This window comes from Vulpes vulpes, chromosome 1, assembly GCF_048418805.1.
Source record: "Vulpes vulpes isolate BD-2025 chromosome 1, VulVul3, whole genome shotgun sequence".
In the NCBI taxonomy this organism is placed as follows: domain Eukaryota; kingdom Metazoa; phylum Chordata; class Mammalia; order Carnivora; family Canidae; genus Vulpes; species Vulpes vulpes.
The window spans coordinates 125382068-125525318 of NC_132780.1; the positions used below are offsets into that span (position 1 = coordinate 125382068).

The 143251-nt window shown below is 48.0% G+C and overlaps 2 protein-coding genes, 2 long non-coding RNA genes and 2 pseudogenes across 4 annotated transcripts in view; 2 read left to right on the forward strand and 4 right to left on the reverse strand.

The window, feature by feature from the left end:
• Positions 1–15173: 15173 nt before the first annotated feature.
• Positions 15174–15274, reverse strand: LOC112913828 (U6 spliceosomal RNA; annotated as a pseudogene).
• An 11731-nt stretch (positions 15275–27005) lies between these two features.
• HEG1 (heart development protein with EGF like domains 1) lies at positions 27006–95363 on the reverse strand. Its single transcript, XM_072724351.1, has 18 exons — positions 95346–95363; positions 86369–86656; positions 84041–84337; positions 76753–77106; positions 74873–75199; positions 71244–71513; positions 69235–70692; positions 67084–67200; positions 66324–66443; positions 61424–61527; positions 58675–58733; positions 58272–58432; positions 54345–54479; positions 48158–48200; positions 47610–47647; positions 35218–35305; positions 32696–32870; positions 27006–30231 (listed from the first exon to the last, which is right to left on the reverse strand). The coding sequence occupies exons 2-18, from the start codon at positions 86646–86648 to the stop codon at positions 30082–30084; spliced, it is 4176 nt and encodes a 1391-aa protein (XP_072580452.1). The 5' UTR covers positions 86649–86656; positions 95346–95363; the 3' UTR covers positions 27006–30081.
• A 16634-nt stretch (positions 95364–111997) lies between these two features.
• Positions 111998–116957, forward strand: LOC140594681 (uncharacterized). Its single transcript, XR_011995787.1, has 3 exons — positions 111998–112125; positions 115328–115423; positions 116818–116957. It is a non-coding gene; the product is annotated as an uncharacterized lncRNA (long non-coding RNA).
• Positions 116958–119115: 2158 nt separating this feature from the next.
• Positions 119116–119792, forward strand: LOC140594692 (uncharacterized). The gene is made up of 3 exons (XR_011995805.1): positions 119116–119241; positions 119401–119469; positions 119672–119792. It is a non-coding gene; the product is annotated as an uncharacterized lncRNA (long non-coding RNA).
• Positions 119793–128183: 8391 nt separating this feature from the next.
• The window catches only part of SLC12A8 (solute carrier family 12 member 8), a 132883-nt gene continuing 117815 nt past the window's right edge, over positions 128184–143251 (reverse strand). The window contains exons 11-14 of the mRNA XM_072728408.1: positions 137723–137820; positions 137052–137169; positions 132571–132631; positions 128184–128676 (exon numbers count right to left, since the gene is read on the reverse strand). Of these exons, the coding sequence (XP_072584509.1) occupies positions 128514–128676; positions 132571–132631; positions 137052–137169; positions 137723–137820 (440 nt within the window). The 3' untranslated portion in view covers positions 128184–128513. The remainder of the gene's footprint in view (positions 128677–132570; positions 132632–137051; positions 137170–137722; positions 137821–143251) is intronic.
• Positions 136645–136817, reverse strand: LOC112913810 (U2 spliceosomal RNA; annotated as a pseudogene).

Genomic DNA, 143251 nt, shown 5'->3' on the forward strand with positions numbered 1-143251 from the left:
AAAAAAAAAAAAAAGGAGGGGACACCTGGATGGCTCAGTGGTTGAGCATCTGCCTGCTGCCCAGGGCATGACCCCGGGGTCCCGGGATCGAGTCCCACGTCGGCTCCCTGCATGGAGCCTGCTTCTCCCCCTGCCTGGGTCTCTGCCTCTCTCTCTCTCTGGATCTCTCATGAATCCTTCCAAATAACGGATATACCCCACCTTCTGGAAAGATAGCGGAGTAGGAGGCCCCTGAGCCCATCCTGCTGCACAGACACAGACACGCTGAGAAGCAGCCAGGTGAGTGCCGCTCACCCTGAAAGCAGCCCGCCTGGGTCACCTGTAGGGAGAGGCCTCCGGGAGCGGAGGAGGGGCAGAGACAGGTGGGGGGCAAGCCCGCAGCAGGACCCCCGCGGGAGGGAGGCCACGGGCTCAAGCTCCCACCCCGGGCCGGGGCGGGGCGGGGGGGCGCCTGGGAGACGGGCTCCCGGCACGCTCGGCTGCGAGCCCAGCGCCGCTTACCTGGCAAGTTTGCGAAGTCTGGGCACTTGCAACGTCCCCGGGCAAGCGCGGGCTCAGCAGCGGCGACCCGGCGGGGGGGGGGAGGGGGGGCGTCCCGGGGCGGACACCCAGCAGCGCGGCCCCGCCCCGCACCCACGGGAGCACGCGGCCCCAGACCTGCCCCGCGCCCGGCGCCGCCCGCACCCCCCCTCCCGCCGCCGTGCTCCGCGCTGGCCCAGCCGGGACCGCGCCCGCCCCCACCCCCCGGCCCCGGGCACAGCCCCACCCCCACGCGCACCTGCACCCCCAGCCCCGCTCCGGCAGGGCCGCCCCCTACCCCCGTCCGGCCTGCACCGCCCCGCGCCCGTCCCACTGCGCCCACCCGCACCCCGACCTGCACCCCCAGGCCCCGGCTCGGGCAGGACCGCCCCGCCAACCTGCACCACCCCCACCCCAACTGCCACCCCTACTCCCACCCACCCCCACCCCCAGCTCAGGCAGGGCCGCCCCGCCCGACCTGCACCGCCCAGCTCCCCCCGCCCCGCGCCCACCCCCACCCCCACTCCCATTCTCACCCCCATCCCCACCCCCATCCCCACCCCCGGGGCTCGTGCAGGGCCGCCCCGCCCGACCTGCACCGCCCTGCGCCCGTCCCACTGCGCCCACCCCCACTCCCACCTGCACCTCCACCCCGCTCGGGCACGGCCGCCGCGTCTGACCTGCACCGCCCAGCTCCCACCGCCACCCCCATCCTCACCCCCATCCCCACCATCCCCACCCCCACCCCCACCCCCGGCTCAGGCAGGGCCGCCCCATCCGCCCCGCCCCCGGGAGCCGAGAGCGCCCCACGCGGGGTCCCTGCGGTGCCAGCGCCCGGCTCCCCGTCGGCTCCCCGTCGGCTACGAAACAAATCTCCATGAGTTAGGAAAGGACTGAAGCCGACCTGCGCCTCCCGACCGCGGGGGTGTGGAGCTAGAGAGCAAGCCCCGGAGTAAGGGGGACCCCACGGACAGGGGGAGGGTGCACGACAGGCTGCTCAACGATGAGCCGGCCAACAAAGACATCAGCGGGGAAATAAACCATTAAAAGCAGAATTACCGTAAGATTCGGGAATTCCACTACTGGGCTTTTACCTATTGGCAATGGGCAAGCTGTGGAGCAGCCCAGCCGTCCGTAGACCGATGCAGATCTAGGTATAGACACATACAGGTGATACAGTTTTCCACGTACCTATGGCTACAGCTGTCTGTATAGCTAAGTATATGTGATGGGATATTATTCAGCCATAAAAAGGATGAGATCCTGCCATTTGTGACAACATGGTTGGATCTAGAGGATATTGTGCTGAGTAAAATAAGTCAGTCATAGATAAATACTGTACGATTTCACTCATATGTGGAATTTAAGAAACAAAACAAAGGGGGATCCCCGGGTGGCTCAGCAGTTTGGCACCTGCCTTTGGCCGGGGTCGTGATCCTGGAGTCCTGGGATTGAATCCGGATCCGGCTCCCTGTGTGGGGCCTGCTTCTCCCTCTGCCTGGATCTCTGCTTCTCTCTCTCTCTGAATAAGTCTCTTATGAATAAGTAAATAAAATATTAAAAAAAAAAAAGAAACAAAAGAGACCAACCAAGAAACATACTTTAAAAAAAAAAAGATTTTATTTATTTGAGAGAGAGAGAGAGGCCAGGATTGGAGGAGGGGCAGATGGAGAGGGGCAGACTTCCTGCTAAGCAGGGAGCCTGACTCAGGGCCCCACCCCAGGACCTCAGAATCATGATTTGAGCCGAAAGCATCGTCCAACTGACTGAGCCACCCAGGTGCCCCAGGAAACAAACTCTTAACTACAGCAAACAAACTTGTTGTTACCAGGTGAGAGGAGGGTGGGGGAATGGGTGAAAGAAGTTATGGGGATTAAAGAGTACACTTAATCTTGAGCACTGGGTGCTGCATAGAATTGTCGAATCTATACACCTGAAATTAATATAATGCCAAATGTTAATTATACTTCAATAAAAAAAAGAAAAGAAATTTCTAAGAATTTGTTCCAAGGGAATAGCTAGACATGAGCTCTAAGACATTTGTACAAGGATGTATCACTATTATTTTTCAAAGAAAAAAATGTAAAACGGGGCGCCTGAGTAGCTCAGTTGGTTAAGCATCTGCCTGTGGCTCAGGTCATGATCCCAGGGTCCTGGGATCCAGCCCCGCATCAGGCTCCTTGCTCAGCAGGGAGTCTGCTTCTCCCTCTACCCCACCCCCAGCTCATGCTCTCTTTCTTTCTCTCAAATAAATAAAATCTAAAAAAAAAAAAAAAAAGAGGGACACCTGGGTGGCTCAGCAGTTGAGAATCTGCCTTTGGCTCAGGATGTGATCCTGGAGTTCCAGGATCGAGTCCGGCATCCGGCTCCCCCATCGGGCTCCTGCATGGAGCCTGTTTCTCCTCCCTCTGCCTAGGTCTCTGTCTCTCAGAAATAAATAAATAAAATCTTTTTAAAAAATTTTTAAAATAATAGAAAGAAAGAAAAAATGTAAAACTATATAAACATCCAAAAGCTGAGCTTGGTCAAAACAAATTTGGTGAGTTGTTGAGAAAAATATTAGGTAGTCATTATAACAAAGGAAATTTCCAGCAATACTCTATTTTTACTGGGAATAAACTGCAAAATAATATATGCAGGGAGGTAACAGACTTGGGTTCCACCAGCCAGGGTTGAGTTTAGATTATTTCCTTCATCCACCAAATACTTTAGAGTATCTGTAAGCGCCAGGCGCTATCCCAGGCTCTGAGTTCATAGTGATGAGCTGAAATGAGCATCTCTGAGCTGCCTCTGTACAAAGTGCTATGAAGGACACAGTCAGGATGTGGTGGGTGCATGTGTAAGGGGAAGGGCTCACCTTGAAATACTCTGCTAAGCGCACCCAGTAAGAGTGACGCCCACCAGAAGCCAGCACGCAGTAGGCACATAATAGCCTCCACTGGCAGACTTTCTTCGGGAGTGCGAGAATCAGAGACCTCATTTATTTTATTTATTTATTTATTTTTTTAAATTTATTTTTTTCAGAGACCTCATTTAAAGCCGAGTGGAGAAGTCCTTGCAGGGGCGTGCTCATGCATGTCCTGCTCCTTGCAGCCTGTATAACCAGCAGGAAGAAGGAAGATCATTCTTTTTTTTTTTTTTTTTAAGATTTTATTTGAGAGACACAGAGAGGCAGAGACACAGGCAGAGGGAGAAGCAGGCTCCCTGCTGGGAGCCGGATGCGAGACTCGATCCCAGGACCCTGGGATCACGGACTGAGCCAAATGCTCAGCCGCTGAGCCAGCCACCCAGGTGCCCCAGGAAGATCAGCCTTATCTTAACAAAGGAGAACACTTTTCACATAGGAATTTCATAGCCTGCTTTTAAGAAAAAGAAGGAAGCTCCCTCCCTGCCCCAGCTGCCAGTGGCAGCCAGTGAGGAAACAGCCTCCAACTCTTGTTCTTCTCCAGTGAACTTTTGTTCAAACAAGTCTGCCTGATTTTCTCCTAAAAGCTAACAGAAGCTGACTTTCCCTTCCCTTTGTCTCTGGACTTGCCTGTGGTCTGCCGTAGTTTCTAATTCTTCTGTTGTTCCTATCTGTGCTTATTTTGCCTGTAAAATACCTGGCTATTTTAAGTTGACAGGGGCAAGTGTCCCCATTTCTGCTCCACCCAGGGAAGCAGCTGCCTCACAGGGCAGAACCAGAAACCACTCGCCCTCCTGGCCTCCTGCCTCAGGGACACTCAGGGACACCTCCTGCATCTCCAGGGACACTTCTCCTTCCTGTATGGAGACCTCTCTCCCAGTGGCCCTGGTTCCTCTCCCCAGAAGGCTGCTTATGTCTCAGTAAATCATAGGGAGGTAGGGTGGGAGGTGGGCAGTGGCCTCTGCAGAACTACTCTCCAGAAGCCATCTCATTCTGTGGAGTCAAGCTCCCTGGTAATAATCTGCTTCTAAGTATTCGTAGTCCTTTGAAAAATATTTCCACATTTCCCAATAATGCCTTCTGAGAGGGTCAAGTAAATGTTTGAACTTGTGAACTGAAGAGCTACCAGTGGGGCATAATCTCTGGGAGCCTCTTCTCCTTTGAAAAAGATTTTAAGTTTTAGTGTCAAAAGCTTGGTGCTCTCTCAGGGCGGGGCTCTCAGGGTGGCATCCCCACATGGACCCAGCATGGAGTGGCGAGGAAGGTAGCTTTCCCCAGTCCTCATCTCAGAGAATCAAAAATGAGCTGGATATCACTTTACAGTCTCTAGTCTTTAGTCTAATAATAATAATAACAAGAACAACAGATTGATTGCAAGTGTTGGTGAAGATGGGAAATCAGAACCCCCATACGCTGCTGGTGGAAATGCAAAATTGGTGCAACCACTTGGGAAACCAGTCTGACAATTCCTCAGCATTGGACATCGAGCTGCCATGTGACCTGGCAGTTCTACTTCTCGGGGTACCCCCGGGAGAACTGACAATATGTCCACACAAATGCTTACTCAGGAATGTTCATGGTGCATAATAGCCAAAAGACAGAAAGAACCCGGCGTCCATCAGCTGACGAATAAACAAAACTGGCACATCCATACACTGGAATATTGTTCTGCCACAAAAAAGAAGTACTGATACAAGCTACCGTGTGGATGAAGCTTGAAAATACTATGCTGGGGAAAACACGACAGTCACCAAAGGCCACATATCACAGGATTCCATTTATATTAAATATCTGGAACCGGTGAATCTACAGAGACGAGAAAGTGGATTAGTTATGGCCAAGGGCTGTGGGGGGAGTGGGAGGATTTGGGGATGATGGCTGAGAAAGTGCTGGTTTCTTTCTTGGATGATGGAAATGTCCAAAATTGGTTGTGGTGATGCACTGAATTAAATGAGTGAATTGTATGGTATATAAATTCTATGTCAATAAAGCTGCTACCAGAAGAAGTAGGAGAAGAAGGGGGGGCAGATGGAGAAGCACAAAGGTATTTAAAAAAAAAAAAAAAAAGAGCTGGAGAGGGCGCCTGGGTGGACTTTGGCTCCAGTTGTGACCTCGTGATCCCAGGATCCTGGAATCAAGCCCAACCTGGAGGCTCCCTCTCCCTCTGCAAGCCACTCCCCTTGCTTGTGTGCTCTCTCTCTCTTATCAAAATAAATGAAATCTTAAAAAAAAAGACCTGGGGTGGATTAAGTAATGTTCTTCCGGCTCAGGGCACTTTTAGTGAAGCCTATCCGAAAGAACATTTTTGTTCACCTACAGATAACCTTTTGTAAGGGCCACAATTTCTGTATAGCTCAGAAAGCTCAGAAGAGTTCCAGAAATATAGCTATTAATATTAACAACTTATATTGAAAAAGCACCTACCACACACCACCATTCTACACACTTTACACTTATTGACTCAAAACCGTGAAGTAGATTTACTATCATAATAGCGCAGGTGGGACGGTGACTTAGGTCAGGCTTAGCACTTTCTATGAAGAGCTAGATGGTAAGTATTTAGGCTTGGTGGGCCAAGAGGCAAAATAAAGGATATTATGTACACATTTACAGAGGAAAGAATACAAATTCCCAAAATAAATTTTATTGATGAGATTTAAAAGATCGTAATAATCAAGCACAATTTTTGGTAATACTGGTTTACTAATAGAAGAAAGGAATTCTTTGGCAGGAATAATATTTTGCTTATTGAGGTTCAATATCAGGTTCCCAATCATCAAAATTGATCACAAGTGTTCAATTATATATTTTTAAAGATTTTGTTTATTTATTCCTGAGAGACACAGAGAGATAGAGAGAAAGAGGCAGAGACACAGGCAGAGGGAGAAGCAGGCTCCATGCAGGGAGCCGGACGGGGGACTAGATCCCGGGTCTCCAGGATCACACCCTGGGCTGAAGGCGGTGCTAAACCACTGGGCCACTGGGACTGCCCAAGTGTTTAATTATTAATGCTGATTTATAATGAAATTTTATGTATTTCATTTTGAAAATGTCTGTCCACGCAGATAGGTGCTGTCAAATGCTGACATCAGCCCATGAACATGTAATTTTAATTAAGTATATTCATTGCTCAGAAGGCAGTTATAGAATTCCATTAAATTCTTTTATTGGTGGTTGCCTTTTAGCATGTCATTATATTGCAAATTAATTACTTCCAATTAAAATTTATAATAATAATAATAATTGAAATTTAGGAAGATACTCTTCTCAGCTATGTAGTAAAACAGATTTTGGAATATAGAAATTTTCTTCACACTTGTAATGAAATCTGAAAAACACTACTGGAACCCGTAGTTTAAGTTCAAAAAATACATTGGCTGCAAATTTGTATGGGGAGGAAGATCTTTTCATTTCAACTTTTTTTTTTTTAAAAGATTTTATTTATTTATTCATGAGAGACACAGAAAAAGAGGCAGAGACACAGGCTCCCTGCGGGGAGCCTAATGTGGGACTAGATCCCAGGGCCCCAGGATCGCAACCTGAACCGAAGGCAGATGCTCAACCACTGAGCCACCCAGGCGTCCCTCATTTAGCTTTTGACCGCACGGAGAAGTATAGAAAGCAGCTATACACTACTTGTGAATTATACAACATTAGTTGTTGAAATGACTTTGCCACAGTAAAAATTTGCATGTCCATGCCACTTTGCATCGTAATGAGAAGTTGAGTTTATTAGGAATCATTATTAGGTTTTTAGCAAAAGATAACTTCAAAAGCCATTCCTGTTTGATAATAGTGGTTGAGAGTGGTTCTTCCGGCTCAGAAGGATTTTAATCTCAGCCCTGCACTCACAAACTTGCAATAAAACTTTACAACTGCCCCTTCATCAAACTGCTTTCTAGTAGGGCGAGTCAGGATACGACTAGGACTAGCTTCCATACCTCATAAAAAAGCAAGGCGTCTGGCCGGCTTAGATGAAAGAGCATGCGGCTCTTGATCTTGACCTTGTGAATCCGAGCCCCACGTTCAGTGTAGAAATTACTTAAAATTTTTTAAATAGTCTTGAAAGAGAGAAATTCACAGAACCAATGATGGTTAAGTCAACTGACAGTGAGTGAAGCTCACTATTGTTATTGAACCGTTGTTCACTCTTGGTTCCTTAACACCTGATATATTGAAATATTTTCCACAGAATACTCATGAGTAATACACGGAATTGCCATAAGCTTTATGTATTTATTTATGTATTTATTTATTTACTTTTTTTTTTTTTTTTTACTTTTGAGTAACTTCTACCCCCAAAGGGGGGCTTAAACTCACAACCCCAAGATGGAGAGTTGCTTGCTCTTCTGACTGAGCCAGCCAGGCACCCCTAATTACCATAAGCTTTATTTTTTTTTTATTTTTTATTTTTTTAAAGATTGTATTTATTTACTCATGAGAAACAGAGAGGCAGAGACACAGGCAGAGGGAGAAGCAGGCTTCATGCAGGGAGCCTGATGTGGGACTCGATCCCAGGACTCCAGGATCAGGCCCTGGGCTGAAGGCAGCACTAAACTGCTGAGCCACCGGAGCTGCCCTACCATAAGCTTTAAATGCCTAATGTTTTCATGCTTTGTGAATGAATCCAACTATAACTTTTCCCACTCCGTATTTATTTCTCCCACCATCAGTTGTAACATATCTTAGCAGATTCTACTTCAGCTTATACTGAAGTAGTGCTTTCGCAACTTCTTTGAAAATGTCCTTTTTTTTAAAAAAAAAAAAAACAGCTTTATTGAGATTTAATTCACCCATTGAAAGTGTATAATTCCACTTTGAAAATATTCTCTCCTGTAGATGTTCCATAGAGGCTAGTTCTTTAGTCACTTCCAACTTCTCACTGACTCCTTGAATAAACAACAACTGAGTAGTATGGGTAACATATATCAAGAGCCAGGGAAAGCCACTCAAAGGTGCTTGTTAATTGCCAATTGATGCTCTTCCCAGTGTTCTCAGCTCTGTTCTTGCTGAAAACAGTGTTAAATAGGTATCTTTCCTCTGGACACACTTCTTTTTCTGTCCTTTTTTAAAAAGATTTATTTATTTATTCATGAGATACACACAGAGAGAGAGACAGGCAGAGGGAGAAGCAGGCTCCTTGCAGGGAGCCCAATGTGGGACTCAGATCCTGGGATCGCGCCCTGAGCTGAAGGCAGACGCTCAACCACTGAGCCACCCAGGCGTCCCCAATCAAACACAATTTAATTAACATTTCTTGCTTGGCTAACAAATGAGCCACTTGGACACTTGCTTTGATTGTGGCTTCATTTTCATTAATTTTATGAACACACTCTGCTGCAATGAAATATTCTACTTAAAAGTTCCTATTTTTTCTGATGGTTACTTTCCTGTGAGTTGGGAATATTGTAATATGTCCTTAGTCTGGTAATAGTAACACAATCTATTGTTTTAGCCCACGTATCACATCACTGCATAATTAGTAATGCTTTGCCATCTAATTTGGTAACAAAATAATCCATACTGTGATTCAAAAGCACGATATTTGAAATCCATTTTTCTTTTCTTGTTTTGATGTGATGGGTATGCGTTGGTAATTTAAAAAAGGAAAAAAAAATGTCCTGGTAAGACCATACACATGGCATTTGAAACACTGTCAAGTTCCAGCTGCATCACTGTGATGTGTGTTGTGTGAGGAGCAATATGAAGTAATGAGATGGAATCTCTGTCTTGACTCCTGGACTGTCCCATGGTAGCACGAAAGCAGCCAGAGCCAATATGTGAACCAATGTGTGTGGCTGTGTGCCAATAAGACTTCATTTATGGACACTGAAATTTGGATTCCACGTGATTTTCACATTTTATAAAATATGTTTTTGTTTTTTGTTTTTGTTTTTTTTTTAGTGATCAAAAAATGTAAAAATCACTCTTAGCTTGTAGGTCCTACAAAAACAGCCAGCTGGCTGAACTTGGCCCACAGGATGAAGTTTGCTGAGCCCACTATAGAGTGCAATCAGCCCCATAGGGTTAGGTCCTCCGTCAGGGAAGGGACTGATGGACCCTGTCTGAAAGCGTCCTGAAGATTGATGTAGGGAACAGTGTTCACTTTTAACCTCCCAAAAGGGCCACAAGACTTGCCCTCCATGAGAATGTCACAAACCACCATCTTCCAGAGCTCTCTCCAGGTACCAAGCTGAATAACACAACACATCCATGGTCTCCTTTAACCCAACCCCGAGAAGTCGGTTCTATGGGCAAGTTTTACAGACTACAGACTTGGGTCTTAGAGAAGTTCAGTAAAAAGGGGATATGTGACAGCCCTAGGACTACATTCCAGCTTTCAAAGGCCATGCTCTACTCATCATGCCACGCTGTTCCTATTTCATCTAGATACCTGTCTACGTCTGCCCCACATCTCTGTCCCTATTCTCCAACCAGGCCCTCTCACAGAATCACTGGCAACTTCTCCCTCCACTATCAAGTTCCACTATGTCACTCAACATAGCTGGGCTTTCTGGTCTTGCCCTCCCTCTCTCATACGCTTCTGTAGCTCACATGTTCTCCTGACACATACTTTGGATGACTTGTGCCCTGGAAATCATAATACGCCAGCTGTGTAGACCCTGGACTCTTATCTCAACCATTCCATGAACCAGTAAACTTGGGAAATCTGCCCCTCTCTGATCTTCAGATTCCTTTTCTGCAAAATTGGAGTAGAGAATGGAACAACCCCATAATTTCCTGAGCTCCTCTCCAGTTTTAACTTTTCATGAGTCAACTGATTCTCTACCATGTTTTACTGCCCACGTGTTGCCACATCCCTTCATTATACTGATAAACCCAGAGAGCCATTGACCCTGAACCTTGCTTCAAGGTGTGTGACGCAAGAGTCTATTAATAAACATGGCATCTTGGATATGCCAACGTGTTGGCACATCCACACAAGGACACTTAAGAACAAATTAACTGAACAAAGAGACCAGCTTGATCTTCAGCCAAATGCACAAGCCAAAGAGGGTAGAGGATGGGGAATAACGGAGGAGGGTGCAGCTGAAACGAAAGCCAATGCTGCGCCTATCTAGGAAGCACCTGCCATGTGAGTGTTAGCAAAAGGGTGTAGAGGTGGAGAGAAGACCGATAATAAGACTGATATCTCTGTCCTTGAGGAGTTCACAGTCTAGTGGGAGATAACCAAAGAGCTAATTTTAGAAACTGAGGAGGAAGAGAAATGCAGGAGTAATTACAATCAAGTTAGGGAAATTTTGATTGACCTGCTCTGTGGAAAAGTTGGCTGAGAAAGCTTATTTTATTGTGATGTCTATCAATTGGAGAACAGAGAGCCTCAGAGGACATTAACGGTCCTAAAATTTCATTATTCCTGAAGGTTAACTGGACTTAGTTCTTTGGATACAAGTGCAGTGTTGACCAGCAAGGGAGTGAGAAGGATGTCTCTCTCTCTCAATTTTTTTCTTTTGTATTATTTCCTTTATAAATTCCTGGCAGTAAAACTACTAATTCAAGGGGTAAAAATGTCAAGGCTTGTAGAAATTGTGGCCAAGTTATCTTCGTAAAGATTCACATTAACTTACACCCCTGAAGTTTTCCTCTCATTCAACAGCATGAAGCACTTTCATTTTTAAAAGTTGGACTTGGGCACCTGGGGGGCTCAGTCAGTTAAGTGTTCGAATCTTGATTTAAGCTCAGGTCATGATCTCTGGATCGTGAGATGGAGCTCCATGCTGGGTGTGGAGCCTACTTGGGATTCTCTCTCTCTCTCTCTCTCTCTCTCTCTCTCTCTCTCTCTCTCTCTCTCTCTCTCTCTCCCCCTCTCGTTCCTTCCCCTCTCAAAAAGAAAAAAAAAATTAGGCTTTCTTTCCTACTATGGTAGGTGAAAAATGATACCTCAGTATTTAAATTCTCATTGATTTAACCACTATGAGGGTGAACATACTCCATATATTTGTTAGGTTATTTGTAATTCTTGTTCATGATTTTTGTCTCTTTGCTTTTTTTTTTATGGTTAGTAGTATTTTATTTTATTTTTTTTTTTAAATTTTTTTTTTAATTTTTTATTTATTTATGATAGTCACAGAGAGAGAGAGAGAGGCAGAGACACAGGCGGAGGGAGAAGCAGGCTCCATGCACCGGGAGCCTGATGTGGGATTCGATCCCGGGTCTCCAGGATCGCGCCCTGAGCCAAAGGCAGGCGCCAAACCACTGCGCCACCCAGGGATCCCGGTTAGTAGTATTTTATTGTGTGTATATACTACATGTCCTTTTTTTATAATAAATTTATTTTTTATTGGTGTTCAATTTACCAACATACAGAATAACACCCAATGCTCATCCCGTCAAGTGCCCCCCTCAGTGCCCGTCACCCATTCACCCCCACCCCCGGCCCTCCTCCCCTTCCACCACCCCTAGTTCGTTTCCTAGAGTCAGGAGTCTTTATGTTCTGTCTCCCTTTCTGATATTTCCCACACATTTCTTCTCCCTTCCCTTATATTCCCTTTCACTATTATTTATATTCCCCAAATGAATGAGAACATACAATGTTTGTCCTTCTCCCTGTCTCTTTGTTTTAAGGGAAGGGCTATTCATAGTATGAATATGAGCTTTTTATATATTTTAGTATATGAGCTTTAGTGTAGTAAGCACATGAGCTTTCTATATATTTTATGGATTAAAGCTATTCACCTTGGTCAGCCCTTCATTGTCATCCAGCCTTTCCTGGTTCTAAGTCCAGACCCATCAGCTATCACTCATAGAAAAGTCCTCTAGCCAGTGCCCTCCCATACTGGTGCCACCTGCCAAACAAAACCTTGATTCCGGGCCAACCTTGGCCTCCTTCTTGCTCTAATACCCACTGCTGAGTTCTCCCACAGGGAAGTTGTTTTATATGAAGATTGCTGCCATCATAAGTCCCCGGTTCTCAGCCTTTGTCCAATACCACTCCATGTCCCCAGTCAGCTTCATCCCACATTCCTAAACCACTATACCAGATGTTCTCTCCTCCCCTCCTTTCAATCCCTCCACTCACCTGCCTTCTCTTTCTGGAGACTTTGTCTTCTTCTTCTTTTTTTTTTTTTTTCAATGAAGTGTAATGGATATAACATTTCACTTGTTTCAGGTGTACAATATAATGATTCGATATAGGTTACCCTCGTGAAATGATGACTACAATAAATTTAGTTCACATCCATCCCTGTGCATAGTTACAAAAATACACTTTTTTCTTGTGATGAGACCTTTTAAGATCTCTTCTCTTAGCAGTGTTCGTAACAATGCCTCTCGTTATAAGGTGGTTCTCAACTTGTATCGTAGGAGGTTGTAGGAATTTGATAACTAATAATGAATTTGGTAAAGTTGCAGGATACAGAATTGGTACACAGAAATCTGTAGTGTTTTTATACACTAATAATGGAATAGAAAGAAATTAAGAAAATACTTCCATTTCTAACAGGATTAAAAAGAATAAAATGACTAGGAATAAATTTAATCAATGAAATAAAGGATCTACACTCTGAAACTATAAAACATTGATGAAAGAAGTTAAAGATGACACAATTAAATGGAAAGATAGTCGATGCTTATAAAATGGAAGACTTAATATCACTAAATGTCCATACTATCCAAAGTAATCTACAGATTCAACGCAATCTCTATGAAAATACCAATAGTATTTTTCAACAAAAATAGAACAAAGAATTCTAAAATTTGTGTGGAACCGCAAAAGACCCTGAACAGCCAAAGAAAACAGGAAAAAGAAGAACAACGCCAGAGTTACCACAATCCCAGATTTCAAACTGTGCTACAAAGCTGTAGTAATCAAGACAGTGTGGTACTGGCACAAAAACAGACACATAAATCAATGGAACAGAATACAGAGCCCAGAAGTAAACCCGTGCTTATATAGCCATTTAGCCTATAACAAAGGAGGCAAGAATAAGCAATAAGGTAGACAGTCTCTTCAATAAATGGTGCTGGGAAAACTTGACAGCTACATGCAAAAGAATGAAACTTGGACCACTTTCTTACACCATACACAAACATAAACACAAAATGGATTAAAGACCTAAATGTGAGGCCTGAAACCATAAAACTTCTAATAGAAAACATTGGCAATAAACTCTCGGACATCAGCCTCAGCAATATTTTTTTAAGGATCTGCCTCCTTATGCAAGGGCAACAAAAGCAAAAACAAGAATTGAGAGTACATCAAATTAAAAGCTTTCACATAATGTAGGAAACCACCAACAAAATGAAAAGGTAACCTACTGAATAAGAAAAGATATTCACAAATGATATATCTGATAAGGAGTTAATATCCAAAATATATAAAGAAGTCATGTAACTCATCACTAAAAAGAGAACAATCATTCTGATTAAAAACTGGGCAGAGGACCTGCCCAAAGAGATATTTTGCCACAGAAGACATACAGGTGGCCAACAGATACATGAAGAATGTTCAACATCACTAATCACCAGGGAGCTCCAAATAAAAAATACAGTAAGATATCACCTCACACCAGTCAGAATAAAAAAAAAAAATGTTGATGAGGCTCATAAATAAAAAAGGAACCCTTGTGGACTGTTGGTGGGAATGTAAATTGGTGCGGGCGCTACGCAAAACAGTATGGTGGTTCCTCAAAAAATTAAAAATAGAAATACCATCTGATCCAGTGAATCCACTTCTAGATATTTACCTAAAGACAGCCAAAATACTGATTCAAGAAGACGTATGCGCCCTTATGTTTACTGCAGCATTATTTACAATAGTCAAAATACGGAAGTGACGTAAGTATCTATCACTAGATGAACGGATAGAGAGAATGTGGTATATATACACAACAGAATATTACTCAGCCATAAAAAATAATGAGATCTTGCTATTTGTGACAACATGGATGGACCTGGGGGGTATTATGCTAAGTGAAATAAGTCAGAGAAAGATGAATACCATACCATTTCATTTATTTGTGGAATCTAAAAAAACAAATAAATAAACAAAAAATAAACAGACTCATAAATACAGAGAGTTGGTGGTTGCCAGATGGGAGGGAGGGTGAGGGATGGGCAAAATAGGTGAAGGGGATTAAGAGGTACAAACTCCCAGTTATAAAATAAGTAAGTCACAGGGAATATTGTCAATAATACTGTAATAACACCATATGGTGACAGATGGTAACTTGTACTTATCATTCCATAATGTATAGAAATGTTGAATCACTATGTTATACACCTGAAACTAATATAGTATTTATTGTATTTCAGCTGTAATTTTTTAAAAAGGTTTTTAAAAAAACAATATGAACATTTTCCCTCACTGTATTTATAGCATGGTTATAATGGCTATATATGGTAGTCCATTAGGAGGAAAGTAAGCATTTGCCAATTTAATTAGATAATTCTAGACATTTAGGTTGTTTCTAATTGCTCACTCTTGTAAATCCTTGATGAACATCTTTTTGCCCATAATGCTTTCCATATATTGAATTATTCCCTAAGAGAAGATTCTCCAAAAGTGAAATGAATGGGTCAATGGAAATCAAATTCTTATGGCTCTTAATAAGTGCTGACAGATGGTAAAGGGTTTTTTGATTTACTCACCCGCAGTCCCTCATGAGAAAGACCTTTCCACCATGTTCTCATTAGCATTAGGTTTTGTTAATTTCAGAGGTGGAAAAGAGTTTGGTTTGATTTATGCCCATCACTAGAGGCAGAGTTTAGTGGATAAAGGACCCTGGTCTTTCAGTTCCAGTGTTGGCAAGTGATATTGGTCATCCTTGCACAGGGGCCATGCTAATCTTCTCTACATAATTCCAAGTGAGCACACCAAGTGATACTGGTCAACAAGCTAGCTAACCCTTGTGAACATCAAGTTTACTCATGGGGATTATGATATCTAACATGCTTATGGTTGTGAGGATGAAATAAGAACACGTGCAAGATGCTTGGTCCCCAGACAGTGGTAATCTCCCTTCTCGTGAGCAGTACGCGAGAATTAATATTTTTTATACCATGTGTCTTCTTGCGCTTTCTCCTTTGTCAGTCATCTGTGCATCTCCTTTGCCCACATATCTATTGGGTTTTTAATGATTTTTGTCTGTTGTTTGTTTTTTAAGTAAACTCTAACACCTAATATGGGGCTTGAACTTATGACCCTGAGATCAAGAGTCACATGCTCTACTGACAGCGTCAGCCAGGCACCCCGGTTTTCTTCTAAGTAATTTGTATGAGGTTTGAAGCATCAATATATATATTAACCTCCTGCCATCATATCTACTGTCAATTCTTAGTTTATCACTTGCTTTTTTAAAAAGATTTTATTTATTTGACAGAGAGAGCGAGCACAAGCAGGGGAAGCAGTAGGCAGAGGGAGAGGGAGTAGCAGACTCCCTGCTGAGCAAGGAGCCTGACAGTGGGGCTCAATCCCAGGACCCTGGGATCATGTCCTGAACTGAAGGCAGATGCTTAACTGACTGAGCCACTCAGGCACCCCATCATTTGCTTTTTAAATATTTTTCTTTATAAACAGTTTATATTTTTTATAACAACTCTGTCCCTCTTTTAGCTAAGAATTGAGAGGCCTCTGATAACCCTGTTTACACCAAATAAGGGGTCCCTTCTCCAAGATTTTAGAATTTTATGTAAATATATTTCAAAGAATCAACAGAATCTATGGGTAAATAAGGAAACTACCAAAATATTCAAGAACTGTTGGGATCCTTTTGGTCTTTGGATCATTGAGCTTTGTAAGGGATACTTAGGAGGTGTTGCCAATAGTGATTGTCCTGTTTGAGGCTCTATAGCATCTCTGACCACCTTCTATATGGGGGTCTCCTCCATTATGAGTCCTGTGTTTCCAAGGTAGAAGCCAAGACCTTGCTTTTGCAACCTCTCTGGTCTCTGGGATGCCTCTGGACTTGGTGCCATAAATCAGAGGCATCTATACAGGACTTATATTTAGAAGACAGAAATGAAAGGAAGCAGTGCCAGATGGAGTCCACTCTCTGGCTTGAGGGGCAGCAGAGGCTGAGGTGTCAATATCCTGCCTGGGGTCCATGGTTGGAGCGGTGGGGTCTGTGCAGAGCATGGGTGGCGGTGGGCTTGTCTCTACTAGAGTGCTCCTGCAGGGCAACGTGGCCATTGTTCCTGTCTGGGGATCTTCTGAGTCCCTCCTGGGGTTCTGTGAGTCACCTGATACCCTTAAAAAGTTGATATCCTTAAAAAGTCAAACAGAGGGCAGCTCAGGTGACTCAGTGGTTTAGCGCCGCCTTCAGCCCAGGGCCTGATCCTGGGGACCCGGGACCGAGTCCTGCATTGGGCTTCCTGCATGGAGCCTGCTTCTCCCTCTGCCTGTGTCTCTGCCTGTCTCTCTCTCATGAATAAATAAATAAAATCTTAAAAAAAAAAAAAAGTCAAACAGAGTGAATGCCCATCTGTGCAACTAAGAACCCCAGCTAATACAGGAGATTATTACCGTCGGGATTTAAGGCACTTCTCTCCAAGAAAACAATAATAATAGCACCTGGCATCCACTGAGTACTTACAATATGCCAGAAAGTACGCTAGACCACGTATGTGTGTGTGTGTGTGTGTGTGTGTGTGCGTGCGCTCACACATGTGCGTGTACATATACACCCACACATCCCTATATATATGGTATATACACGTATATTCTTTCAACAATTCTGAAAATTATATGTTATTGTCCTCATCTTATTATTATTTATTTATTTGAGAGAGAGAGAGAGAGAGAACACATGAGCAGGGGGAGGGGCAAGGGAGAGAGAGGCAGAGAATTTCAAGCAGACTCCACATTCAGCGAGGAGCTTGATGCAGGGTTTGATCCTATGACCCTGAGATCATGACCTGAGCCGAAACCAAGAGGGTGATGCTTAACCTACTGAGCCACCCAGGCATCCCATCATCTTATCTTTTTTTTTTTTTTTAAAGATTTATTTATTTATTTATTCATAGAAATGCAGAGAGAGAGAGAGAAAGGCAGAGACACAGGCAGAGGGAGAAGCAGGCTCCATGCAGGGAGCCTGGCGTGGGACTCATCCAGGGTCTCCAGGATCACGCCCTGGGCTGCAGGCAGCACTAAACCGCTGCGCCACCGGGGCTGCCCCTCATCTTATCTTTTAAATTAATAATTTTATTGTTTTTATTACAGTGACTCATCCTTGTTAAAATAATTAAAATAAATTCAAGCAACATAGAAAAGCATGAAGAGGAAGGGAAAAGCCATCCACAATCCAGTGACCAGTGTTAACATTTGTGGTAGATGCCATGTGAGACATCTCTGTCCATTCGTGTAGGCTGATAAAGTGAGAGAGAATGGGTGGAGGTAGATAGATGGATAGGTATAGTTTTATAAGCATGAGCTTATATAGATTCTTTTTTTCAAATGGAATAAGACATTTAGTTTTTAATTTGAATTAACAGAAGAAAAATCAGTTGAGGCAAAAAATGATTTCTACACTTAGAAAAACAGTTTCTTTACTACAAGAGATATTATTTCCCAAAACACTCCTTCAAGAGAAAGGGAAAAAGTACAGGCATACCTTGGAGGTATTACAGGTTCAGTTCCAGACCACAGTAATCAAGTGAATATCACAATAAAGTGATTCAAATGGATATTTTGGTTTCCTAGTACCTGTAAAAGTTATGGTTACAATATACTATAATCTAGGGGCACCCGGGTGGCTCAGTGGTTGAGCGTCTGCCTTTGGCTCAGGTCATAATCCTGGGGTCTTGGGATCAAGTCTCTGCAGGGAGCCTGCTTCTCCTTCTGCCTGTGTCTCTGCCTCTCTCATGAATAAATAAACAAAATGTTAAAAAATATATGTATATACTGTAATCTATAAAGTGTGCAACAACATTAAACCTAAAAAATGTACATACTTTAAGAATACTCTATGGCTAACAAATGCTAGCCATCACCTGAGCTTTTGGTGAGACATAATATTTCTGCCAGCACAGGGTCTTGTGTTGATGTTGATGGTTGCTGACTCAACAAGGTGGTGGCTGATATATCTCTGGCAGCTATGGCCTTACGAAATGTATTTCTTCAACAATAACACTTGAAAATCGAAATGACTCCTTGATCTATAGCCTCAGAATGGATGTTGTGTGAGCACACAAGAAAACACCATGAATCTCATCGGAGATCTCTCTCAGAGCTCTTGGGTGACCACGTGCATTGACAATGAGCAGTCATATTTTGAAAGGAATCTTTTTTTCTGAGCAGCAGGTCTCATGGTAAGCTTAAAATATGCACTAAACCACATTGTAAACAGGCGTGCTGTCATCCAGGCTTTGTTGTTCCATTTACAGAACACGGACAGAGTAGATTTAGCACAATTCCTAGGGGCCCTAGGATTTTCAGAATGGTAAATGAGCCCTGGCTTCAACCTCAGGTCACCAGCTGCACTAGCCCCTAACAAGAGAAGCAGCCTGTCCTTTGAGACTTTAAAGCCAGCCATTAACTTCTCTTTAGCTATGAAGTCCTAGGTGCCATCTTCCAATTGAAGGCTGTGTTACCTACATTGAAAACCTGTTGTTTAGTGTAGCCACCGTCCTGGGTTATCTGAGCTAGGTCTTCTGGACAATTGCTGCAGCTTCCCCGCCAGCACCTGCTGCTTCCCCTTGCGGTTTCACGTTACGGAGATGACTTATTTCCTTAAACTTTATGAACCAACCTCTGCTAGCTTCCAGCTTTCCTTCTGCAGGTCCGTCACGTCTCTCAGCCTTCCTAGAATAGAAGAGAGCTAGGGCCTTGCTCCGGATTAGGCTTTGGCTTAAGGCAGTGTTGTGTCTGGGTTGATCCTCTAGCCTGAGCACTAATACTTTCTCCATCTCAGCAGTAAGGCTGTCTCACTGTCTTACCATTCGTGTAGTCACTGGAATAGCACTTTTTCTTTCCTTCAAGTGCTCTTCCTTTGCACTCATAACTTGGCTAACTGTCTGGTACAAGAGGTCTAGCTTTTGGCCTATCTCAGCTTTTGATGTGCCTTCCTCACGAAGCTTGATCATTTCTAGCTTTTGATTTAAAGAGAGACGTGTGACTCTTCCTTTTACTTGCACACTTAGAGGGCATCATAGGGTTTTTAATTGGCCCAGCTCCAATACTGTTGTGTCTCACGGAGTAGGGAGGCCCGAAGGCAGGGAGAGAGATAAGGGGATGGTTGGTCAACAGAGCAGTCAGAAAACACACAACAGTTATCAAATTGGTTGTCTTAGATCAGCCCAGTTCACAGTGTCCCAAAGAAACTACAATAGTTACATCAAAGATCACTGCTCACAGCTCACCATAACCAATAGAATAATGAAAAAGTTTGAAATATTGTGAGAATTAGCAACATGTGTCAGAGACACGAAGTGAGCAAATGCTGTTGGGAAAATGATGCCTATAGACTTGCTCAATTGCTGGCTCAATTGCTGAGCCACCCGGGTGTCCCTCTGTTCCTAAATTTTAATTCTTTTTCTTCAGTCTTAGTTCTATAGCTAAACAGTTTCAATACTTACCCTCAGGGCTTCTCCATTCATATATTCGGCATTTTGGTTTTTCTCTCGGCTAAGACTTCACCATGGGGTAAATTTTCTTGGGTGCTGGGCTTCCTAAAATCTTTTCTTTTTTTTTAAATTTATTTTATATATTTTTTTATTTTTATTTATTTATGATAGTCACAGAGAGAGACAGAAAGAGAGGCAGAGGCAGAGACATAAGCAGAGGGAGAAGCAGGCTTCATGCACCGGGAGCCCGATGTGGGATTCGATCCCGGGTCTCCAGGATCGCGCCCTGGGCCAAAGGCAGGCACCAAACCGCTGCGCCACCCAGGGATCCCTAAAATCTTTTCTTTTAGACAATCTCTGCCTATTGCTTTCACAAGGAAATGAATAACTTTGTAGATGTTGCTTCATTACCCTCAAGCTTTGGATGTTGTTGTGAAGTCTGAGACCCGCCCAATTCTGCCCTTTTGAAGGGGACTTCCTTTTCATACTTGACACTAATCTAGTTTCAAAAATGGGAAAACACCAATTACAACCATGAAAGAAAGAAAAAAACTACCATCTGCTATCACCATCGGTTCATAAAATAAAGGGCATTTTTATAACTAAAAAAAAAAAAAAAGAAAAGACATTATCTCTTAAAGATATCGCATTTAAATTAGTAAATTTAGCTTTTTGAAAAACTGACCACCTATTTCATGCATTTGGTCTCAGCCCAGCGATGACTTCTTCCTGGCCCAGCCTCTTGCCCAGGGCAGGTTTTGTAAACCACGCGCTGGGATGACCTCACTGCAATGCTCTCCAGGTCACAGAATCTAGGATTCTGTGAGCCAAGGTGAACCTGTTCCAATTTCCAGGTTATGACGACTATATCCCGGTCCCTTGGCCTTTAGAAAGGAATTAATTTCTTAGAGATCTTAACCAAACAATAAGGAAGTAAGGAAAAAGATATTCTAGGATTGGGTTGATGATGTGGAGAGAGAAGGAAGATGGACTTTGTTCCTTAATTTCCCTAATCATCAGCAGGCTAAATATAGATCAAGTCCCCCCATGGAATATTCATTATAGTGTATTGCTCAAAACAACTCATGTCTTATTGATATCATAGTGATGACGACTTCTTTTTATTTTTATTTATTTTTTATTTTTTATTTTTTTGTGATGATGACTTCTAATGGGATTTGCCAACTGTGGAGTAAGCAGGAGGGAAAGACCTATTCTAGTTCTATATTCACAAGACAGCCACTTGAAGCATGCCCACCATGGAGTCTATTCAATGTTGGCTTTGTCGCAGGCCAGAGCTATATGATGCATCCTATTGCTTAGATATACTTTAGAGACATCCTATGATTTGATGTCTCAATATTATCTCTGAATTAGGATCTCATTATTTCTATATTATAGAGGAGGAATCTAATGATCCGAATAGGAAAGAAATTCATCAAGACCTCACAGCTAATAAGCTCTTTCAAACCGAGGTCATTCTGGTTCGAAACTCATTCATATCACAAAGCCTCAAGCAGCAGGCTGAGAAAATATGAGCCACTACTGAGTGTTTCTAAGGTGACTTCTTTTTTTTTTTCTGGCATTTTTATTATTTTTTTAAATTTTTATTTATTTATGAGAGAGAGAGAGAGAGAGAGAGAGAGAGAGGCAGAGACACAGGCAGAGGGAGAAGCAGGCTTCACGCGCCGGGAGCCCGACATGGGATTCGATCCCGGGTCTCCAGGATCGCACCCTGGGCCAAAGGCAGGCGCTAAACCGCTGTGCCACCCGGGGTTCCCTAAGGTGACTTCTTGTTAAGAAAATGAAACACATAAAAAAATATATATATAAAATAAAAAAATAAAAAATAAAAATAAAAATAAAAAAATAAAATTAAAATAAAAATAATAAAATTAAAAAATAAAAGAAAGAAAACGAAAAACAGGGACACCTGGGTGGCTCAGTGGTTGAGCATCTGCCTTTGGCTCAGGTCGTGATCCCGGGGTCTTGGGATTGAGTTCCGCATCAGGTTCCCTGCATGGAGCCTGCTTCTTCCTCTGCCTGTGTCTCTGCCTCTACCTCTGTGTCTATCATTCATGAGTGAATTAATGAACAAATAAATAAATAAATAATCTAAAAGAAAGAAAAGAAAGCAAAAAAAAAAAAAAAAAAAACAAAAGCCAAAAAACCCAACCAAACTTAAAAGTGCTGAGTTGAACAATTTCAATGATAATCATAAATGTTCCATGGCATTGAACTAGAAACCAAGCAATTGATGTAAACTACAGTAACTAGAGTTAACTTTAGAGCACCGCACCAGTCAGGATGCACCCAGTAATGCTGCAGTAGGTGACCCCTAAATCTCCCTTAACAAAGCAGCAGGACATTTCCAAGCCTAGAGAGCCAGGGTCCCAGGCCAATAGCAGTAGCTCAATCTCAACATGTGTTTTTCCAGGATTGCTGAGGCAAGAGAACTGAACCCCACTCACTGGCCCTTAAAGCGTCTTCCCAGAAGGGATACATTTCAGTTTCCTTCATGCTTCTTTGGCCAAAGCAAGCCCCACGGCCATATTTCACAAGAGATGGGGAAGTGCACCCTACCTTGTGCCTGGGAGGAGGAAAGCTGGAAATTTTTCAGTGAACTGCAGAAATCTTCCTCCTCACCTCCAGGTACCCACTCATCTGTTTTCTGGCCCCACAGATTTGTCTTTTCCAGAACATAATATAGATGGAACTCTACAATATGAAGGCTTTATGTCTGGCTCTTTTCACCACTTCACAATGGTTCTGAGACTCAAGCATGAGGCTCCCTGCTGTGGTGGTTCCCTGCTCTTCTTTGCTGAGTAGCATTCCCCTGTACCATTGTTCCCCAGGGTCATCAGGTGAAGAGCATCTTCAAAGTGTTTCATCTACAGATACCTGCTTGGGCTTTGCTACAGGACATCTTTGCTAAGGGTTCCTGCTCAGTGATGCATCACAGCCACGCACATGCTCGTTATCAGGGAGTCACCAGCCTGCAGCTCCTAGAGGGTGTGAGTCTCCAGGACCTTCAACCTCAGTGTATTTCTTCCATTGCAATGGTTCGTCTTCCCACTCACTCTTCCATTATAGCAAATGCCTGTTAGGTGCCAGGCACTGAACATCTTATATTCAACAGGACAGTCTTGGTTCCCACCCCTACAGAGCTGTTGTGCTCATGGATCCCCTCGTGATATGGGGGGGGGGGGCAGGTGGAGGGGCGGGAAGGGGAAATGGCAGGAACACTTTGACAGCAAGTCTGAGGTCTTCGGGACCACTTACTAGTGAAACAGCATTGAGACAACATATTAATTCTCCAATTACCTTTCTTTTGGTGATACGAGGACCCTACTGAAAAGAACTAATATGTTCTCTTTGTGTTAGGTTTCTTGGTAGTTTACAGAGTGTTCACACATGAATTCTTCCTTGTAATCCTCACAACAACTCTGCAAAGCAATAATTTTTATCCCTGCTTCAGGGATAAGGACTCTGAGGCTCAGAGAGCTGAGCAGACACTTTAGCCCGACATCATGATCTGGGGGAAAAGGCCATGAAATTTAGAGACTGTCTTGTACGGGTGGTCGGAGCCCAGACCTTCCAATAGTGCTGTTTTTATGAGGTCAATAAAAAAAAAATCAATAAATCTCTTTATTTTCGGCATCACTCTTTTTTTAAAGATTTTATTTATTTATTTATTAGAGCAGTGAGTGGGGGGGGGGGTGGGAGGTGGGGATTGTGTAGTGGATGGAAAGAGAATTTTAAGTAGACTCCATCCTGAACGTGAACCCAGCACAGGATTCGATCTCATGACCCTTAGATCACGACCTGAGTCAAAATCAAGAGTCAGACACTTAACTGACTGAGCCACCCAGGCGCCCCTGGCATCTCTCTTCTATCTTTCTGAAGTGCATGCTTGCTGTGTCAGATGGTTGCTTGATGCCACAACTCTGTTCTGGGGATTTAGAGCTATTCTGGCCATTCAGAAAACAGAAGGACTCTGGCGTATGTTCCTTTGCTTTTGTCACTTCCCAAGCAACTGGAACCAGTCGGTGTGCATGGATGTAGTCCTTTAAGTCCAAGGCTCTAAAAATATTGTTTAGTTCTTTACTTATTGGCGAATCAAATCCCCAGGTAGAGGCACAACATTCCCCGATCGGAGGCACAAGTAGGACCAGCATCTGGCCAGCCCGTCAGTAGATAGCAGTAGACCCACTTCTAGGTCCTACACAGATACCAGAGGTGAGTGGGTCTGGAAATGCTGTGATGTCTGGCTGAGGTGAGTAGGAAAAGCAAAGGGGTTAATGCCTGGGTGCTGTTGAGATCTCCGCTGATGGGTTGGAAAGCTGAGTTGGGGGGAGCCGGGTCAGGAGAGGAGAGTGCTGCTGGTCATCTCCATTCAGAGACGTCTGATGGATTGCAACCCTGATCTAGAGTGCCGAAGGTCACCTCCAGGCACCAAGCTGACATGATTAGCCTCTCCCAGTGACCAAGGTTTCCGTCATAAAGCAGCTAAGAGGCTCACTCATCCCTGTCAGGAATGGTACTGAAGGAAGCAAATAATTAATGAACATCGGTCCAGCCAGGCAGCCACATTCACTGGCTGGCGGAAGTGTAAGGCTCACGGCCCACTACTGCCTTAAAGTTCGACGGATTCCCCGTGCCACTGAGTACAGAGATGCTTACTGCCCCTTCCCCTGTGAGATGTGGAGAGGTAGCGGGGGTGGCGGTGGGGGCAGGCAGGAGGAAATGCTGAGCATCCAAATTGGTCACCTAACGCTCTCCAGGCCACAGAAAGAAAAATAAACAAAAGCAGGTGTTCTATCTAAATTCAGCTTTTTTTTATCATTTAGGTCTGTGTGTCTGTCCATCCATCCATCATCAAGAGTGTATTTCCTCACCGTGCTGGGCACTGAGGATCCAGAAATGATCCAGTCCCTGTATTTGTGATTTGAAGCTCACTATACGGTTCCACTGTTAACTCATGAACAGCAAACCTGCTGCACTTTGGTGTGATTTGCTAGTTATTATGAGAAAAACACACAATGAAAATGATATTCATTTTATTGCATCATTTACTGACTAGAACGCCAGACTTAAAGTAGATATAAGTATAAAAATAACCAAATTCTTACAAATAATACTTTGCTGCTACAGTACTGAATAATTAGTGGAGGTGGCAATTATAATACAACTTTAAATAACATTCTCATAATGTTTTTAACACAATCAATCAGGGGCTAAGGTATAAAGGTTTGCAAAAAGAAATTCAGGACAATGTGAAAACTCAAGAAGTTCATATGCCAGCTACATGCTTCATTTAACCATAAATCCAGCAACACAAACATTAACAAAACTCACAGCAACCCATGATGAAAGACCTTTTTTTTTTTTTTTTTAAAGAAATAGGCAAAAGTAATACAGAAATCTGGGTGAGTTTCCCAGATAGAGTGGTTCCATCCCACCCCTGTCCAGTCCCATCCTTCCTATGCAAGAAATATGCACCTGCATTCCGTGTCCAAAGAAAATATGATAAAACCAGAATCTACTATAAAAATCCTTTGAAATGTCCCCCTAAAAAAATGCAGGGGGAAGAAGCTGGTGTAAGATCCCTCTTTACAAACCTTAATTGTCCCCATCGGTTTCAATGGCTTTTTTGTGAGCAGTTGACACCAAATAGGATGGATTATAACACTATTGAAGAGATACTTTAGCACAACAAATTAACAAATATAATACCTTAATATTTCTAGGATTTTAACCAGTCTCCTTCTCTGGGGATTTCAGAAAAGAAAAAAAAAAAAGAACACATACTCAAAAGACAACTCTATGACACTATATCGGTTTCCAAAAACGCACATGAGAACCTCAGAATAATGTTTTGTCAAGAAGGAGGAAATGACATGTCCCTTTTAAGCCCTGCAAGTCTTCATGTAGAAAAAATATCTCTGATATTAAGGGCAGTTTTATTTTATTTTTAAAAATTTTATTTATTTATTCATGAGAGACACAAGGAGGCAGAGACACAGGCAGAGGGAGAAGCAGGCTCCATGCAGGGAGCCCGACGTGGGACTCGATCCCGGGACCCCAGGATCATGACCTGAGCCGAAGGCAGATGCTCAACCACTGAGCCACCCAGGCGTCCTTTAAGGGCAGTTTTAAAGAAGACAGAAAATCGTGAAATATTGAAATTTGCATTCTTCCTGTCTCCAAAGAAGCGCTCTAGTTTTGAAATCAGGGGAAATACCTTAGAACTCTCAGTCAGAACCCTACTTTGGGGTGCGGTAGGCTAAACTAAGCCAGGAGCAACTAGAATGCTCAGTTTTAGCTTTTTCAGGGAAAGTTCCCAGAGTTACCAGGCACCCGGGCACGTGGCCAGTGGGCAAGAGGGCTTCGTGGAGACCCCACAAGGCCACACATGAGGGATGATCCAGACGTGCCTGCTCTGGGAACTTCCACATCTGAATAAATACCATCATCCTTCACAAACATCTTCTTGGACGGCCGTCCAGCCCTTGCACTGCAGAGACGCTGCCCTTCAGCCCGGGCCACCCTTAAGAATGAGCCCCTCGAGAACCTAAGGGTCACATCTTTGTCTATAACATCAAATGCAAGCAGCCAGCTTGATCTCACTACCCATTCAACAAATTTGGCTCCAAAGGACTTAGCTGCTTCTGAAAATAAATTTTTCATCAAAAGAGGAAGATTTGTCAGCATTTAAGACACCCAACCGAATGCGTTCACGACTCTGATCACGTTCACAAAAATATGCTTCCTGTACATGGGAGCCACCGCCTTACTGCAGGAACCAGGCGAAGCAGCCGTCAGACGCGCCTCCAAGGCGGCTGCACTTGCCCAAAGCCAGGCCATCACCTCACCCTTCGTACACCCAAAGCCACGTACTAGTACACTCTTGCTAAACACAGCCAGCCGCTATTTTCTTAAAGATGACCTCACGTGTCCAAGAAATACATGCGATGAACCCCAAAAGACTTTTTCAAAAAGGATTCGACTTTTCAAATTTTTTTTTTTCATTTCATGTCATTAGTTCAGGTGATGCTTACTAATATTAGGGTTTTTTTTTTTTTTTTTTTTTTTTTTTTAGTATATTTAAGCCCGTCTCTCATGCCCTCTTTGACACTGAAGGTGCATTTGGATGGCGAGGCCTTCCCCAGGAGGGCAAGGCTGGGCAAAGGGCTTGAACCCTGGCTCGCTAAGGCAGATACGTATCCTCTCTGCAAGTTCACACGGGCAAGACACGGACGCTCGGATGCACGCCTCGCCAGGCTGTGGGAAAGCCGAGGACGTTGCACAGAGCCCGGTCATGGTGGGGACGCCGGAGATCCTGGTTGTGACAGGGGGGCTTCAATTGTCTCCCGGGCCCTGGGCCGGCTCATGGGGCAGAGAGGAAAAGACAGGAGAAGGAGGGCCCCGGGGAGTTTAAATAAAACGTTCAGCTGCCAGGAGGCTGGAGGTGACCCTTGTCCTGCTCTGAGAGTCCCCGTGCAGTCTGGGGCCTGCTCCAGGACACGTGGCTCCCACCGGGCCCCGCCCGTCCCTCCAGAGGTTTAAGCCTCATGAGCAGGCAAGTGTCTTTCCTGTTCCCTATGGTGGGGCCCCAGCGAGGCGGGGCCGTGGCCCTTCTGTGCACACGCATCACGCATCACACATCGCAGGTGCAGGGGCTGACGCTGGCACCTGTGCCGGAGCCGAGCCGCTGGCCTGCTGGTCATCTGCTGCCAGCCCTGCCGGCCCTGCAGGAGGCGGGAAGCCTGGCGGACGTGAAGCTGCTGTCGTGCCTTCTCAGACCCTCATGCTCTTGACACAGCCTCTCCCCAACCCCACGGCCTCTTAGCCTAACACCGTAGGGGGCCCCCTTTTTTCACAGTAAAAGAAAAGCAACATTCTTAATCCACTTCGTGTGCACAAAACCTCACAGGAAAGCATTCTTGGAACCCACAGGACGCTCTTTTCTGGACTTTGGGGTTCTTCTCAAGAAGGCTTTTGAGGCAGAACACTTCATTTTGTGTAGCTTATAGCTTCTGGTCCTGACACAGGAGACGATTTATCAGCTGTGACGTCACCTGACACCTTCAGCTAAGTGTGCCCGGGGATAGCGCCCCCCACCCCTTCCCGCTGGGGCCGGCTTTGGGTTCTGGGGATGAGCAGGGATGGGCATCAAGAGCCAGGAACGCCAGGCCGCTCCCAGGGGATCCGGGTGTGCTGGCTAGGCTGAGCGGAGGGCAGGAGCTCTCCGGAGATGGGAGACGGGCAGGCGCACAGGCTGTTGGCTTCCCCAGCGACACGCAAGCCCCAAGATTTCAGAAAGGTGATGCTCTGACACTGTCGGCTGGCGACCACTGACAAAAACAGAACGTGTATCTCAGGCGAGGAGTCCCAGGTAATGACTACGAGGCATCACACCTGATTCGTGTACCTGCTGCAGCAGGGGAACGGTGGCTCGTGGAGACCATGGGACACAGAGGTTGACACTTAAAACTCTTAGGATGAGGACTACAGAACAGTAAGGATGAGACACATTCTAAAGAGATAAGGGAACTCGGAAGAAACACCCATGCCCAGGACAGAACCGTCCCAAAGGCTGCACCGCTTCCAGAAACGTGGGGGCCGCTGAGCTCCAAGCTTCAGGGTGGAATGGTCTTTTGCCACCGTGTTCTCTGTCCCAAAGCGGCATGTGTCCAAAGCACAGGACGAGAATGATCGCAGTTCCACAAGTAGCGCTTAAAGACCCCGTGCACCAGGGACGCCCCCCGCTCCCCCACACGACCCAGATCACAGGCACAATAAATAGGACATGTGGCATCTCCTTCCCAAAGGCAACCTCTCAACTCCTTAACTGGCCCGAGGTCCTCAGTCCCCCGAAGCTGACTCAAATGATCGTGTGTCTGCGGGACCAGGGCAGTAGTATAAAGACGGGCAGGACTGCACGAGAGGAAAGAAGCTATTTCTTCAATGAACAAACAGCTCTGGGCAGCTGGTCAGCCGTTTACACTGAGTTTACAGTGTAAAGTCTACGCTACGTGGACAAGATCCAGGACAGACAGGGTCAAAAAAGCTGCCCGGGGAAGGGAAGCCGACTCAGGGGCCGCCGCTCCGTCCCAGCTCCCGGGGCCTCCTCAGGAACCTGGTGCACCTGCCCCTCAGTCGGCGGCCGGTTCTGCGGCACGTGCCGGCAGCTTCCACCTCGACGCGGACGTCGGAGTCCGGGGGAGGGCCCCGGGCACGAGGGGCGCCCCGCGGCCTGCCGCCCTCCCGCCAGGGCCTGCACCCGGCGCCGCGAGGCCTCCAATGAAAACCAAATGCAACCTGTTTTGCCCTGATGCAGACTTATTAGGAAAAGTGAGATTTAACTGGGGAGGGAGAAAACAATCTTAAATAAATGTGTCACCTTGGCTAAAAAAATGCAGTGTGTGCTATGCCTCGCACATTTCCTCAGTTTGAGGGGTGGCTTGGAAACTGCAAAGACCTAGAGCCCTACTAAGATACCGTATGCTCACCTGCAGCATCTCCAAGCCTTAGTGGTATGCTCATCATCATCATCATCATCATCATCATCATCATCATCATCATCATCTGTTGGTTAGCACGTAGATACCGGGCAAGAAAACAACCAAAGAGCCGGTATTTTGCTGTAAATTAATCACCAAATTGAGGCCTACGGAAGTGTCTGAGGAAAAGAGGCCTTCTTTTTGGAACAGTCTTGGAGAAAAATCCAAAAACAGAGGCCTCCCTACCCAATTTACTAAAGTGCAAACTAAGGGAAGACTGGGTCCTGGCGAAGGTGCCGGACGCTGTGCCCTGGCCAACACGCGGCCCTTGGGCGGGGGCCGGAGGCGCTGCAGCGCCCAGGAGACTCCCGGGACCGGCCCACGTTCACGTTCACAGTAAGGGCGAAGGTGCCCGGCGGGCAGCCCTCCGTTGCGCGTCGCGGCTCCGGCTGCCCCTTCCACTGCGGCCGTGCCCCTCGCACCTGTCCCGCTGCCTGCTTGCGCCCCAGGGGGGCTCCGCGAGGCCCGGCAGCAGCCAGGGTGCCCCGCTTCCTCCTGGGGCACCGTCCTCTGAGCCTCGAGGTCCTGCAACTTGCTCAGAGGGGTGGGCCCTCCCTGGCGCTTCGGCACTTAGAAGTAGTCTCTTCTCCTGCTCTCATCACTGATGAAAGACGGGTTATACTGTCCGGGGAAAATGCACGAGTGCCGGGACCCCGGCAGTCCAGTGTAGGCCGGGTACAGTCCATTTCGTTCAAGTTCAGGATTCCTTACACTTGTGGGCTGGTGGCCAGAGAGAAAAGAGGAAAAGTCAATTTATTATCCATGGATTTAAGTTTATGGTTTTTTTTTTTTTAAATGAAAACAAAAAACGAAAGAAAAAAATGCTACGTTTTAATAAACCTAGATGGAGGCAGCTAAACGTAGCAGAGCAGGGTCTGATCTAGAGGTCAGGACCTCCCAGGCCCTCTTCGTGGAGCCTGGGGTACCTTTGCCCTTTTCTATTCTATTCTATTCTATTCTATTCTATTCTATTCTATTCTATTCTATTCTATTCTATTTAGTTTTAAAGATTTTATTTATTGACTCATGAGAGACACAGAGAGAGAGAGGCAGAGACACAGGCAGAGGGAGAAGCAGGCTCCTTTACTTGTACTTTAAAAGGAGATTTTTAAAAAACTATCAAGAGTGGCCCAGAAATTTTAGACCAACATAGGAAAACACCTGGGCTAATTATCATAATTATCAAGATTATTACCTGATTATTATCTTCACTGTAAGGAAAAAAAGTGTCTTTTTCTGTGGAGCCCGATGGCTTTAGATCCTCTCTGGCATTTAGCAGAACACATGTCCCTGCCAGGAATGGGGAGCTGACTTTTGCAAGGTCACAGTCCCAGCGAAGCGCATCACGACTACCTGATGTGCAAAAGCAGCTTGCAGGGAATGACTTGGCTGCTTTGAGGAGACCCTCCATGAGGACCAGTGGGAGAAAAGGCTGGCCTGGCCAAAATAAGACACTGGAGACAGCATATTATGAACGTGACTCCTAGGAGTGCCCAAAGGACACCTGAGGCCACTGTGAGGGACAGCTTCTCACTCAGGGGACAGCTTCGTGCCAGAAAGCACAGGCTCTGCTGCGGACTGCTCAGCCCCTTTCTGAAATGAAGATGGGAGTTTAAGTTCCTTTTTTTTTTTTTTTTTAAGATTTTATTTATTTATTCCTGACAGACACAGAGAGAGAGAGAGGCAGAGACACAGGCAGAAGGAGAAGCAGGCTCCATGCAGGGAGCCCGATGGGGACTCCAGGACCACGCCCTGGGCCGAAGACGGCGCTAAACCGCTGAGCCACCCGGGGATCCCCTAAGTTCTTGATTACATCTGTTGAAGGCAACTCTTTAGCTAAGTCCATGGAAATGCAGTGGGGTTGGTCCTCAGACGCTACAGGTCTGTCTGTCCGTGTGTGACCTTGACACGCTCGGGTGAGAGGTGCCCAGCACCAGGTGCGAGAGCGCGGGCACACTGGGTAAGCCCCCTGCTTGGGCAGCAGAGGCCTGCAGATCCCTGGCTGCGGTTACAGTGGAAGGGCTTCCCCGACAGAGAAGACGACAAAGCACTTGTGTGGAGACATCGATGGGGAACCCTTAAACCAGCGCTGAGTTTGCATCTACGTTTATCTTTCCCTTATTTCTTTTTGTTCTTCTTTTTCAAAGGGTTTATTGGAACAACAGCTTCCCTAGCATGAACCCCTCCCATCCAAAGTCTGAACGCTCGGGGCTAGTCCCCATAGCAACTGGAGAAGTTGGGACTTGGTCACAGTGCTATTAAGTCCCCACGGGGCAAGGTTTCAGGTTTATTGCCACCTCAACTGGGTCCACAACCATGAGAGGTCGCCGACGTCTGTTGGCTTTTCAGCTCAGGAAGCCCCGTTTGTGTGGGCCGTGTGACGTGGAATGAACTGGGCTGCACATGGGTTATTCGATGTGGGACAGGAGCCAGGGTTGCAGGTGGTCTACCCTCGTCCCAAATGATGGACAAAGCCAACCACTGAAGGCCTACTGAGTGAACACTCTTCTGAGCCTCTGAGAAGCGTTGGCTGAGGATGACACTGAATTGTTCTCTGTACACCTCTTTCCAATCCCCCAGCTTTTTTTTTTTTTTTTTAAGATTTTATTTATTCATGAGGGACACAGAGAGAGAAGCAGAGACACAGGCAGAGGGAGGAGCAGGCTCCCTGCAAGGGAACCTGATGTGGGACTGGATCCCAGGACCCCGGGATCCTGGGATCATGACCTGGGCCTAAGGCAGACGCTCGACCACTGAGCCACCCGGGTGCCCCATCCAATCCCCCAGGATTGAACTACCTAACCACAGGCAGATGGTAAAGCATGGCAGACAAGACAAAAAAATGCAAGGGCCGCAGGCTAAATGCCACTAAATTCTTCTCGGTCTTTCAGTTTCCATTCTTAAAACTTAAATTCGGTCACGAGAAGGGTCATTGCGACAACTCTAAAAGTAATGTGCTAGGTGGAAATACCCTGCATTGTCTTGATGTCAAAACTAACAAATACCAAGCAAATATGTTGTAAGTAAATCAAATATTAAATTATGTAAATAAGTGGCTCCTGCCAGCACTCTCTTTAACCCCGAACCAGCTGAAGTATCTTTATTTTACCACAAAACACGACGCCTATACTTGTCAGGGGGGAACTGGAGGCTGGGTTGCCCTGGACACAGGGATAATACGCACCGAGTAATACACATCCGTCATCTGGAGGAGGTTTTTGGTGCTTCCGTTCTCATGCATTTCAATGGCTTCTCGGCCCCATTCTTGTGAGCGAGGGTTTTTGGGGTACTCCGCATATGGGGACATTTGGAAATCCCCACTTTTGAAGATGAGTTTGCTTATGTCATTTTTACTCTTTCTGTGGAACGAAAAATAGTTGACTGTTTAAATGAATAAGTTCTGTAAAGAAATGATATCTATGAGAGCACGTTTTATTATTTTAGAAGGTAAATTAGACAGAAAGCTGCCATTGCATTCTTTTGTAAACACCCGCTGGAAAACGGTATTCTTGTTATATTTAGCCTAAAACAAGTAAAAATGCAATTAAATGCAAAAAAAAAAAAAAAATCTTCTGGCTGGAAGGGCCAGGTTACCATTGACAGGATAAACACAGCCATAGTGAAGCAGTCTTTTCCAGGGGACAGAGGTCGCTGCATCGTGGGGACAGCCAGGGAAATGAGAGTCATAAATCCCCAGAAAGCTGGAGCCAGAGGGCCTTTAGGATTCTTGAACCCAATGGTTCTAAACCTGCTTGAGCATCAGAACGTACGTGGAAACTTGTAGGTCTCCCCAAGATTTACTAAAAGAGGAGCTCTGGGGATGGGACAGCTCTGGCTTTGCAAAAAAGATGAGATTTGCTGCCCAGGTCACATTTTGCTGCTAGCCAAGCTGGGATTAGAGTTCAGGCCTCCTGCCTCGCCAGCCATGTGAAGCAACTTCACAGACCATAAAACCAGGCTGTTTCATTTGCAAAAATTTCCACCTGTTTATAGTACCCACGTATATATTCTTATTTCAGCAGGTCAGGGAAAGCCCAGGACAAGCTCGCTATCTGCGAGGGTTCACTAGCAGGAGATGGTTGAAATATGTGTGGTTTTTCTATGGGATGGGCCTAGGATCAGTTGTTTTTAGTTATATCTGCCCTGGGTAAGACAATCTGAAGTTTCTTCCTTCTTACCTCACTTTCCTATAAATAATCTTTCTGGAAAGGCACAAAATGACTAAGGGTCATAAAACCAAATGTCCAGCATGTGGCTTAGGCGTTGGCCCTTCTTGTGAGTTCAAGAACAGACCTGCCACTGTGCTGCTCCCAGGCGGGTGGGGCATCCGGTCTCAAACAATGACTTGCTAATTCACGACTTCACCTTCCCGGTGAAGCCCACAGTCACGGGCTCCTTCTCCAGGCCCTCACACTACCTGGTTATCGGACACTTGGCAACTAGGAGGCTTACGTCCCCTTGAGGTTTAATCTCTCTAGTTCCTAGTCTCATACCCAGGATTTTGTTTCCACTCATAGTTTGTCTTTGACGATTTGGTGGCAACTCTGCAAACGACAGGCAAAAGCAGTACCACGAAGTCCGCATTCCCAGATGGGCAGTTAGGGCAAATTGCTCTCTGTGGCCTTACGGGAGGTGAAAGGTATCTTACGACGGACGACGGACGCCCTTCCTATCAATGGCCAAAGAGATAACTTGCTATTTTGGTAGGTTCCCTCCATCTGTTACATCAGAAAAATTCCTGCCATTTATAATCATCTAAATCAAAAGTCATAATTGTCCCTTATCTGACCAGATAATCACCGGAGAAAGGGGACGGGTGTCTTCTTTCTCTTCCTCTTCCGGTAGAAACCCAGTTGCACCGGCTTCCAAGAAGCCCAGAGCCACCCCATGAGCCTTCTGCAGCTTGTTTACTGCCAGGTAGCTCAGCTAACCCCTTCACCTTTGTTTCTAAATTTGCCCATTTAAAGTACGTTTCCGTATATTCAGACGTGTGCAACCACCATCACAGTCCATTTTTACAACAGTTTTGTCAACCTAAAAAGGAACCTCTTACCCCTTAGCCATTACTCCCCAATTCCCATCCCCACCCACCAGCCCTGGGCACCCGAGTCTTGAGTCCTGGGTGTAAGTGGCATCTCACATCCCACCATTGATTCAATTCTGTTTGCATTTCCCTGATGGCTAACTACGCGGAGCATCCTTTCACGTGCCTCCTGGTCCTTTATTCTTCTCCTTTCATGAAATGCCTATTCAAGTTCTTTGCCCACTTTTAAATGAGGTTGCTTTTTTTATGATCGAGTTGTAAGCGTTCTTTATATATTCCAGACAAAGTCTCTTATTAAAGGCATGGTTTTCAAATACTTTCTCCTGTTCCCTGGGTTGTGTTTTCACTTTCTTGATAGGGTTCTTTGAAGCACAGGAGTTTTTCATTTTGATGACGTCCAATCTAGCACTTTTTTTGTTGCTTGTACTTTGGGATGTTCTTTTTTCAGTAAAGGAAACAGAGTCCCATTTGCTGTCCTTTCTCGATGCCACTATCTATCATGAATTTCCCTTTCTCTCTCTTTTTTTTTTTAATGGTTCAGTCATACAGGATGATTTCATACTGTAAACAACCCCAAACATTCTCTAAAAGAGTAAACACAGACCCTTGCTTAGCAGAGGCCAAGAGAATCAGAATGTGAACCCTGGGCACATTGCACTCACCGGCAGCAGGTGACAATCAGTGCGATGCCCAGAATAAGTAGAAGCCCTCCTCCTGCTGCTGCGATCACCACGGTGATCAGCTGATAGGCTAAACAGGTTTAAAAAGGAGAAAAGTGGACAAGTAAGAGGTGATGAATAAATAAATGAATACAAAAGAATAGTCCCCCTCCCCCAGCACCCAGCTGGTGACCTCAGCCCCCAGGCAGGGCTCCTCTCCAGGCTAGCTCAGGCATTTGCTCTGTTGGTAGATGGCAGGATAGGCTGCCCCAAATAATCCTCTTTGGCAGGCTCATAACTTTGAACTGATTATTTTTTGAGAAATTGTGGAGCTTCCAGAGAAGCTCCATAAACGGAAGGAGTAACCCTTGTGTAAGGGAGATTTACATGAGAAAAGGGGCTTTACCAAGCATGCACCTAGGACCAGAGATCACCTTTTTCACCTGAGAGCCTGCGGTTTGGGCAGGGCAGACTCTGTTTACCAAACAGTTCCTCCTCTCACCTTCTCCAGGTGGCTTCCCACTGCTCTTGGCAGCCCTCGCACCTAGCCCTTTCCTTAGCTCAGAAGCCTGCATAAGCCTCAAATATCGGCTCCCTTTGAGTCATGTTTTTTGTGGGCCTCCCGTGTGTGCTATGTAATTACAATTGTTCTGTTTCTCTCCTGTCCATCTGTCTTTTATGGGGGGGGGGGGGGAGGTACAGTTCTAGAAGGATAGAGGGAAAACTATTTTCCTCTCCTGCCTACATGGTTTGAAGACGACTTCTCCTTTCTCAGCCACTCCTACAACGGGGGTGGATCCAAAATTCCACCTGCAGACCAGCCCCAAGGTCATGTGCATCAATGCACGGTAAAAAAAGAGAAAACTAAAGGACTACATGAAGCTTCCAAAAAATCTGTTTGGTTTTAAGAACTGTTCCATCTTCTAGGATTTGAATCTTCCCACTTTTTATCCCCCTCTCTTAAGATGGGTACGTTTATTATGTGTGAATTATGCCACCAGGAAAGTTGTTTTTCAAGAAAGCAATGGAGAAAACAGAGAATCATTTCTTGGCTACTTCCCACCCTTTGGTGTTAATTGTTTCTATGTTTGTTGAACGGATGGTGATATAGTAGATCTTAAAATTGAATTTAACTACCAGATAGTAGCAGTCATTCATAAGCACACACATGTCATATATAATGACCAATATTACAATTTCAACTAATTGGTTTCATACCTGTGTATTTCTGGCAAAATGCTGTTTTTTCAATAAGGTCTACTAAGTATTCAGATTGATTTTGTTGTTGTTGTGGAAATATAATTAAAATTTGTTCTTGGGATGTAAGGCTCAGGATTTTCAAAAAGGGCCAATAATCAGATTTTCTATAGTAAATTATAAATGGAACCATGGTCTCTAGGTATTCAGGTAAAGTCACAGGTAAATGCACAGAGCTGCCCGCAAGCAGACTGTGTGATAAAAGCAAATAGAAGTTACCCAACCATTTATGTGTCATTTATTTAAATAGCACAGAAACCTGATTATCTTGAAAAACCATCAGTATTAAGACATACAGGAAACAAAGCCAAGCCATGGAATGAGGTAACTCTCTCGCCCTCACCTCCTGACACATGTACTCAAGTTTCACTTTTAACAAAATCTCTTGAATCTAATTGACTCTTCTTTGTCCCCACCAACACCACCCTAAACCGCCATCAACTCTTGACTAGGCAACTGCGGCCACCTCCCAACTCACTGCCTGTGCCCAGTCTTGCCCACTCCTTTGAAAAATCAAGTCTGATCATGTCATTTCTCGGCTTTAAAATTCTACACTGGCTTCCGTTGTTCCTACTGGAAGACTGAAGTCTACTCCTGCTTATCCCTCCACACCAAGTTCAAATTTTCCCACCTCCAGCCAAACAAGCAGACACTCAGTTTAGAAGTGACCCTTGCAAGTGGCTGCAGTTGTGGCGGAGTCCTCTTTGGAACAGGAAGGTTTTTTTTTTTTAAAGATTTATTGGGGATCCCTGGGTGGCTCAGCGGTTTAGCACCTGCCTTTGGCCCAGGGTGTGATTCCTGGAGACCCGGAATCGAGTCCCATGTCGGGCTCCCTGCACGGAGCCTGCTTCTCCCTCTTCCTGTGTCTCTGCCTCTCTCTCTCCCTATGTCTATCACGAATAAATAAAAAATCTTAAAAAAAAATTATTTATTTACTGAGAGAGAGCATGCGTGCGTGTGTATGGGGGAGGGGGAGAGGGAGAAAGAGAGAAGCAGACTCCCCTTCTCTGCCCCAGTGGGGAGTCAGGGGGTGGAGGCGGATCCCGCGACCCTGAGGTCAGGATCTGAGCCAAAATCAAGAGTCAGAGGCTTAACCAACAGAGGCACCCAGGCGTCCCTGGAACAAGCAGTTTTGTTTAAAGAGACGCACAGACGGAGTAGGCCAATGCTTCTCAAACTACCTGCAACCAAGGACCAGTTTTTCTTTGTTGGTGCTCGTGGGTATTGTTTTCAAATACAGAAAATACACCGTCATTTGCAATTCTCATCTTTCCCTACAGGCACCAACGATCATGAATTTCCCTTTTTCCATATTTTACAGAGTCCTATTGTAGACCAAATATACAAAATGAAATACAGCTTTCTTTTTTAAGGGTCTCAGGTTTGGATGTCACCGCCACATCTGATTAACAAAAAACGTTCTCACGCGCTCACTCTCTAGTTTTGTATTAATCCTGTTCTAATCCAGGACCAGTTCATAGGGCACACTTTGGGTAGCACCGGTAGAGACCAGCATTTCTCAAGCTTTTCCTGTGCATTTGACTCACCCAGAGGGCTTAGGGTAACACAGATGCCTGGTCCCCGGCCGCAGAGATTGCACTCTGTGGGGCTGGGCTGGGGCTGGGCAGACAGGTGGTATCTCTGGCGAGCTTCTGGGGCCTGGTGCTACCAGCCTGCAGACCTGACATTGATTGCACAGGAGAGGGAAGCACACTGTCCTGAAAGCCAGAAAACCTCACACACTCGAGCATAAATGGCCAGGAGGGGATCTATCAAAACGGTCACAGAAGTTGACGCCGCCTTGGGAAATTATGGCTAATTTCTATTTTCTCCTTTGCATTTTCCTATACTTCCAAGATGTTACTCATATGCTCACACACACACACACAAACAACATCCTCTCAATCTAGAAATTGTGTTTATACGTATACATACGTGTAATTTATTTTATACATATATATAATTTTTTACAGTACATTTGATGCTCTTTGGCAATTAGGTCTTATTACTGGGAACTTGTAATCAGCTTCTAGACAAGATGACCCAGAGATTTTTTTTTCCTTCTTATCTGCTATCAAGTAGGTTCATAAACTACAAGAGATCTTTTGAACTTAAGACTGACTTTGGATTTATTATGAGGCCACATAAAGATCACAAGTGCACGGCATTTAAATCAACGTCACCTATAATGTGTACAGTCTTATGGGCGCTCTTATTGGGGTGAGACAGAAGGCAGGGAGTGTCATCCCAGGCTTGTCCATCCTATACTTTCTGGTTTGAAGAGATTCTCCAGAATGATGAACCTGGAATTCTTAATCTTACTTTCTCGTTGTCGTCTGTTGATATTTCACAGTCTTTATCTTTTCTTTATTCTTTTTGTGATTTGGTCATAGGTTGCTGCTGCTGTCATTGCTGTGGGGAGCTCACTGTGGGCCTTGGTCTTTTCCTATAAGCTACGTTGGTCCTTGCTTACATGCTCATTTGGGATGGAAACTAGGAATAGACTGTCTGCATAGCCAACCCCTCTCTGGGAACATTCACCCCCATTATGTGGAGGTTCTGGCCGGGGGTGGTTGTAGTGGGTCGGGCTTGTATGTGCAGCACCAACCCTGGCTACAGCTAACTGGTATGGATTCAAACTGGATCAGTCAGTTCCTTCCCAGGAGTCTCAATTGGGTAAAGAGAGAGCAAGAGAGAGAGAGAGAGAACGAGAGAGCGCTCATAAAAAATGAGCCATTTTCTTTCAAAGTGGCTGAGCCAGTGACACATACTCAGTGTCACATTGTCTGGGAAGGAGGAAAAGCCTGTACACAGACACACACAGCAAAGCGTGAAGATGAGAGATGAAGATGGGGTCAGGTTACTGTGTACTCTGAAGAGCAGACCCCAACCTCTGGCTGCTGTGGTTCCCCACAATTCCCTGATTCTTATTCCTTCTGATGCTGGAATTCCATGACACACCCCAGGATCCTTCCAATAAACTGTCTTTTGTTGCTTAAGCCAGTGAGGCTTATTTACTCCAGAAGGACCTTAGCCAACTGTGTTACTGTGATTTATAATGAGAAATCATATATTTGGGCTTGCCCCCCTCCCTGGTACAGAGCTCTTAAAACTCTTGGAATGTCTTTTGTTATATTAATGAGGTGATTTTGGGGAAGCACCTGATGGGGGCTGGGGGCCTAGAGAACTGACCTGGTGATTAGAGAGTTAGAACTTTCAGTCCCTACCCTTGTCCTCTGGAGAAGCGACAGAGGCTGGAGGTTGACTTCACGAACGGCCGATGACTTAGTCAATCGTGCTGACATAAAGAAACCTCCATAAAAACCCAAAGGGACAGAATTCGCAGAGCTTCCACATGGGTAAACATGTAGAGAGCTGGGGAGCATGGCTTTCTGGGAAAGAGCATGGAAGCTCCACACCCTTCTCCCCCCAGGCCTAGCCCTATGAACCTCTTCTGTCTGTTCATCCTGAGTTATATTCTTTTATAATAAACCAGTGATCTAGTAAGTAAACTATTTATTTTCAGTTCTGTGAGCCACTGGAGAAAATGAATCCAACCCCAGCTGGGTATCATAGGGACCACTGATCTATATACGGCTGGTCAGAAGCACAGGTAATAGGCACCCAGATTTGCAGTTGCATCTGATGAAGGAAGGAAGACAATCTTGTGGGACTGAGCCCTTAACCTGTGGGATCTGATGCTGTCTTCAGGTAGATCAGAAGTGTCAGAAGTGAGTTAACTGCTTGGTGGTGTGGGAAAAACACACATCAGAAATGAACGAATCAATACATCTTGTTTTAGAACCCTTGAACAGACCTTTCTAGGTGGCCACATTAATTTAATTTTATTCTTTTTTTTTTTTTTTTTTTTTTTTTAAGTAGGCTCCATGCCCAGCACGGAGCCCAACTTGAGGCTTGCTTGAACTCATCCCTTTGAGAACAAGACCTGAGCTGAGATCAAGAGTCGGATGCTTAATGGACTGAGCCATCCTGGCACCCCTCATTAGTTTTATTTTAAAATTCATTCATTTCTCCCCATATCCCCCCCCCCACTGAGCTCATTAGTAATGCATAGTTACTATCATACATAAATAAAAATTTAAAAAAAAAATAAAGTAAAAAAAATTGAGATCCCTGGGTGGCGCAGCGGTTTGGCGCCTGCCTTTGGCCCAGCGCGCGATCCTGGAGACCCAGGATCGAATCCCACGTCGGGCTCCTGGTGCATGGAGCCTGCTTCTCCCTCTGCCTATGTCTCTGCCTCTCTCTCTCTCTCTGTGACTATCATAAATAAATAAAAATTTAAAAAAATAAAGTAATGCATAGTTAGAATTTTGTCTTTTAAATCTTTTTCCATTCCCCTTGAATCAGCTTTCCTTTAGAATCTCCGTTCACAGCATTTTTCCTTCTCTATGCCTTTTGAAATGTATCTTTCTCACATCTATAGGCTGTATGAGGCCATACCTACAAGTGGATGGATTCAGAGCAGTGTTCCCCTCTCCCAAGCCCTGCTTCCTTTCCATTCTGACATTGAGCAAGGTGGGTCAAGACTGCGTGAGATGCTGGCTTCAAAGTGAATGAGGTTTGCAGCTGACTTCTGGACAATTATCTATTTTTCCTCCTAAGCGGTTTAGCGCTGTCATCTTGGATGTTTATGATGAGTGACTGACCCCTGCCACACACTGGTATAAATCTTTTTAAAGCCCAGCGTAACCATAGACTAAACATCCTTAAAAGATACTTTATACACCTGCACCAGATGGTGGGATGGGAGGGAAGACAATGTCGAAGACCCTTAAGGTGAACATTCTAGTTTCATTGGAAGCCAAGGAAGAGGACAATACGTGGGGGAAAAGGCTCTAAATCCTTGCTGGCCATGCTAGGAGTCTGGTGGGGAAGGGTCTGTGCTGGGGGAAACACAGGACCTCTGAATGGAGAGAATGCCCTACAAAAAGGCATGTTACGAACATAATAAGAGAGATGGATAAAAACGTCTGCAGCCAGACAAAGGTGATCTAAGAAAATTATGAGTTCTGGAATCACAAAGTGACAAGAACCACAAAATAGAAAAATGGCTTGGAAGATGAGAATATTAAAAAAAAAAATTAAAAAGGTAGTAAGAGGGGAATGGTACATCTGCAGAGCAGAATTTCATAGTTACGGAAAGTGACCTTATAAAATTATATACATAAAAATATTGTGCAGCCACTAGGTTTAAAAGGTTACAAAAGAGTATATTCTGTTAGAGAGATACATAAATATTCTGGAAAGATATGTAAAACCAGTGCTTCTCAGACTTTAACATGCATACAAATCTGCATATTGATCAAATCAAGGCGTCTGGTTAAAATTCAGATTCTGATTCTGTAGGTCTGGAGTGGAGGTGAAGCCGGCGCTACTGGTGCCTGGGCCCCGCTTCGTGGCTGGGGAAGACGCCCACGTCTGCTTAATGGGTGAGGAGACTACTTACTGCAATTTCCTTCTTCCCCTTCAACTTATATCTATTTCTAACTAACTTGAGTTTAAAAAAGGAAAATTAAAAAAAATAAATTAAAAAAATAAAAAATAAATAAAATAAAAAATAAAAAGGAAAATTAGGGCAGCCCCGGTGGCTCAGCGGTTTAGCACCTCCTTCAGCCTGGGGCACGATCCTGGAGACCCCGGATCGAATCCCGTGTCGGGCTCCCTGCATGGGGCCGGCTTCTCCCTCTGCCTGTGTCTCTGCACCCCAACCCCCGTGTGTCTCTCATAAGTAAATAAAATATTAAAAAAAAAGGAAAATTAATGGGTATGTGTTATTTTATATTATAAGAAAACAACATTAATTATTCTAAAGAGAGAAAAGAGGGGAAGCAAACCTAGAGGATGTGCTACATGCAAGGGGAGCTGATGTAAAAGCCAAGCAAAGGAGGAAATGCACGCCTGAGAAAAGGCGAGCAGCCAGGGGAAGCCAGGGGTAGAGGCCAACTTGCTTGGGTCTGTGGAATAAACAGACACAATAAACAGACACGTTTGATGTGGAAAGAAAATAAAAAGAAGCGCAGGGAGAGGTGCAGACGTGAGCTGGAGGGTGGGTGCAGGGGTGCAGGTGGCTGGCCTTGCCAGGTGCCCACGGGAGTCCACTTGGGCCCGTGCAACCTCCTACCCCTGAGACCGAAGAGCTTGTGAGAAGGGCTTGTCCTGACCTCTCCAGCTTGAAAGAACGAGGAATGGAATCTGCACGCAACTAGAAAGCTAACAGAAACTTTTAGAAAGGCAGGCCATGGGTTGTGCCTAAACTCAGAATATCATGGAACGGGATGACTCCCAGGAATGTAGGAGAGAGGGACTCTCAAGACTGTGACTTGGCCAAACGGAGCCGGGCTCTCCACCTCATGGGACTTGGGTAGGGCCTTTGTCCCCAAGAAGTCTGCATAGAGAAGAAGCGATTCTAGCCTGCAGAGAATACAGCCTCAGCCCTCGCCCCGGGAAGGCACTGACTGTCACTGGTGGCGATAACAGAAGTGACTGTGGTGAGAGCCCTGTGGTTTGACAAAAAGACTGCACAGGGCGGCATCACCGGGGAGGGGGTGAAATTCAGGTGTTCCCCATTCCTTAACCAACCCCGAGGGCAGGTGCTGTTTATCATCGGCCACTATTCACTGCCTTGCAACACTAAAACAGGTGCAAAATCATGCGGTGACGTCAACACACCATGCTGGAGCTACCCAAAGTCACCAACCCAAGGTGGCTGGGACAGAGCCATCCGGACGGCAGCCTGCCCTCTGCTGGACATGATGATGACAATTTGGGTGAAAGGGGAAGGAAGAAAAGTCTCAGGATCAGAGAGAAACCCTGGCCCGGGCCAGGAGTCCACAAACAAACAAAAAGGGTGGGGTGGGGGGAACGCAGGAACTTAGAGAAGAGTCAATGGATGGATACAGGGGTAAATCACCTGCAGACTACCTAGTATTTGATGAACTCTGAAAAAGATCACTAGATGCCACTTAGAGCAACGCCCTGCAGCTCCCTTCCTTTCCCTCAACCCTTTAAGGGGCTTTCCCCTAGATCCATTCTTCCTCCACGGTTCACTCTTGCTTCCATCCACCAAGAAATCGAAGCCTTTTCTGGTATAGCCTATTCAGGGAGCTGTTTGACTCGAGGAGGTCTGAGGCACTGGCTCACGGGAGGCCTGTCAGGACCAGGAGGCGCCAGGACTTGGCAGCGGGCATCGCCCACCTCCTGCTCCCTGGCTCAGCCCCGGGGCTCCCACGTCTCCGCACTCCCACCTGTCCGCTCCCTCTCTGCCACCTGACGGGCTCCTCTTCCAATAGGGTGCTTGCACCTGGGATTCAATGCTCCGGTGCCTTGGGCCCTCCTCCCTCCTTCAAATTACTCTGAAGCCCTTTTCCATGGCATCATCTGAGCCTCCCTGTTTCTAACACTTACAAGGTTTCAGACTAAGGTGTGCAGGCTTGTGGTGCAATCACGGCTCTTAGCTCTAAAATCCCCGCTTTCAAAAAACGTGACCATTTTGCAGTAGTGTCCTCGCATTGGGCGAACAGCTCTCAAATATCTTGAACGTCTTGCCTGATTTCGGCCTCCTCTTTCTACATAGAAAGTTCTAGGCTTTCTTCTATTTTTGGGTGCAGGCTACTCCGTCCTGGGATCCGTTTCAGATGCTCTACGGCTGGCTCAGTGCTGGCGTTAAGAAGTGAGATGCACACCAGAAAGCCAACGAGGCAAATCCGTACGTATCCCAGGCAGCCCCTGTGACGCACAGATTCCTTCCTGAACATAAGCATTAAAAGATCCTGAACCCAGGTGAAAAGCTTGCCTAAGTAGTGATTTTTTTTTTTTTTTAAGAAAAGGACATACACCGCTTTCCATACTGTTTTACATTAAGCCAAATCTCAAAAAAAAAAAAAAAAAATCCTGAAGCCTCCAGTTATGGAATGTATAAGTCACATAAATAAGAGGTCCTGGGCCCCCTGGGTGGCTCAGTGGGTGAGCACCTGCCTTCAGTTCAGGCTGTGATCCCGGGGTCCTGGGATCGAGTTTTGCACTGGGCTCCCCGCAGGAAGCCTGCTTCTCCCTCTGCCTGTGTCTCTCATGAATAAATAAAATCTTTTTTTTAAAATTTATTTATGATAGTCACACACACAGAGAGAGAGAGGCAGAGACATAGGCAGAGGGAGAAGCAGGCTCCATGCACCGGAAGCCCGACGTGGGATTCGATCCCGGGTCTCCAGGATCGCGCCCTGGGCCAAAGGCAGGCGCCAAACCGCTGCGCCACCCAGGGATCCCAAAAATCTTAAAAAAAAAAAAAAAAAAAAAAAAAAGAACTAAAAGGTCCTGCATAGGGAACGTAGTCCGTGGTCATGTGATAGCGCTGCATGGTGACAGGTGGTCGCTACACATGTGGTGAGCACAGCATACTGCACGGACTTGTCAAATCACGATGTCATACACCTGACGCTAATGTAACATTGTGTGTCGACTCTACTCCAATTTAAGAAAACCCAACAGTGAAAGCCTGCCTTTTGTTTTGTCTGAAGATCTAATTGGCTTTGTTAAATGTTTCATGAGTCAGGGATTTCGCTCTAGCAAGTGGAGAGGAGCTCCTGAAGCTACCGTTTCAAGCACTGATATTTAAAAATAATTTAAAAAATAAAAAGATAAAAATAATTTTGACTACTTTTTAATTTTTAAAAAGCCTAACCTTTGATAACTTCCTCCTCTTGTTAAACTGAGTACACCTCTGTGATGTTGTGAGACGGTAAGAAGTATCGCTTTGGTCTTCCCTCCTGGTTCTTAACATAAGAGCTCCTAAAATCCTTGACATTTCTCTCTCTTTTTTTAAAGATTTTATTTTTATTTATTCATCAGAGACACACAGAGAGAGGCAGAGACACAGGCAGAGGGAGAAGCAGGCTCCCCAGAGGGAGCCTGATGCAGAACTCAATCCCAGGACCCAGGGGGATCATAACCTGAGTCAAAGATAGAGGCTCAACCACTGAGCCACCCAGGTGCCCCAAATCCTTGGAATTTGAGTGAAAGAGGTGACAGTGACATCTTTTCTTATTCATAAGGTGCCTCTTGCAACCACACCTCAGTTTATGCTAATGAAGTAACTCTGAGGATGGGGCTGGTTGCCACAGGAAGCCATCAGAGGGTTGGAAATTTCAGCCCCACCTCCAACCTCCAATGGTCAATGACCAATGATTTCATAAATCCATACTCTGTAATGGAACCCCGCCCCCCTAAAAATCCTAAACAATGAAGTTCAGAGAAATTCTGGGTTGGTGGACACATAAAGGTGCGGGGAAGGTGGTGCACCTGGGAAAGCCTGGAAGCTTTGATCACCTGCCCTATACCTGCCCATGCATCTCCTCCATGTGGCTGTTCCTGTGTATCCTTTAATAATCAACTGGTGATATTAAGTTTCTTGCACATGTGATCCGACTCCTCTGTATCTGTAGGCTCTGGAAGCTGTTCTAGCAAATTACTGCACCTGAGGAGGGGGTCATGGGAACCTCGGATTCAGGCTGGTGAGAAGTTCCAGAGGCCTAGACTTGGGACTGTCTGAGGTGGGGGCAATCCTGGGACGCTGAGACCTTAACCTGCGATGTCTGGCACGAATTCTGGAAAAATGTCAGAATCACTTGGTGTGAGGAAAACCTCCACGCATTTCGTGTGTGAGAAGCCTTGTGAGTAAAAACCAGTTCATAATAGCATGGGCCACCGTTTGGTGTCGACCTGGGTCCGTCACGATGAGTATCTGTGCTTATGTGCTTTTATGGCACGATAGTGTCGTTAGGGATTACTAAGTAAGATAGGGTTGTCTACTGCTCAGTGGCCCCAGCTTCCTACTTAAAAAAAAAACCCAGACATTAATTCTGTGAGCTCCTTCCTCTGTGCTATAGGACTCTAAATATATCTGCTTCTAGAAGTGCTGCCTGAGTCTTTCTCTTAGGCTGTCCACTGTAATCTCTTGCTAGTTTGCAGTCAGGATAAAGCCGATGCCCCAAATCGCCAGTCATCCCAGATGGATATGCAATTCCAAGTCTCCAGACTCTGGCCTCAAAGTGGCTCCATGCTGGGCACGTCGACATAGCTTTATGGCAGTTAAGTCTCTATGTTTTTTACTTTATTGTTTTATTTGGTTAATTTTTAAATTTATGCTCAAAGAAAGTACAATAAGGAAACTTCCTAACAGAAAGCTTTATGAGCAAAGAAAATACCAGTGAAGACATGAACTGCCAGGGATATTCCCAGGGAACAGGAACTGGCACTTTTACACGTGTTAAATAAGACCACGTCTACTTTTGGTCCAGTGAACTTCGAATATGGACTGTTGGCACACTCATCTATAGGATGAGGGTCAAACTTATCCTAAAATAAAGTACTGAATGTTATTATTCCCATTATATCCTAGATCCCAGATGGAATAATTATGGAATTATTCATTCCATAATTTCTCAGCTTTTTTTTTTTAATTTCTCAGCTCTTGATACCAGAAGATGTCAGTGAAAGTGATCTTGAATGAGTCACAACTGCTTTTCTCAAGGGACTGAAGCCACCCTCCATCCTGCAGCCTGACCTGATTCTCTTCATCAGGGGCTGTGCTGCTCTGGGACTCCTGCTGCTTCCACAATGGATACAGATTAGAGTCTAAAGTCTCAGGCTGCCCATCAGACACCCCAACAGCTTGGTCCCCATGTACTCTGCCAAACTAACCCTCCACTCCATCTTCTTCTCCTCCTGTCCCCAGCTGCCCCACACACACCGTCCCTGCAACCCCACTGACCCAGGCTGCCCCCAGACCTTGAAGATGTTCTTGCTGCCTGGATTCCTTCTCCCTCCACACCTGCCAGTCAAAGTCTTCCAAAATCTCTACTTCCATCCACTCCAAGGACTCAGGAGGCTCTTCTACTTTGCTAGGCATGCTTGCTTCCTCCCTCCCCGCCTCCTACCTAATTTCTTGTATTAACACCCCACAGTCAGGGCTGTTTAGGAATGTGCTGGAAAGCACTTTGCTTTCCCCATACCTCCCAGCCCAGGAGCTGAAAAGTGAGGGAATGGGGTAGAGACCCAAGTCTTGTGCACCGACAACCATGCCAGGGCTTTGCCCTGCCACCCCCTTACTTCTGAATACTCACGGTTTCCACAGTTGAGACCACCAAGCCCAAATGGGCAACTGCAAGTCAACAACAACAACAAAAGAACGAGAATTAATTTTAAAAGTCAAAAGAAATAACTGAGGCAATCTACCCAAATAACTTACTTATTAAATATTTATTTTAATTAATTTATTTTAGTTTCAGAGGTAGAGTTTAGTGATTTATCAGTTGCATATGACACCCTGTGCTCATTCCATCATGTGCCCTCCTTACTGCCCATTAGCCAGTTATGCCATCCCCCCACCCACCACCCCTCCAGCTACCCTCAGTTGTTTCCTAGAGTTAAGAGTCTCTCATGGCTTGCCTCCCTCTCTTTTTCATCCTATTTTATTTTTTCTTCCTTCCCCTGTGGATCCTCTGTTTTGTTTCTTAAATTCCACATATGAGTGAAATCATAGGATATTTGTCTTTCTCTGATTGACTTATTTCACTTAGCAAACACCCTCTAGTTTCATCCATGTTGTTGCAAACCCAAGTAACTTCTAAATAAGTTCAAATTCATCAGAATAAATGAGCAGGGAGCCTACCTCATACAGGTTTCATTTTCAAGCCTATATCCATCTTCGCATGCTAAAAGAGAAAAGGAAAATCCATGAATATGATCCAGGTTGGCCCAAACTGACAGTTATTAGACACCAGCCGCTTTAAAGTCCACAAGAATCTTCTAGAACCAGAAGTTTACAAATAGCTTTAGAATTATCTATAACCGGGGGATCCCTGGGTGGCTCAGCGGTTTAGCGCCGCCTTCAGCTCAGGCCGTGAACCTGGAGACCCGGGATTGGGATCGAGTCCCGCATCGGGCTCCCTGCACGCAGCCTGCTTCTCCCTCTGCCTGTGTCTCTGCCTCTCTCTTTCTCTGTGTCTCTCATGAATAAATAAAATCTTAAAAAAAAAAAAAAAAGAATTATCTATAACCTGTCAGCTCAACTCTTAATTTTATCACAAAATTGTCTTAAACCTAAGAGTGGCTCTCAGTTTGCCATGTATAAGAAAAAAAGGATCGTGATAGCAATCGTAGTATCTACCTTACAGTTTCTTGGAGGGAATTAAGCAGAGCAAGGCATGCAAATGGCTTGGCATGGTGCCTGGCACATAGTTACCACTGAATAAATGATTGTAGTTATTACTGTCCAACAAATGCAATTCTTTTGGGGAGTTCTCTGTGGCCCGTGTACCATCCTTCCATACGCACAAAGACAAATGATCTACCTTCTTTAACGTAAGTCAAACCTTTGACCTGCTGTTGACTCCATCAACCCCTTCCAAGAGGAAGAAGGAGCTGTGCCATCCTCTGGGACACGGTCCTGGTAGGTGCCTCAATTTTCATAGGAGAATGCTCGCCCTGTCTATCATCTGTGCAGGGGATTCTGGACATACGTAGGGGAGTGCTAATCAGCACAGCACCCAAGAACATAACGTGGAACCCTCTGGTGGTGCTGCTCAGGGACTGAAGGGCTGTGGCCCAGCCATTCCTGTGGGTCAGCAGTTCTTGAATTTATTTGAACACAGAACATTTCCAACACTAAATAAGCTGATGGAACAGCATGAACTATAATGCACGCTGAGATGAAAGCAGACAATAAAAAATGGCTTCATAGTCAAATTCATCGCTGCAAGAAGTGATAGAAATTCGTTTCATGAATAATGTACGATACACACTGCATAAAAGATCACAGATAAGAAAAGGTACATAGCGTAGAGCGGGGATCCCTGGGCAGAGAGACACATGCTAATGGTGAGATGTGCGTGTCAGAGCGCACACGGCTGGGGCGGGGGGTTGGTGCACACCCTCCTGGGCCGGGACGGGAGCTCTCGGAGGCATTCTGGATGCTCTGTTACGGATTAACGCCTAATAATACCAACTTAGGTAGATGTACTCAGTGCTGCTCTTCCTTCTGTTTTTAATGTTAAATGCTAAATTTTTCTAGCATCTATTTTGTTGTCAGAGATCACTGACATATCACTAGAGTTGACTGGAACAGTTCAGAAAACGCTGCTCTAAATAGTCTGCGATTCTCTTACAGCAAGAAGATCGCGAGAGCTGCAAGCCTGGACTGAGCTGTTCTGGCTCCACAGAGCTTTTCTTTTCTTTTTTTAATTATTATTATTTAAAAAAAATTTTTATTGGAGTTCAATTTGCTAACATATAGCATAACACCCAGTGCTCATCCCGTCAAGTGCCCCCCTCAGTGCCCGTCACCCAGTCACCCCAACCCCCCGCCCACCTCCCCTTCCACCACCCCTTGTTCGTTTCCCAGAGTTAGGAGTCTCTCATGTTCTGTCTCCCTCACTGATATTTTCACTCATTTTCTCTCCTTTCCCTTTATTCCCGTTCACTAATTTTTATATTCCCCAAATGAATGAGACCCTATAATGTTTGTCCTTTTCCGATTGACTTATTTCACTCAGCATAATACCCTCCAGTTCCATCCACATCGAAGCAAATGGTGGGTATTTGTCGTTTCTAATGGCTGAGGAATATTCCAGTGTATACACAGACCACAGCTTCTTTATCCATCATCTGTCGATGGACACCGAGGCTCCTTCCACAGTTTGGCTATTGTGGCCATTGCTGCTAGAAACATCGGGGTGCAGGTGTCCCGGCGTTTCATTGCATCTGAATCTTTGGGGTAAATCCCCAGCAGTGCAATTGCTGGGTCGTAGGGCAGGTCTATTTTTAACTCTTTGAGGAACCTCCACACAGTGTTCCAGAGTGGCTGCACCAGTTCACATTCCCACCAACAGTGCAAGAGGGTTCCCCTTTCTCCACATCCTCTCCAACATTTGTTGTTTCCTGCCTTGTTAATGTTCCCCATTCTCACTGGGGTGAGGTGGGATCTCATTGTGGTTTTGATTTGTATTTCCCTGATGGCAAGTGATGCGGAGCATTTTCTCATGTGCTTGTTGGCCAAGTCTATGTCTTCCTCTGTGAATCCACAGAGCTTTTCCTGAGCTACATTCTCTTGCATCAGGGGCTCTTATAAATAGCAGCAGCATTGGGGAAGTCCCTGGGACTTATTACAGGATGTCATGGGCCATGCCGCCACGATACCATACAGTAACCTCTCAATGAGGACGCCCCAAAGAAAGTTCCCTTGGGCCTCTGGTCCTAAAAAGATGAGGATGCGGGATCCCTGGGTGGTGCAGCGGTTGGGCGCCTGCCTTTGGCCCAGGGCGCGATCCTGGAGACCCGGGATCGAATCCCACGTTGGGCTCCCGGTGCATGGAGCCTGCTTCTCCCTCTGCCTGTCTCTGCCTCTCTCTCTCTCTCTCTGTGACTATCATAAATAAATAAAATATTGAAAAAATTAAATAAAATAAATACAAAAAAAAAAAAAGATGAGGATGCTTCTGAACAATTGTACTTTATTTTATGGACCCTGACTCTTTCTAAAGCCCTATTTCTCTCTTTGCCTCAGTATCCAGGAAGCTCAGAACTTGAGCGAGTGGCCTACCTTTAGCAAACATGTAGGACCTGATAGCCTATCTTTCTGCATCTTTTGCAACAAAGTAGGGCAAAATCATCACATCCGCTTTAGGGAAGGAGGAACGAGGCCCCTCTCCCATATCTTTGACACCTTTGAGTCTGCTGGGGCCTTCTCTAAGGAACAAGCTGGGCACTCCTGCTTCCCTAGGTGTGGAGAGCATCATGCCCTGGCAGTCCTCATGCTACAGCAGCTTGTGGGAGCCGGAAAGCCACCCCTGGGCGCCCCATGCATGGCTGTGTCTGCAGGCAGCTTCGCAGGCACCGCTGGTGTGCCCATGACTCATCTCCATCCATCTCAGCACTGAGGCAGGCTGATGTCACACCAGCCTGTTCTATTCTGAACACTTCTTCCTGGAAATGTTTTTACATCAGATCTACCCACCCAACCCTCATCTGCTGGGTGGGAGCTTTCCAACCTGTGGCTGTCATCCAGCCAGACGTAACGTCCATCTGTTGTCCTGCCTACAAGCTGATGGGCTGGGCTGTTTTCACTTGGCTTCAGAGGTGGCCCGACTTCCTGGTGTTAATGGTACTTCTTTACTTCAAATGGGTTTGTTCAGTCATTTCATCAAAGACAGAGTGCCACCACGGTTCTTGGAGGAAAAGCTCATTGTAAGATGCTCCAGTGCTCCTTAGGCTCTAGCTCCTCTTCACATACTAGCAGGACTCTGACCCATGGGGCACTGAAGACAAAACGAATGTAGCAACAGCTGGTAGTAGTGCCCAGGCCAGGCTTCCCATACTGAACAAGTCAATGCAAATCTCTGGCCTTTTTGTAAGTAAGTGGCAGAGTCTTCAAGACTCTTGTTTCCAAGACCTCCTACTCTTGTCCGATCCCATTTGCAGACCCGTCATCCATTTGTTAACTCGACAGACATTTGTTAAAGCCCACAACGTGCTAAGGATATTCTAGACATAGGTCTGGCTTTCAAGGCATTGGTGAGAGAAAGAGGCCTGTCAGAAGGACACCTACTTTAATTTTAGGATGCTTTGGAAGTCTGAAGACACGGGGAAGCTATTTTATGTGAGGACTGCGTATGTATACAACAGAGAGCAATACAGGCTTGCTAAGGTATAGCTTTAGGAAACACACCCACACACCCCTATCCTCCATCTATACTGAGGACTGACCTCAGATTTGAGGTGTCCAAAAGGGGCTTTATTTTAAACACCCCTGTGCTCCAACACAAATGGCCAGAAGGTGTCACTGCAACCCATCAGAACCCAGCCAACAGGGCTGTGGCCCAAGGAGCTGCCGATTCCATTCATCAGAGGCCTGGTGGCCACGGATGAAAGTCCAACCAACAAGGATACTGCAGAAATGAGGCTTCGCAGGGCCTTGGCAACAAGCCCGAGAGCTGACCAAGGAATCCTCGTGCTGCATCTTGGCTCGTTACTTGATAAACAGAAGGTTGCTGGATGCTGTGTCATTGCATCTGGAAACATCTTTGACAGTCCTGCTATCGCTAGTGCTAGTCTATCAGCCAGACAATTAAGAAATTGCTGACTTGGAAACAAAGGCAAGCGGCGGGGGCCAGCCAGAAGCAAAGGTGGCAGGGCTGTCAGAGACTCCAGAGACTTGATGCACCAGGGCCACCACTCCCATGGGCCCCATTTCTGTCCATTACCTTCCCAGCCCCCCAGCACCTGGATTTAGCAGCGGTCACCTTCCCACAAGAAGCGGGGTTCAACAAGCCCCAGTTTCCAAGAAGAGCGAGGACTACTTTGCATGAAACCAGGTAAGATGGAACAAGGAAGAGTCATTTCTTTGCATCAAAGAGGCGGACTGACTGTGTGCTGATAAACGCCGGGAGGCCGTCGTGCCTCAGGACCGCAGGCCAGCACATGGGGTCAGCCTCCCCCGCCGAGCCCACCACAGGCCTGCGTGTGCAGCACACGGTGCGCGCTTTCAAAGCCCCTGTGCATAAACCTGAGTCAGGGGGTCTGAAGGTCAGGGCGACTGCCCCGCCCTGAAGTGTGCTTTCATCCTCTCCTGATGGAACCAGTCCTCTACCGGGAAGTCCTGATAGAAGTAAGTGGCACGTCCCCTCTCCCTAGCATGTGACTTTTACTCAGAGTCCAGCAACACGGTCACCAGCAGGTGCTGGCCAAGCAGGACACCTGTGCCTTTTACATTCTAATGTGATGCAATTCTTGGAGCTACCTGACGGACTTTGTGTCTGCTGCTAGTTTGGGGATTACAAATTCCAGGAGGCTTTTATAAAGTCAGGGCTCCGGACTTGCATTAGTTTTGCCTTCAAGTAGCAACCTTGCCGTGCACTCACTGAGCACCCTCTGTTTCTAACTGAATCAATGTTAGTCCCACGTATATGGTTAGCAGAATTACCTTTCTGCCCTCACACCCTTCGTGAAAACTTTAAAACTGGAACTCACTAAATCGGCCCCATCCTGCATGAAATACCAGGGAGATGCTGATGGCTTACAAAGCACCTCCATAGGGCAGCCCGGGTGGCTCGGTGGTTTAGCGCTGCCTTCAGCCCAGGGCGTGATCCTGGAGCCCCGGGATCGAGTCCCGCATCGGGCTCCCTGCATGGAGCCTGCTTCTCCCTCTGCCTGTGTCTCTGCCTCTCTCTGTGTGTCTCTCATGAATAAATAAATAAAATCTTTAAAAAAAAAAGAAAAAGCACCTCCATATACACAGCCTTCCTCAATCCCTAGAACATCCAATGGAGCACCGCTATACCCATTTCACAGAAGGGGAAACTGAGGCTCAGCAAAGCAAAGCTGTCTTGCCCAAGACGATACATGATCCGCAAGGCAGAATCGGGCGGACTCCCCTGAGCCTTGGCAGTACTTGGTCCACTGGGCCTCAGCGGCCTCTAAAAGGGACAGGCCTGACTCCGTGCTTGGGTTTCCGTTTGTGAAGATTAGCAGACAATAGAATAAAGCTTTGGGAATTAAAACGATAATTTTCCTAACTTCCTCTAAGTGAAAAAAAAAAAGAAAGAAAGAAAAAAAAAGTCACTGCCATAGGCATTCCCATTCTCTCTTCTCTTCCTCTGAATGTGATTGGCCGGACCAGCTGCACCACTCAGAGACAGCACCATTGTTCGAAGGAGATAACACAGTCCGTGGGCAAAATACCAAGTTACCCGCAGCTGAGAACGGGCACAGCCAGAGCAGAGAGTTTGGGGCAGAGGAAAGCGTCTTCCCTGCGCCAGGTCCGGCTGCAGGGCACCACCCCCCACCCCAGGACTTGCTGGCACCTCGGCAGGAGTGATCCATCTTGTTGAACTGGAAGTAGCCCGACTTGCATTGGCACAGGGCGACGCCATCCAGGTCCGTGCAGATGGAGGTCTCTCTGTCACATTCTGGAGTCTTCCGCTTGCACAGGCTGCCCGCTAGAATGCAAAAACAAGACGGTGAAACAAAACCAAACCTCCTCCGCGTCAAACCTTAAGATGCATGAACTTTTCTATTTAAAGAGGCCCTGGGAACTGTTTCCAGAAAGTCGGCCTGCGGCAAGGCTCCCTTCAGAGGCCCACTCGGGGACCTTCCCTGTCGCCCCACAGCCCGTCCCCCGAGCACGCCACGGGACAGAGGCGCAGACAAAAGACACAGGCCTGGCGCCCGAGACCCCGGCACCCACTGTAAACACGGCCCTGGGCGCGGGGACGTCTTCTGTAACCCCCCGCTGGAGGGGCGGGCACAGAGCCAGGAATCGTGCCCAGGCCCCGTGAGGAAGCCGTGAAGCTCACACCTGTCCTGCGTGGACGCCTGCCTCTGAGTCTGCCCCGTGTCTGCGCGGCCTGGAGGGAGGCAGAGGGTGGCCGCTTGCCCACAGATGTGTTCCGAGGGTCGGACGCCCCGGCATCACGTTCTTTGATTAGGTTCCCTGTCTGTCTTCCCATTACTCTGGCGGTTTCTGGGGGCTTATGCATCTCTGGGGCTTTGGGACCTTGTAGGGAGATGGTCACACCTTGCACGCTGAAGGCTGCTGTTGGGCCCTGGGTCCCCAGGCCATCACCACGGGGGTCGGGGGCAGAGGAGGGCAGAGGAGGCTTGCTACCTCCCTCCCTTTAGGGCTTTACTTTCTACAAGCAAATCTGCTTGGCTTGTCCAGCTCTGGACACATGGGCCGTGCTCATTTCATGGAGGACAAAGAAGTTATCTCCTTATTATCAGAAAGTGTTCATGGTTGGGCACGTGGCCTTCTCCGAGGCTGTGTACGGCGGGCCCTCTCTGTATGCAGGGGACATACCAGGGGAAGCTTACTATCTAAGGCCTGACAAAAACACACGTGAATGGGGGACACAGAGAGCAGAACAAAAACAAGCAGCTAACTGGAGAGTGAGCAGAGCTCCTTTCCGACCAGCTCAAGGGGAGGGCAATGCTGAGATCCGCTCTCGCTGCCGGGAGGTGAGTGCAAGCTGCCAACGGGGAGAGGCCACCGAAGTGCAGTGTGTGCATATCATGCAGGGAGGCATGGTCCTCCCTCTCCCACCTTACGGAAGACACCAACGACTCAAAAACCAGGTACCGGCTCTCATTGTGGCAAAACTGCCCCTCCTGTGATGATATGAGGTGCCACCCATGCCAGGTCCCCGCATCTGCCTCCTTTCCTGAGTCCTGAGAGCTTGGGACCTGCTGGATGGCCTGGTCACAGGGAGGTAAGTTTAGGACACAGCTTTGGTTTTCATCACTGCATTTCCTGCCTTTATCATTGGAAGCTGGCTGGCTAAAGCAGAACTCTCTTTGTGTGTATGATAGAATTTCCTTTGTTTATTGTGAAAAGTTTGTATTTAAGAGAGAAAATTTAAAAAAAAAAAAAAAAAAAAAGGAAAAAATCTCACCAGGCTAACTGCAACGCTGGCACTAGAGAGGTACCAACCCCCACAGCTCCTCCCCTAAACTTGGTGAGAGCTTTGCCAGTCCTCAAGCCTTAACATAAATACTTCTGGGGCAAAAGGCTGGTGCTAGCTTTGTCCAGCAGCCAGCCTGGGTTGCCGGTCCCGATTAGATATTTTCTGGAAGCCAATGTCACATTTTCCTTCCATCCTGCCCGTTAATCTAGCCTGCTGGCAAATACCACTCGCCCCACTGAAGCAACCCTTCCTTGCACAGAAGCAAGGAAAGTTGGCCTTGCCTCTGCAACAGAGGAGTTGCTCTCCTAAAAATCCTTAAAGAACATCCTGTCATAAGTCAATCAAATGCAACCACATCGAATCTCATTTTCATTTCAAGCCTGGCAATGTGATTTTTCTACAACCACAATTCCCATGGTCGTTCTGGGGCATAACATTCTCCTGACAATGAGAACGTATGTACATCTGAGGCTGCGACGCTCCTTGGGGGATTTCCAAAGACTCTAAACCTTTGGAAGCACGAGAGCTGCAGTTCTTTGGAAGGTGAAGAACTGAGGAAGCGGATATTTTGCGAACTGAAGGGTGAAGACCTGCCCTTCCAATGGCATTGTTCAGAGTAGCCCAGTGCTGCCCATATGTTGGAAATACCCAGATGTCAGAACATGACCCCTCCTGCTTGTCAGAGCTACGGCTCCAGCACTCAGAAAGGTGAACAAGAAAGAGACAAAGCTCGGTATGCTGGCAAAACCTGGAGAAGAACTGGGAGGGAAAACAGAGAAATGAGACTCTTCAGCCAAGATACATGGTTGTCTTTGTTTTCAAGGGCTTTCAAAGGGGAGGTACAGAATGCGGATCGGCACAGGTCGGGGGTGAGGGAGCAGATGGGAAATCTCTGTACCTTCCTCTCGATTTTGCTCTGAACCTCACACTGCTCTAAGAAAATTAATGTCCTAAAAAGCAAAACAAAACAAAGAATGGGACTTCGGCAAGGAAGCTAGGGGCTTTCCGGTAGGCCACATCCAAGCAGCAGAGAGAATGGCGTCGGGGAGTGACCACTGCTACTGTAATAAGCAGGATCTTACAAATCCATATATGTGGCTGTTTGATATACAAGACATGAAAATGCATTTACTAGGGACGTAAAGGTAACCTGGTGCAATGTTGACCACAAAGGATGTACTCTTGGGGTGTTCAGTGAATTGAAAGGTCCCCTTCCTACCCACCAGGGAGGAGAAATTGGGACCTTTGAATCATTGGCAAGAGAAAGTAAAATCAAAAAGTTCTTGCCTCAAAGTTTAGAGCACAGTATAATGGAGCATATAGTTTTCAGTTAATTCCCCAGCAATGCTAAATGATAGCAACTTCAGGTCCAGAAAGCTCAGCAGCTTTTTTTCCCCCCAAAATGAACAACTAGCCTTAAAATGGGCTAAAGCTATAGTGTTTATCTCAGGGTACATGGTTAACCCCCAGCTCCCAGGCTCTGCTGTGCATAGGTCCATGAGGAGAGCCCTCTGGATCAGCACTCAGAAAGCCCTGAGCCACTGGGTATGTCCTGGATCTCCCAGCAGTTACAGCACCAAACCTGCTCCTTGCAACTTCCATCGATGTCTGGGTACCAGATGGGGAGGCTCAAGATTCTGCATCCTTCGCTAGTCCTAACTGTGTAGCACAATTTGCTGACCAGAGCCCACTTCTTTTTTTTCTTAATTTTATTTGTTCATGAGAGACACAGAGAGAGGCGGAGACACAGGCAGAGGGAGAAGCAGGCTCCATGCAGGGAGCCCGATGCGGAACTCGATCCCGGGGCTCCAGGATCAGGCCCTGGGCCGAAGGCAAGTGCTAAACCACTGAGCCACTTGGGCTGCCCTTCTTTTTTCTTTTCTTTTCTTTTCTTTTCTTTTCTTTTCTTTTCTTTTCTTTTCTTTTCTTTTTTTTCTTTTCTTTTCTTTTTTCTTTCTCTTTTCGTTTCGTTTCGTTTCTTTCTTTTCTTTCTTTCTCCCTTCTTTCCTTCCTTCCTTCCTTCCTTCCTTCCTTCCTTCCTTCCTTCCTTCCTTCCTTCCTTCCTTCCTTTTCTTTCTTGGCTCAAATGCCCAGTGTGAAGCCCTACATGAGGCTTGAACTCATGGCTCTGAGATCAAGACCTGAACTGAGATCAAGAGTTGGATGCTCGACCCCCAAATGCCCCCCCCCACTTAACACCCATTTCAAACATAGACGGGTTCTATGACAAACGTGTTGAACCCAGCCCCGAGTGCCTTACACTCCCGTCCTAGGTCTGTACCTAACTAACCACATGGGCAGGGTCTTCCCAGGAGGCTGTTCTCTTACCTTTAAAAATCCGCCTCTGAGATCCCAAGAGTTGGCAGGCCTCGGCAGAGGAGCTGCAGGAGTTGACACATTTCTGCATCCCGTCGGCCAGGTCAAACAGTGTCACGTTGGAGGCCAAGGAGAAGGTGGTTTGCAGGGACATGACCACCGCATTGGACTCCCTATTGGCAAAGTGTGTGGGTTTTTAATTGTCCTCAAATGACGTGTGGGCCCCAGGGCTTGTGGAAAGAACATGCATCTCCTTTCTCCAGGAAGGGAAAGGGAGAGCATGGAGGTCCAGGGACCTTGGCCCCGGGTCACTCTGTGGCTTGGTCAAAACAGGGCCCAGTTTTGTTGCTGTCGCCTACGTTATGATGGCCTCCCCTTTGTTGTAGACTGGTTCACAAGTAATTCCGTCGCTTACCTAGAAGCATGAACTGTGGATCGGGTGTAACCAGGTAACGTTGAAAAACACATATTTAACTGAAAGGAAGAACAGGATGGTCGTTAACTGTGAGTTAGATAAAAGCCTTAGACCTAGAACCAATTTCCTATTTTCAGGATAAAATAGGCATTTTCCAGCCATCAAGTTATCAGCAGGCAGCTTTACAGAGGAGTGGTGTCCTTTTTTTTGTTCCCTTCTTAAATGCCTCCCTGCTCTTGTTCTGTTGTTCTCTGAGTACAAAGGGAGAGAGGCAGATAGTAAATCAGTGGGGAAAATCTTGGCAGGAAATGATGTTCAGAACAGCACCCTTGGATGCAAAACATCTTCAAAGGAACAGATCTCTTCTAAGACCCAGGGTTTCAAAAAACTCAGAGGCAACTGTTTATTTGGACTTTGCAGAGTGAACAAGGTTCACTGAAAGAGGCTTCAGCTACCCCAGGTCTGGCAGGCCCGACACAGACCCTCATAATCTACAGTGAGTTGACCTAACTCAAAGATAGGTCCTCTTCAAAAGGGCTCTCCATGGGAAATCACATTACGTGGGTCAAGAGCCCCTTTTTGGAGAGCAAATTAAGAATGACTCTCCCTGTGTTTGCCTTGTGCCCTCAGAGAGAGCAGAAAATCCCTCTAGGGCATAAAGTTCCATGCCTGCTTTTCTGCTGCCACCACCGGTAGGGGCTTCGGAAGGTCACAGTACCTTGACCTGTGCGGCGTGCCTGTCTGCAAAGCCGCTGTGTCAGGCACACTTTACTCTTCATAAGATGGATTCAAACATAGGATGTTATCAAACCCTTTTTCGCCTTGTGGGACATTGCTCTATATTCTGACGGGCAATGATTTATTAGTATAATGATTTTAAACTTCTTTTTCCCAGGGGAAAAAGAGAAAAGGCATATTTCAGAACAGAATGGCATCTTGGGGAAGGCCACTTAAGTGACTTCTCTAGTTACTGCTCAAATCTTCACTTTTCTTGGGACTGGAGATGTCATATCACCAATAAATTATACATTCATACTAGGTGAAAATGAACAAGTCAGGTTAGTCGCTGAGCGCCGTATACTGGGAAGGACTGCATCTCTGCACAGGGTTCTAAGCCCCTGTACTACCCAAGAAGGAAATATTGACCTCCAGTACAACCAAGAGGCAGCTGCAGCTGTGCTGGAGTGACAAGAACACCAGGTATAGGGTTAGTAGACATAATATCCTGCTGTATAGTAAAGAATTTAACCTCATACAAAGAGAGGTCTGGCCGTTGGCTTCCAGGAAGTAATCAATAAGCTTTTGGAATGTCTTGCCTTTGTCTACCTGGAGGCCTGGCCACTCCAAATATCTAACAATGTGACTTACGTGGGGGCTCTGGGTTATATGGTATCAGCCTGACCTCCAGAGTGACTGGAGGCTGAGGCCAGCCATACAAGCAGTTGGCTATGTCCATATATTGGCTCTAGGCATCAAGGTTCAGGGGAGCTTCATTGGTTAGCAATACTCCATGAATATTGTATACATCATTGCCAAGGGGAGTTAATACAATACAACACATGGGGAAAAGACAACTGGAAGCATCAAACTTGGAATCCTCCTTGACTTCGCCCCATGTCTCTTTCTTATGGCTGATTGTAACCTGGACCTTTTCACTGTAATAAACTACAACTGTGAGTTTAACAGCTGTCAGTGAGGTCTGAGTCATTACAATGAATTATCAAATCTGAGGGTGGTCTTGGGGATCTTCAAACTTGCAAATGGTGTTAGCAAAGGGGATAGTCTAGTGGACTAGTCCCTAACTTTGCACCTCTCTGTGTGAACTCAGGCCTCCCATTCTTTTAGCTGTAAAGGTGTCACTTTTATAGGAGTGAGGCATCTGGCAAAGTGCCTGTCATAGAGTAGATGCTCAGTTAATATAGAAATGGAATTGAAATCTAAATTTTATTTTATTTTATTTCTTAAAAGATTTAATTAAAAAAAATATTTATTCATGAAAGACACAGAGAGAGCAGCAGAGACATAGGCAGAGGGAGAAGCAGGCTCTCCTGGGGGACCCTCATGTGGGACTCGATCCCCAGACCCTGGGATCACGACCTGAGTCAAAGGCAGACAGATGCTCAACCACTGAGCCACCCAGGTCCCCCTGGAATCTAAATTTTACACAAATAAATTCTATAGTTCTATAAAACCCTATAGGTTTTGGCTAATATACTCTTACCCATAAAGAGCAAGTAAAGACAGGAATCAAAGCACCCTAATCTATGCACTGAATTCTCAAGCCTAGAAAATCAGGATGAACTGTTATGCCTTTGGCATTGCCCCGAGGAAAAAAAAGCATTCTTCTCCCCAAGTTTGGAAACACAGAGAGAAAGTCACACAGCATGTCGAATGCAGATGGAATAGTAGGATTTTCTGGATCTTTCCTCATTGCCAATAGTTCTTATTGGTACATACCATCTAACCATCTGTGACTATCAGTCTGCACATGGAAAAGAAATGCCAAGGCACTGGTAAAGGGTGCATGTGAGGGCACATTGAAGAAACGCTTCTATTGGCACCAGTGGTTCTCAGCACCTCCCTTCTAGTTCTGAGCAGCTTTTAACTTTATCATGACGTTTCCCTTCCAAATATAATGGAAATGAACATCTTAGGAGATATAGCCGATCTCCATGAGGTTCCCAATTCTGAATGAAATCTGTTCTAGAAAACAAAGGACTTGAAAGAAGATGCCTCTCATGAAACTTACTGTTTTGGTGATCTCATTTTCAACTTCATGTAGGTCTGCGTGTTTCTCCATGGTGGTATTGAGAAATGTTTTCTTTAATTTGAACTCTGTCACGAAGGTTCTAACTGAAAATGAAAACATAACCTGTTAGACCACGCGATGGGCCGACCTACGCGTGGCTGCGTGTTTGTGAATCTCGGGTGTATCACTCTTTCCTCCACCTCGCAGGACAATCTTGGTGCATGTCCTTCTTGAGGGGAGAGAACCCCTCTCCCTCTTCTAGCTCTGCTCTAGGAAGATGGGCACCCGGTTGAGCTGAGCAGGAGGCTCGGACCGAGTCAACCTTTGAGTCAGAAACTCCAAGGAGCCTTTTGCATGTGTGCACGGGCTGCTGTGAGGAGCCACCCCGACACCTCTCTAGTGGCCTACATAATCGATGCTACAAAGTTGTGACAAGGAAGAAAGACCAGTTGGCTTAAATGACATAACCCCAGGAGGAGGGGAGGGGATGTGGGGTCAGGCCTGAGAAAACTCTCGACAGAGGAACACTCTTGTCCTCTTGGCCCACGCTGTGAAGTCCTCAGCTTCAAGGGCGTGCTTTGGTTTCCTCTTCTGGCCAGCCTCACCCCACCAGCCCCCATCCCTCTCGCTCAGAGGAAATGCCCATTTTATCACTGATGAAAGAGACTTCCAGAAATCAGCTCACTGACTCAGGACAACCGGGGGTGCTATGGAGGAAGGTGTCAAACATCCTCTACTCTGGGGGCTGCCAGGCCCCACAGTCACAAGCCATGCAAGGCAAATGCCCCATATTCAAGATACTGCTGAGATCAGGCCTGAAAGAAAGCAGCCCCGTTTTCAGGGCCCATTTCACTCATAAAATAAACTTGTACTTAATATCAATTTGTGCTGCCTGGGCCTGGGAGGCAGGAGGGATGGATCTTACAAACGGGCAGGCGACAAATAATTAGTATACCCTGCTTTCTATCTGCCTCTTATCTTCCTTTATATTAAGTTCTTATCTTTCCCTCTGGACGGGGGGGGGGGGGGGGGGGAAGACCCCAAACCCAGGAACCCACGAAGCTGCTCTATCACAGAAAGCTTGCCTGCAGAATTAAGAAAAAGGCCCACAAATGAGCCAGGGAACACATTTAACATCTTATACTTACTGTCTAAAGCCCTTAATCCTTATTTAACATCTTTTTGCTTGTTCTACAGTTCAGTGAAGCCAGCTGCTCAGGACTCTTTCTGAGCAGCAGGGAGCTCTTTGAAAACATTCTTGGCCAAATGAAAGCATTTCAGCATGCTCTAATTTGCATGTTCCTCTGATGTTTATGAACAATGAAGCTAAATGATTTGAAAAGGGAAAGATGATTGTTAACACAAAAGAACGGCTCTCCCCCTGATCCGTGGAGCTTGGGGGACACTCTGGCACACAGGCTTCCAGAAACACCACCCTGCTCCTTCATCTTCCCTTTCCAACTGGTCCGGGCTGATACCCAGACTCTCTGGATGGAAATACACGTCTTGTAAATGTTAAGTGCACAGACCCCCTCCCGAGTCATGACGTACATGTGGCCTCTGCTTTCAGTGCAGCCAGGAAGACGGCCACACGCAGCGTCCTCCGGGGCCCCCACACCCTGCCTGGCACACTGACGCCTCTGTGCCTACCTTCCATCATCTGGCTTTAAGGAGATTTTCTACTTCACATTTAACTGTTGATTTGCATGGGTTCTATAAATGATTTTTAAATTATTATTTATTTTTTATTTTATGAAGTTTTAAACTTCAACTCCAATATAATGAAGGTAGTGTTGTATTAGTTTCAGGTGTACCCTACGGTGACTCAACAATCTGACTCAACAATCGTGTGCATCACTCATGCTCATCAGGACCAGCGCCCTCCTCCATCCCCATCCGCTATGTCACCCATCCCTCCACCCCCTCTCCTCTGGTAACCATAAGCTTGTTCTCTATAATTAAGAGTCTGTTTCTTGGTTTCTCTCTCTCTCTCTCTCTCTCTCCTTTATATAAATGATTTTTTTTTTTTAAGATCCATAATTACTACATTGTATTCAGAGTACTTCATGTTTTCGTTGCTTTCAATTCTGGTCCAAGAGGTTGGGGACTAAACGATACCTCCCGTCTGGAGAACTCTACCATTTTCAAAGCTTGCTCAGAGACTTTATTTCATTTGATCTTCACAATAACCTTGAGTGGGAAGCAGAGCAGGTGGTAATCTGATTTTACAGATGAGAAAATTGAGGCTCAGGAGTCATGTGCCAAAGGTGGTGGCTCTGGAGCTGGAAGCTGGGCAGTGGGGGGTTCCTGGCAAGGCCGTTTTCAACAGTGCTTCAAAACAAAATCATTCCAGCTTCTCCATTCTTTTTTTTTTTTAAGATTTGATTTATTTATTTGAGAGAGAGACAGAGAGTGAAAGCATGAATGACGGGTGACAGGGAAAGGAAAAGCAAACTCCCCGCTGGGGTGCCCGACCTGGGGAGCCTGGCCTAGGGAGGCTGACCTGGGGAGCCCAACCTTGGGAGCCCGGCCTGGGGAGCCCAACCTGGGGAGCCCGGCCTGGGGAGCCCAACCTGGGGAGCCCGGCCTGGGGAGCCCAACCTTGGGAGCCCGGCCTGGGGAGCCCAACCTGGGGAGCCCGGCCTAGGGAGCCCGCCCTGGGGAGCCCAACGTTGGGAGCCCGGCCTGGGGAGCCCAACCTGGGGAGCCCGGCCTGAGGAGCCCGGCCTAGGGAGGCTGACCTGGGGAGCCCAACCTTGGGAGCCCGGCCTGGGGAGCTCGCCTTGGGGAGGCCGACCTGGGAAGCCCGCCTTGGGAGCCCGGCCTGGGGAGCCTGGCCTGGGGAGCCCGGCCTGGGGAGCCCAGCCTGGGGAGCCCGACTCAGGGTTTGATCCCAGGACCCTAAGATCTTGACCTGAGCCGAAGGCAGATGCTTAACTGACGGAGCCACCCAGGTGCCCCAGCTTCTCCATTCTTAAACCACAGACTCCTGGCCTATTTCTTCCAGGGTGTAGCTAAATGGAATAGGTTACCCCAAACAAATAAACTATTAGAGTTTAGACAGTCTAACAGTTTAGACTATTAGAATATAGACAGATGTCTATTTTCCTAGATTTTTTTCCCCTTAAATCATGCTTTAACTCCATCCTTGTATTTTAAACAATTTCCAAAATTCTACCACTATTTTTGTAAGGTACTAAGTATTTGAAATACATTTCTAGGCCCAAGATGGAGCTGCTCATGCCCAGGGTGCCACGTCGGCAAACCGAACCTCCGAGTCCTCTAAATGCTCCCGTGACCAGAAGTGTAGTGTATTCAGTCAGCCAATCCCCCAATGCCAAGTCCACTCTGGGCTCTGTACTCACTCCCTTGTCTTAATCTTTCTAAACAAGGTCACATATGCAACCCTGGCCAGTCGTGCCCTGTTTCAGAAGTGATGCCGCTTCTCATCCTTGCCAGACCCCTCAGGGACAGAGCTCTACTGCTTGGGAGGCCCCCGACTCCCCCAGTCCACTGCTGTTCTCCCTTAAATAAAGGACATCAAATTCATTATCCAACCGTTTTGTTTTGTCATCTGACACAACCTCCCTAAAAAATCTGATGATTCCCCTCAGCCTGTGGGCAATAGGAATTCATGCAAATAACACTTTTCAAAGGTCACAGACGTTTGTTCTCTCAAAAAAAAAAAAATTTACTGAGCACATTTTGTGTGTTAAGTCTCACACTGTTCAGTTTAGGATGACTCAAAGATGAGTCACTTTACCTGCCAGTTTCCTTAACCAGCTGAGATCACTCTATGTTCTGCACTTCTAATCTCTGCAACAAGTTATGTATTGAACTCAACACGCTAAAGCAGAGTTATGCCCTGTGTGCAAGGAAGCTCTCATGATGAACACATTATCATGTGATGGGAGCTGTGGGCTGGAACGTGGCCTCTCAAAAATCAGGTGTTCAAGCTTGGCCACTTAGCCCCTTGTCAGGACCTTAGTTTTCATTTGCGTTTGCTTTTTAACCTGTAAGCCGGAGATTATATCTAAAATCAACCAGCTTTAAGACAAATTAGGGAATGAAATAGGACCAATTATATGGTTGGTATACAATGAACAGCAGCTTTTTTTTTGTTTTGTTTTTTTAAGGTTTTACTTATTTATTCATGAGATACACAAAGAGAGAGGCAGAGACATAGGCAGAGGGAGAAGCAGGCTCCCCCACAGGGAGCCCAATGTAGGACTCGATCCCGGGACCCCAGGATCATGATTTTAGTCAAAGGCAGACGCTCAACCACTGAGCCATCCAGGCGCCCTACTAACAGCAGCTCTGTAAAAATGTATCTGCCTAGGGACAGGACCGTGAAGATCATTTTTAAAAATAAAAAGAATGAAAAAATAAATAAAAAAATAAAAAAATAAAAAGAATGAATAAAAAAATAATAAAAAATAAAAAGACTGTGTGAATGTGGCAGGATAATCAGGGTTTTATTCTCTCTTAAAAAGTTTTTTTATGATGTACTTAGAATATCCTTTTGACACACATTTTTTCCTAACTGCAGGCAGGATGGTTAGGCAAATAGTGTTGTGCACAAATAATGACATGTCTGTGCAGTCCTTAGGAAGTTTGTATGATATTTTTAATAACATGGAACAATGTTTAAGATATAAAGTTTGTACAAATACCACGGTTTCGACTATACAAAAATATAATGCACACTAAGAAAGACTGCAAATAAGGTGCTATATCTCTGAGTGATTGAAAAATAGGCAGCAATTTCACCCCCTTCTATATTTTTTAAGTTCATGCCTTGGACAAATACCAATTTTGTTCAGGGAGGAAAACGATAAATGTTATTTTAAAACATATACTGTGGTACAGAATAAATTCCAAGACAGATTCATTCTCTTACCCAAATTGCATATTCCTTTTTCCAGCTGGTACCCAACTGGGCATTTGCAGGTGAAGGATCCCTGAGTATTATTGCACGTGGCCAGGGGTGGGCAAGGGCTCAAGAGGCATTCATTCACATCTGCAGAGGAGAGAAAACAGGGCCCTACTGGGTCTGCAGCAGACAGCAAAATCATTATCCAGTATGGTAAGCACCAACTAAGAGCCGAATGGCATGACGTGCGGTAGGGTCCCAGGGATAAGGAGGATGCTACCCTTGACCTTGAGGGACTGCCTGTCTGCTGAGGGTGGAGGCAGCCATGTGTACAGCTGACTGTAAATACGAATCAGGACTTGGAAGTACAGAGAGAGTAAAAGATTTTGATGGAAGGGAGAATTGAGGACCGTTTCCAATAACATCTGAACTAAGACTAGAAAGACTTTAGCAAGCAGATGGGGGGAGTGGGGGTGTAGCCTAAGGCACCAGCGCAGTGAAGGCCAGAGGCAGGAAAGCGTAGGGGTCTTTCGGGAGCTGTAGCTGGTCCAGAGTGGCAGGGGTGTAGGGAGCCCCCAGAATGGAGCCAGATTGTGGAGGTTTGTCAGTTCCATCATCTGACATTATTCTGTAGACAACACGTAATGCATGCTAGCGAACTCTCCAAGAGGCAGGGGATGAACTTAAACAAAATCTTACTCTCCTACCTTTTGAAGGGAAATAGTGTCTTTGCCTATCTCAATGAGATCGTGTGGTACAGACCCCTGGAGATGACTTTTGCTCTTACCCACACTGCAGTCATCCCCTTGCCAGGAAGGTGAGCATTCACATCGATACCCATGGCTGGTGGAGTCCACAATGCATTTCCCATCATGAAGACAAGGGTTAGTGGCGCAGCTGTTAACTAAAAACACATTCCGGGAATAAGGCAGTTAATCACATAGGAAATGTAAAAGCAGCTCTAGATAAATATTTAATTCTTCTGGCTAATATTTGATTTTTGCTTATTTCTGTTTACTTGCCCTGAAAGGTCACACTACTAAAATAGAACGGGTTCCCGGGGGGGCGCAGAAGAGATGCCGTGGGACTGGATCCTGGTACAAGTTCATGTGCGTACACATGCGTAAGACAACTGGATCCCTGAATGCAAGAACTAGTTCAAATCCAAATGCTGTTTACAGGTCGCTCGGTTCAGGACTGATGATTACATTGTCTCCCATGCTTAGAAAATTCTGCTTGAATCCGTGCCAATTTAAAACACACGTCGGGGGGCAGAGGTCCCTGATTACCCATCCTCTCTGCTTTAGGACTCCCCCTTCCCGAAAAAAAAAATCTCAAAATATAACTGGGCCTTCACATCTGGTGCAATCGTTCAGAAAAGCAATCAAAGTTGTGTACTCCAGTGCCTTCTCTTAATATAACGTGACGATGAGCCCTATCTGATTCATCTGGGCCCGAACAGTGCCCAGGCTTCAGCGTCACCTTGGACTTCCAGCTCTCTGGGCAGAGACCACAACTCTCTGTTTTGGTGTCAACAACCAGCCTTGTCATGCTCCAGCTATGCAATAACTGTCGAAACCCACAAGATGACTGCATCACTTCCAAGCAGAAAAATCTGCTTGGTAGAAGGAGAAAAAGAAGGTAGAAGTCAAGAGTTTGTAACACCAAAAAAATAACCCCAAAGTCAAATGAGCTAACCCTAAAGATGGTGTCCCTAGTCCGCAAGGCTACTTTGAATATACCTGAAACTACCCAGAGGAGCACAGCGCCTACATGACCAAACACTGTGCCCTAGATACTGTCATAAAACCCATATTACCAGCCAGTAATGATGCTACTAATTCTCCCCTACAGTTACCACTATAATGACCATAATCGGCTTGAAGGGGGGATTTGTGAATTATGCTCCATCTGGTATTGGAATATATTTGGCTAGAAACGAAGCCCTGTGAGTCCCGAAGCAGGGCTCCCAATCTCCCTGCAGAAGAATCCACCTTACATCTCCCAGGGGTGCTCGGGTCACCGGCACAAAGGAGGCAATGCGGGGTGTGGGGGGCTGGTGGCAGGGAGGTCATGGCCCTCCAGCCCTCTGGCCGACCGTGGCTGACTGGCTGGAACTCGGGCCCCAACTGAGCCCCTGCTCTAGTCATGACAAAGCCTTTCTCCCCTTTCCTCCTTCCTTACAGTGTCAGTCTCCACAGCACCCCTGCACCAACAGCAGTTTTCCTTTCCTGGGTCCCGACGAGCCAAACGTACATTCTGAAGATGACGTGGAAAGTTGGATCACTCTAATCCCTTCCACCTTTCCTTAAATGATGAAGAGGCACGCGAGTGGCTTTAGTCTCCTCATACCAGCCACTTTGCCACAAACAGAAAGATAAGCTCAAGAGCAAGGTGAGGAGCTCGGGCCTCCCTGTGTTAGTTCATCCTCTTATGGAACATGTCCCTTTACCTGCATCTATCAACTGGCAACACTTTCTCGGGAAGACCAAGGATCCTGGGCTTCCCTCGGATCCAGAGAAGCCTTCCCAGCGACTGAGAAGCTCAGGGCTCTGGCCTGGGAAGGGGGTGCACTCCCTCCGTGTCTCAGAAAGGCCGCCTGAAGCTTCTCCGCGGTATCTTTTCCACCATCCGATCCTACAATGCAGCCCTGCCTCAGCCTCGGAAGACTTCAAGGCATCTTCGAAGGCTCTTGCAACTTGGGGCATGACAAGCTACAGAGGCACTATCTACAGACACCGCACACAGCCAATGGCATCCTCCCCTCTTTCCTTAGGAAGCGTTACGTGACTCGGGCGAGAACACGAGGTCCACGTGCTATTATCTTAGGAGGTGACAACACAGACACTGACCTATTGCAAACAGCAGCCCCTGCCACACACTCACACAGATCCCAAGCCTGTGCAGCTCACAGTGTGCGTGTGCGACTGTCTTTTACCTGAGGCTGGAGATGACAATGCTTTTGGTGGCTGCGTGCTGCTCTGAGCAGCAAAGGTGGTAGATTCAGGAGGCAGCACTTCGAGCGTGGAAACGCCTGTGGTTTGGGGAGATGTTCTGAGGAAATGTGAAGCCGGGCTGTACTCTTCAGTCACACCAGGCCCTGGGGTCAATCCTTTCAGTGATGTGGGTGCGCTGGTCAGGGGGGTCAACGGGCTGGTACCATCAACATGGATCTGGCTCCTTTCTGTGGTGATGGCACTTTCTGTTGAGCTTCGTGGTGCCAGAATTTCAGGGCTGGTTGTCAAGGGCTGGTTTTCAGCCGTGGTCTGTACTGTTGTGGGGTGAGCCATCAGAGCTGCTGTGGTTGACGCAGGGATGAAGGGACGAGAGGTCTCGAGAACGGTGGTTGTCAATGCTGGAGATGTCGGGGTGATGCTGGTGCTTGTGGCTACAAGGGTTTGCAGAGTGGAGGACTCTGTTAAGGTCAAGGGCGTAGGGAGCCCTGAAGTAGACCTCGTTGTTACAGCTCCGGTGGCCTCTGTGGGCAGAGATGCCAGGCTTGGTGGCTTTGACTCTGTAATGACTTTGTCATGGTATGGGTTACTCTGGTTCTTAGGATCTGCCGTTTGAGTACTGGGGAGCATTGCCACAGATAAGGCCACTGTCTCCATCTGAACCGAAGTCACAGGAGTGTCTCTTGCCCTGGGGACGACCAGGGTAGAAGGTGAAGGTGGGAGGGTTGTTTGGGAGGCAGACGGTGACACAGGGGTAAATGCTGTCAGGGATATTGGTAAGGGTGGTGGCGAGGAAGACATAGGTGTGGGCGCCTCGGGAGTGGACTGCAGTGGAAGGGTGAAGGCCCCAATTGATGGTAAGACTGAGGACAACAACTGATGGGCCTGGGACACTGAGGCCAGGGGCGAAAGGGGTCCTGAAGAAGAAGAAGAAGAAGAAGAAGAAGAAGAAGAAGAAGAAGAAGAAACAGAAGAAGAAGAAGAAGAAGAAGAAGAAGAAGAAGAAGAAGAAGAAGAAACAGAAGAAGAAGAAGGAACAGAAGAAGAAGAAGAGTCATCATCCATGGATCTGGCCTCAGTGTCCAGAAGAACCAAAGTGTTTGGCATGTCAGCGGTGGGTGTGGAGGATGGAACGTTGGCTGTTCTCAGAGCCAGCGACTCCGTGGAGGGCTGAGCACGCTCCCTTTCATAGGGTGACACGTTACTTCTTTGAGTCAGAGCCTGAGAAGAGGAGGAATGGTCTGAGTGTGAAGAGCTGGAGATCCTAGCAGCAGAGGTGGAACTCTCCGGTAAGTCCGCCGATGAGCTGTTGTCTATAATGGAAAGCAGCACCCGTTCTCCTTTGGTGAAAGTGGATGAGACATAGGTGTGGTCCGTGTGGTCACCGGAAGTCCTCTGTTCCGTGTCCGTGCCGCTCACTCCACCGTCGCTGACTCCGGTGACTGCAAATGGAAAAACCAAGGTCAGAAACAAGAAATCTCCCAGACACGTACGCGACGCTCTCTTTGGAGAGGTGGCTTTGGGTGGCGAGCCCTGTGGACGCGCCACTGTGGGAAGGCGGCGGGCGGCGGGGGGACATGGTAATAATAAGAGGAGGGGGGCCGGGGCAGAAGGATGGGGAACAGGTCCAAATTCCTTCCACATGCCTTTTTTGATAAAAGCAAATTGGTATCTGAAAAGCTCTTAAGACCCCACTAGAACAATTGTTATGTCTAAATGGAAAAAGGAAAACCCTCCCAATTTTCCATTCTGTATAATGATAATGAGATATTTCTTTCCCAGGAGATTGACTTTGGCCACAACTGGCTGGTCCCCTTTATTCCAAGCATCCTGGCAGACACGGCTTAGGCGAGGGCGTGTGGGGGGGTAGGGCGGGAAGGAGAACCCGGCACGTTCCCTTCAGACGGAGCTTCTGGGGTACTTTCTGGGGTGACAGCAATCTCAATCCTTCCAGGCTGTGGGTACACCTGGGGGAGCTGAGGGAGCCTCTCACCTCCCGGGGCTGGCGAGGCCGCCCGGGAACCCGAGACCAGGCGGGCGTCACCAGTCACGGGCACGTCCCCTCGCGGGGTGGCGCCGTCGGTCTCCCCGGGCACCACGGCAGAGCGCCCCACGTCCCCAGAAGTCGTGCTGGCGTTGGCGAGAGACCGCAGCGTGCGCTCCCCGTTCCGGGTGAAGGTGGCAGCCGTGTGCGGCGGGTGGGCCTGCGCCGTCCTCTCCTCCACGTCCGAACTGCCTCCGGGCTCTGCACCGTCCTGGGTGGCTACGAGGGGATTGAACGGGACGGCGGGTGAGTGGGTGCGAGGGCACCGGGCGGGCTCCCGGGACGGGGCCGGGGCCTGGCTCCCTGCCCTGACGCCGCTGCCCTGCGCTTTCCCAGGCCCGCCCGGGAGACTCCGGTGGGAAACCACCATGCGGCGCTCCCTGCGAACACGGGTCACGACCCAACCCCGGGAGGCCCCGCAGGGCACCACATGCATTCAGCCGACCTCGATTTATGGGATGTTTACCGCGTCAGTGAACGGGATCAATACTGTATTTCTGCTCGGTGATACACAATAATGGACTTTATGGCAGGGGCATCGGGGGTGGCGGCGCGGAGGCGAACACTCAGCAAAAGACTAACCCCCCCCCCGCCCCCGGGCTTTCGACTTTCTGATGAGGCCCAGGAGGGAGACCCCATCACTCTGAAGGCTTTTCCCTCCTAATAGGGCCAGTAATACCCGAACTGATGTGGGCTTATCATTCCTCTAGAGTGTTCGGTATTTTCTCTTAATGCGTTAGTGAGAAATGCACAGTGGTTGGAGGATAAGGATGGGCTTATTTTCTGCTCTGTGTTATTTTTGTTCTTTTTTTTTAATTTTTAAAAAAGATTTTATTTTATTTATTTATTTTTAAAGATTTTATTTATTTATTCACGAGAGGCACAGAGAGAGAGAGGCAGAGGCACAGGCAGAGGGAGAAGCAGGCTCCATGCAGGGAGCCCGACGTGGGGACTTGATCCTGGGACCCCAGGATCACGCACTGAACCGAAGGCAGATGCTTAACTGCTGAGCCACCCAGGGGTCCCTTAAAAAAGATTTTAGGGACGCCTGGGTGGCTCAGTGGTTGAGGCTCTGCTTTAGGCTCAGGGCATGATCCCGGGGTCCCGGGACCGTGTCCCGCATCGGGCTCCCTGCATGGAGCCTGCTTCTCCTTCTGCCTGTGTCTCTTGTGAATAAATAAATAAAATCTTTAAAAAAGTGATTTAAAAAATATTTTTTTAGATATTATTTATTTGAGAGAGAGACGGAGAGTGTACACACAAGTGTGCATGTACAAGCAAGGGGTGGTGGGAGAGGAGCAAAGGGGACGGAGAGGGAGAGAGAATCTCCAGCAGATTCTCTGCTGAGCCTGGAGCCCCGCCCGGTGCTCAATCTCATGGGCCTTAGATCATGACCTGAGCCAAAACCAAGAGTTGGACACTTAACTGACCGAGACACCCACGTGCCCGGATTTTTGTTTCCTTAATGTATTTGTTTATTTTCTCAGTGGGAATGGAATAGGGACAAGTGACGCATGAATAAATATCCTTTTCCTCCTTTCTTGGGTGTATGTTTTATGCTATGAGCTCAAAGAATCTTAGATTAGATTATCAAATAAACTCTTCTTCTCAGAAATTATGGAAATGAGGTCCAACTCTTCTTGGCCTAAATACTTCGTAATCTGGTTCTATGAAAAAAAAAGTTCTTTTAAAAAAAAAAAAAGATTTTATTTATTTATTCATGAGAGACACAGAGAGAGGCAGAGACACAGGCAGAGGGAGAAGCAGGCTCCGTGCAGGGAGCCCGACGTGGGACTCGATCCTGGGACCCCGGGGTCATGCCCTGGGCCGAAAGCAGAGCTTAACCACTGAATCATCTAGGCGTCCTAAGAAAAAAAGTTCTTTCCCTGGTTCTTATTCCTGTTCCCAGATCAGACTTTTTTTTTTAAGTTTATTTATTTACTTATGTAACCTCTACACCCAACATAGGGCTCGAACTCATGACCCTAAGATCAAGAGTCGCATGCGACTCTCTCTCAGTGAGAGAGCATGGGGGGGCATGCGACTCTTGATTGAACTAGCCAGGCACCCCCAGACTAGCTCTCCATATCTCATGGACACATCCTGATGTAAAAGAGAGGTAAAGCTGCATGTTAGGGAAGTTCACATCACGATAGGTTTGCATTAACTGACGGGAATGAGTGTGGGGACGGGGATACACAGTGACCCGGGGCAGCCCTGAGACAGCTGGGAAGCAGGGAGAGATGTGACCTGACCAGGCTGAAGGGCTTGGGAAGTCCACCAGGAGAGGCTTAAGGGCTGAGCGTGTCTGAGCACGATTTCCCCGGGCACAGGGGATGAGCCCTGGGGTGGGGAGATTATAAGACTCTTAAATAGCATTTAGGCAAACGACCCCATCAGGCTTACAGAGTTAAGAAAAAGTGGAGAGTTGTGGCCTGAAACAGAGGAGCTGCCTCCAAACCCAGAAAAAAGAACAGGCCAAGAACTCAGACAGGCCGCATGCCACCACGAGGCCACTTCGAGTGATTCAGAGCAAAGAGAAAGCATTAGGTTAACTGACTACGAGTCAGTTTGGAGAATGGGGCTACTCCTCATCTGCCTCTTTATATCTGAGCCCGAAGAGCCGCTCACACTGAGCTCACATTTCCCGCACAAACCCACTGAGCTCGCACCACGGAGTGAAGGACACTCGTGCTAAGGAGATGCACACGGGAAAGGCCACGGCACCTAAGCTCCCCCTCTGAGAAGGAAAACACTCTGAGTCCCCGCATCGCAGGGGAGGAGAACGAATCCCTTTGTTTAGGAGACAGATGATGCACTTTCCATGCACACACATGAGAAAGCAAAATATTCTCCACCCACACACGTGGTGCTGTTTCATGATAAACATACGCTCCTCCACAGTCACATCACAGTAGCATTGTTCATGATCGACAAACACTGGGAAAACCCCACACGTGCAATAACTGATAAAAGGGTAAACTAGGGCAGCCCGGTGGCTCAGCGGTTGAGCGCCGCCTTCAGCCCAGGGCGTGACCCCGGAGTCCCGGGATCGAGTCCAGCGTCGGGCTCCCTGCGTGGAGCCTGCTTCTCCCTCTGCCTGTGTCTCTGCCTCTCTGTGTCTCATGAACAAATAAATAAACATTTAAAAAAATAAAAATAAAAGGATAAACTAAACGTGGCAGGTGCGCACAACGGAGTAGCACTCAGCCATGCGAAGGGAGGAAGGACGGACGCAGGCCACAGGCGGGATGAGCTCTGGATACAGTGGGCTGAGCGGGGGGCACAGAAGGGCACCGTGGGGAGGTGGTATTTTCACCTGCCGGAAGCTGTGATTGAGGGGCCCGGGCGTGGGGAGGGCGGCAGGGAATGAAGGACACGAGGGCCCCTGAGCCGCGTGCGGAGGCGCCGGCGGCGAGAGCAGCTCCCGGGGGGCGACCCCGGCCACCGCCGGGCCTGCCGGCTGGAGGGGCCTGAGAGCAAGGAGAGCGGGGCCTCTGGAGCGGCCCTGCCCACACGGCCTCCCTGGCCCCGTGTCCCCCCCGGCCCCAGCCCTGCACGTCTGCGGGGACACTCACTGGAGCGCTCGTCTCGCGGCGCCGAGGCGGCCAGGCTCTCTGAGGACGAGGAGGACAAGGACTCGGTGGCCGGCCCAGCGTGGCTCCCCCTGCCCAGCGCCGGGTCGCCACCCCTAGGCCGGGGGCCGGAGGAGGACAGGAGGGCGTCGGGGTGGGAAGTGGAGCCGCCGCTCACGTCCTCGGCGGTGTGGCTGCTGGTCAAGGCCCGGCGCGCCGCGCTGTCTCCACTTCGGCCCAACGGGTCTGACGGAGACACGGCCTCGGTCCGGGACGGGGGCCTTCCGCTCCCTGCCTCCGAGCTGCTGGCCGGCTGGGCTCCTCCCGAGGCTGTGAGGGGTCGCGAAACAAAGGTGGTGACCGGATGGGAAAGAGAGAGAGGCCCCCACAACCGAGACGGGGTCCTCTCTAAGCAAAGGTTCCCTTTGCAAGGACCTTTTTAAAAAAATATTTCATTTATTTATTCATAGAGATACACAGAGAGAGAGAGAAAGGGAGAGAGAGAGGCAGAGACACAGGCAGAGGGAGAAGCAGGCTCCACGCAGGGAGCCCGACGCGGGACTCGATCCCGGGACTCCAGGATCAGGCCCCGGGCTGCAGGCGGTGCTAAACCGCTGCAGCACTGGGGCTGCCCCCTTTGCCAGGACCTTGCCCAGTAGTTATTACGTGCATAACCCCACACATTCTAAATAATTATTTCTAAATATTTCTAAATAATTATTTCAAAACTCTTGTGTCATGAAGATAGCAATACTAAAAATAAGCATTGGTGAAGAAGGGAGTTCTTTTTTTTTTTTTTTTCAAGATTTTTATTTATTCATGAGACACAAAGAGAGAGAGAGAGAGGCAGAGACACAGGCAGAGGGAGAAGCAGGCTCCCTGCAGGGAGCCGGACGTGGGACTCGATCCCGGATCTCCAGGATCACGCCCTGAGCCAAAGGTGGATGCTCAACTACTGAGCCACCCAGGTGCCCCAAGAAGGGAGCTTTTATATTTCATTTATTTATTTATTTTTTAAATTTTATTTATTTGAGAGAGAGAGTGAACAACAGTGAGAGAGCATGGAGGGGCAGAGAGAGATGGAGAAGCAGGTACCCCATTGAGCAGGGAGCCAGGTACAGGGCTCAATCTGGGGACTTCCGAAGGCAGAGGCTTAACCGACTGAGCCACCCAGGTACCCCATGAAGGGAGCCCCTGAAGACAAAGTGCAAAGTCGCAGAGTAACTTATAGGCTTGGCTGTTTTATTGTCTTTCCCCAAAAGTGGTCAAGGGGAAAGAGAATTTTTGCCCAACAAATACGACGTGCCTACACATAGCGCTGGGTCAGAAGCAGTCTTCTCAGATAATTCCATTATTAGTAAAGGTTATTCTAGTTTTCAAGTGTAGCAAACAAAAAAATAAACTCAAGGGCATATACTGAAAGCATGAATTTGGAGGAATATATTTATATCTGCACATTGTATTTGGAAGAATGCTCTGTACAGAAACCAACGCCAGCCAGTCTGAAAGAGCAGGCCGTCCCTCGCCCTGAGGACAGTCCTGCAGGGGGTCAGAGGCAACCTGCCCGCTCCGAGGCCGGGCCCTCCACTCTGCTGTGGACAAGCACATGACCGTGCCCTCACTCCTTCAACCCTCTGAACCTTTGTTTCTTATCTATAAAAAAGCAGGAGGCATGATGCCCATCTGACGAACTTCCCAATGTTCTCATAAGATGAAAATCAAAATGCGACAATGTGGCGTACCAAATAAAGGAGACGGCGCTAGCTAAGGACACATCCTTTTTTTTCTTTGAGATTGCGAATGGTCTTAAAGCCATCTTTTAAGACAATCCAAATGGGGTTTTTAAATGTCCATAATAGATCGAGCAAAGGTTAAATACTTACTTGGGGAATCATTCTGCCAAAATCTCACTGAGACCCCTGAAGATGCGGGGCCAAATCCATTCTCTGTGGATGGCTCAATGGATTCTCCAGCCCCTGGCTTCCTGGTGACCTCCTTGGTTCCTTGAAACTCTGCCTCCAAGGATGAGGAATGGGTTGATAGTGAAGTCGTGGCAATTTCCGAGTCCTTGGGGAAACTCTCTGTCTCACTCAGAGGTTGCAGACTGACGCTTACAGACTGGAGCCTCCCCGGGACACCGCTGGGGAACGTGGCAGCAACACGCACACTCTCTGTCCAACTCACCAAAGCACTTGGGAGAACAGTGGAGTCGTCGAGCTCCTCTGTGCTCTTAGTAGCTAAAATGGAAGAAAATAGACTTTAAGACTCCTTGAGGGTTTAAGAAAATCACGGAGATACCTAGACACAAACAATGCTTATTATGTTGGATAAATCTAGGTAATGTGGACCTAACATAGCTATATATATATATATATATTTTTTTTTTTAGATTTTATTTTTTATTTATTCATGATAGACATAGAGAGAGAGAGAGAGGCAGAGACACAGGCAGAGGGAGAAGCAGGCTCCCTGCAGGTGGCCCGATGTAGGATTCAATCCCAGGACCCCGGGATCATGCCCTGAGCCAAAGGCAGACACTCAACCATGAGCCAACCAGGCGTGCCTAAAGATTTTATTTATTTATTTCAGAGAGAGAGAGAGAGAGAGAGAGAGAGTGTGTGTATACACGAGCAGGAGGGAAGGGGCAGAGGGAGAGGGAGAAGCAGACTCCCGACTGAGCAGGGACCCTGGGATCATGACCTGAGCCGAAGGCCGGCCCAGGCACCCCAGGTAAACACAACGGACATTCTATCTTCACGGGCTCTGCTTCTCCTAGAGCCAAGCAAAGAAGCCGTGAAGTCCTTCGCCAAGCACAATGGAAAGCATTGGTCTCGCTGAAAGGAAGATGGGAGAAAGCCTCTAGACATTCTTTGCCTTTTTAGAGAGGAAGGAAAAAACTTCTGCTCTGGAATTCCACCTTAGAGGTTATACAGGGATAGGCCACCGTGATAAGGCACAGGTTTTTGTTTTGCTTTACTTTGGCCACGTAACCCTTTTGTTCAAATGCTATTATAGATTAAAACCCACACATAAAAAGGAATAAAAGTAAGGCGGTTCCAGGATCCCAGACCCCAGGTCACCCTCGGGGAGGCCAGGGCTCTGCAGACCGCGGTGGGACCAACACTAGCTGAGAGCAAGAATTCCTGGCCTTGTCACCACCAAGGGATCTTTACTATTCCCCACCTCATGGCCATGGAAACCTGAGGCCTTGAAAGACCATTAACTGAACTGCATTTAAGAGATAATGGAACTGCTAGTCAGAGGAGATACTCAACGCTACCCCACTGATTCGATTTAATTCCATCCAAAAGCGAACAGGCCCCATTATTATGGTTAGCCTCATTAGGCTTTGGAGACCAGCTCTCAAGCTTAGGTACTACCCCAGTGGACCCCTCGGAGAGCCAGGACTCCAGGCTGGGAACACTTATTCTGACGCAAAGGAAGGCAGACACTGATCTAATTGTCAAGAACCTCAAAAACGGAATTGTGGGCCACTTTGATCAAAATACGCAATCCGCTCTGCAGAAGTACAGGTGGCTTGCTGATGGCTCCCTTCCATTCCAAAGAACTTTCCAGAGAACATCCTGAGAATTGGCCTTCGGGAGGGCACACTGCCGTCCTCATTCCAGACAGGAATAAACCGCAGGAAAGCATGGTGAGTGGGAAGAAACATGGCCGGCAAGATCCAAAGGCGAGAAAAAACATTTTTCTTTTGAAGCCAAAAATAATAAAAAGTGCTCTATACCTTTATAATGAAAGGTTTCAAGCTGTTATTTATGACCCAGAAAGGGAAGAATTAAGTTCTCATTATAAATGGTCCCTTGAAGGGGTGCCTGGGTGGCTCCATCGTTTCAGTTGTCCAACCTTCGGTTTCAGTTCAGGTCGTGATTTTAGGGTCGTGAGATCGAGTCCCACATTAGGCTCTATGCTCAGTGCAGAGTCTGCTTGAGATTCTTTCCCCCTCCTTCTCCCTCTGCACCTCCTCCTGCGGGCTCTCTCTCTCTCTCTCTAAAATGGACAAATAAAATCGTTAAAAAAATGGTCCCTTGGAGACCAGTCCTATGGGCAGTTGTGAACAGAAGCACGAATAAATATTACATATAATTAGAGAGTGAGCAAGCATAGGAAACACAAGGTTCCTCTTACTCTCGTATAAACCATGGAACCAGCTATACCTAGAACACAGCCTGCAGCTCTGCTCGCTGGGCCTTCATGGAAGCAAAACGAGGATGCAAGCAATCCACACAACTTGTTTTTTGTTTTTGTTTTAAATATTACTTATTTATTTATTCATGAGAGACACAGAGAGAGAAAGAGTCAGAGACACAGGCAGAGGGAGAAGCAGGCTCCACGCAGGGAGCCCGACATGGGACTCGATCCCGGGACCCCAGGATCACGCCCTGGGCCGAAAGTTGTGCTAAACCACTGAGCCACCCAAGATGCCCAATCCACACAACTTGTAATTGAAACAAAAAGAATAGGGTGGACCCCAAGAGAGAGTCCTAGCCTCCTTAAACACACCCTTACTTAAAAACAAAACTAAATAAAAATGCATTTTCATAAAAAAAGGAACACATAGGGTGCCCCAGGTGGCTCAGCGGTTTAGCGCTGCCTGCAGTTATATTGGACTATACAGCCTGAATACCTGTATAGCAAATCATTGGTCACAGAAATACAATCACAGAAGTCACAAATGCTAAAAGCCACAAACAGAAAATGGCTATGTTGTCCCTAACCAAGGCACCGTGGAATGCTGCTTCATCATCTCCCCATCATTATTAAAAGCCATGATTAGGGGGATCCCTGGGCGGCTCAGTAGCTTAGTGCCTGCCTTCAGCCCAGGGTGTGATCCTGGAGACCTGGGATCGAGTCCCACATCAGACTCCCTGCATGGAGCCTGCTTCTCCCCCTGCCTGTGTCTCTGCCTCTCTCTGTCTCTGTATCTTTCATGAATAAATAAATAAAATCTTTAAAAAATAAATAAATAAAAGCCACGATCAGCTGACCAAGTACGATGTGCCCGTATCTTCTATACGCCTTTGTACGTTGTGCTAAGTGAGTCCTTGATAATCCGTAATCTCTTTATCCTCGCGGTAAAGTTATGAAGCAGTGAATACTTCTATACAAGTAGTGCCTCTTAACAGAAAGAGAGAATGGCTGGTCAAACTCACCTATCATCACCGCTTACACTAGTCCCTCTGCCAAATACATGTAGGGAAAAATTTACCATGTTCCTAATCAATGGGCCAGTGATATTGGTTTTTACTTTTTATTTTTTTAAAATATTTTATTTATTTATTCATGAGAGACACAGAGAGAGAGAGAGAGAGAGAGAGGCAGAGACACAGGCAGAGGGAGAAGCAGGCTCCATGCAGGGAGCCTGAGTGGGACTCGATCCCGGGTCTCCAGGATCAGGCCCTGGGCTGAAGGCGGTGCTAAACCGCTGAGCCACCGGGGCTGCCCCCATGATATTGGTTTTTAAATAACTGGTGTCCCTTGCCCATTTCTACCTCTGAAGCACCCATAAAAAATGGGAAGGCCATGCATTTGGGAGCAGAAATAAGCCAAGTTCCCTAATCATTATAACAGGAGGTGGAAGGAATGCCCACTCATCTGGTAAAAGTATATGGGTCCCTCTCCAATCCCAACACAAAATGTTGGAACCTCAGGCACGCAGCGAATGCTCAACCTTGGCGTGAGTGCTGTCCAGAACCTGCCAAAAATCTATCTGAAGCAGCTGATAGTTGGGAAAGATATGCTAAATCTGCACCGTCCCAAGTTATTTATGCTCTCTTCCTTTACAAAGTGAAACCACCACAAAGCAATTTACCTGGACCGCATTAGCTCGGCTCCTCACAGAAATACTTCCATAGGTTGGGATCCATTATGACACCCTGAGCTCCTACTGAGAATCTATATAAAATATCGCCTGTGAAAGAACATGAGCACGATTTCCTCAAAACAGCAATTGGGGGCATTTTCCATTACGATTCTCAACATCCTTTACATAAACAGTCGTTGCAGAACTCGCTGCCCCCCAAAGGCTCACGCCTATGGATGAAATTGTATGCTTACTTTATCTGACAATGATCTCACGCCCCACCCAGGTTCCCTTTGTGCCCTGGTTTCCAGGAAGCTCAGTGCTAAATTTAGTGCTCAACTGTAGCCATTCTCACCCAGTTCACAGATGTAGCTCTTTCTGCCTCCCGAAGAGAACCTGTTCCCTGTTAGCTGCTTTACTTACTTTCCCCCCAATGATCAAATAGTCCATGGCCATTACAGAACATATGGAAAGTAGAGAAAGATATAAAGCAGCAAGAAAACTATTTTCAAATGGCTTCTGAGCTCTTTTTAAAATCTTGACTTAGGGGATCCCTGAGTGGCTCAGCAGTTTAGGGCCTGCCTTCAGCCCAGGGCGTGACCCTGGAGACCCGGGATCGAGTCCTACGTCAGACTCCCTGCATGGAGCCCTGCTCCTCCCTCTGCCTGTGTCTCTGCCTCTCTCTCTCTCTGTGTCTCTCATGAATAAATAAATAAAATCTTAAAAAAAATAAAAATAAAAATCTCATTTAGCTGTCTGGGCCCCTACCTGCTTTATTTTATTTTATTTTATTTTATTTTATTTTATTTTTTAATTTTTTTTTTCCCTACCTGCTTTAATGCATACCGTCCCAGCATATACTTTATTTTTGGGAGCAGGTAACTCCTGGCCAGCCAGGCCTCCGATGAGGTGCCGCATGCCTGTTTCTTTATAGCAGAGCAAGGAGTGAAAGGAGCACAGAATACAAAGGCTGGATGTGTCTGGAATAACAGATGCTGGAGCTAGAATCTGGAGGATCATCTGGTCTAATCCCTTCTGTGTTTCTAATAGGGAGCCCCATCCTCCCTGGGCCACGGAAGCTCACGTTGAGAGCAACACAGCTCATCTAACCGGCCGAAGTGCCAGGCCTTTCACTGGGTCACATTTACTGGTGGATGGAGTAGCCAAGGGTCAAGCACACAGCCCTGCCACACTCTCTCTTCGCTTCCCTTCCACAGGATGCCAGCTGGACGGGGCGCCACCAGGTCTGCTCTGGCAAGTCCTGCTGGCTCTCGGTGCTCATGCCTGCGTGCAGATAGCCCCCCTATCCTGTGGTCAGGGTCAGGCGGAGATAGTAAGGTCTCGGGATGTAGATTTAAGGGGGCGGGGAGGGGAGTAGAAGGTATACCAGAGCTCTCTTGGCAGGTTTAGCAGTTACCAGCCCAGCTTTAAAAGTAAAAGCGGAACTTTGTTCCCCGTGTGGCTTCAGGTCTCTGTACATGTCCCCTCAGCATCCCCGCAGGGAGGGGTAGGCTGGCCCGCTAGACCCAAAGGGGCCATTTAACAGGACCTAGAGCCCTAGCACCTAGTTTTTGGAAGCAGGGAGCTCCTGGCTAGCCAGGCCTCAGATGAGGGAGGTGGGCCTCTACCTAGCGCAGAATTCCCACTTCAGCAAAAAGGAAGAGAAATGCTCAGTGAAAGACTCAAGGAGTCGAAAGATACAGCAGAACTCTTCCCAGAACTAGAAGTATAAGGGTTTTTGTTTTTGTTTTTGTTTGGTTTGGTTTTTTTGTTTTTAAGATTTTATTCTTCAGTAACCTCTACACCCAACGTGGGGTTTGAACTTACGACCCTCAGATCAAGAGTCGCGTGCTCCACCCACTGTGAGAGCCAGGCACCCCTAAAAGTATAAGGTTCTAAAAGGAACCTGAAAGCCAACTGATTTTTTTTAATGTGGAAAAACCTAGGTGACAACAGAGTCAAGCCCAGTAAAGTTGGAAACATTGGCTGATTTTCAAAGTATAAGCCACAGTAGTGGGTTGAATTTAAGTTATAAATATTAAATGACCTTGACCAGAATCAAAGTGTAGCTTCCTAGAAAATGCTTCCTTTCTACCATTTAGTAAAGTCAGTTGTAAATCACTGAACACAGACCTTTGAAACTAAAAAGACTCATAGCTTTTGTCCAATCTAACCAATGTTTAAGAATGACCTTAAAAGGAAACCTCTTAAAACATGAATCACAAATTATATACATACCCAGTAGTCAGCAGACACTATATACAGAGTATTTAAAGGAGGAATGGGCTGTTTTAAATAGGCATTATGGAAAGGACCTCCAGATTCAGTGTTTGCACTGGTGACCTAAACCCAAACCCCTAGTCTTGCAAAGTATCTCTGAGAACCTCTGACCTCTCAAAGTTTTGAAATGGCAATTTCGGAAGCAACCTAACCTCTAATTCCAAGAATATTTCCAGACCTCTCTGTCCTGCTTCTACAGGCATGTGGATGAAAACACACACGGCATGCACGGACTCTGAATAAAAACCTCAGAGAAGAGAAAAAGCGGGCAGAGTTTCCAGCATTTTCTTTGGCCCGTGGCTGGTGGAGCTCTGTGATACTGGAGCACATGCTAATCCCCATTAGTTACCAGCCGCACCTGGTTCTGGGATGGCAGGGAACCTGGGAGAAGGGATGGACACAGCATCACAGTTCCTCTGGGTAGTCAGGTGTTGGATAACCTAGTGTGGTGGGGTAGACGGAGGCTCAGAGGGCTGAGAACGGGCTTGTTGGAACCGAATGCCTGTGTAGGGGCCTTAGCTGATGACTAGGAGCCGAAGAGGCAGAGAGGCGAGCCCTCCACTGCTGCTGCCTTGCAAACACCGGCACTGCGGGGTGTTTTGTTTTTGTTTTTTGTTTTTTTTAAACAATGCATAGAAAAATGTGTATCCATGTTATCTTCACCATGGCAAGAAACGATTTTGCAATGATGAAAAAACACACATTTGTCCTAATCAAATGACACATGCTCTCCATTTCACTCACCCCAGAGCGTGGCCTCTTGTGCAAGGAGACCCACCAACAGCACTCAGTGTACGTGGGGTAAGAGGGGACCAGCAGGGGTTAGTGGACACAAGGACTTAGAGCAGCCACCAGCCCAACTCTTAAGTTCCTCCTTATGCAGTTAAAGAAAACCACTTTTAAAGATGGACTTTAGTATGAAGATACGTTGTGCAGATGGCACATTTTCCCCCAAACACTTTACATTTGTCTCTAGTGTCTTCTCCCCTCAGCGTTGGTGACAGGGATGTTACTGGTGGTCTGTAGGCACCTACTACTTCTATTCTGGATGATGTCATAGGAGCACTTACCCGAGGAGGGCTCCAAGGGAGAGGAGTAAGCCGGTGTCCTGGAGAAATGTGGCCAGGAGAGCGCCAGTCCTGAGGTGTTCCTCTTCCTGGAGAGTGTGGTCTCTTCTCCAGTCTCCAAAGCAGGAAGAGGGAACTGGCCTAAGACCCAAGTGGCAGCCACTTGGGTGTGCACAGTCACTTTGTCTGGGAGCCCCTTTCGTCTCGCCAGGGAACCCCGGGATGTTGCGCTCTCCGTGTGAGAAGGGGCGGTTCTTCCTTCGGACCCTGAGCTGGATGGCAAGTGAAGCATTCCCAAAGCTGAAAGCAGATGGCAACAATTACAATTCCACCAGCAGACTTCCAAATGCCTGAGTGATGTGTAGTGGGCTCACCTCTGACCTCTGTGAGGAGACATGAGGAGTCACTATTCATTCTAAGAAAAATTCACTCCTGAACGAAAGGCCACAAACCAAGACAAAGCCTGTTTTCAGATCTCACAAAGACTGCATTTTGTGGTGGAGTTGTTATAAAAGGGGCACAATGAAGCTAAGTGTCAGATGATATGGAACCAAAGATCCGATTCTGATCACCATGACTCATCACTCACATTCCACAAAGCTAGTCTCAGAATTTACTTGAATTCAACCTAAACAAAATTTCCAATATCCGCATGACCGACACACCTGGGTGTCATCATGGGCAGTTCTAAGCTCTATGTCCATCACTCATGAATGGAACATAAAATACTGTCATTGGTACTCTTTATAGAACTGAGTGCCCCAACCCGACCTCCTAGAACTAGCCTGCGAGACCACGGGGTCATCTTTGATGGCTTCACTGTTGATGGCCTACTTTTAGACTGTTACCAAGTCATATCAATTTTCTTTTGTGAACAGTCTTTACCAATCCCCTCCTCTCTGCCCCTCAGGCCACTGGGCCATGGATCTTAGTGCCCAGCATCTGCCTGGGTGGTCCTCTTGACTCCAGGTTCCCTCTGCCCCATCCTAGACCTGCCTGTCAGCTGAATCCCCCTCCAAATTCACTTTTATCATGTCATTGCCTTGTTCAAAACCCTTTGGTGACCCTCCCTACCACACCAAATCTAAACTGCCTGGTTTTCAAAGGTCTCCATGACTGCCTCTAATCCCACCCACACAACTGTCCTCTCCTCCACGTGGGACTTGCACTCTCCATGTGGGAAGCTGCTGGCCTTCCCACCCCACAAAGAGACCAAGCTTCTCTTCTTCCCTCACGTGGTCGGTGCATCCCACTCCTTAGCTATCCCTCCCACCTTGTTCGGATGCACAGGCAGGCAGGGTCAAATCCCAACTCTAAAACCTATTTAGGGCAGTGGCTCAGCGGTTTAGTGCCATCTGCAGCCCGGGGTGTGATCCTGGAGACCCAGGATTGAGTCCCACATTGGGCTCCCTGCATGGAGCCTGCTTCTCCCTCTGCCTGTGTCTCTGCCTCTCTCTCTCTCAATCTGAATAAATAAATAACTCTTTAAAAAAATAAATAAATAAAAATAAAACCTATTTAGCTGTTTGACCTATACATCTCAATTTAATTAACTTCCCTACCTTCAGTTTCCAAATTCCTAGAATGAAGATAGTGTGACCCCATTGGCTTGCTGTGAGAATTGAGAGAACAGAGATGTTGGCATGCAGTAGGTGCCTAATTGTGCCAGTTTTGTCTGCCCTTCCTCAGTCAAATCTTACACATCCAGCCCCAGCCCCTTCTTGAAACCCTTTGCTGAAATGCCAGGCTGGGGCACCCGGGTGGCTCAGTCAGTTAAATATCTGCCTTCAGTTCAGGTCCCGATCCCAGGGTCCTGAAATCGAGCCCCATGTAGGGCTCCCTGCTCAGCGAGGAGTTTGCTTCTCCCTCTGCCACTTCCTCCACTTCCTCCACTCGTGCTCTCTCTCTCTCTCTCAAATAAAATCTTAAAAAAAAAAAAAAAAAAAAAAAGCCAAGCCACTGAGCTGTGCAGATTGAAGCAGGAGCCACCATTTGAGCTACGTGAACACAAACGCGGCCGTGTTTCCCACCAGACCAGACCTGGTTCCTCTGAGACTGTAGCGTGTGGCACAATTACTGAGGTCGTTTGGATTCACTCTGGCCATGGAATCCCAAGCCTCTAGGTCTGGGATCCGACCCTCGCCTAGTCTATGCTGCTGCTAACTCACTGAATCACAGCATGCCATAGACAGAGCCTAAGCTGCAGGTCTGATCCACAGCCCAGGACCCTCAGATGGACACTGGGGCTCAGGATGGGGAAGAGGGAGACGCAGAAACTTTGTTTTCCAGGGTGGGACATACATGCAGAGAACATCACTGGCACAAACTCACCCGTGGTGATACTCTGGGAAGTCAGAGCTGTTGCTACGTCAGGCGCAACAGGGGAAACGGTGAAATTTGTCTTCCTGGAAGTGTCGTTTCTTCCTCTAGCATCTGCCGCTTCTGTGTGTGGAGTGAGGTTTTCTGGAGCATTTGAAGAAGTGTGGCTCTTTCTGGAGGTCTGAGTCATCACACCCTCCTTGGAAACCACTGTTGAAAAGTCCACTTGATTCTGATCAAAGGTGCCGTTTTCTACGTGTGGTTCAGTGTTACTTTCTAGCCAACTGTTCATTTCAGCAGCTGAAACAATAAGGACATGGACCAGTGAGAGCTCGCTGGCTTCTGAAAGAGGGGGAAACCCTCAGAAAAGCCATGAGCGGACAGATCAGTGAAGAATTGGATTCAGCTAGAATAATTTCACCTTTCTTTTTTTCCCCATGGTGATTATTCTGACAATCCGGGGGGAGAAATTATGAAGTACCAATACTACATAGGATGGAATTTTACAGTTAAGTGGAATAATGATAAAAACCGCTAGAAAGAGACCAATGTGGGACTCGGGGGAGAGCACCAGGCCCCGAGCGGGATGGGGGCAGGGATGCAGGTCAGGTGTGAGCACAGGGAAGGGAGCACTTCCAAACACTGAGGTGGTGAATTGCATCTTCTGGGTGGTAGGAGGGTAAAAGCTGGCAGCTCTCCATCCTGACACCTACTCTGGCAGGCAGGGAATGGGGGCTGGGACATGCATAATTCTGGAAAAAAAAAAAAACCTGTGGACGATTTGGTAATATGACCAAAGCCTTAGTAATATAAATAGGTTTGATGATTTTGTTTCCTTTGAATTCATGCTAAATACTCAAGAATGTGGACAAAAATTTCAGCTGCACTGATATTCATGATGTCATTGTTTATAATAGCACAAAAGGAAGGAAGGAAGGAAGAAACAAAACTGAAAATCTATCGCAGGAGATCAATTAAACCAGTTGCAGTATATCTGCATGAAAGGATGCTATGAGGTATTAAAATGATGTGATAACATAAAATACAGAAATATATTATACAAATATTATTGAATTACAACAACAGGTTTCTTTTTTTTTTTTAAAGATTTTATTTATTTATTCATGAGAGACACAGAGAGAGAGAGAGAGACACAGAGAGAGAGAGGCAGAGACATAGAGGGAGAAGCAGGCTCTATGCAGGGAGCCTGACGTGGTACTCGATCCCGGGACCCCACAATCAGGCCCTGGGCTGAAGGCGGCACTAACCACTGAACCACCCGGGCTGCCCAAAACAACAGGTTTCAAAATGGAATTTCAAGTATGATCTCATTTTGTTAAAAAAAAAAAAAAAGAAGAAGAAGAAGAACAGCAATCATGAATGCGTGTGCGTGCCGAACCCAGATGTAAGCTCTCGACATGCCCTCATTTGTTCAACATCCAGGTAGATCCTCTCATCCTCCCCACTTTGCAGGGGAGGCAGAGAGGCACAGGGGGCCATGCCCAAGACACCAGGCAGCCTGCTCCCCACCCAGGTCCCTGAGCTCTCCCAGTATCCGGCGCGCTGCACAAGGTGCATTGTAGCAAAGCCTCTGGGGCCCCCCTCATCTCCAGTGCAGGGGTGCTGAGGAAAGGTTGCTTATTCGCATGGACAGTTTTTTGACATTTATAAATTAGGGATGGGTGCAGAGTAGTCAGAAAATAGATTGCAACGATCAGTTTCTGCCATATTGCCCAAAGTGGGGCAAAGAGGGCATTAGTCAAAAACGTCAGGATCGCATGAAAGTTGGGGGGAAACTGGGCACAGAGGTCATCACATGTGGTGTCAAGTGTCATTTGTCAAGGCAGGAGGCTGAGACTTGGGTGGGGTGCCCAAGTCCGACCCAAGAAGGCTGCCTTGCTATTCTGACGACGTCGGCACACGACCAGAAACGGCTTGGAAGCCCGAATCTGCCACTGCCGGGGTGCCGCCTCCTGAAGATCACACCAAGAGAACATTCTAAGAGCCGTTTCCCTGGATATCCAAACTAATATGGAGATGAATATGAAATACGTGTGCTAATTGGAGGGCACGGAGTTTAATGAGTTTCTGGAGAAAGCAATGAGGACAAGGACCATTTAAAGTTATTGCTGATTGCACGGCTCCTCTAAAAACCTATCTTTATTTTCCTCATTTGGGAATGATATTTTCCTTTCTGCCTAGAATCAGGCACTGTTGAGAAACCTCTGGGGGAATGAATGAAGTCACTTCTATCGGTATGAGTCAGGCAAGGATGGCCAACCATCTGACCAGCAGAGGCTGTAGGCAGAACCTACGGTTTGGCTCAAAATATCACACACACACACACACACACACACACACACACACTTTCCCAAAAGGAACAAGCTATCTCCTAGATCAGCACTGCCTAAGAGATATATAAAGTAAGACACAAATGCAAGCCACATATGTAACTTTATTTTTAAAAGTAACAGATGAAATTAATTTTAATACGTATTTTACATACTCTGACATATTCAAAATGGTAGTACTTCAATATGTAATTGATATAAAAATTGTTGAGATACTTTGCTTTTTTTTTTTTTTTTTGGTATTACACCTGTATAATCCAGAGTACTATGCTAGCTATGCTTCAAGAGCAGAACAACCACATGTAGCTTCTGGCTACAATACTGGGTAATGCAGTTCTAGGTCAATGGTTCTCAGGTCCACGTCCACCAGCAGTGTGACTCACTTATTGGGGTTGCCAGGTAGGGGGGAGGTGATTTTAAAATCCTCCATAAGAGATTCTGACAAACTTTCCTAAGGGAACCCCTTTCTCTCCAAATCCCTTGAGAATTGCAGATTTCATGCTTCCTAATCTGTTTCCTGTAAGTGATAATTAAGAGAAACTTCCTGAAGGGGGAGGGAAGTTGCCCAGGCATCTGAGCTCCACTGGGGCCCAGCCCCAGACAGGCAAGGGCCACGTTCAGCTGGAAATGGGATATGGATGGGTGTTTTGAGGGGCAGCTACCAAGTCGGTGAGTTCAACTTGAGATTTTGGGGGTTACAGAGACCAGAGACCCACTCACAAAGCATATTCCCATTGTTCTTCCTATTTGAGCTGCAAGGCAAACTGGACACCAGAGAGAAGGGAAAAGAGTTTGAGGATGCTTTCTCTCTCCTTGGGCCACAAGGAGAGAAATTAGTCTTTAGGAAAAAAGTGATTGTGCGGAAGTGGAAAGGACTCAAACCCACACCCTGAAGCTGGTAGGCCATGAGATCTCACTCAGAATGTGGGACTTGCCTACTGCTGAGCCTCTAAGGTTCATATGGCTATGTCTTTGGGGAAGCAGCAGCATGCCCATCTTCAAGGAACTGGGAACATCCTCAGTCAGCTCAAGGAATTCCACTACAGCCTTCAAAAGGCACAGAAGGGTCACATAAAGACAAGACATGGCTAGCACTGAACCATGCAATCTCCCTGGAGGTTTGGCCAAAGATGGAAGAAAAAAAAATGCACACCATAAACAAGACAAAAAGGCAGACCAAAAAAAAAAGGGGGGGGGGGCAGACCACAGTCTTGCCCTGTCCCAGATAACCCTGCCACTACACACTAAATATGCTAAATAAAGTAATTTTTAAAAATCTTTCTAAAAGCATTGCTGAGTTGGCAAGGAAAGAACCAAGTCTTCTAAGACCAAACATGGACCAAGAGCTGGAATTTAGAGAAGTAATCTAGTTCTAGAGCTATAGTTGCCCTAGGGCACCTGCTCAATTTCTGTGACCTTGAACTTCTGTTCTGATGACCATGAGGACAGAGGGGATAGGAGACTCTTTTTTTTTAATTTCTTTTTTTTTTTTTTAATTTACTTATGATAGTCACAGAGAGAGGGAGAGAGAGAGGCAGAGACATAGGCAGAGGGAGAAGCAGGCTCCATGCACTGGGAGCCTGATGTGGGATTCGATCCCGGGTCTCCAGGATCGCGCCCTGGGCCAAAGGCAGGCGCTAAACCACTGCGCCACCCAGGGATCCCGGGATAGGAGACTCTTAAGGAAGGAATCTGAGAGGAGACTCCTGTATCAAGTTGAGACCAGGGCTATACCATATCTATAAAGCACATAGGACAAAAAAAATCTGCCCTGCAGAATGGGACAGCAGGGAAAAGTGGCTTTTGATCTTGATTTTGGAAGGAAAATAAATCTCACTCAAGAATTTGTAACCATAAAGGCAGCCCTCATATGGGTGTGCAGCATGAATTCACATACCAGTGTGGTCTAAACCTCAAACCAAGGATATATTTTAAAATAGGTCCTGAACTTTGTAATACACTAAAACCACTAAATCATATACTTTAAAGGGTGAATTTTATGGTATGTAAATTACATCTCAAACACACACACACCGTTAATGGGAAGGAAAACTGGTTCTGATATATAATGCCTCCTACTTGGCAGAAATAAATATAAATGTTCTCTAAATGAATATACCTTCAATCTAATTTTATCATTTATTGATACAATTCCAAGGAATAAGAGATCACCATCAAAAGGCACAACATATATAAGGAAAAAGGGTATCAGTGGGCAAAAGTCAGAAATATAGATAAGCAAAGACTTCAAATACTGGAATTATCAGTCAAAGGATGTAAGTCTATAAAACTATATGAAAAGAAGTTAAGGAACTGAAAATTAGAAAAAGGGAGACTATAAGTAAAGGCCAAAAGATATGAAAGAACCCTAAATGAAAATTCTAGAAATGAATAAACTATAATAAATGAAATTAGGAAACTCAACAGATTAGATATTATTGAAAAAAGAACTAATGATTACAAGACAGATGAGGGAATGCCCAGATGATATGAAAAGATAGAAAATATGAAAAAGAGATGAAGAGACAAGGAAGATAGAGTGAGAAAGTCCAACATACCTATAACAACCAGGGGGGAGGGGCGCCCAGGTGGCTTAGTCGGTTAAGCATCCGACTCTCAATCTCAGGGTTGTGAGTTCAGGTCCCTTATTGGGCTCCATGCTAGACATGGGGCCCACTTGAAAAAAAATTGAGGGGGAAAATGACAGATCATCTACAGAAGACAAGGAGACTAACAGCTGATTTCTCAACAGCAATAATGGAAGCCAAAAGACACTGGATAAATATTTTCAGTGTGCAGAGAGGAAAAACAAGAATTATAAATGGAGTAAAACCATCTTTGAAAAATATCTTGAGACTATCTATCAAAATAGAAACATTTTTAGTCAAATTTCAGTTTATCAACCACCTCCACTAAAGGAAATTATGGAGAATTTATTTCAAGTAGAAGGAAAACAATGCCAGATGAAGGCCAGAAGGGGCAAGAAGATATAATGAGCAAAGAAAACAGTAAATATGTACATAAATCTAGGGCAACACTGAATTTATAAAATAATTTCTCATCTGTAGGATGAATAAAACAAGGTAGAACAAATCCTGGAGAACAATAGCACATAAGTCAGGAGGGGATAATAAGAACCATGTAATGTTGAAGGGTGACTTTCAATTGTGTCAAAATCCATTTTCACATTCCTCAAACTGACCCCAAAGAATAGAAAGAGGGTGTATCACTTCCAACTTGTAGAGCTTTGAATAATAGGAAATTTCCATTGAGAGAAACTAATAAATATTGTCTAAAACCAAAACAAAGACTCAGTAAATAGCAACATAAGCTTTGAGGTCTGGACATGATTACCAAAATAACCTGTTACAAGGGTTGAAAGTGGTTGATTCTGGGAAGCAGCAAATGATGATGGTAGGGGTGGTCAGGGTTTCTATAACAGCCTTATAAAACGTATCTGATCTTCAAGCTGTGCATGAATTTGCTTAAAAATAAACATTTAAATTTAAGGAAGTTAGATAACAAGCTGGGGTAAAGGTCTGCAGTGCATGGTAAAAGTTTAGCATTCTTAGTACATGAAGAAGTTTTTCAAATTCCTAAGATGTACGTCTTACAAAGAACGTGAATACATGATTCACAAAAGAAAATGTGTAACTGGAGAGTGAATACACGAGAGTATTGTTGGAAAGAAAGAAAATACAAATCCAAACCAGAAAAGACTTAAAAAATTTTTGTATATATTTATTTTTGCCTATCACACTGGCAAAGACTCAATCATTGATAAGACACCGTGTCACTGCGGGCATAGAAGACAGGCACTTGCACACAACATTGGTAAGAATGCAACTGGCACATTCTCCCTGGTGAGACATTTAGCAAGTCACTGCAAAAGCCTTAAAAACGGGCATATATTTCTACCCAGGAATTCCATTTCTGGAAATTAATTGCAAGGAAATTATTAAGGATGTGCGTAAAGTTTCAGGCACAGGGAAGTTTACCACAGCACTGTTTATAATCATGAAAATTGGAAACAACCTGAATTTCTGCAATAGGAAGTTGGTTAACTTAATTATGAGACAACAAAATCTTAAAGGGATGATCAAAATCTATTACTGATACAGTTCTAGATATACGCACTACGCTCACCCCGTGCTATTTAAATTTGTGAAAACACAAATTTAAAAATGGCATACACCATATGACCTTATGTTATCAAGAGTATATGTTTAAGAAAAATGCATCTCCTAAGAAAAAGAACAACAAATAACGCTGGCGTCTTGGTAAAAGGGCTCCAGGTCTGCAAGCCACCTTGTAACAAGCTTTCTTTGGTGCCCAGACCCGCTCCCCAAGGCAGGTAAAGCCTGTAGGCTTGGCTCATGCAACTTGCTCAGAATACAGCCGTTTCTGCAACAAGGAGGTGAGTGGCACTGCCTACCCAGCTGAAGGGCTGATGAGTTTACCTGCGTCTGAACCACCCAGCCTCAGGGTTCCTAACCACTCAGCACCTGTGGCGGCCACAGCTGGTGGCCTGACCAAAGGGAGGTGCCGACGACCATCTCTCCGCCCAGCAGGTCACCGCTGGGCCCTGTTGACTTAGCGACTTGTGGGCTTGTGATGCCACCTCCACCCTCCTCCCCAGATGAGGGCCCTGTTGACCTTTAGCGTGTGAGCTGCAGATGCCACAGCCACCTGGATGGAGGAGACACTCCTACCTTAGGGACCCTCGTCATCGGAGGAGCTCTCCCTTTTTTCCCTAAGGAACGTATGAGGCGACATGACAAAGTTGCTCACTTCACCCATACCTTGTGAATCTGTGCTCTCCGCATGAAGGTCCTGTGGTCTAACAGGAAAAGAGCCCGCTTCCTGCCCCCTGCTTGGATCTAGAAACCCAGTGCTTCACAGGAGAAGCACCGGCTGTGGTTAAAGTCAGGCTGTCTGTGCTAGACTTCCGGTTATACCATGTACATGCCCTATGACCTCAGGCAAGACACATTCTTTCTCTGTGCCTTGGCTGCTTCCTCTGTTAACGGGGGCAGGGACAGCACCTGCCTCCCTGGGCTGCGACAGGGTACACACACACACACACACACACACGTGAGAGCTTCAAGAGTATCTGGTATGTAGTGAGGGCTACATCCATCACTGCCACTCAGGGGACCTAGGTCTATCAAGTTTGAACACACAGATTTGGAGAGGACCTTGGCAGGCACTGCTAACCGATCCCTTCTCAGTCTCCCAATCCTTCTCTGGGCAGCCTAGGAGGCAGCAAAGGTGAAAACCCTCCTGGAAGCTCAGAGTGGGCTGAGTGGCTGCTGGGGCCACGGGGGCCTCAGTCTGGCTTTGCTCTGTGACGCTCTTCTAGCGAGTGCAGGGAACACCGGGGCGGGGGGCACAGGGTTAGAGCTGGGCCCACCTCTGGCATGATAAGCCCTTGGTATCACTGGCCCATAGGGTTCTAGAACAGGATCCTGCTGCCCCCTGGGTAACTCTGGAGGTCCCTCCACTTCTCTTATCGCCTGTGAATTCTTCAGAAAGGGATGAACAAACCCTGCAGCAAGCCAAGCCACCTGCTTTGCCACGCGAGGTCTCTTTTGATCGTGGACGTACAAGTGCTTTACGTGATTCCATGCTGTAGTTTGGGGAGATCATTGGGTCAAATGCTAAAATATTTACTGAGGTCCAAGGAGGAGTCCTTCGAGAAGCCCCGAGTTGTTGAGGGCTACTGTGATTGAATTTTGTGTAAACCCTGAGCGGGAGAGACATTCAGAGTAAAGGGGACAGGGCTCAGCAGGGACCTGCCCCATGCGGGGTTACCTACCACAACCAGGATCCTGCTCTGATGCTTAGTGGAGAAGAGAAATGGAAAGAAGGGAGGCCCAGGCTTGGAGTCTGGGCCAGATGGGGAGTGAGGAGAAGGGACCGTGCCCTGCCAGGCACTCAGGGGCAGCCTCTGAGGTGGGAGGGGGCACCCTGCAGCTCAGCGCCGGCTGGCCCTCTCATCTCACTCCTCCTTCTCCCCAGATGGTCAGAGGCGATGGCTCACACCCCACCCACGTGCCACGGCAACTGAGCCACACCAACCAGCCTCACAGTGGAGTTTAGACGTCCCAACTTCCCAGGTATCTTCAGAGCTGGACGTACCACCCTTCCCCCTGCACTCAGCCCCCCGTGTCAGGCCATCACGTTCCCTTGTACTATGAACGGCTATTAAATGAACGAGACACTTTCATTGCTTTGACTAGGGTTTTTTTTTTTCCCCCAAGTTGACAACTTCCACTTCTGCGGTGCCTTAATGTTCCAAAACATCTGTTTGTGAACCAACATCAGGGATGCTAGCGGAGCCCAGGAGTAGGATTTCCTAATTAGCAGCTGCTACAGAGTCAACTTCTCACCACCCACTCCGTGATTTGGGGGTTTTCGACTTGCATGGTTTCTGAGGCGGAGTGGGTGTGTACAGGCGAGGCTGTGTCATCCAAAGAGGCCATTTCCTCCCAGAGGGCCCAGCCGGCCCCCACACAGCCCCACGGCCGCTTCTGCAGGGCCCCCATCAGCCCCATGGCAGAGTGAAAGCAGCCTCCCCTTATTTTCATTTCCCTCCGTTGTGATTCAGATTTCACAAACATCTATTCAGTGCTTACCGCGTGCTAAGTGTTTTCACAGGCATTTATCTCATTTAATGAGAATGACAGCTGGTCAAGTGGGTACCCCGGCGCCCGGGAACACCAGGGGCGGAAAGATTAAGTGGCTGTTCGAGGTCACGCACTGGACGGCAGGCACAGTCTGGACCCGGCTTCTTCCGTGACACAGGGCTGTAAGGCACTGGTCGCTGAGCAATGTCCCCCTGGTCTTCAAATTCCTGCCTCGAGCCCATCTGCAGGGACTTGCTCCTCCCTACGAGGAGCAATGGAGTGTGGGTCACACGGGCTTCTTGGTTTGGGGACAGCTGCACTCACCAGCAGGAACACTGAGCAAAAGGACCCCGGGGTCAGCTTCTCAGAGATCATTTCACGGCTAATGTGAAGAATGATGATAAAGAAAGAGTGGAGACAGGATGGAGAATGAGTCTGAGGCTGTAACTTCCAAGTGGAAATGTCTCACAGGCATTTAAAAATTTGGGACTAGCAATGAGGAGGGAGGATGAGCAGATGGGGTAGGAAGGGAAAGTGAGGCCAAGGACTCCCTTAGGGGGATCTTGAATCAGAAGGAGAAGAGGGATCAGTGAAGGAGGCACAGAGGCCCAGGGAAGGATAGGATGGGTTAGGGGTACGAGCCAGGAAGGTGAGGAGTGCTGGGGCACAGCGGAGAGGCACGACCCGGCCTGCACAAAGACCAGGGATCAAAGTCCCCAGGACTGGGGCAGCCTGGGTGGCTCAGCGGTTTAGCGCCTGCCTTCAGTCCAGGGCCTGATCCTGGGGTCCCGGGATCAAGTCCCACATCGGGCTCCCTGCATGGAGCCTGCTTCTCCCTTTGCCTGTGTCTCTGCTTCTCTGTCTGTCTCATGAATAAATAAATAAAATCTTAAAAAAAAAAAAAAAAAAAAAGTCCCCAGGACTTTCCGGAGTGTCGCCTGGCAGACAGAGGAGGAGGCTCAGATTGCTAGGGGTTAAGGTTCACGAGGGAAAGCTCTGGAACAGTAAGACACTGACCACCACCCCCCCCCAGCTGCAAATTTCCTGTTTCTGGCTCCTCAATGGAGCTTTCCTGGGATCCCTCAGCTTGGGGAACACTCGGGAGAGCTGGGGGCCTCCTAGCCACACGGCTGGATGGGACAGCATGGGTTCTTAGCCCAGTGATCGTGTCCTTCTTCATGACTTGAAAAGAGACTCCCTGGACTCAACTGCTCACACAGGAATTGAACTGAAATTAAAAGCTCCCTTTTTAACTCTCCTTTTGCTATCGCAGAAGTCTGTAAACCACGAAAGGAGCGGGACGCTGACCACCGGGGAGAATGGAATTTTGCCCCTATTCTCAGAGATCGAATTAAGAAATCCCGCGTGTCTACCATCCGCGAAGCACTGCTTTTACAGGATAATTTCAGGGGGATAAAGGATCCCATTAGATCCGGACATTCTGAGTGGCAGGCAAGGTAGGAATTGTTCCCTCACTGCAGGAAGAGAAAGCTCAGCCTCAGGACTGAGGTCACCTGCCCAGAAAACCCAGAACTAAGTGGCAGGGTGGAGACCAGAGCCCAGTGCGTTCTTTCTGGGGTCCCTGCTAGTCAACCACACCCAAATGAAGCCAATGAGGACGGAGAAGAGGGAAGCTCAGCCAACCCGTCCCAAAGGAATTTATGGCATGCAGCCTGCCTCACTAGCTAGCATCCACAGTGCTTTGCATCATCCATTCTGGCTAAAGTTGGGAAATCGCCTGGGTTGACTCTGGTGCTCCATCCCTCTCCAAAAGTGACCCCAAGTGACCCCGACCCTTTGGGATCATAGCGGCCAACTAGTCTGACCTCAGATGACAGCAACAGTTCCAAGTCCACACTACAGCTAGAAATGAGTGGCATTTGTAAATTCAAAAAAAAAAAAAAAAAGAGTTTCCTTTCATACTCATGAGGACAGCCATTATCAAGGAAAAGAAAGAAAAAGGGAAGTGAGTGCTGGTGAGAACTTCGAGAAATCAGAACCTCCGGACACTGCTGGTGAATAGAAAATGGTACAGCCACCGCAGAAAACACTTTGGCCATTCCTTAAAAACTTAAACGTAGGATTACCGTATCATCCAGCAATTCCACTGCTAGGTACACGCACAAAAGAACTGAAAGAAAGGGATCAAACCGGTGTTTGGACACCCATGATCACAGCAGCATCACTCACAATAGCCAAAAGGTGGGAGCGACCCACGCATCCGATGATGGAGGAAGGGACAAGCAGCATGTGCTACCTGCCTACCTACAACAGGATGCTACTCGGCCTTAAAAGGGCGGTTAATTCTGATACCTGCTGCATAAGTGAACCCTGAAGACCTCATGGTAGGTTAGACGAGCCAGTCACAGAACAATTATTATATGATTCCACTTATACGAGGTACTTGTAGTGGGTAGAGTCATGGGGACGGAAAGTGGGATAGAGGTGAGCAGGGGCTGCAGAGAGGGAGGACTGGGGAGCCATGGCTTGAGTTCCTATTTGGGATAATAAAACAGTTTTGGAGATGGGTTAGTGGTGGTGGTAGTACAAACGTGTGAATGTCCTCAATGCCAATAACTAGTACACGTCAATATGGTTCAAATGGTAACTTCTACGTTATCCCAATAAGCAAATATATACTTAGGGACACCTGGGTGGCTCAGGGGTTGAGCATCTGCCTTCGGCCCAGGGCGTGATCTCGGGGTCCCTGCAAGGAGCCTGCTTCTCCCTCTGCCTGTGACTCTGCTTCTCTCTCTCTCTGTGTCTCTCATGAATAAATAAATAAAATCTTAAAAAAAAAAGAAAATACATATTTACTGAGCATCAAGCACATAGAAGACACTGTGGAATCTGCCTCAAGCAGCCTATTGCTTCCAAGAGAGCTGAGTGGTGGGAATAAATCACCGAGATGCCGGTGCCAACGGCCCTGGGGTGCGAGAGGCGGCCCAGCCGGGCAGAGAAGGTAGCCAGCGAGTTTGGAAGAAGGTACAGGGCTGGGAGCAGAATCCCGTCGTCCCCTCCACTGCTATATTCTCCCCAGATCCCTGCCTTCACCCCCAGGAATCTGACAAATGAGGGGGATTTCCTGCCGGATGGCTGGCAGGTGGGATATTTAGGGGCAGGCAGGAACCTGGGGGCATGGAGGGAAGGTGGCTGCGGCCTCACCAGAGGGCAGCCGCCCACTCGGCTCAGCTGCTCTGGGCTGTGTTTTGAAACACTGCTGCGGATGTAATGATTCTGGGTGGAGGACGTTTAGGAGCCAAATGAGTTTGTGTGAACAAAAGGCAGCCCTCAATCGGGGACTGTCCAGGGCTCTCGGGGAGTTTCATTTCCTTCCTTGTTCTTGCCCTGAAAGGAGCAGCCCTAAGAAAAACTATTCACATCAAGAAGTGTTTCGACTTGAGACCCGATGATCTGATTTGCAAGAACAGATCCCCGAGGAACAGCCTCCAGTAATGAAAAGTATACAACTTGCGAGGCCCATTAGCCTCCCCTCCCTGTGAGAGTCAGCTTTTGTCTAGCTGAGCATCCTCTGGGGAGAAAGGCAGGCTTGAGGGGCTGAGCCACGACCCAGGGCGGAGCTGGCCTGGAGGCCCTGAGTTTGGGGTCAGGCTTCCAGAAAGAGAATTGCCTCTGAGATGGCCTGGGCGTGCTCAGGAGGGAAGCAGCCTAACCCAGGCAGGAGAGGAAGACGAGGACTCTGATGTGACCTCCTGCTCCTTGCTTTAAAAATAATTCTATAGGCTTAAAAAAAAAAAAAAAGGCTCTGAGAAAAAGCCCCAAGGTCAGGTCAGAAGATTCCCATTCAATTAAATAAGTAAACAAAAAGGCTCTGTGCGGGGGCGGGGGTGGGGGTGGGGGGCAGCCCTCTATCTGGTGTCTCGGTTTTTCATTGCCCCTCCTGGTCCTTGGAAAAATAAACACTCAGCAGAGGGGCTGCGGGGAGGCCGGGGAGGCCGGAGGGGAGGCCGGAGGGGAGGCCGGAGGAGGAGGGGGCCCGTGGTGCGCGGAGGTGAGGATGCGGTGGACAGGGAAGCGGGCCGTCTCCTGTCTCCCGTGTTGTCACCCTAGCATTCGCTCACACCCAGAGAGGAAGCCCGGTGGCCCGGCTCCACCAAAGGAGGCCTGCCAGCTTGGCCAAACAATAAAAGGCAAGGAAAAACATCCTGGTTCTGCGGAGGAAGGGGGAGGCGGGAGAGGGCGGTTAGCACAAAATGAGATGCGGCCCTGGGCCTTAGCACTGTGCGTGGCCACCTGACTTTTTGCTAGATTCTTGCCCTTAATTTGTTCTGCAGCCCCGTGTGGAGGGGCCCAGGGCTCTGAGGAAATCCTAGAAGCAGCATTTGGGAAAGTCTACGGTGTGGGATGAGGCTGCAGCGCAGAAGGGTCTGCTGAGCTGGGCAGGAGAAGGGGAAGGGAGCAGCACGGGCATGGCCCACGGTGGGGCCCTCCGAGATCCCAAAATAAAACCCACCTAAAGACATCAATTCCAGATTTACCAACAGGGGTTTACAGTTCAGATCGGGGAAACCTGACACTCAATGCAAAATATCACCAATATTTTAAAAACTCAGTTGTATGCCACAGCTCGTTAAGAAAAAGAGATAAAATAGATGGAGAAGAAAGGAAGAGGGCTGGAAAGAGAAATAACGCAAAGGGGAAGGGAGTTACTTACAGAGAGACTGAGAGAGATTAAAACTAGGGGGAGGGGATCCCTGGGTGGCTCAGCGGTTTGGCGCCTGCCTTTGGCCCAGGGCGCGATCCTGGAGACCCGGGATCGAGTCCCACGTCGGGCTCCCGGTGCATGGGGCCTGCTTCTCCCTCTGCCTGTGTCTCTGCCTCTCTCTCTCTCTCTCTCTCTGTATGACTCTCATAAATAAATAATAAAAAAATTAAAAAAAAAAAAAAAACTAGGGGGAGGGGATCCCTGGGTGGCTCAGCGGTTTAGCACCTGGGTGCGATCCTGGAGACCCGGGATCGAGTCCCGCGTCGGGCTCCCTGCGTGGAGCCTGCTTCTCCCTCTGCCTGTGTCTCTGCCCGTCTCTCTCTCTGTCTCTCGTGAATAAATGAATAAAATCTTTAAAAATAAATAAATAAATAATAAAAAAATAAAACTAGGGGGGAAATAATAACCAAAGCAGGGTTATTACAAGCATGACGACGACGACAGCAGCCCCCGCTGGGCACCCTGCTGGGCATTCACGTGGACTGTCCCAGTTGATCCCACCATAACCCCGGCAGGTAGGCACCAGTCGTGCTCCCGTCCTGTTGATAAGGAAACTGGGGTGTAGGGAGACCGTGTGGCTGGCCCGAGGCTGCGCAGCCAGGGATACACTGGGACCCCGGACCTGGGCGGCCTGACTCCAACAGGCCAACCCAAAAAGTCTAACGAAACACACCAAAACAAAAAACCCAGAAATAAAAAAAGGACGGAGGATACGAAAGGGAAGCCCACGATGAATACAGAGAGCTACAGGGAGATGGTGGCCTGACAAGCGTGTGCGTGCTTGGCCGGCGGCCGCAAGCATCCAGGGGTATGTGGAGAGAAGACAGGTAACCGCGGGCTCCTCCCCGGTGAGGAAACGGGTGACTTCCTTGATCACGTTCCCAGGGCTCTGAGGACAGACTGGCTCCGGGGAGGCGCTAGGTAAAAGCTCACTGAGCAGAGCGAGGGGCGGTGGGCCTGGGGAGAACATCCCACTGGGCGGGAGGGAGGGGGGATGAAAGCGCTAGTCACCCCGACAGGAGGCCGCTGGCAGGACAGAGATGGGGAATGCAAGCAGGCCAGTGAGATTTCCTAGAATGTTGTCCCTCCCCTACTTTCTACTCATCCTCCTGTGTCCACTTGCTCCAGGTGCAGGATGCACCTGCATCCTCACTGCCTCACCTGGAGTAACACCAGGCCCGATGCCTCCCCGCCGTCCCCGCACACGCTCACTCACACAGCCGGTCCACGGGGACGGATTTTCATTTCACCCCTACGGCGGCACGTGAGCTGGGCAAACCGGCAGCCTAGTCCCCATGTGCAGACGGGAAAACAGGCTCAGAGGTGGGTGCCCTGCCTGGCTCACAGTTGGCTCATTGTTTTCTGACTCCAATCTGCATTTTCATGGTCATAATTACATTTGCTCCTCCTTGAAAGCCTTGGCAAGGAAGCGGGACAGATACCATTGGCCCCACTTCCAGCACAGGGAAAGTAAGAGCAGGGACATTCGGCAGCCGCCCCAAGCCACGTAGCTAGGAAGTGAAGGGGTTAAGACCCTCAGGGCTCCTGAGCTGCCCCTGGCATCTCTGGGCCCTAACTCTGCCCCTGGCTATACGCAGCAGCACTGTCACCACAAGGCACGGCTATCCTATAAATAATTCCTAAGCAACCACAGGAATCCACCTAACCATGAACACGGTCCTCTTCAAAGAGACCTCATTAAGGCCATGCTTAGGCCAACAATGCTGTCACTCCTCAAGCTGTTTCCTAAAATCCTCTAATCTTCAACAGAGCCTGCAGAATATTCTTGAGTTTCCTGAACAACGACCACGTGCTCATCCCTTGGTAATGGATTTGGATTATTCTGGAAACAGACAAAAATCTGAAGCCCAGTCTAGTGACGGAGGCCAGAGGCTGAGATAGCGGACTCCATTTCGGATCCTGGGTGAGGTCTAAGTGCAAAGAACACTCCAGAGTGAGTCGCTTGGGACCCAGGCACTGGCACTACAGGTGGCTCCCAACTCCTTCAAATGCTTTTTGAGGAGTGTGCCAATGACCTCTGGCCTGAAGGAGGATACCCTTTGGCCACAGAGGTCCTACCATGATTTTAAAGGCCTATTATTTTGCAGTCACACCTCACAGATTGTTTTTATTGAATCCTTATGCTTCCTGGGCACTAATCGGTCTTCTCAGATGATTATAGGTGAGGGCTGTCTAGGTGGCACTTAGTTCTTCGGACTTCAAGTCTTCAAATCTTGTTCTTTCCTCCCTGTATTTGAAGCTAAGGATGGAGAAAAAGTTCTAGGCGTACCAAGAAGTGGGGTTGGCAGGGCCTGGGGTGGGAAAAGGGCGGTCAAGTAAAAAAATGTCCTTGGAAGGTGGACTTGAGTCCTTTGCATTCAGGACTTGTCCCCCATCCAGTGAACCTGGAGGTGAATGAAGGGGGGGGATTGTCATCAATACAAAGGTCCATATTTTACAGAGGACACATGACACTTACATATCCTAAATGGGGCCACTAATAGGCTCGCTGACACAGGAGAAACTGAAAGCACAGGGAGGCTGAGCACCTTCCCAAGGACCCACAGGCTGCAAGCGGTTCTGGTGAAGTGTGAACTGAGGCGCCTGACCCCCCCCAAGCCAGGACCTCCCCAGGTGTGACCGCAAAGCCAGCGGGGCTCTTATCCACACCCTGGTGACAGATGATCCCAGGAAAAGTCTCACTCGGCACAAACAAAAGTCCGGGTGGCCCCGGAGGCTACAGGAGGGACACTCACGCCCACGCCGAAGCTGTTTCCACCGCCCCCACCACTAAGGGAAGGAACAATGCAGAGGTTTTCCACACCAACCTAACTCATGAGAATCGCTGGTCATGACCTTGCACAACGAACAACATCCTGCCCGATTCCAACCAGGCGTCTCTCTCCTGCGTTCCCGCGATTTCATCCTCCAACGGGGCGGCTTCAGTGCATGGGGACCAGGATGGCCCAGGGTCACCCGGTAAGCTTGACCTCAGCCTCACCCTCTTCTCGTCACCTGTATTCCTCCTTGGTCTTCATCTCCCGACTTAGCTAAGACGTTGAGCAGAAAGCTGTCAAACATGTCACATCCGCCCCCTTGCTTGCAGTAGGCCAGTCCCTTTCCAGCAGAGACACGGGGGCTGCCGTCACTCAGGTGAGATCCGAGCCGCCCCTGAGGCCCCCGCGACCACGGGAACTGAGCACACAAAGCCCGCCAGCCACACCACCGCACACATTCCTGTGTGACCGGGAAGCCAGGGGGGTACCACCCTGCAGCTCGAGCACCCCGGAGCCGAAGTACAAAGCCCAAGAAATGTGTCTACTTTTAGCAGCATCTGTGGACTTAGAAATGGGCTTTTGAGCTTCTTAAGCGATCTTATGACAGGAGCCCTAGGTCACATGGTGGTGCAGGTGCTGCTGCAGGACCACCTGGGCAGTGAGCGGCTGCCTGCTGGACACATGCTCCCTGGGCCAGGGGCGCAGACGATGTAACCCGTGCCTCCTCTCCAGGAGCGAGAGGTCCAGCAGGCTCCCGGGTGTACTGTGGGGCCCTTTCCCCGTCCCTTGCAGGCTCCACAGCTCCTGGACCCTGAGCTAAGAAGCCGGGTGTTGAGTCTCCTCACCCTTGAGGCCAGCATCAGGGAAGTCAGGAGGTGCTGACGGGATAAACCCGACACCCTTAGAAATAAAGCATTTAGCCTGGGGTAGACCAACCCCTTCTTTCATAAGGAAAGGAACAGAAGTGACATGCCCCAAGTTACCGCGTGTCTAAGATGCAGAGCCAAAACTTGTCCCTGAACCTTCTGGTGCCTCCGGGGTGGCCAGAGCCTCCACCTCTGGCCACCCCACATTGCTGGAGCACCATCTTCACACCCAACTGTAGCTCTGTCACTATCCTGGTTATGAAATTGCTTTACTGGTTGCCAGAACCTTTCCGGGAATAACCGAGTCTGTGAAATGCAGCCAGTCACATCACTCGGTTGGCAGCATCTGGGTTTGTCAGATATCTCCCAATCTAAGGTGACCTCTAATCTTGCATCATGTCCTAAACACAGAGACCAAAAGTTTCTGAGCACAAAGTAAAACTTGCTGACCCTGGCTAGAAATCAACCAGGGTAGACGAAGCAAAAGACTGAGAGGCCCTGGCACAACGTGCGGGGCTCGATCTCACGACCCGGAGATCATGACCTGAGCCAAAGTCAAGAGTCGGGAGGCTTAAACGACTAAGCCACCCAGGTGCCCCAAGAAAGCTTTATAAAGGTCCCTTCGAACCCAAAGAGTCTAGGATTCTAGAGAATTATCAAAATGTTCTTACAGACCCAAAATGGAAATCTAATTTTGCCCAGTACGCCACCATTTAAAAGATCAATTAATCATCGCCAAGGAAATGGCTCTCGTTTAGAGAGATACAAGGTCCCTGTGGCATTCTCTTGCCCCATCCCAAATTTTGCATTTCAGTTCTTTCTAAAATGCTTGTGTTCCTTTCTGTCTGGCTGCTTTGCCCACAGCATTTGGCTAGACGGCCTCCCTGCCCAGACGTAGCCACCCTGACACAACTGGTGGGCAGCTGGCCGCCTGGTCTGCAGGAACCCACCTCCAGCGGCAGCTCCCATCATGTGCCTGCTCACCAGACACCACCCAAAACATCCTCTCTTCAACTTGACTCAGACCAGAGGATGAGGTGGAGTCCCAGAAGCTTCCAGAAATGTGGTTAGTAGAGAGATGCTGTGATAGGCCACACCCAACACACACACACACACATACACACGCATGTCCTATCAGAGGAGGTCTAGATGGAAAAGAGGCAGGAGGGAGGTACTGTGTTTTAACCAAGATGCCTGGTAACACACAGGAGGTGGAGAGATCCACGCAATCCCACGAGGCTGCTGAGATAATTTGGTACCATTTGGTGGTATTGTCAGGAATCTCAAAATTTTCCATATCCAGGAATTAACACTAAAAGCAAATAATCGGAGACAAGTACAAAAACTGATGCACACGGGCTCCCTGCATGGAGCCTGCTTCTCCCTCTGCCTGTGTCTCTGCCTCTCTCTCTCTCTCTGTGTCTCATGAGTAAATAAATAAAATCCTTAAAAAAACAACAAAAAAAAAGGGGGACCCGTGAGTGGCTCAGCGGTTTAGCATCTGCCTTTGGCCCGGGGCATGACCCCAGGGTCCTGGGATCGAGTCCCACGTCGGGCTCCCTGCGTGGAGCCTGCTTCTCCCTCTGCCTGTGTCTCTGCCTCTCTCTCTCTGTCTCTATGAGTAAATAAATAAAATCTTTAAAAAAATAAATAAATAAATAAATAAGATTTTTAAGGCAGACATGACGATGCAGCTTGGAAATACGTCGATGCTCGCACTTTGTCCTGAGCCCAAGTCAAAAGTGTCCCCTCGTGGCCTCACTGTTGACGGGACAGCAAGGCAGGCTTCCAGCGGGAGCAAATGTCGGGGAGGAGGGGTCCCTCCGCCTAACAGGGAGGTGCACTCCTGCCCTCCGACAGCTCCTGTGCCAACCGGGGAAGCAGGCAGGCGAGCAGAAGACCCAGGCCGGAGCCGTCCTTCTAAACCCCGACTCCCCGCACTGGCCCTCTGTCCCCTCCCGCGGCCCGAGGGGGCCGCCCAGTCCTCTGTCCGTCGCACGGAGAGGTAAAGTGTGACGAAGGTACCGGCCGTCCCGCGTTGATGGTCCCAGGACACGAGGGCTGGGCGGTCGGAGAAGCATTACCGCGGGCGGCCTTCCTCTTTCTACCTCCACCTTTTGTCTTTGGACCTATTTTCCCTTTTAGCAACCACGGAGCCCACAACCGGCGTGAGCGCTCGCCATGTGTCAGGCACCGAGCCAGCCCGGCCTGCGCCCCTCACCTCCTGCCTCGTCTTCCCCATCCGCTCTCCGCCTCACCCCTCTGCGAAAACCCCGCCGGGTGCCCGGGGAACACCTGGCCTCCCTACCGCGCTGCGGGCCCCACGCGATGCAGCCACGGCGGCGTCCTTCTTGCCAATCCCAAGAGGGGTGAGCTTGCTGGGACCTGAGGGCCTCTGCACTGGCTCTTCCCTCTGCCCGGAGGGCTGGTTCCACTACGGGCGGGGGACACCGTGTGCCTCGTCTCCAGGACACAAAGGAGTGTGGCAGGTGCACACAACTGGCTGGTGTGCTTAGAAGGGGAGCAGAGAAGAAGGGGCCAGAGGGTCAGCCGGCCAGGGCCTGCAGGCCGGGTATTCCAGCAGGGAGTCTGGATTTGGGATTTGTTGTTGTTGTTGTTAATTTTATTCTAAGTACAATGCAAAGCCCGTGGAGGGTTTTCAGCCTGAGAGTGGGGCGACCTGAATTACATTTAAGAAGATCGCTCTGGGCTCTGTGAACATGGATCAGAGGGAGAGCGTGAGCGGAGGCAAGGAGAGCCAAACAGAGCGGCGCACACTCAGGGCAGCTTTGTGATCCTTCGAGAAACCGAATCAGCCGGGGTCGCCGTTCCCCCACCAAAACCAAGATGTGGAGGGCGAGGGAAGCAGATGCCTGTTGAGTGCTTCTCAGCTTCTCATTTAAGTAACAAGTGGATCACATTGGCAGCTCCTGATGGCAGAGTGGGGATGAGGATGAGCCAGCGGGTCCAGGCAGGTTCATGTTAACCTACGTGCGCCTTTACAGCCTGTCGCGTGTTATGCATAAACCAGGCACTACATTCAAACCCGCGGCCCGGACACCACCGGCCTCCAAACCACCCCGCTCCCCGCGGCAGCTTCAGGTCCGGCTTGCTCCTGGGCCGGCGCCGCATCCTCTCTCACCAGCTACACTGGATGCTTGCCCCCGACCCGGCCAGGGCCCGCCTCCTCTTCCCAGTGGCTTCACCCGTCCAGGCTGACTCTGGGCCCGGCTTCCGGGGGCCCCACTCGGTTCCACGGCCACAAGGACACTTCTGCTGGGACGGGTTACAGGTTCTACAGTGAAAGCAGCCCCCACGGAGGCAGCTCCTACCATTGTCCTCGTCATCCCCACAGCCAGGCAGTCACCAGGCTCCCCCACCTTCCTCCTTTAAATGGCCCTGCAGGGCCCCTGGGTGGCTCAGCAGTTGAGCATCTGCCTTCGGCCCAGGGTGTGATCCTGGAGTCCCAGGATCGAGTCCCACGTCGGGCTCCCTGCATGGGGCCTGCTTCTCCCTCTGCCTCTCTCTGTGTGTCTCTCATGGATAAATAAATAAAATCTTTAAAAAATTAAAAAGAAAAAAGAAAGGCCCATGCGGTGCTCCCTTCCAACATGCACTGCCCCCACTCTAGTCCATGCCTTGCTTTCAGTGGTTTCCCCCAACACAGGGAGGGATAACACGCCGGCCTTCTGAAACAAGTCCTGGGCTGTAGGGAGGGCGGACGCACGCGTGGTCCATCCAGGAGCCCCGGCGCCAAGCACAAAGGAACACTAACCGAGCAAACAATACTGCTTCTTCCTCGACAGCTGTCAGAGGCTCCTCAGTGCAGAGGAGACAAAAACAAATGCCTCAAGCAGGCCTTGAGAGCTCCCCATGATCCACCCAAATCCTCCTTTCCACTCTGGTCTACACTCCCATGATTCTGAACCCTAATGGGCCTTCCCACCGTCCTCTTCCCTCGACTTCCCAGCTATTGACCACTTCCATTGGAAAAGTTGAGCTCTGGAGGGGCGCCTGGGTGGCTCAGCCGGTTAAGCGTCCGAATCTTGATTTTGGCTCAGGTCGTGATCTCAGGGTTGGGGGATGGAGCCCCTAGTTGGGCTCCTTGCTCAGTCTGCTGGGGAATTTTCTCCCTCCCTCTCCCTCTGCCCCTCCCGAGTCCCGCCCAACGCCTCTCCACTCTCTCTCTCTTTTTAAAATAAATATTTTTTTTTTTAAGAAGGAAAGAAGGAAGGGAGGGAGGAAAGAAAGAAAAAACGGAAGGAAGGAGTCAGTCTTGAGCTTTTCCGTATTTGGGATTTAGCTGATGCCAGCACCCTACCCCCTCTGTGCTATCCACATCCAGTCCACACCGTCCTCCTGCCTGGATCCCTGGCCTCCAGCAGCCTCTCCCCCTCCACACACCTCAGTCACCTCTCTCCGCATCATTCCTGGGGTCCGTACAACCTCCTCGTGCTGCTTGCTCCGCTCTGCATCCCTGGCAAATCGTAACTGCTCTGGTCCCAGTGTTGGCGCTGGTGCTCCAAAGGGCCCCTGGTCTGCTGGGGGCACCACAACCTCGCTCTGCAGCACCCGCATCACCTGGCCGAGATCCTCACCCACAGAAAGGGCTCCGTTGGTGTTCTCTGGTTTACAGAGTAGCCCAACGGACACAGACTGCCACATCTGCAGTGCTCAACAAAAGAGGGAAAGGCCAGGATAGAAACACCTTTGTTTCCAAAGCAAACTGAACAGGGACGGGTCGAGGAGGGCATGCACGAGCCGGGTGCCATTCGACCTCCGCTCCTATGGAAAGCGTAGTCCCAACACCCACCTCCTAACACCAGCCCTGTTCCCAGCAGCGAGCCCGGCTCATTCCGCACGGGCGATCATCAACAGAGCTACCTCTGGCATCAGTAACGTCCGCACTGGCATACAGACGGGCATGATTCGCAATGCCTATATGAAATGCCACCCTGTGCATGCATGCAGACTAATGGTCTCGTCTGGAGCAATTTCCAAAAAAAAAAAAAAAAAATTTTTTTTGTTGTTGTTTGGAACCTATCTTCTGCAGCTTGTCCCCATCACCACTGCTATATCCTCATCCTGCCTCTCATCCCCGATCTCCCAAGAAAGGGCAAGCGCAAGGACCCGAGGAAGAGGGGAAGCAGTGCTGCACTGGGGTCTTAGAGATCCAGAACCACCCTCACCCACTGGACCGCTGAGAACACTGGGGCTGCGCCGTATTGTGGCAAGAACACATGAATCTGGTCCCGATCAATCTAAATGTTGGCGCCGCCACATACGGTATGATCCAAGCTCACCAGGCTTCAGTTCCTACAGCTGTGAAAGAGCAGTGCTATCCCTCGCAGGAATTTTTTTTTTTTTTTTTTTTGAGAGTTAAATGGGAAAGCGCCAACCAGACACATGGGTGCTCAAAGGCTGGAAGTCCAAACTGATGTCCTTCCCTGGGACTTCCTGCTCATGCAGAAGCGGGGTGGGCAGAGGGAAGCCCCGGAAGAAGGCAGTTAAGTGGCTAACGAACCACCCTCCCATCTGTTCTCTGCTCACTTTGCGAGAATTCCCGAGACAGCAACGAGTCAACTCCAAGAACACTTGCTTCCAGCCAGCTTGGCAGGGCTGCTGGGAGTCACGGGGGACCCTTCCCCAGCACCCCCTCCTCCCAGGACTAGGTATTGCAACCACTGCCCGGCTGGGCCCCAAACATCTTTTGTCTCTCTTCTATCCCCACATGCTGTTCGGGTCTTGGGCAGAAAACACCGGTTCAGCATTTGCACCATCGAGGGAAGCAATTAAAGGGTTCTTGCAAGGTTAAAAGGATGTGGCTTTTAGACCCACACACCCAATGAGAATCCCTTTCCCCACACCCTTCCTTCTATTTGGAGCAGCCTCCATCAAAGCAAGTGGGCTTCTCAGGCTTCTCAGTGCAGCCTCAGCCAGGAGAGAGGCAGCCAGATACTCTTCCCGAGGGGGCTGCTTCCTGCCCAGCCTGGGTCTTTGCTGCACCCCCCCCCCGCCCCCATGGGGTGCTTCCTCCAGAAGTTACAGCCCTTCAGGCGACAGCCATGTAGCAGCCCAGGAGGGGCTGGGCTCACAGCGCTTCCTTTGCTCTAGGGAGCTGCATTTTTGTAAGATTATTAGTCCTTGGGCTGGCTGCTCAGCTACTCGGCGTCATTTCCCCTTTGGGTGGGAAAGTTCTTTCCTTCTGCATTGATTTTCATTAAGACTTAAGCCTTTTTCTTCCCCTTTCATCTGCAGATCTCACAATTCAAGCGCGGGCCAGGGGGGCCAGGAGCACGAAAACCAAGGCATAGCAACTTAAGCACTCAGAAGTGTGGCTCAGAAGAAGCCCTGAGTTGTTCGAACACACACGCCCACACCCACAAGCACACACGCACCCAAGAAAAAGGAAATCCCTGGGACTTAGCATCTTCTCTCCCTCCACAGGCTCGGACGCCTGCAACGACCTTCATCTGAACAGCCAGCAGGGTCATGGGTGGACACGCCAATGGGGGACTCGCAGCCCGATGCAGGCGAACGACTCACAGATGGAACAGGAGGACGGTTACTCCTGAACTCTGCCAAGACGCAAAGGGCTAGAAATGGCCCCAAGGAAGAAAAGGACATCTCTGGTCCCTGCTTTTCACACCATGTATCCGGAAGCCCAAGCCCTGGGTGCCAGGCACCCGTGGGCCAACAGCAGAGGGGCTGCAGGCAGTTCTCCCCAACAATCACATAAAGCACATTAGTTCTAAGGCTTGCGGCTCATTCCCGGCAGGAGCGAGCACGTCCCCAAACACAAAAACCTTACTGCAGAGGCTGGGTGGCCACCTGTCAGGGGGGCTGAGAGGGCCGCTACCCCGGGGGCACCGCGGCCCAGAGGGCCTCTGGAGGCTCCTTCAGGGCTGAGAATCGGCTGCCTCGGGAGAGAGCGGATTTTCCTTTGTGACACGTGGTGGCCGATCAAAAAGGGTCCAGAGAAAATCCTGGGAGTTTAATAGGAAACTCAGACTCACAGAAATCACGTCCTGCCGGCTTTCTTGTTCATCATGGCCTTTTCCCCTCCAAGTGGCATCGAACCCCCGCCACGAACCAAGCACAGGTTGCACTTGGATCCTCAGCCACCTTAGTAGCTTCTAGCGGTTTTCAACAGGTGATCGGTTTCCTCTCTTAATCTCACCTTTCTGACATCCCACGTGAGATCCAGCCTTGCATCAGCTGAAGGGCAGGCATGACTTGGGTGGGTTTTGTGGGGGTGCCAGGAGACACCCGCTTAGATGAGCGTTCCGGACTTCGCCTGGCTCCTGCCACCTGCGCTTGGGACTCCCACGTGCCTTCCTCCCAAGCCTCATGCACCTGAGATCTGCCTCAGTTCCCTCCACTGTCCCCCTCCCCGTAACGCCCAGCTTTCTGTGATCTACAGGACACTCAGCCGTGAGAAGGAAGGCGACGACTCACGCACGACTCACATGGCAGCCTTCTCCGGCCCGGGGCCCTGCAAGTCCCTGCAAGTCGGCACCCCGCCAGCCCGCGCACCCACCCCCTGGCAGACGGGGCCCCGCAGCTGGGAGTGCCTCACCGTTAGCACAGACCCCTGCCTCCTTTCCTGGGGGTCTTCTCTGAAATGGCCTCGATCCCCTGCACTCACTTTCCATCTAGAAAACTCAACAAAGTACTACGCAGAGTCGCTACTGAGAGAGCCAGGGCACGCACGCCCTTTTACGGGGACTCCTTGCCGTGGTCCTTAGAACAACGTATGTGGCAGATCAGCTGAAGTCAAGGTCACAGCGGGCAGGTGTGTCTCTGGCAGGTGTTGGAACGCGCCTTTCTCTCCTCCCCTCCCTTCCCGTTCCTCAGTTTCTCCGCCTTGCAGCTGTGGCTTAGGTGTTCGCCAGGACTCCGGCAGCGGGGAGAGTACCCCGAGTGTGCAGCTGACTTTTTACTGGGGGTTTGACCACTTTTTAAAAACTTTTTTTCTTATTCCATTAGGGCAAGCATCCCTGGGCTCCACGGAGGAAGCTAGTTCCTGTCCTGGAGAGCGCGGGTGACAGGAGACACTTCAACGAAGTGCCAGCGAAGAGGATGAAGTCTTCTCAACCCTCACCTGAGCTCTGAACCAGCACCTGGCGTCGCCAGCAAGCGGGCTTTGGCAGGAAAACCCTGAGAGAGCGAGAGAGCGAGAGCGAGCGAGCACATGCCTCGTGTCACTCACAGGAAGGCAGCGGCTGCCACCACCACGCTGCTGACTGTTCAAAGCACTTTTCATTTATTTTTACTTTCACTTTGTCATGCCGTCACCCGGAGCCTAGGACAGGCGGGGATCATCCCTTCCATTTCACAGATGGAGAAACTGAGATCCAAAGAGGGGACACTCCTCCCGGGGGCACCCTGGTCCACCCAGGCCTGCGCCTTCCTCCCAGGTCTGCAGAAGCAGCCGCTCAGCGAGGTCCCCAGGCCCGGGGAGGCCCGGGGAGGCCCGGGGAGGTCCCTCTGGGGCAGGACGGGCAGTGGCTGAGCAGCAGCCCCGGGAAGAGGAGAGGAATGGGGGGCAGGGACGGGCCGGAGCCCTGCGCCCCCGCGGCCTGCGCACCGCCCCCCAGCCCTCCCCGCTTCTCCGCTTCTGGGGGCCAGCGGGGCGCCGCGTTCCCAACTAGGTCCTTTGTCCTTCCCAACATCCCGAGGCCGGACCCCTTAGAAGCCGGCTGGGTATGTGTGAAAGTTGGGCTCTGCCCCCGGAGAGGCCCTTTCTGCCTCCGAAGGAAAAGGAGGGGATGGGGGGTGGGATGGGGTGCGGATGGGGGGTGTGGGGTTGGGGATGGGGGGTGGGATGGGGGTGCGGATGGGGGGTGTGGGGGTGTGGATGGGGGTGGGGGGATGGGGTGCGGATGGGGGTGGGGGATGGGGTGCGGATGGGGGTGTAGGGGTGTGGATGGGGGTGGGGGGATGGGGTGCGGATGGGGGGTGGGATGGGGTGCGTTTGGGGGGTGCGGATGGGGGGTGGGGAGGATGGGGATGCGGATGGGGGGCCTGGCGGGAAGATGTGAGCACCCCCGAGGGGGGAGGCTCGCCTTCGGGAGGTCTGCGGGGGGAGGCGGTTCCTTGCTTCCTTTCAAAGGGAGACCTGGGCGCAGAGGGGCGGGTGTACCGGGGGGGGGGGGGGGGGGGGCAAGTTTCCAGCGCAGGGGTGCCGGGGCGGGCGGTCGAGGACAGGCGGGTCACACCCCCAGCCCCGCCGCCCGCGGAGGCGTCCAGCGGAGCCAGTGTCCGGCGCCCCCCCCGGGTCCCGGGTCCCCCCTCCCCCCCTACCCCTCCCCCTCCCCCCCTCCCGCGGGGCCGGGCTCACTCACCCGCGCTCCGGGCCTTCGGGGTCCCCGGCGGGCGGCGGCGGCTGCGGGCCGGGGGTGCGCGCGGCTGGGGTCGGGGTGCGCGCGGCGGGCGGGGGCGGGCGCGGGGGCGGGGCGCGGGGGCCCCGGCCCCGGGCGCGGGGCGGCAGGAGCAGCAGCAGCAGCAGCAGGCGGCGAGGCCATGGTGGCGCCCGGCCCCGCTCACATGCCGGCCGCGGGCGCGGGGAGCGGGCGAGTGAGGCCGAGCGCAGTCCCCGCCTCAAAAGTTGTGGGGCGCCGCGGGGGGCGGGGCGGGGCGGGGGCGGGGCGGGGGGCGGCTCCTGGCGGCGGCGTCACGGGCGGGCGGGGACTCCGGGCCCCGCGCCCCGCCCCCGGCCGCGCCCCCGGGACCCGACCCGCCTCCGCCGCCGGAGCCCGGCTGCCCCGCACGGGGGGTGCGGGGGGCAGGGGGTGCGGGGGGGCAGGGGGTGCGGGGGGGCAGGGGGGCAGGGGTGCGGGGGGTGCGCGGGGGGGGGGGGGGGCAGGGGTGCGGGGGGCAGGGGGGCAGGGGGTGGGGGGGGGCAGCGGGGGGGGGGGGTGCGCGGGGCGGCAGGGGTGCGGGGGGGGGCAGGGGGTGTGGGGGGGCAGCGGTGCGGGGGGTGCGCGGGGGGCAGGGGTGAGCGGGGGGCAGGGGTGCGCGGGGGCAGGGGTGCAAGGGGGTTCCGCGCGGGGGGCAGGGGTGCGCGGGGGGGGGGGCAGGGGTGCGGGGGGGGCAGGGGGTGCGCGGGGGACAGGGGTGGGGGGGGTCCGCGGGGGGCAGGGGTGCGCGGGGGCGGCGGGGCGCTCTCTGCACCGCCCGGGCCGCCCGTCTAGCCGGGGAGACACGCGGGACCTGCTCCCGGCGCCCGCCCCGCCGCCCCCCTGCCCCCCATCCACCCCCCCTGCCCCCCCCTGCCCCCCATCCACCTCCCTACCCCCCCCCCGCAGCTGCGCCCCAGCCCCATCGCGCCCTGCTCCCCCCCGCAGTCGCACCCCTGCCCTGCTGCCCCCCTGCCCTCCCGCAGCCGCACCCCTGTCTCCCTGCCCCCCGCAGCCGCCCCCCCGCCCCGCCGGCCCCCCTGCCCCCCCGCAGCCTCGCCACCGCCCCATCAGGCCCTGCTCGCCCCCCGCAGCCGCACCCCTGCCCTGCTGCCCCCCTGCCCCTCCCGCAGCCACACCCCTGTCTCCCTGCCCCCAGCAGCCACACACCCGCCCCGCTGCACCCCTGCTCCCCCCCAGCCCCCGACCCCGCCCCACCTCCCCCGCAGCCGCACCCCCACCCTGCGGCCCCCCCCCCCGCATCTGCCCCCCCACCCCGCTCCGCTGCCCCCCTACGGCCCCCCGCAGCCGCGCCCCTGCCCCCACAGTCGTGCCCCTGCCCCGCCGCACCCCCCACGCAGCCGCACCCCAGTCCTGCTGCCCCCTGCCTCCCCCCGCAGCTGCCCCCCCCGACCGCGCCCCCTGACCCCCCGCAGCCGCACCCCTGCCCCGCCGCCCCCAGACCCCGAAGCCGGGCCCCTGCCCTGGGGCTGCTGCTGGGTCCGCAGGAGGCACCCCGCTCTCCAGGCCCCCTCCGGCCTGCGCTCAGTCCCCATTGGACCATCAGATCATCGCCTTTGGGTCCTACCAAGAGCCGTGTGTAAATGTACCGCCCACCCCCACCCCCGCCCAGGACCCCCAAACAGGCCCACAGGGGAAAGAAAACGGTGAATTCGGGCCTGGGGGCACAGACTCCTAATCAGAGAAAGGGCTGCAGATGGAAAACTAAACAAAAGAACGCACAGAGACCACTAAATTTTAAAGGAAAACTTTCGGGGGGACAGATTCGAAGATTTTGTGAAAACAAAATGTCCTGGGAAGTCAAAGTTCTGTTTGGGTCCATATCCCTTCCCTCCCCAGTAAGTAAAGGATAAAAAGTCTTAATTTTAGGGACTGCAAGTCTCCTTATGTCTAGGTCCAAGAAAGAGGGGCTCAAAACGGGAAAATAATTTGCTCAGAGTTCTGAAGCTGGACCCAAAGAGGATGAGATTGACCGTGAAGGACTGGGCAGCATTATTAATCCTGGTCCCCCCACTTCAGAGTTGGAAATAACTTCCATGAGGTCTCAACTGAAATGAATACGGGAGCTCCTCGGGAACCTTGTCACTTTTATGGGGCTCCCGTCTGACCACCCGATGCTCAGGGAGCTGCGAGCGCCCACTTCCCTCTCAGGCCTGACTCCGCCGCACCCCATTTCTCCATTCCTCTCTGCTGTCTCCAGGGCTCCGTGACCCCCGCCTTCAGGGCAGTGAGCGGATCACCGTGTCCAGGGCAGCTGCAGATGGACCAAGGCCCACTCTCTAGGGATTCAGTCCAAGTGAGTCACTCGGCAGAAAACATAAAGGGTGCCGTGTAGAAACGACCTCACCTTCAGCGGGGCGGTGGGGACCAAGGATTTGGGTTTTTTGGTTTTCTTTGTAAAGGACCACAAAACAAACCCAACGTGCCGGGCTCTCGCGTGCAATGTCCAGGTCTGCCCAAGAAAGTACCATATACTGATCCCCCCGTGAGGAACTTGGTTTGCCCTCATGGCTCCAGCTCAACTTCCCAGGATCCTGCTCTCAGAGGCTCTTCCCAGGCGGAGCTGCCCGGCGGCCCAGGCCCAGCCCCACCAGGCCAAGGCGCTGTGCTCAGACCTTCTGGTCGCCACCACTCCCCCCCCACCCAACTCTTCCCACAGCACAGCTGCCCTCCCGGGGCAACCAGTAACATTTAAGGCTGTCACGGCCTTGCAGGCCTCTCACGTGGATTCAGAGATCCCACTAGGGAATCCGCGTTCCTTACCAAGCCCCGGGTGGCAAATGTGCCCCTGGGACAGGTCCTCCCTCTTACCTGTCTCTAGGCTTCTCTTTGCCTTCTAAGAGCAGTAGCCAGGCTCCCATCACCTGTGCAGGGCTTAGCGTGGGGATGGGGAGGGTGGACGCAGGAGAACAGGAAGGATGGATCACCGTGAAATGGCCCCGGGGCACTTTTTCATCGCCTTCGAGGACAGAAGAAAAGAGCAAGAGCGAGTTGGAGAGGTCGGTGGAACCTTCGGAAGGTGGTCAGCCTGGCCTTGGAGCCCCGGCTTCCCGTCCTGACTGGGCCGCCCTTTACCTGTGTGCCCCCAGCCTCAGTCTCCTCATCTGTAAAACAAAGGTTGTCTGAGAGGAGTGCTAGGGGTGCCCCAGCTCTGGGGTGTTAGGGTTCAGTAAAGACCCGACACAGCAGCAAGGAGGCGTGGGACAGGTGTTTGAGGACGTCTGTGGTGTTTCCATCTCAGGGACATAAGAATCGAAACATGATGTTTGGTCACCTCGGAGGGCTTCCAAGAGGCCCTGTCCGGAGCCAGGGGGACAAATCAGATGGCATCTCAGCTCCGTCCCAGCCCTGGGAGTCTACTGGCCCTTAGTGAAACAGGCGGGAGGGCCGCTCGGGCCAAGTCCCCCTGTGCGAGGCAGGAGTCGGGCCCTCTTAGCCTCTCCGGGTGTGGGAGTGGGGACGCTCCTGGCGCCGGCGAAGTCCGCGGGAGGCCGGGGGGCTCCACCCCCCGATGCTCAGCTCTGCCTGTGGTCAGAGCTTCTGCAGGGCCCCCCCCCCCCCCCCCCCCCCCCCCCCCGTCTCCGCTCCCGTGAGCCAGATTAGGTCGGGCCGGACTGCAGCACGAAACAGGCCCCTCAAAAGCTGCAGCTTCGCGTGAGAGAGGTTTCATTCTTCTTGTTCTCTTGGCAGCCGGGGGCCCTCACGTCGGTGCCTGGCTCTGCTCCACACAGAGTTCCTGGGACCCGCGCTCCGGCAGCTCTGCCTTTCTCTAATGTGTGGCTTCTGAGTTGTCCTTGGAACTGACGTCCTTGGTGACCAGAAGGGAAAAGAACACGCAGATGTGAGCATGGGGGCTTTGAAAGGGCCAGGCCTGAAGGTGGCCTGCTTCCCTTCCTCTTACATCCCACTGGGGAGGACACGGGCACCCGGCTCACCAAACTGCAAAGGAGTCTGGGAGACGCAGTCTAGCCATGCAGGCAACGAAGGGGAGAGGGGATCTGGGTAGACAGGTAGCAGAGGGGCGGGTGAAGGAGATTCAGTGCTCCGGCCTCAGTTTCTTCCTCCCTAAACGAGGGTGGTGAATCAGATGATCTCGGAGGGCCCATCTGCCTTAGCATTCTGTGGTTCCAAGAGGTGACGAAATGTCCTTCTGCACCCAAGTAAACAAGCCCGTGGCCTGAGGAGTTCTCTGCCAACTGGTGTGGCCGGTGGACCCTGGAGAGAGGGCTTCCCTCCAAGGCCTGTTCCCAAACTGTCCTCACTCCTCGGCCAAGTCCAGTGATCTCCACTGACCTCAGTCTCCCCACCTGTAGAGTGGGGAGAGAAATCATTCCCCTTTGCTGCCTCCCCGGGTCGGTCTGAGGTTAGGATGAGATCACTGTCCAGAAAGCACGGAACTCTCCCGACTGAAGCGCCCCACATGATGCTTTCATTGTAACCAGAGCCTTTAGCAACGCTGCACCCTCAACAGGCCTCAAGTGGGCCCGGGGCCTGAGGACAGCACCCTGGAGGATCCGTGGCAGCGTGGGGTGGCCCGGCCATGGCTGGGGCACGGCGGTGGCTACATAGCCATAACATCCCAGGACTGGGATCCTTGAGGGCCGAGATCAGCCAACAGACACCCGGATGGAGCTTCATCTGGGGGTGGTGAGCCGGGCCCCGGCAGCACCGTCTCCTCTGGGCTGCTCCTCTGCTGTGTGCGCGTCATCCCGTTACACCCTGAGTCTGTGTAGTCATCCTCTCATCTGCTTCTATCCTCCCACCCCAATTTGTGAGCTGCTTTCTGGGAAGTTCCATGCTCATTCATCTTTGTATCCCCGGACTCCAACACAGTACCTTCCTTCTTTCAGGTAGTCATTCAAGAAATATTTACTAAGTGACTGCTCTGTGCCTAGCACCGTGCTGGCCGTTGGGTGAGTCTCAGACCTCATAGACCTGGAGGGTTTGGAGGAGACACACAGTAATCAGAAGAACATAAATGTGACCTTGTTACTGTGGAAAGTGCACTGAGAGGTCTTCAATTTGTCTGTAAAGATGAGATTGAGCCACCATCAGAAAGCTGTGTAGGCCACTAACGTGCAGGTTGGCAATCAGGCAAGGGAGAGCCGGGCGGTATGTGCAAAGGTCCTGAAGCAGGAAGAATTGGGATAAATGTAAAAGTCCAAAAGAAAACCAATGTGGCTGGTGCGCAGAGTGAGGAAGAGTGTGGAGGGAAGTGAGGCTGGAGACCCTGATAGCAACCAGGTCAGGGAGACCTTCACAGCCCATTTTAAAAGGTTTATTTGCTTTACCTTAAGAATCTAGGAGGGGGGACGCCTGGGTGGCTCAGTGGTTGAGCACCTAACTTTAGCTCAGGTCGTGATCCTGGGGTCCTGGGATCGAGTCCCACATCGGGCTCCCTGCATGGAGCCTGCTTCTCCCTCGGCCTGTGTCTCTGCCTCTCTCTCTGTCTCATGAATGAATGAATGAATGATTGCACAAATAAATAAGCAAAATCTTAACAAAAAAATTTAGGGAAGGCATTTTAAGGCTTTATGTTGGGGAGGTGGAAAAGAGAAAGGGTTGGAGAAATGAAATGACATGGAAATCGTGTCACTGATGGCTGATTTGGGGAGTGACTTAGAAACAAGAGCTGATGCCTGAACTCTTAGAGTCCCCGTGAGAAACGACAATTCCTGGGCTAGGATGCTAGAGATCGGTTCACAGAAGAATATGGATTCGAGATTGTAGGAGGCAAAATCTACAAGGTGTGTTGATGGACGTGGAGGGTGAGGGCGAAGAGGTCAGAGGTTTCCCAGGTTTCGGCCTCTGTGTTTGGCTGGATGCTGGTTCCATTCACAGGCGAGGGACAGCGCAGGAGAGCTGGATCTTTGAGGTGAAGGTCGTCAACTCTGCTTTGGACTCGGGTCTGGGTGGCTCTGGGCCGTCGGGGAGGCAATGTCAAGTGTGTAGTTCGATGTGCTGCACACAAGGGAATGAAACCACCTAGAAAAGAGCCCGGGGGCCTCAGGCTGAAATGGCTGGAAGAGGAGAGGAGCCAGGAGGAGCTGGGGAGGGAGCCCAGGAGAAGTCACGTCCCTGGAGTGAGAGGAAGGACATGCACCCCGACGAGAGGTAAGTAGGGTGCTGGCCAAAAATACCCCGTGGCCACCCTAGGGAAGGGGTCGGCGCGGCAGCTGGAGCAGACGCAGCAAAGAATAGGGAAGAGCAAGAAAGGAAGACGTGAAGTCTCAGGAGAGTCTGGCTTTGAAGGGGAGTTTTTCTTGCTTTTAGGGAAACCTGTGAACCTGGAAAGGGTGTGTGCCCGCGAGAGGACAATCGAAGCTCTAAAAGAGAGAAAAGGTGGTTGGCAGGATAGGGTTTCTGAGGGGCGGGAGGGCGGCGGAGGCCTTGGCGGGGGGGCACAGCAAAGGGTCTGGACTGGGGCTGAGGACTTCCAATTCTCTATAAAATAGCAAATACGAAGCGATGGGCTAAGGGTGGAGGGGCAGGGGTGCTGAGGGATCGGAAATTTTGAGGAACACGATTACCATGTGTTTCCCAGGGCGGCTCTAGCCAAGTACCGCAAATGGGGTGTAAACCAACGGCCGTGCACCCCCCACGGACCTGGAAGCTGGAAGCTCCAGACCCAGGTGTTCACAGGGCCGTGCTCCCCCAACAAAGGCTCTACGAGAGAATTATTCCTTGCTCTGTCCTAATTTGTGCCAGTTGCCAGTGATCCTTGGTGTTCCTTGACTCGTACACACGTCACTGTAGTCGCCCGGCCGCCTCCCCTCGGGTGTGTGTGTCTTCGCGTGGCTTTCCTAGAAGGACAACAGCCTTTGGGTTTAGGGCCAGCCTAATGGGCCCCTAATGGGGCCTCCTTTCGACTTGATTACATCCGCAATGACCTTTTCAAGTCAAGTCGCGTTCACAGGGACCAAGGGTTAGGCCTTGCACCTACCTTCTGGGGGTTCACAGTTCTACCCACTGTAACGAAGAAGTTTAGAAACAGTCGTAGAGGGTGAGAGAACTTTGCTAGCGTGCCCAGCCCTGTCAAGGGCTCACAGAAACTACTGGAGGGTGTCCAGCAGCACTAGCTGTTCCCAGCTTGCCTCCCTTTGCTGCCGGCGTCCAGCATCCCTGGCCTGAGCTGGGGCACCTCAGTCCTCTCCTGCTTCGGGGTACAGTCCCTCCCACCAGGAACAAAGACTTCTGACCTCACTTGACCCCCGCCCTCCCCCTTCCTGTCTCAGCCTCTGCCTCCCACTCAGCACAAGAACCCATGCGGACTGAGGCTCCTTACCCTGGCGGCACTAGGGTCACCCCAAGGAGAGAGAGTTCCAGCCCCCCACCCACCCCGGACACTTGCTACACCAGCATCATTTTGTTCAGAGCCCCAGAAACAGAGTGCCTTGGGGTCTTGACAAAAGATCTAAAACAATAAACCCATCTCCCTATTCTGCGACTGTCCCCTTTCTGAAATGTCAGGAATGGCTCATTTGTGCAGGTGAGCGGGGCTGCCCGGCTGCGCGCCAGACCCCAGGCCCAGGGAGCCCCTTGCTGCCACTGCGCACCCATGCGTTTGTGCGTTTGCACCGAGGGCCAAGAGGAGCCGGAAACACCACCGTCCGGCTGCAAAGCTCTGGGACCTCCTCCAGGGAGGAAGGCTGGCTCACGGCTTGGCGGGCTCCCAGGCATCATGTACAGCAAGGCTGAGTAACAACTTAGCTTGGGGTTGGTCCTCGAATGACCTTCCTTTTCTTGTCTGCCCATCTGAAAGGACCATTCCACTCCAAACAACATTCCTCCGATAAAATCGGTTACACACTGTAAACGTCAATGAGCCAGGAACATTCTCCGACGCAACAGGATTCTGATAAAGCGGCCTTATTCTGCAAAACCTTCCAGCGTGAACAATCCTCCCTGGAGCAGGCAGGGAAATTCCTAGGATGCCAGGACACCGGGCGGCGAAGGAGCCAGCGGGCCCGAGGGGGAGGGCGCGAAACTCAGGTGAACTCTCCACCGTGGGCCGAGGGCCGAGGGCCGAGGGCCTGGCCTTTCAGCCGTCCTTTCATTCGGTCAAGAAGTCGACGCCTATTGGATGAGCGCGTCCCAAGTGCTGGGCCCCGATCCAGAGTCCCTGGGGAGGCGACACCTTCGTGGATCACAGAGCTCCCGGACTTTGAACAAGCGGCCCCGATGCACAGTCCGGTGGCGGCTGGCGAGCAAGTGCGACCTCCGCACCTTTACCTTTACCTCCCCTCTCAGTGGGATCCCCCTCCCGTGGCTCCTCTTTGCCTCATCTGTGAGGCTGCTCCCCCCTCTCAGCCTTGGCACCCCCCATTTTTTGGGTCTTTCTCTGTTGACAAGTGTCTCCTCCATGGGGCTGTTTCTACTTCTCTCCTTGTCTATTTTTCTTCGTGTCTCACTTCACATCACTGAGTGCCTCTGGGCCCATCCACCCCTCTACTTCTCCATCAGGCTGTTCTGTTTTTCTCTGTGTGGCTTTCTTCTGATCAACTCATGCACAATTTTTCTCTCCTCCTCCTTTCTGTCTCTTCTCTTTAACAAACAGTTACATGGAACGAAAGGCACGTACAAAAATCTTTGTGGAACCAACTTTTACATTCTCTGGGTTTTATTTTTTTTTTTTTCCATTTTTTTTTTAATTTTTGGGTTTTATTTTTAAAATTGGTTGAAGAATTTGTGTGCTTCTCTGTGTTGTCTCAATTTCTCCCGAGGGCATGGACAACTACTTGAAACTTTTTATCAAAATGTGGTCTACATAGAAAAAAGTATGCCTGTGCTGTGTCATAAACGTGTCCTGCAGAGCTCAATGAATTTCACTAACAGAACGTTTGTGTGCTCGGCACTCAGAGGGAAAGATACCGTGTTCCCTGCCATTCTCTGCCGCCGTGGGTCATCACCATCCTGACCTCTTTCAGTATGGGTTAACCTAATGATGGTTATGATAGGAGTCTCTTGATTTCTCTATTTTTAAAATTTGAAGGAAAAAAAAAAAGGAACATTTGAACCTGTGACTTTCATTAGGCAAAAGATCTCTCTAATCTCTGATCCACTATGGACAATAAAAGCTAAGTAAAAGATAAGTAAATAAGAAGTAATAATAAATAAATAAGTAATAATAATTTATAAATAAGTTTCAAAGATAATCAGTAATAATAATTTACAAATAATAAGTAAAAGATAATACATGTCTCAAAATGTCCTGTTTCCAAAGGGGGAGTGGGATAAATGGCTAGGTCAACAGGTGAGTTGGTTTCTCATGAGCAAGTGGAAATATATGGCCCGTGACATCTTTTGTTCCTTCTAAGTAGCCCTGGCATTTGAGGGCTCCTCATCTAGGTGAGCAAGAACAACCCCACTGGCTGAGCTGCAGGGACCCGAGCCATAGGCCCACAAAAGACACACAGAAGGCCAAGGCTGAGCTCATCTTCAGACACCAGCCCGGTGCCCTGTCCACTCCCCTGTACTGTCCTCACTTGGTAAGGAGGGAATTGCAAAAGAGTGTGGGACAGGAAATAGGGCTACGCAGGTGCTGACTAGCAGAGCAAATCTAGGGCTCTGTACTCTCGGCCAGCATGGGGTCCATTTATTGGTGTAGGGACGCCGGTGCGGTCCACACACTGGCGTGGAAGCAGCCTAGGCACCCACTACAAGTTCCCACCCAATTCTTCCTTCCTATCCAACCCAGACAAACCCTGTGCTCTGAGACTTGCACTCTCAGGGAGCTCCCCCACACTCCCAGCTCTGCTCGGTGCTCTGGGGACGCATGCCTGCAGGGTCCCTGCCCTTGTCTGGGTGGGGACAGAAGGGTGGTCTGAATGAGAGAGCAATTTGGGAAGAGACCGTATGTGTGGGAAGGGTTCCGAGTGGGAACTCCTGTGCAGATGGAGGAATGGACAAGAGTCTAGGTGCCACAGGATAGGAGAGTTGCCAGGGGAGTTTTTATATATAAAATGCCAGTGCCTAGAATCCACGTACCTCACCAGAATCTCTGGTGGTGGGACCGGGGCATCAGTAGTCTTCAAAAGCTCCCAGGTGATGCCCATTAGATGTGCATCTGGGGTTGAAAACCACTGCCTTAAACTTAGTGCAGTGGGAAACAGAGCCTGAGTGTAAGCTTTCAGCGGTAGATGGATGTGATCAAAACGGTTGTTCAAGAAGCATTTATTGAGCACCTACTCTGTACCAGCAGGCACTATGCTAGGTTCTGGGTACACAGTGATGAGGAAGACATAGATAGTCCCTGCCCCTGACTAGCCAGAGGATTAGGAGAAAATACAGGTCCTCACACGAGTATAAAAAGTTATTTTACGAAAGTATGAGCAAGTCCTCTAACAGCATAGAGGATTGGCTGGAGAAAGCTTTCTTAGGTGACATCAGAATTCTTTCCTGAAGGAGTCGGCCAAGCAAAGAAAACAGCAGAGAACATTCTAAGTGGAATAAAGAGTGTGACACAGGTGCCGAGTGCTACAGAGAGCTGGCCAGGTGCAGCACGGCCCACTGAGGCAGGGGTCCCCTCTGCTCTGGAATGTCGGGCTCGCAGACGTCAAGAACCACTGCCGTGATCGGTAGATGGTTTGCTTTCTGTCTGTGCTGCTCCTCACCGTAGGGGACATGGGGCTAGTGGTAGCAGGTGCCGCTCCCTGCCGCCGCCTCCACCTCCGCTTCCCCCAAACAACGTGTCTCACCTATGGTGTGCATGGAGAGGATGGAGCTACCGCCCAAGCTCCCTCGGCCACAGCACTGCAGAAGCAAGGGACACTTCTGTCCCCACCCCACTGGCATCCTACATTTGCTCCTCTCCGTGGGAATGGGAGGCCAGTCTAACTGGTCAAATCTGGGGCCACATTTCATTGGTGAGCAGGGCCCAGGATTGAAAGGCAATGTGTGGCCACCGTATGATCTCTGCTCACCGGTTACTGCGTGGTAAGGCCAGCTGGTCAATGTCTCCCTTGATTCCAGCTCCTCATCCAAGGGTCCTTGGGAGAAGTGAATTCTTAGGTTCAAAAGTTAGACATACTTCAACCTTCTGACCTCAGCTGCCTTCCCGCCTATAGCTCTTATACCCTTGTCCGGGTATTTTTTTTTAATTTTTTTTTAAATTTATTTATGATAGTCACAGAGAGAGAGAGGCAGAGACACAGGCAGAAGGAGAAGCAGGCTCCATGCACCGGGAGCCCGACGTGGGACTCGATCCAGGGTCTCCAGGATCACGCCCTGGGCCAAAGGCAGGCACTAAACCGCTGCACCACCCAGGGATCCCTTGTCCGGGTATTAATACATAAATTAGCACATTTTCCCATCCTTTAACTATACTCCCTCAGTCAGAAACCTGGAGGGGAGGGTGGAAGATGGAATCTGGAACCTCGAACCTCCACATTGATTTATAATTGTTTGTGCAGGATGTACTCTATTGTGTAGGTCAGAAGACTTAGCATGATTCCCAGAGACATCTGAGAAATGACTTCTGTTCTGGTTCTCAGCCCTGAACTCAAGAATGCTCTAGAATTGGGCTGTACTCACCCTGAAAGTTTAAGGGTGGTGGCTGAGTTCATTTCTGTCTGAGTGGCCTGTGATTATATTTTTACATTATAAAGCTCTGAGATTGGCTCAGGTGAGGTGGTCTTGGGCATGTGTACAGGTGCTGCTCCAGCCATAGTTGGGTAGGTAGATGGGTAGATCAATGGTTGGATGGGTGGATAAATGGCTAGATCAACAGGTGAGTGGGTAGGTAGATAGATGGATGGAGGAATGATGAATCATTGGATAGATTTTCAATAGACAGTATGGTATGAAGGGAGACATGCATGGTTCTAGAATGTCTGAGATGATCCTTACTCATTCACACACTTACTCATTCTCAACTACAGCTGTGTACTTCTTGACGAAAATCTTAAGGCTGCAGTCTTCCCCTCTGTCTCTTTTAGAAAATGTTCCTAGTCTCACTGCCATGTATCCCAACCGTGCTGTGCATCCTTTAGGATGCATCAGTTCTGAGCATCCTTTAGGTAAGCAAACTTCATCTGAATGATCTAGTGACATCTAGTTCCCATTTTTCTGACAACCGCACTTACTACTGACCTTTGTTATTATACAAGCTGTATACCACATCTCTTACGTGCCACCTCAGATCACTCTGTCCCACCCGTCTCTGGGGCCAAGGCCAATTGTTTCATCTCAGCCACCACCGCAGGAACCAGTTCTGCTGGGCTCCAGCCAACGGCATGCACACGGGTTGCTGTTTGCTGTAGAATTTGGTGGGTTCTCATACAGTGCAAATCACAAGCGTGGGCAGCACTGAGGTGGGGAGTGGCTTACATCTCATGGCTAACCTTGGACTGTGGGAAACAAAAACCAGTGGGTGAATTCTCATCCTTTCCTCCCTCTGCAAGAAGGTCTTGAGATGCAAGTGTCCCTACGGGCTCTCAGAAGGGTCCTTCGAGATGAAGCGTTCAGCTGCCCCTGATGCTCAGTGGTTGCTAAGTCAATGCCGAGCCTTCCTCCCTATTTCCCTCCCATTTTCTCTCACTTCTGCTTCCCTGTGTGCACCCCAAGAAAGCAACAGCACATAAACTTTTGCTCTCTGGGGATCCCAGGCTAAGATCTGATGACTGCTGTACTGGTTACTATTACTTTTGATACAATATGATTGGGTTAAACATGAGATTTTTCAGACCTAATTAGAGTATTCAGTGAGTTTAGTATCCGTCTCCCACACTAGACTGTGAGCTATTTATGTAGTTACCCCAACACTGAGTGGAACGCTGGCATTCTTCACCTCATTCTCCTCTTCTTTTCCATAACATTAATGATGTTGGGGAAGTTCTTATCCTGGATACTTGAATCTGCTGTGTATGGTTTGCAACATTACCATCATCTCAGAGGGTTTTTTTCCAGCTTTTCTGCAGAATTCAAAAGAGCAAAATGCAGAATCATCTAAGGTTTCTGCAGTAGGCTGAGAGGTGGTACCCCAAAAGATAGCCACATCCCAAAGCCTTAAGGCCCTTAGGATGAGGTATCCTGGATTGTGTGTGTGGACCCTTCATGCAGTCACATGGATCCTTATGAGTGAGGCAGAGGTTGACATCACACACACAGAGGAGAGGGGGTGTGACCATGGAGCCGAGAGATTTGAGGATGTTGGCCATGGAGATGGGAGGGATGTGGCCGCAGGGTAAAGACTGCCCACAGCCACCAGAAGCTGGAAGAGGCAGGGGTGGAATTCATCCCAGTGATCAGAGCCGCTGGAGGGAGCACAGCCCTACTAACACCTTGATTTCAGTGACACTGATGTTGGGTGTCTGGCCTCCAGAACTGTGAATTCTCACAGAATGTTTCAGAAACTTAGACCAGGGGCAGCCCGGGTGGCTCAGTGGTTTAGCACTGCCTTCAGGCCCCGGGCGTGATCCTGGAGACCCGGGATCGAGTCCCATGTCAGGCTCCCTGCATGGAGCCTGCTTCTCCCTCTGCCTATGTCTCTGCCCCTCTCTCTCTCTGTCTCTCTCTGAATAAATAAATAAAATCTTAAAAAAAAAAAAAAAAAAAGAAACTTAGACCAGTTTCTTCTTGGAAAGGGCTCTCAGAGATCACCAACCTTGGCCTTCATGAATACGGTCACTGTGTGATGCTACTATTTCCCACACGCCAATGGAGTTTGCTTTAAGTTGCTTCTAACGATGGTCGGGAGTCTGGTGTTTAACTCACGTGGTGCATAAGCAGTCATCATAAACTCGACCTCATTCCCTAGGAGAGAATAAGATCCAACTGGCCCCTCATCATGACCTTCCCATCCCGCTGGCTTGAAGCCTGTTCCATCCAGTGGGCCAACACTCCTCAACCCAGGGCCCCAGGACGGCCTGCGTGGAATCGCTGAGGTACTCATTAAAAATGGCAAGGCCGGGGCTCTACCCCAAACCTACCAAGTAAGAAATCTATGGATGAGGTGCAGAAATCCGCACTTTTAACAAGGCTCTCAGGTGAGTCTCCACACACACCGGCTTGAGAGCATCTCCTACAGAAGAAAGGGGTCAGATCGGATCCAGTGGTACTTCCCTCTGGCTTAGCAGGGAACCCACCAACTCGGGTCCAGGTGCTGGATTTACCAGGGGGAAGCTACGGCCTGGTCCCCGGGACTGCATGTTTGTGATGAAAGCCACCCTGAACTCACAGAGGAGCCAAAAAAGTCCTGTCCCCTCGTGCATTCATACTGTAACACAGCTGCAAAGGTGTCCACAGAGCTGGGAGCTCACAAAGGCTTTCGAGAACGTGAGTCTCCATTACACATTTCACGGTAATTTAACTTTTTAATTAAAAAGACCTTCCCTGGGATCCCTGGGTGGCGCAGCGGTTTGGCACCTGCCTTTGGCCCAGGGCGCGATCCTGGAGACCCGGGATCGAATCCCACGTCGGGCTCCCGGTGCATGGAGCCTGCTTCTCCCTCTGCCTGTGTCTCTGCCTCTCTCTCTATCTCTCTGTGACTATCATAAATAAATAAAAATTTAAAAAAAATTAAAAAAAAAAAGACCTTCCCTAAACAACAATAGCTTGCAAATGCAGGTGGCCTTTGATCTTACAATTCCACTTCTGGGAATTTATCCTACAGATAGACTTTATGCTTGTACATATGTACAAAATTATTCACTGCAGAACTGATTATAATAGCGAAACATTGGAAACAATCCAAATGTCATCATTGTGGAATTGATGAAATAAATTATACCACATTCATACAATGAAAAATAAGGAGGAAACTGTGTACCTATTGATATGGAAATGTGTCCAGGTTCAGGGGAAAAGCAAGGTGAAGAACACATGTAGAATAGTCTACCTTTTGTGTATAAAAAGGGAGTACTAGGAACCCACATCCCTACTTACTTGTATATTCATAAAGAAATGCTGGAAGTATATGTAAGAACAGTGGTTACTTCTGGGGCAGGGGATGACCATATGGGGAACAAGGATGGGAGATTTTTCACTATATATATGATTATCCTTTGATGTTTAGAACCATGTGAGTGTACTATTTATTCAAAAAATAATACAATAAATTTTAAAATAATCGTTTATTGTGGCCCTCAGAACAAGCAACCTGACCTGATTCTCCACACCTGCAAGTCTTGATGCCTGTATGGAGCTCTTCAGACTGGGTGCATGTTTCGGAAGCCACAGCCATTCCAGTGGTTACCCTGGTGAGATGGGTGCTCCCAGACCAGAATGCAGATTTCCATTGTCCAGACCAGCAGTGGGAGGACAGGTCTTTGAGTTTCTTACTGAGGAGAACCAGCATCGTGAAGGTTCTGGGATGTGGCTCCGTTGTGCACTGGGCAGCTCCAAGAGAGGAGGGTCCCTGGGCTGCCTACTAATGAGTACTCAGTACCTCAGTACTGAGACATCAGCTGTTCCCGACTCACAAGGGAGGAATGATGGTAGCGATCCCGAGTAGCGAAGTCTGCGTTCTCCTGGGTGAGCTGAGTCATCTTCGTGTCAACCCTAGCCAGGGACGGTGCCAAAATTATCTGCTCTTGGGGAGATCTCAAGCTCCTTCAGGGAGAGAAACACAGAGGCGGTCAGATAGAAAAAGTGTTAAACAGTGGAGATGAGTCTCCTCTAGGATAGAATAATGCTTTGCAAAAAAATGTCATTGTGCTTATTATTTTGTACTTATTATTTAACATGTATTTATTTAAAAAAAATTTTTATTGGAGTTCAATTTGCCAACATATAGCATAACACCCAGTGCTCATCCCGCCAAGTGCCCCCCTCAGTGCCCATCACCCAGTCACCCCAACCTCCCGCCCACTTCCCTTTCCACTACCCCTTGTTCGTTTCCCAGATTAACATGTATTTAAATAAAATAACCCAAACTATAAAAAATAAATATCAAATGAGGACAGTGATCTTTACCTCTCTTTAACAGAAACATATAAAACTGTACCCACCCAATAGGAGACAACCTTCAAGGATAACCTTCCAAATGGTGTCATGTTGGGGCCCTACAGCTTTCCTTTGCTTTCTTGCCAAATGAAATAATGGGATGGAGAGGCTGGAAAACCAAGAGTGGAAAGAGAAGCTTTCTCTTTGGTTCTTTGGAAAGAACATTGAATGAGGAATGATTTCTGGGGCTGAGGTTTACTTAGGAAGCAGTTATGAGGGGAGCTGCAAAGACTTTTGGCACTAAATTGGCCTGAAGACAAAAAGCAAGTCGTGTTGTGGATTCCATTGTCACGAAGTGTCTACACACACAGTTGGAGTTAGAATAAACTGGGAAAGGAAAATGTAGGATACAAGAGGAAAGTGCTAGAGGCAGAACGCAGTAGGAAAGATCAGACCGGCAGTCAGAGCGCCTGCAGAGGATGGACAGTCCCAGCGCTGCCGCTCATCAGCCTCACCGCCCAGGCCATCAAACCTCTGCCGCCTTGTTTTCTCATCTTCGGTTCCCTCAGTCTATCATTTCCTCAACATTTTACTCAAAAAATTTTTTTTAATTTTTTTTTTTTTTTATTTATTTATGATAGTCACAGAGAGAGAGAGAGAGGCAGAGACACAGGCGGAGGGAGAAGCAGGCTCCATGCACCAGGAGCCTGATGTGGGATTCGATCCCGGGTCTCCAGGATCGCGCCCTGGGCCAAAGGCAGGCGCCAAACCGCTGCGCCACCCAGGGATCCCCTCAACATTTTACTCAAAAGGAATCTACTTTGTGAGTAGTGATGTTTGATTGTTTAAAGAATATATTCGACAATTACTTTAAAGAGGTAGCAACCTAACATCCCGTACTCGTGGAACCTCAGTGGGAAGCGCCGGTTGCCTCTGACAATAGAAGTTCAGAAGTCACAGGACTAAGGCTTGTAGCCACTTTCCGAGAACATATCTAAATTAGATACATGGAGATTTTCTGAGAAATGAGTGAGCTTCTATAAAGGGTGAATCTTCAAGAAGTGACATATAGTCAATACACAAGGTGTTTTTGCCAGTGTATTTTTTGTTGTTGTTAATGCTTTTTTTTTTTTTTCTTTTAAAGGTAAAACCATTGTATTCTTCTGAGTTCAGGTAAATACTGTGCTTCACTTTTAGACTAGAATAGCCTGAGAATTCTTACTTGCTAGGACTTCTGGGAAGAAAGCCCTCTCAAGGTTAGGCTTTATTTCACATAATTCTGGGAATTGTATACATAACAGAAGGAGCAACATAGCCAAAGTCCTTTGCCCAAACACATTCTTTTTTTAAAAAATATTTTATTTATTCATGAGAGTCACAGACTGAGAGAGGCAGAGACACAGGCAGAGGGAGAAGCAGGCTCCTCACAGGGAGCCCGATGTGGGACTCGATCCTGGGACCCTGGGATCACTCCCTGAACCAAAGGCAGACACTCAACCACTGAGCCACCCAGGTGTCCCTGCCAAAACACATTCTACAGTATTATTCTTCTTTGGTTTTGAAGAGCATCTAGGGGAAGTGAGGGGAACAAAATCTTTGAAACTACAAAATAGCAATTTCTACTTTTAAGTGAATCCTCCTCTCTCGGTCCTTTAACCTTCCTGAATAACCACCACAGGATCTCATCCAGTAGCCATGTGAGGCCAGCAAGTGTGATGTTGAGACTTAGCTGAGGCCTCCATCACCCACTTGACAAGCCCACGGAGCTGTGAATGAATAGTGTGTACTGGGTTCTATTCCATCTAAAGCATTATCCTTTTGTAAGAATAATCTCCTCCAAAGACATTGTTTTTTCTCAATAGTACTATGGTGACCTCAGAGGTGAAATTCCTGGAATTCAGAGTGCAGCTTAAGGTGTAGTGACCTCCCATGGTCATTTATAGGCTTTAAAACCAGAAATGCCTAAAAATATTCCTGTGAATCAGATAAGCCAAATACTCTCAACCACACACCACCTGCAGCTCCAGATTCTGTAGGCAGCTTCTATACAGAATCTATGTCCCCTCAACCTCTACTTTCCTCAGGACTCGGTGGCAGGGGAGAGAGATCAGTACTGGTATGTTCTGACCTAAGTCACCCAACCTGGTGCCCCAGACTGGAAGAGAGGCCAAGGGGTAACCTGCCCCCTCCTATTCTTGCACAAAGGACAATAGCCCAGCTTCCAGGCAGAGGACAGGGCTTCTCCCCTCACACACCACCTCCTCCTGGGCCTCTCCCTGATGGTTTCCATAGCCCCTGCTTCTTGTTGTTCATCATCGTAGGCTCTAGCACCAAGGGTTCATTTCTTTTGCCAACTTGAACAGACTGGTAGTGCTTGCAAAGCATTGTCTTTAGAAGGATTCTTAGGCGAGAGGAATGGGGAGTTATTGTTTAATGGGGATAGACTTTCTGTTTTGCAAGATGGAGAGTTCTGGAGATGGATGGTGGTGATGGTTGCACAATGATGCAAATGTACTTAATGCCACTGAATCGCACACTTAAAAATGGTTAAAATGGTGGGAGCGGGGGTGAGGAGCACCTGGGTGGCTCAGTCAGTTAAATGTCCGACTCCTGATCTCAGCTCAGGTCTTGATCTCAGGGTTGTGAGTTCAAGCCCTGTGCTGGGCATGGAGTCTACTTAAATGGTTAAGATGATAAGATTTATGATATGTCTATTTTATCACAATAAAGAAAAATGGAAAGAACAACAAAAAGAGGATTCTGAATATTTGGGATCAATGGGAAAGGCTCCCATCATCCATCAGCAATGTCAGGGTACAGAAGGTGGAAATATTGGGAAATGCAGCGCAGATAACTATAGTTTCAAAAACAAACCAACAAAAATGAAACCAAACAAACACTTGGTTGGGTCCTGCCTGGATTTTCCCAGCCTGCAGGTCTGACTCCTCACTGGTATTGAAAGAGGAGGGAAGTGATTTTCCAGAGTCCTGAGGCCTTCAAAGTTGAGGAAGCATTGGTACCGGAAGGGTGGAGGAGGAAGAGGAAAGAGATTAGAGCACTCCTGAAATCTTACCTTCGACATGAGGCCTCCTCCTGCTTCTCCCTTTCCCTGTGTATTTGAACATGGGAGGCCCACAGAAATCCTCCAGAATCTCTGCTCTGTTTCTGTACTTGACCTCTGCGCTTTTGCCAACACAATCATTTCAACTGCCTCCGGTTTGGGATGGCAGGAGGGGAGGCCTTCAGGCCTTAATCTTGTGTATGATTGTGTACTGACGCTGGTGCCTCTTAGACTGTGAACTCACTGACAGCAGCTCTCTTGACTCAGCACTCAGCAATCAGATTCTAGATAAAGCCTCTGTTCATGATTCCTGAGGGTATGAAGAGAAGACCTGAGCCACAGGAGGCTCCTGCTGAGCTGAGGCTGGGGGAGCCGGATGGTGGAAGGCAGTGACGAGTGGAGTCTGAGTGTCCTCGAGGTGGTCAAATGTCAGGTTCCCTTACACCTAGCCAGGGACTGGACACCCTGAGTACCTCCCAGAGCCCCAGATTAGCACAGACCTGCAGGAGGGGATCAGAAGGGACTTCATCCACCTGAAGAAGCTGAAGTTAGAGGCTAATCCTGCAGGGAAGACATGTATATATATATATATATATATATATATATATATATATATATATATATATAAATATTAATAAAGGCTCTACATCCAGACCCAATTGATAAGTTGATAAATCCAATTCTAATCAGTGTATCCGATGTTAGGATATTTGGTATCATGATAATCTCACTTCAAACCTCAGCTCTGATGTGTCTACATATGGAGCTAACTGTTCACTTAACACCTTTTGAAACATTCTAAGTGCCAGATCCTGTGGGTATTGTACTGTGAGTGCTCCAAGATGAAAAAGACGTCTTTTGTATGCTTAAAGAGTGAATGGTTTATTAAAAAAAAAAAGAGTGAATGGTCTAGAAGGGGATTTTATAGCATGTATTTAACATATTATCAATGTGAATTTAAGAAAAAAAATTATCAAAAAATTTTAAATTCCTAAGACTGAAGTTAGCAAATCCTCTGCAGCACTGTATTTAGTATCTTTCTTGGGATTTTGGATTTTATTCTCTTTATGTATTTTAATTTTTAAAAAAGATTTTATTTATTTATTCATGAGAGACACAGAGAAGCAGAGACACAGGCAGAGGGAGAAGCAGGCTCCCTATAGGGAGCCTGATGCGGGGACTGGATCCCAGGACCCCAGGATCACGACCTGAGCTAAAGGCAGATACTCAACCGCTTGAGGCATCCAGGTGTCGAGGACTTATCAATTGTTTTTTTTTAAAAATCCATCCTTTCTTTGGTATGGGTTTATTTTTTTTATTTTTTATTTTTTTTGGTATGGGTTTAAAAAAATCTCACATAATTAATTATATAGAACTTTAGGAAATCAAATCAAATGTAATTTTATAAAGTGCTTCTCCAAATTATATACATATATAAAGTGGAGTGAATGTATACCCTAAGGCTGGACACTGGACATAAATATATATATATATATGGCTGGTTGAAAATTGGTTGATAATATTCCATATATAATCAGGACGTTAGCATTACGGGGCTTATGTTAGAACCTTGGCTAATGTCAACAGGATGCAGCTGATAACGTGTATTTCCTCAGTTTCATTTAGGGTTCTTGTGGTTAAAGAGGGCCAGATTTTAGATTTGTATTAATATCTGCAACTGCAAGAGAAAGTTCCTAATATATTTTGATACTGTCTGAAGGAAGAAAATAAACACAAACATTTTACTGATCCTACTTGTTTGTGATCATTTAGATTCTACATTATCTAAGTTTTTAGATGTAGATTGGCCTGATATTTTATTTCATATTTTCCTGTGAATAAATTTCTGGGAAATATTTAAATTTCTTAATATTAAACTAATTTCTGAGAAATTCAGAAGAAATTACTAATGTAATCCCTTATGTTAATTAAAACATATCTATCCCTTAAACTAGCTGATAGGAGGACCTCTCCTTAGCATGACTTTTTCTAAAGCATTATTATTATTATTATTTTAAGATTTTATTTATTTATTCATGATAGTCACACAGAGAGAGACAGAGAGGCAGAGACACAGGCAGAGGGAGAAGCAGGCTCCATGCACCGGGAGCCCGATGTGGGATTCGATCCCGGGTCTCCAGGATCGCGCCCTGGGCCAAAGGCAGGCGCCAAACCGCTGCTTCACCCAGGGATCCCCTAAAGCATTATTTTTAATGTAAATGGGACTAAAAATGTTTGAAGTGCTTTTCTTTCAAAACTATACATCAGACTGTTCTAATTCTAAGGAATTTTTTTCTTTTCAGTTTGCCTGGATTGTTATGGTTTGATTTAGTTAGATCTTGAAAACTAACTGCTTTATTTTAAATTGGGGCCTCATAGAATTTCCTGAAAAGCCTCTCAACTGTATTTTTTAAAACAGCTTTATTATTGAGGAAAAATAGACATACAATCAGAGTGCTGATTGTGTTTTCTTACTTTCTATATTCTTGATGCTCTGGAATGTATGACCTTAATCCTGGAGATGGGAGCTAATTCCTAGAGATAGCAACCGACTTCCCTGTGAGCATCCTTTGGATATACTAACCAGCCAACCAGTCAGGGCCCTCACCCCCAATCAATCACCTTTTTTGTTAAACTTCCACACACCAAGCCAACACTCCCTTGTCCTAAATCACCCTAAGGCCAGGTACAGGACAACTAGTGACCACACCTATAGCCCAGAGTCCACCGACATTATTCAGACTATCCAATCCTACGTGATAATCCAATTCACAAACACAGTAGATCTCTTCATTTATTTCTTTAAATTCCTCTTCAATTTCTTCTCAGAAATATCTGTAGTTTTTCTCTTCTAGTTTGTGACTATTACACTAATTGATTCAGAATGTTAAATCAACCTTAAATTCTGGGACACAACCATTTTGTTATGATGTATTATCCTTTTTATATATTTTATGTTCAACTTGTTAAAATTTTGTCATGAGTTTTTGCATCTACAGTCACGAGCGATATTGGTGTGGAGTTTTTCAAAGAGTTTCTATAGAATTAATATTCTTTCTTCCTTAAGCATTTGGTAGTTTGCATTAGTGAAGCCGTCTGGACCTAGAGTTTTCTCTGGGGGCAGGGTTTTAATGACAAGATATGCAAATCACCTAAATAGCCCTATATTTCTTCTAGAGTGAGCTTTAATAGTTCCATTTTTCAAAGAATTTGTCCAGTTTATCTCAGTTGCCAAATTTTTTGGCCTATGACTGTTTATAATATTTCTTTGTTTTACTTTTAATATCTGTAGACTCTAGTAATGTTATCTCTCTCACTCCTGCTATAGGTAGTTGTGTGCCTTCTCTCCTTTTATGCCAATCAGTCTAGCTGGAGGTTTGTCAATTTTATTGATCTCACATAAACAGATTTTTGTCACATTGCATTCTCTCTATATAAATTTTTTAAATTGATTTCTACTTTGATCTTTATTTTTTTCCTTTTCTCTTATTTGAGTTTAATTTGCTCTTCTTTCTCTAGTTTCTTAGGTTGGAATCTTGAAACTAACTGCGCCATTTTAAATTGAGGCATCATGGAATTTCTTGAAAAGGGCTCTCAACTGTATTTTTTAAAACAGCTTTATCATTAAGGAATAACAGACATACAATCAGAGTGCTGATTGTGTTTCTTACTTTCTATATTCTTGACGCTCTGGTCATTGATTTCAGAACTTTCTTCTTTTTAGACTATGGTCTATCCTGGTAAATGTTTCATGTATACTCAAAAAGAATGTATACTCTGTCATTAGGTGGAATGTTCTATAAATGTCAGTTTGGTCAGGTTTGTTGACAATGTTCTTCAAGTCTTCTAAAGTCTTACTGATTTTATGCTTACTTATTTCAGCAATTATTGAGAGAGAGGTAACAGAATCTTGGACTATAATCATTAAGTTTTCTATTTCTTTTTGCAATTGTCAGGTTTTGCATCACATGATTTCGAAGCTCTGTTTCTAAGTGTATAAGTATTAAAGTTTGTTTTGTCCTATTGAAGAATTTTTCCCTTTACCTTTCTGAAATGACCCTCTTTATCTCTGGTCTGTTTCTTTCTTTTTTTTTTTCTGGTCTGTTTCTGAAATCTATTTTGTCTGGTGTTAGTACAATCACTTCGTTTTTATTTTAATTAATGTTATAATGATATTACCTTTTCTCTCCCCTTTGCTCTTAATTTATTTGTGCCTTTATGTTTAAAGCAGATTTCTTGTAGGCAGCATATAGTTGGATCATGCTTTTTTATTCAATCTGACAATCTCAGTGTTAATTGGGAACATTTAACCATTTAATTGGGAATGTTAGACCATTTATATTTAGTGTGCTTATGGATAGGTTTATATAAACAACCTTGCTATTTGTTTTTTGTTTGTCTCATATGTCCCTTATTATCATTTTCTTCCCCCTGCTTTATTATGACTTGAGTATTTTTTAAATTCAATTTTATCTTCTTTATTGGCCTATTAGCTATATTTCTTTGTTGTATTATTTTAGTGGTTGCTTTAGAGTTTGTAGTATATCTTTTAAACTTATCATTGTTTACCTTTAAGTGATATTATAGTATTTCACAGTAGTATTAGAAACCTAAAACAGCATATGGAAATAAAAATTTCTTTCCTCCAGGCCCTTGTGCTATCATTGTTACCAATTTTACGGTCAGATGTCTTATAAATTCTCAGAATTTGCTACACTTGATCTTAGCCAAAAGGCTAAGAAGCAATCAATCTCAGAAGTTGTTATTTTTTATTTGTTACCATTTGTGTGCATGCTATATTTTTCTTCTTGAACTATATGCTACTTGAAAATAGGATTCATAGTTGAGTCAGTGTTGGCATTTAATAGGTGGTCAAAATGCATTTTTTCAATGAATGCTAAAGGAGAAGAAGGAAGATGGTGGCAAAAAGGCTCTGCTTAAAAAAAAAAAAAAAAAAAAAAAAAAAAGTTTTGCTGCTTACCAAGGTGAAGCCCTGGACTGGCCCGACCGATGTAGAAATACACAATGGCAGCAACACCCATATTAATGAGGGTGTAGACCCACTGAATCACAAACATGATGAGAAGGGACCCAATAGCCTGTGGAAACAGTAGGAAGGGCAAGTCACCTAATAGTTTAACCACACAGTAAGCAAGCCACAAGCCCAGGGCCATAAGAAACAATAGTCCCTCTCATCAACCTTTGATCACTATCAATTCTGAACAGTTCACATATAGTTCACATATAATTCAAAATCTCACTTAAGCAGATATTTGAGAAGATACCTGGCAAAAATACCGTGTAATCAAAACAATCAATAAACAGATATTCTAACCTAGTTCCTTGTTCTACTACTCCCTAGAAGAAACAAATTAGAGTTAAGTTATGCTAATTTGGTATGCCTAGAAATTTAGTGACCCAGAGGTTATCACAGGTGATTATTTTTAAAGCAAACCATTGATTAAAATAAGTGGTTCATTAAATATAATCTTGCCATTTGTAGTCTCCTTTAAATTCTAATGTAACACACTCAAATCTCATTGCTCCTAGTTAAGACTGTCCTTTCTCCTGTCTCCTATGCAGTGCCCTAGATCAACATCTCTTTCTGAATTCTTTCTTAAAGACCATTGAGATGAAGATGAAGTTACTCACCCCTAACAGGGAGACCCAGGGGTTGCACACATGGGTATAGAAAGAAGTTGGTTTCCTCTGAATATCTTGTTCTTGGAGCCTAGACTTTAGGAAGAAATCTAAAAAATAAATGAGCCAAAGCCTTGGTTACCAATTTGTTACCAAACGCTTTTCTATTTTTATGAGCAAATACCTATAAATTCCTCTTCACCAATTTTGTAACTCAGCCTAAAAAACAATTTCCATTCACCTCAACCATTAATTCCCTTCACCACACTGAAGGCTTGCTTTACTAGTAACTTTACACCTCCTAAATCATGATCTCAATCTATCTCCCTCTGCCTATCACCTCTTTTTTTTTTTCTTATTTACTCTACTGTCTCTCACCCCAACGGTTCATAGACTACAAAGGGATCTTTAGTCAAATTGCCCTAGTATGGTTTTGCTCTCTATTACCTACCTCCTCTTTTCACTACCTTCTTACCTACCTAAGATTCTGTGGTCCAAGACTAATGGCATTCCCTTGCTTACCTCACCTGCTTCCATACTTCAGTATTCCTCCACAGTCAACTCATTCTCCTACTCTCTGATGTAAAGAATTTACAGCTTCTCCTCTCAAAAGAGAGCTTTTGTATTCTCTTATCACCAAATTCTCTTACCACTGAATCTACCAATCTACTGGCATCTGTACCCTCTTTTCTGCCTTTCCTCCTTTCACAGTGGATGAACAGTCTCAGCTCTTATCCAAGGCAGAACCTATCACTTGTGCCCTGTTTAAATGATGCTTTTGCAGCACCAATTTCTCTATCATTTACTGAATCATCCCCAACAAATACAAACACATTGTAATTTCCCCCACCTAAACAAATATTTCCCAGTCCACTTCTCAGCTACTGCCCTATTTCTTTATCTTCCTTATAGCAAAACTCCTCAAAAGAATTGCCTGTACAGTCTCTACCTCCCGTTACTTCCTCAGCTCACTCTAAAGATTGTATATAACATTCCACTAAAACTACGCTACCTAAGTTTGTCCATGACTTGAAACTTTTCAAATTCAATGGTCAACGCATGGTCCTCATCATACTGGGACTTTCAGACAGCATCTGACACACATGATCTCTTTTTTATTGAAACACTTTCTTCTCTTGGTTTCTAGGATGCCTTACTCCCCGGGTTTTCCTCCTATCTCATTGGCCACTCCTTCTCAGTGTCCTTTGCTGGCTTACCACCTCCTCCCAATTCCCAAATACTGGAGTATCCCAACATTTATTTAGTCCCTGGTACTCTTCTTATTTCCATATATCCTCACTCCTAGGAGATGTCATCTAGTCCCAAATGATTCTGAGTACTATCCACATGCTGATGGTCCAAGTTTATATCATATCGACCTCTCCCTTGAACTGAAGTTTTGAATATCTAGTTGTCTTCTTAATATCTCCCCTTACCTGGCAAACAAGTACCTCAATTTTTCCCATGGCTAAAGCAGAAATCTTTTCTCTACAAGTCTTCTTCATCTGAATAAATGATAACACCATTCACTCAAATACTGAAGATTTATCTTTAACCCCTCTTTTCCTCACACATACATGTATTTCATCAGTAAATCTGGTTTTTACCACCAAAATATATCCAAAATATGAGCAACTCCTTACCACCTCCATTGCTCCCATCCTAGTCCAAGCCACCTTCATCTTTCATCTGATTTACTATAGTGTGTTCCTATAGTAGAGACCACAGTCAGAGTACATTTCCCAGGATCCCCTACAGTGAGGTGTGGTCACATGGCTAAATTCTCACCAGTGGAATGTGAACAAAAGTGGTGAGCACCACTTCTGCACCGAGGTATTAGAACAGGTATGCCTCTTCTCTGTGCCTGAAATCTGAACATGGTGACTGAGTCTTGACTTTGCGTGACAAGGTACTGAAGGATAATAAAGTCAAAAGTATGGAAGGAGCTCCTTTCCACTGTGTTTGAGCAAGTATATTTTTGATGATTGTTCTAGCAGTTTAGCTTACCTTAATATATCTCCAATAGGCTTTGACTCTTCTCACTTCTCTCTATACAATTCATTCCTCATAAAGCCAGTGATTTTTTTTTTTTTAAGCCAGTGATTTTTTAAAAGTGATTTTCTTAAAGCCTGAATCTGATCGTGTCACAACACTGGCCTACAGGGAGGTCAATGCACTGACCTCCACTTGCCTCACATCCACACCTCCTACCTCTCTCCCCTGGCTGACTCCTTTCCAGTTGCTGCTGGGCTTCTGCTCTTCTTGGAACTTACCAATCCTATTCCCACCTGAACCTTTAAACATGCCATTTCCTCTGCCGGAATTCTTCCCCCACTTCTCTACATGGCTCATCATTTTATACAATTAGATTCTCCATTAAAAGATCCTCTTCTCAGAGATATCTTTTCTGGCAAACCTATCTGAAACAGTACCTTTCTCCCCACCCTGTCTCTCTCTATCCTGTTATCCTGCTTTATTATTCATCATAGTAGTCCTCACTTCCTGACATTACAGTATATATCTGTTGGCTTGTTTAGTATGTGTCTTCCCCTCCTAGAATATAAGCTCAACGACAGCAGAGACTTTCTGTGTCTATTCAGAATGTTCCCCCACACCTGGAACAGTGTTTGAAATGTAGTCAATGTTCTCTACATGTGGTTAAATGAGTAAAGAAACCATCTTAGCCCCCAGAGTAGTCTTTATCCTTTCAACATCTGTCTGCCTTCATCATGTGCTTCCAACTATTATACATATCTTTTGTACTTCCATACCTTGAGGGCAATGACTGTCTTTTACATCTCTAAATGCCAAATCCTGGCATTTAGAAGACTGTGTATAGGAGGTGCTCAATAAATGTCTCCTCATTAATTGTGGTTTAAAATAAACTCTGCCAAAGTTTATGATTGATTTGAATCAATGGCTTTATTACCTTTTTCTAAAAAGTAGGAATACTGTTGATTGCCATTAATTAAATTATACAATTTTAACATGCCCAAGGCGTGATTCATTTTTTCAATAACAGACTTAGTGAAATGCAGTTGCCTCCCTTGGATTATTAAGAAGGAACGGCATTGGTTAAGGACTTAGATTTTTGCTTCTCTGAGATCTGTGAAATGTTAAGCTCACCCTTTCCCAGTTAATCTCAATCTTATACAATCTCAATTACACTGTACATAAGGGAAATTTATGTGTGTGTATGTTTTCTGAGGAACCTAGGGGGAAACAGAAGGAAGGGGTGTGCCCTCCAGGCAAGCGTAGTGGAATTTTATACATCAGCAATGTGAGGAAGAATTCAGGCAAGGATGCTCAACTACTTTGAATGAGTACAATCAACCAGTCAGACAATTCAGAATTTTGAATAGCTATGGTTCCCCTTCCAAAATGACTAAAAGAATTTTTTTTTCTTGTCAAGGATTTTGCTTAAAGAAGCAAGTCTTATAGTCTAGTGTGGGAGGGGACAGTTTCTCATGTTATAAACTCTAGAATAATAACGAAGGTGACTTTACTTTATCATTGCAAAAGTTTGCAAAACAAACAGGTAAACAAAACCATGCATCATGCATATTAAAAATATCAAATATAATAAAGAATAAACATAATTATGTCAAATTTTACAATAAAAAATTAAGTAATTTTATAGATATTATTCAAAATAAGTATCAAACCATCTCTGAAAATGTACTCCATATCTTTATCAGAATAAATACATAGTTCTAGTTAACATATATAAACCAAGAATGTGCATTTCTATAGTCCACTAAGGATCATGTTTCAAGTCCATGTGGTATTTTATTGTTCATAATACAATTCTTTTAACCACTTTCCAAGTGTTATTTAAGTTATTTCTAATTTGTTAGTAACACCAACAATGGAATTATGACAACCTTGAACACATCTCATGGTTTATTGTTTGGTTTTGAGTTGTTTCTTTGATATATAATTCCCCCAGACATACTTACACAGTGAGGGAAACGAAAGTTTCATATTTCTTGTTACTTCATGAAAGATCATTCTTCAGAGAGAATAAACCAGAGATGTTATGTCAACTATATTTCAATAATAAAAATTAAAAATAAAAAGAAGGGCAGCCCCGGGGGCTCAGCGGTTTAGCGTTGCCTTCAGCCCAGGGCCTGATCCTGGAGATCCAGGATCAAGTCCCACATTAGGCTCCCTGCATGAAGCCTGCTTCTCCTTCTGCCTGTGTCTCTACCCCTCTCCCTCTCTGTGTCTCTCATTACTAAATAAGTAAAATCTTAAAAATAAATAAATAAATAAATAAATAAATAAATAAATAAATAAATATAAAAAGAAGGAGGAGGAGGAGGAGAAGAAGAAGAATGAACCAGAGGGACTGTCAGCTATGGCAATGTGAAGAGGTCAGTGAATCCTCTCCACAAGAAGTAAGTATACACCTAGACAGAATAATAAAAAGCAATTATTCAGGGCTCTGGAATTTACCAAAGGGAGACAAATAATTAAGAAGTATTTATTTTTCAAAAACTGCTGGAACTGAGGGTCAGGATAGTGAGAGCCTATGGCCTGGCCTCCCATTCCCAGCCCAGTTCTTACTAGCATGGAGCCAGTCAGAAACTGGCAGTTTTGCTGCCAGATGGGGAAAACTTGTAAGTTATGCCTTTGTAAGCTAAACATGGTGAATACAGTAGAAAACCAAAAGGGAAAAGTCCTCAGCTTTGCTAGCCTAAGACTTGCCCAGCTAGGGCAAGTAGTGGACCAACCAGAAATTTAATGGAAAGATTTAGAAATGAGAGAGCCATAGAAGGGCTATACAAGGACTATATCCCCCCATATTTCCCTGGCTGGCTGGCAAACTATGCTCCTGCCTGGGGAGCCCAAAGAGAGACTGGCAAAAAGTAAAAGCCGGGGAGACTGAAGAACTAGCTGCAACTTTGCTTGCCAACCTCCACACAGATCCACCGGCAGACAGTGGAGCCTTATGAGCCACACAGACTCAAGGTCAACCCCCAGGAAGCCAGGCTAAAAATTAAAAATAAGAATAAAAATCTGAGTAAGGACATCAGAATCCACACACCACAAAGGAGACAGATTCCATAGTTCAAATTCAGGAAATTTACTAAAACAAACAAAAACCTGGAAACAGCAGAATCAGGAGTTGCCATACTGCATGCCTAAATTGTCCAGAATTCAACCAAAAATTATAAGACATGCAAAGAAATAGGAAATTGACCCATTTCCTATCCAAAGAAACACTGAGTGGGCCTGGATGTTGGATTTAGCAAAGACTTCAAAGCAGCTAGTATAATAAATATGTTCAGGGGCACCCGGGAGGCTCAGTGGTTGGGCATCTGTCTTTGGCTCAGGTCCTGGGATTGAGTCCTGCATCAGGCTCCACAATGGAGCCTGCTTCTCACTCTGCCTGTGTCTCTGCCTCTTTCTCTGTGTCTCTCATGAATAAATAAAAATATTTTTTAAAAATTATGTTCAAAGAATTAAAAAAAAAAAAAAAAAAAAAACAATGTCAAAGGCTCCTGGATGGCTCAGTCAGTTAAGTGTCTGACTTCA

Coding starts and splice junctions, on each gene's coding strand:
- HEG1 (XM_072724351.1), bottom strand. CDS start 86,648: ATGAACAGTTGGCTAGAAAGTAACACTGAACCACACGTAGAAAACGGC. Junction 67,201..69,234: donor ATTGTCATCTCCAGCCTCAG/GTAAAAGACAGT, acceptor ATGTGTTTTTAG/TTAACAGCTGCGCCACTAAC. Junction 58,433..58,674: donor TCCACAGTTCATGCTTCTAG/GTAAGCGACGGA, acceptor CTTTGCCAATAG/GGAGTCCAATGCGGTGGTCA.